This window comes from Erinaceus europaeus, chromosome 10 (assembly GCF_950295315.1).
Source record: "Erinaceus europaeus chromosome 10, mEriEur2.1, whole genome shotgun sequence".
Classification (NCBI taxonomy): Eukaryota; Metazoa; Chordata; class Mammalia; order Eulipotyphla; family Erinaceidae; genus Erinaceus; species Erinaceus europaeus.
In genome coordinates, this window is record NC_080171.1 from 16,671,351 (window position 1) to 16,815,529 (window position 144,179).

General features: G+C 43.7%; 1 protein-coding gene and 1 non-coding gene across 10 annotated transcripts; both read left to right on the top strand.

The window, feature by feature from the left end:
* The first annotated feature begins 3,725 nt into the window (after positions 1-3,725).
* Positions 3,726-113,034, top strand: RNF38 (ring finger protein 38). 9 transcript variants are annotated; one of them, XM_060199176.1, is made up of 13 exons: positions 3,730-4,090; positions 50,531-50,601; positions 74,090-74,239; positions 84,299-84,492; positions 88,907-89,120; positions 94,683-94,850; positions 96,457-96,627; positions 99,901-100,062; positions 100,715-100,821; positions 103,168-103,252; positions 104,490-104,611; positions 107,153-107,252; positions 109,662-113,034. In XM_060199176.1, exons 1-13 carry the CDS (start codon positions 3,820-3,822, stop codon positions 109,722-109,724), a joined length of 1,878 nt encoding a protein of 625 aa, XP_060055159.1. In that variant the 5' UTR covers positions 3,730-3,819; the 3' UTR covers positions 109,725-113,034. The 9 variants fall into 9 exon arrangements, with proteins under 9 accessions (XP_060055162.1, XP_060055158.1, XP_060055160.1 ...); XM_060199181.1 differs by lacking the exon at positions 107,153-107,252 and adding an exon at positions 69,945-70,038 and having other exon boundaries at positions 3,960-4,090; positions 74,090-74,152; XM_060199179.1 differs by lacking the exon at positions 74,090-74,239 and having other exon boundaries at positions 3,726-4,090.
* TRNAV-UAC (transfer RNA valine (anticodon UAC)) lies at positions 93,054-93,126 on the top strand. The gene has a single exon. It is a non-coding gene; the product is annotated as a tRNA-Val (tRNA).
* Positions 113,035-144,179: the final 31,145 nt, after the last annotated feature.

A 144,179-nucleotide genomic window follows, 5' to 3' on the forward strand; every position in this document is an offset into this window, starting at 1 on the left:
GCTGGTTATACAATATATGACCAGTCTTTTTGTGGATGAAAAGAGAGAGTTATTGGGAAAGGGAGGCAGCCTCTAATGTCAATTACTATAAAGAAATCATGGGAGCACATGTGCCAGACTGATGTCTAGTTCTTTCTCTCTCCTCCTATCTTTCTCATAAATAAATAAATAAAATCTTTAAAAAGAAAGAAATCATGGAAGAGGAGAAAAGGCCACTGAGTAGCTAGAAAGCTCACCACTGTCCTTCAGGTATTGTGGTCTCAATAGGATGCTGGTGGGATACGGAGAGCTGGTGGCGGGAACTGTGTGGAGTTGTACCCTCTTATCCTATGGTTTTGTCAATGCTTCCCTTTTATAAATAAAAATAAATAAATAAATAAGTTTAAAAAAAAGAATGCTGGAAGCAGAAGGCAAATTAGAAGACTTGTACGGCGAGTGGTGGAAAATAGATACAACACTCTTTCTCTTTCTTTTCTAATGGTTTTAACATCCACTTGACTCTCATTATCTGAATAAATTATCTCATTGGAGATTACAAAATGGTGATTTTTCTCATTCTATTAGTCTTTCTCCACTTCCTAGCTGACACCCTTCTGTAAGGGAGAGTTTCCCCTCATTAATTGGGGATGAACCTAATTTCTTCCAAAATGGCAGGTTAAAGAATGCTCCATTCTTTCGCTTTAATATATATAGTATTTCCTCTGGAGGCTGATGAGTTTTTGTTCTGCTTTCCCTCTGACAGTCATTATGGACTCATTTATCACATTTATTCAATGTATTACAATCAATTACAGACTGAATTAGTCTTTAAGTAAGCAATGACAGCCAGGGCTAAAGATGTGATCATAAAATTCCCAGGAAAATACAGTAATTAAAGAAATATTTCACTCACAGTCTGGGGAGTAGGACATTAGATAATGTGTTGGACTTGCAAACATGAGCTCAATCTCCAGCACTGCAAGTGCCAGAGTGATGCTATGGTTCTCACTCTCCTCTTCCTATAATTAACAAATAAATCTCTCTTCCTCTCTCCCTTTCTTACTCCACATACATATATATCACAGACAAGAATACAAAAAACAGGACCAGGTGGTGGCACACATGGTTAAGCACTCACATAGTGCACGAGGACCCCGGTTCAAGCCCCTGGTCCTCCCTACAGGGGGAAAGCTTCATGAGGGGTGAAGTAGGGCTGCAGGTGTCTCTGTCTCTTTCCCTCTCTGTTTCTCCCTCCCCTCTCCATTTCTGTTTCTATGCAATAATAAGTATTTAAAATAATTTTAAAAAAGAATACAAAAAAACAGACTTTCTCACACATATGAATCTTTATCAGTAATCAAAAAAGATCATGGAAATTAGACTTCTGGTGGTGAATATAATATGTATGTTACATATAATAGTATATATGTATGTCTATGTATAATGCTATATACTTGAAATACATGTTATAATGTAATTTCAATATTTTTATTTTAAAAATATTTATGAGAGACAGAATGAGAGCAAGAGCATATGTGGTGTCAGAGGTGGAACTTGGGAGCTTAGGCATGCAAGTCCTGTGCTCTAGTGCTGAATCATGTCTATACAAGCACCGTGTGTGTGTGTGTGTGTGTGTGTGTGTGTGTATGTGTGTATTTTTTCAGTCAGTGTTTTACACATGGGCAAGTTTACTGTTTCTGGGCTCCTTTTTTATTTTTATATGAAGATATGGAGACAGACACCATAGTACTGGAATTTCCTCTGGTTCAGGAACTCCCATGTGGTATTAGGGCTCAAACACAGCAAAGCATACACCCCACTTGGTAAGCTATTTTTCTAGCCACACAGAATGTCTCTGTTTCCCTCTCTCTCTCCCTCTACACACACACACACACACACACACACACGTAACTAAAATGAGAGCTCTATCAAGCAAACTATCTCCCTCACTCCATATATATATATATATATATATATATATATATAAATTTATTTATCTTCCCCTTTGTTGTCCTTGTTTTTTATTATTGTTGTTGTAGTTATTATTATTGTTGTTATTGATGTTACATATATATTTTTTAATAAAAAATTAAAGCTAGGACAGAAGAGATAGCAAAATGTTTATGCAAATAGGGACAAGAGGACAGGGGCTTGAACCTGTCCATGCTCCTAAGAATACTTCTGCTTTACTGGGCATACCACCACTGGGCTTCTCAAAACCCCTATATCTAACTAAAAGTAAATACAGGTAACCCGTCTCTTCTCGAATCAGAAAACCAAGGGTGGGATTGAGGAAATTTAGGGTCCCCCCCCACACTATCCGGTGAGGAGACTGTAAACTCTTTGAAGACAGGACTACGTGCTTCATCACTGTATTCCAGTGGCTAGAGTTGCTGATGACTGAATGAGAGAGAGGTCACGCACCTCTAGCTGGCAACTGTCGGGGAGGAGACTCGGAGTTCAGCTGCACTTCCAGTAGTCTTGTGGATGTGCGGCTCTCACTTTCTGCTCATCCTCGGTGGCTGCATGTGGGAAGGACTGAGCTTAATGCTTTACTGAAATGATCTAGTCAGCAGTGTAGCTTCACCCTCGCTCACATGGCTGTACTTAGAGGCAAACATAGCACGTGGTTGAGTTTATTTTGCTCTAAGGCTCTGAGGTGAGAGTCAGAGACATGAAAAAGAAATGGTCAACACTGCATGCAAGTAGAGGTGGATGGTGTGTGGGGGATGATGGTGGTGTTACGAATCTGCAGAATCCTTCTCTCATATAGGAAAACTGTTTGCACAGCTCAAAAGTCATTCCTCACCTCGGTCTCCCCCCACACTTTTTTTTTTTTTTTTTTTTTGAGATTAAGCCCTGGAAACTTGGATGGTTTCCTAGAAACCTTTGCAACAAAGACATTTAAAGATAAAGGAAGCAAGTCCAAGAAAGGAACGAGGGAACCCTGCAGGGTTGGGCTTCGGATTCAAACATGGGCCTCCAGACTTAGGAAAGAAGCTCATCTCCCGTCTCTGCTTTTCTGCCTCTGCTATTCCTTCTGGGTCCCGCAGGGGCTGATTTCTCACGGAGACGCTGCCCAGCAAGGGAAGAGAAGAGCTGCTTCGCTAAGTGTCGGAAAAGGGGGAAAACTTTTGAGGAAAACAGCTGAGAGAGGGAAAGGCGACGGCAGCTCTACAGCGTGGGGGATGAGGAGGAGGCAGGGGGCCGCACAAGCCGTGGAGCCGCAGGCCCGCAGCCCCAGCGCGGGCGAGCCCCAAGCCAGGCTCCAAGGCGCAGTCGCCCCGGGCCCCGGCAGCGGCGCAGCGGAGCCCCAGCCCCAGCCCCAGCCCCAGCCCCAGCCCCAGCCCCAGCCCCAGCCCCAGCCCCAGCCCCAGCCCCAGCCCCAGCCCCAGCCCCAGCCCCAGCCCCAGCCCCAGCCCCAGCCCGGCCAGGTCGCTCCAGGCCAGGCCCGGGAGGCCCGCAGCCGCGCCCCGGGGGCGGGGCAGCCCTTGGAGCCGGCTCTCGGGGCGGGCAGGCGGGCGGGAGGCCCACAGCTTCCCCGATGCTCGGCGAGCCGCCCGGGCTGTGGGTGTCCCTCGGCACCGCCCCCCGGGCCCCGGAGCCGCGGCCGAGGAGCCGGCTTCTCATTGGCGGCGGCGGCGACGCGGCGTCCCCGCCCCCTCCGCGTCCCGCCCCCTCCTCGCCGCCGCGGCTTCCCGGCTCCGCCTCCTCCCCCCGCGGGAGCCGCCTCCGCCGCCGCGCCGCCGCCGCTACCGCCGCCGCCGCCGGCCGGGGCCCAGCCAGCGCCCGCCTCGCCGGAGTCGAGTCGCAGCCGGAGCCGCTGCCCGCGGCCCCGCCATGAGCGGAAGCGCCGCCGCCGCGGTCGCCGCCGCCGCCGCCTCAGCAGCCGCGGCCGCCGCGCACTTCCAGCCTCCGTCGTCGTCTCCCAGGCCGGGCCCCGCCGAGCTCGGGCCCCCGCGCCGCCCGCGCCCCCCCCCGCCGCCGCCGCCGCCGCCGCCGCCGCCCCGGCCCGAGCCCGCCGCCGCCGGCCGCCTCAGTCCTCAGGGCCACGGGCCTCTCCGGGCGGGCGCCCAGGGAGGCGGCGCCTGCGGCCGAGCGCCGGGTTCAGGTACGGGGTCCGGGAGCGAGCCCGGCGGGGAGGGGCGTGGGTCGCTCCCGGGCGGGGGTGGAGCGCCGGCGGGGTCAGCTTTGTCCGGCCGGGCGGCTCACAAAGCGTGTCCCCCTTCCACCCCCGGGCCGGGCCGGGCGGGCGGCCCCCTCCTCTCCCCTCCTCTCCCCTCCTCTCCCCGCCCCTCCTACCCTCCCCCCACCCTCCCCTCCCCTGCGCCCCGCCGCGCCTCTGCCGGGCTCGCCGCTCCCCGGAGGAAGCCGAGGCTCGCGGGGGAAATGACTCGCCCAAGGTCACAGAGCCGAGGGAGCGCCGAGTCCCGGCCGGGATCCAGGGCCGCCCTGCGCGCCCCGGAGCACCGAGAGCTGCGGGCGGGCGGAGGGGGCGCTAGGCCCCGGGGCCGGACAGACGGGCACGCCCACCGGTGCGGCGCGCTCCCCGGCGGGCTGGGGCACCCAGGGGAGCGGGCACCCAGGGGTGCTGCGGGCGAGGTGGGGGCAGGGAGGCAGGGCGAAGGCGGGGCTCCGGGGCGCGTGGGGCAGCGCTGCGCAAACTTGTCGCGGGGACCCAGCGGTGTGGGCCAGGCCGCCTTCCCCACCACTGCACGGACTGAGCCAGTTTAGCTGGAACTGATAGGAAGGCGGCCTGCCTGCGTTTGTGGGGCTGCCCTAGGTGGCCTTGCTTCTCTCTCTCTCTTTTTTTTTTTTTTTTAACAAAATAGCCCCCCCTTTTTTTTTCATTGTGTTCCCCCCCTCCCCGCAAGAGATTCTACATGGCTGTAGGAAAGGCATTGCTGTCACGAGAAAGCTGGCTGAGCTTTTTCTAGGTGGTCTAGATCTGATTGATCTAGAAGACTCCCCCTCTCCCCCCCCAAAAAAATTATAATAATAAAGAGGCTATCCCATGAGGGAAGGGGAAAGGGAGGCTTGGGACAAAAATCACCGCCCTGCCTGACATGCAGGGCCGGACTGCATGGGATTGGGGTTTCCGTTTATCTTTGGAGTGGATGGTGGGGAGGTTGGTTGGTTGTTTGTTTTTGGCTGTGGGTGATTTCTGGAAAGGGATGAGGAGAGGGCAAAAGAGTTGTAAACTAGAGAGAAAAAGAGAGCGCAACTGTGTTCCAGGGAAGGAAGAGAGATGGTCTGGTGGAACTGGAAAGCAGAAAGACAGTGGTGGGGAAGGAGAGGCTATTTAGTCATTGTGGGGGAAGGGAGATGAAAGGGTTGCTGAAGGGAGGGGGGCAGCCACTGGGTCTAGACAAAAAAGATTGGGTTATTTTGAAAGAAGCCAGATGGGTTGAGTTTGAGCAGAGCCTGTTAGAGGTGGGTGAAATCTTACAAGGCCAAGGAACCAGGTATTGGTCTGTAGTCGCTTGGTTTTCTTGGAGTAAAGACAGTTGTAGTACTTTTTAAAAAATGATTGTTTTAGCTATTGCATCGCCACCCCTATTCTCTCCTGCCTTGGAGAGGCTGCTGGGGAGGCTTTGGGCTCTCTGTGCCCATAGCATTGTCTTGTAAGTAAGGCTTGACAAAAGCGGGAAGGGAAAGATAATTTGCAAATGCATTAATCAGGGCCCTTTGTCCAAGAGGATTCCTTGTTTAAGGCTGCCGTTTCCTCGCTGCCCTCCTGCACCTCAGCTTTCCAGCTGTGGTGACTGTTGGCTGGGTGCTCTGGGAAGAACTGCCCTGACTCAAGAGAGGATGGGCTCGGTTTTTCTTCTAAAAATGTGAGAAATGCCTATTTGACAGATAAGTATAAAAGCACGGAACATTTACTCGTCAAAGACTTATAATCAGGGAAATGCAAACTGCAAACTGAAACAACACTGGAGGCCATTTCACATCCATAGACTGGCAAAAATTAAGTGCTTTGATAATTTGAGTGCTAGCAAGGTTGTGGGCAAGTCAGTTTTTCTATATTTCTAGCAGGAAGGCTAGTGGGTCCAACCTTCTTGAAGCCTGATTGAAAGAGGGCAGGCAGAGATCTTCGTCTACTCAGAACGTTCATTTCTGTCGACATAACCTAGAAATTCTTGCCTGCTTGCCCAAGAAAAAAAGTACAGAAATGTTTATTGCATCCTAAATAACCACCAACAAAGCAATACGTAAATTATTCTACACAATTGAATATTATAGCACTGTAAAAAGTAAAACCAGGACTACATGCATTAAAATGATTGACTCTTATTTACAGAGTAAAGAGTGGGAGAGGAAACCACAGAAGAATTCTCACAGAGTATTTCCACTTGTATACAATCTAAAAACAAGAAAACAAGACTGCCCTGGTTATGTACTAACCCCTTTATAGAAGAAAAACATACATGGTAACAAGTGACAAAATTCAGAGTAGCGAATTATTCTGGGAAGAGAAGATGAGAGTGGACAGAGATGCACAGATGATTTCAATTATCTGTAATAACTGCATTTCTAAAATCTAAATCAGATCATTACAAATTAAGATTTGCCTCTGTTGGGTGTAGGGTACAGAGGTAGGCATGATACTGCTTTAAATATTTTTCCAGATGTTCTATTTCTCACGTGGAAAGTATTTTTTTGTAGTTTGTTTTCTGTAGTAATGAGACCTTAGCTACAGGCATGCAGGCTGGTAATCCTTCTCTTGCCCTTTCTGACTTGCAAAACATAGCTTGGCACGGATGACTTTGCTCTTGGAACGGGTGGTAGGTGTGGGTCATTTCTCATTCTTTCTAAACTTCCTAGTGTGCCTGGGCTAGCAGTTTGAGCTTTGTGAAAATAAAAATGCACTAGGACAGTCTGACTTAGCAGCTATGGAGCGGGACCTAGAAATCTGATTCTGAAGAAGTCCTGAAGATTCAGATCCCTGTTAAAGTGTCTTTAAACATTTGTTTGTTTGTTTTCAGGGTTATTGCTGGGGATCGTTATTTTATCATTGTAGCTATTATTATTGTTGCTATTCATCAATAGTAGTTATTGTTGGATAGGACAGAGAAATGGAGAGAGGAGGGGAAGACAGGGGAGAGAAAGACACCTGCAGACCTGCTTCACTGCTTGTGAAGTGACCCCTTTGCAGGTGGGGAGCCTGGGGCTCTCTCCAGGGTCCTGATGCTGGTCCTTGCCACCCATGTGCGCTTAACCCACTGCTCTATGGTCCGACCCCGTTTTTTTTTTTTTTTTTAATTATTATTTAACTTTAATGACAGAGAAACTAGAGCACTGCTCAGCTCTAGTTTTTGGTGGTGCAGTGGGGGTTTGAACCGGGGACCTGGGAGACTCGGACATGAAAGTCTTTTGTACAACTACTATGCTCTCTCTTCCTGGCCCCTCCCTGTGTCTTTGGCTCCTTCTGACTCCATCTCAGCTGTGCTCCAGCCCCTGCAGTTTCCAGGCTGCTCTCTATTGTCCCTTCTGTGGGACTAATACTTAGCTCTTTTGATAGGGTGTAAGAGAACGAGAGATGGTCGGCAGTCATTTGTCTGTTAAGCCTGCCTTCCTCCAGCTTATCTGTTATTCTTTCAGTTAGCTAAGGGCTCCACCACCTACCAAGTCTTATGGTCACTGTGTGTGTGTGTGTGTGTGTGTGTGTGTGTGTGTGTGTGTGTGTGTGTGTGTGTTGAAGATTTATCAGTGAGAAAAGGGAGAGAGATCCCGAACATCTCTAGCATATGCCATGTTGGGCATTGAACCTCAAGACTTTATCCACTACCCTTCTTCCCCATGCTACCTGTGGTTTTATAGTTAGGATAAGAGCAAAAAAAGGGTTTAGCAGAGAAGGGAAAAGTAGCAGATTTAGGGAAGGTAAATTTCCAAAGATAAATGTCTGTGGTCTTGCCTTTCACTACAGTGATTGTTGTTTGAAGCTCACTGCATGCATCTGAAGCTGTTGGAAAATGTAGCCAAAGACCAGTGCCGCTAAGAAGCAACTGATTATTAGTCCTCAGGACGAAAGAATTTCTTTTCTCCCAGATTTGTTAGTTTTCCTCTGCTAGAACCTTTTAACTTTAGTCCTAGTATGTTTAAGTATGCATTTTTGCTGCTGTTGTTTTTGGTGCCAGGAATTGAGCTCTGTGCATCAGATACACAAAACATGTTCTTTCACGGGTCCCTGGAGTGAATTGGTATTAGTGGGAGGATTTCTGGTAGGGAAATATCTCTTTGGTAAAGTTCTACTTTTTTTTTCTTTTTCTTTTTCTTTTTTATTTGTGATTTATAGGAGGTCACAAGATTGTAAGATCGCAGCCTGCAGCTCCACACCACACCCATCACCAAAGTTCTAGATCCCCACCCTGCCACTTCCCAAAGAGAACCACCAGAGTTCTCATAAGTGGTCAAGTTCTCCTTTTTAGAAACCAGCATTGGAGGTGCAGTGTTGCTCCAGATAGTTTTCTGTAAGGTTGTGTAGTTTGGCCCCTGCACGGAGGATCTTTTCTAGGATCCTGTGCCGTGCTTATCACGATGATTCCCTCCGGTGGAACTCTGGCCCTTCAGAAGGGACGAGCTTTCCTAATTCTCACAAGGGTGCTGTATGAGCTAGTACCACCTTGCAGCTTTGGAACGGTTGGTCCAGCAGTGACAGGCTGTACCACTCATAGTCATCATGGGCTTTGCGAAAGGACTGGTCAGCGCTGGGGTAAGGGAACCCACCACACCTGGCTTCTCATCATCACCGTCCTCAACTGAACCAAAGAAGTCACTCTGCATTGCATTGTAGAGTTCGTCATGGAGCTGGAGAAATAGCCACAGAACACACGGTCCAGAGTCAGCTCTCATTGCCGAGCAGATAAGATGACAAAGAGTCATTAAAAAGATAAGAAGGTCTTGTGAATGCAGGGCAGGAAAGTAACTGTGTGCTTGTCCCCTTTTGCCTTACACTCACTTTGAGAGGGAGATCAAATGTTGCATTTCTTTTCCAATTTCCCCTATACTAGCCTTCCTGAATTTCTTAGAACCTGAGGCTTTTTAGCCAATTTTGAAAATATTTACCCATTTGTATTTTCCATTAAGTGATTGTTTATGCTTCCTGCTGTTTCATTTTTTTCCTTGGAGGGGAGTACCTAACCGGGACAGGACTGGACTTCCTACTGCTTTGCAGATCACAGCAGTGTGCTTTTCAGAGCAGTTGTCATGGAAGAGGGCTGTTCTGCAGGCTCAAGGGAGAGGTGCATTTGAAGTGGTTTTCGTTGTCGTCTGTTTTATATTATTTTTAAACATGATTGAGGTTGATGGATAGAGGGTTCCATTGTGCTTTTGCTGCTGTCCTAAAGGAATTATTTTGAAGAAAATCTGTAAATAAGACTAAACATCTTTAAAAACAGCAACAACAACAAAATGGGTTTGCCCCCCCCCAAGTAGAATAAACAGTTCTCACCTGTAGACCTGATTCAAAAAACAGTTTCAGCTTTTCTCTCCTTTTTTAAAATATAGTTTTTTAAAAATAATTTATTTATTCATGAGAAAGATAGGAGGAGAGAAAGAACCAGACATCACTCTGGTACGTGTGCTGCTGGGGATCGAACTCAGGACCTCATTCTTGAGAATCCAGTGCTTTATCCACTGCGCCACCTCCCAGACCACCTTTTCTCTCTCTTGTTAAGAGTTATTGTACTTAGTAGTGAAAGAATGAACTCCCAAGAGCATCCCTCTGACTCATACCATGCCTGGGACTGGATTTAGGACCTTATGTTTTTACTTATTTTATTTTATTTATTTTTGTGTGTGCAGGGTTATCACTGGGACTCGATGCCCGCACTATGAATCCACTGCTCCTGTGGCCATTTTTTCCATTTTTTTTGGTTAGGACAGAGAGAAACTGAGAGGGGAGGGGAAGACAGGGAAAGAGATAACTACAGACCTGCTTCACCAATTGTGAAGTGACCCCCTGTGGGGAACTGGGGGCTTGAGCTGGGTTCCTTGAGTGAGTCCTTGTGCTTTGTACTATGTGCACTTAACCCGGTGCACCACCACTCAGCCCTCATGTTTCCATTTATTTATTTTAGATCTGTTTATTTGTGAGAGTGAGTGAGTAAATGCGGGCGAGCATGCTAGAATGTTTCTCTGGCACATTTGATTCTGGAGTTGGGACCTTAGGCCTCATGCTTGAAAAAATTTTTAAAAATTATTTTAATATAATTACTATTTTCTCTTTTGCTGCTCTTGTTTTTATTGTTGTTGTAGTTATTGTTGTTGTTATTGATGCCATTGTTGGATAGGACAGAGAGAAATGGAGAGAGCACAGGAAGACAGAGGGAGAGAAAGACACCTGCAGACCTGCTTCACCGCTTGTGAAGCAACTCCCCTGCAAGTGGGGAGCCGGGGCCTCGAACTGGGATCCTTATGCTGGCTGGCCCTTGTGCCTTGTGCCATGTGTGCTTAACCTGCTGCGCCACTGCTCGACCCCCATGCTTGAAAATTTAACTTGCTTTATCCACTGCATCATGACCCAGGTCATAGATCCTGCATTTTAAGTCCAACACTCTGCCCACTCACCCACCTTCCAGCTTGCTCATCTCCCCCTTATTTGGTCGGTGCTTTTCTCAGGACTGTGCAGGACAGTTAACCAGGGTGCCGCTGGGCATCTGGGTGGAGGAAACTGATGAGTCTCTGCTGCTCTCCCGGGGTCACCATATGGAAAACTGTCACTCCGTGATTTGCTTTTGTGATGAAGTGTGTGCAGAAATCAGAGAGACTGTAAGCTTTGACATCTATAGTCACCATTAGGCTCCTTGGAAAGAGGAAAGGAGTGCTGAGGGAAGAAAAGGAGTTGCATGAGGGGACAGCAGGCAGCTTGTAGAGCAGTCTCGTGGCTGTGCTTGTCGAGCCGTGACCTACCTGTTCGTATCTGCTCTGCGTCAGCACCTTTGACTTGGCTCTACAGATCGCGTCCACTGGGTTTTAGTTGAAGTCTGTTTATTGTCACAGAGCTAGAAAGTGGGCCTTTTTTTTTTTTTTTTTACTTCTTCTCCTTCTCCTCCTCCTCCTCCTCCTCCTCCTCCTCCTTCTTCTCTTTTCAGTACTAGGTTGAAATTGTAGCTAGACTAAAAGTAAGTATTGAAATCACTTATGCAAATAGGAGTTGGTACTCATAACTAGCAAAAAGCATTTTCTTACTCTGTTTTTAGACTCTTACCTTTCAACAGACTTGCCTCGTACAGGTTTCTGTTGATGTCGCAACCCGTATGACGGCATGGACTGGGTGCCAGTCAGTTATGCCTGCGCTAACCACTGACTCATTAGGGTGGGATCCTTCGTCGCCAGAGAACACCTCAGAATCAGACTTTACCTACTGCTTTCCTTTCTTTCATGCTTCCTTCTGCTTCCTGACCTCTGGGCTGGATGGTATCTGCCCATCTGTCAGGAGAGCACCCTCTGTCTGCACCCCACCGAAAGGTGCAGAAGCTTTGCAGGCACCTTGGCTAGGTACAAGTGCAGCGTCTTGAACAATTGTGAGCCACACCCAAGGACCACCTTCGCAGCTCCAGCTCCTCATCCTTCGTTGCTGTCTCTGTTGCCACCACCCACCCTTTGCTGTGGAGCCTAGAAGGCTTCCCCTCCTTACCCCCAGCCATACAAAGAGGCTTTGTGCTCGGAGGATGTTCTAAAGGCAGGATCACTGTAATTATAATTCCCTAAGCACAAGAAAGTAATGGGGGCAGGCGGGGTAAAGATGGTATCCAAGTACTTGTTGGTAGGGAGAAGTCAGGCGGGGATTAAAAATCATCTGGAGACAGTACCAAAATGGGTGATGGAGTGTTGTTGGTAATGCTGACGGGAACATGTAAGTGAATACATTTCAGGGCTTGAAATTCTAATACTTGCAAGATACTCGAAGCTTTAAAAAGAACAAGACAGCCGGGACTCTCCCCCCCTCCCCCAGGTCTAAAATTGTAACTGTAAAGAACTTTAGAAGAAGGTATATAAAAATCTGGGCCTCCTGGCTTTGTTTGTCTTGCCAGAATGATTGATTACCCAAGAAAGCCAAATGTCTAACTTGCTCACTACCCTGTGTCATGATGTGTTTCCCAGCTCTGTTGGCAGTCTTTTAGTGCATGCTTTTCCCTCCTGTGATCAGTATTAATGTATTTCTCTTACTAGTGTCTCAAAGAAATAGAAAACAAGAAAAGAGAGCTTCACCCAACAGTTGTTTTCAAAGGTTGTCTTTAGACAGTCGCTTAGTGAACTCCAGCCATCCTTTGGCTGGGGAGAGAAGGGCCCTGTCTGTTGCACTGGTGGTAAGGGAGGGAGCCCGGCGGATAGTACCTCTCCACAGCGCACATTGTTGAGGTGGTGTGACACCGACAGCTGCGGCGGGATCACCTTTTCTCTCGTTACTTGGTGGAGTTGGGTCCGGAGTTGGACCTTTATATTGGCTTTGTAGTATAATGTTACTTTGTCTGAGGAAATCTCCCTTTTCTTACTTTTTTTTTTTAAATTAATTTTATTTTTGAGAGAGATGAAGAGAGGAGAGAGAGAGAAAACACCAGAGCACTGCTCAGCTCAGGCTTATGGTGGTGCAGGGGATTGAACCTGGGACTTAGGAGCCTCAGGCATGAGAGTCTGTTTGCATAACCATTATGCTGTCTCCCCCACCCCCTTTTTTTTTACTTTTTATAGATAAAAGTGTGTTGTTTTTTTGGTGTTCTGCACCAAAGTAAAGGACTCTGGGGCTGGGGGGAATGTTTGGGTCCTGGAATATGATGGTGGAGGAGGTTCAAGGTGGGGGTTAGAGTGTTATCTGGAAAACTGAGAAATGTTACACATGTACCAGCTACTTTTTTTTTTACTGTTGACTGTAAACCATTAATCCCCCAATAAAGAAAAGAAAAACATGTATATATGTTTGAAGAGTATGATGTGATATTTAGTATGTGACTACATGGTGAAATTATTGCCATACTCAGGGTTACTAGTACACCCATCACCTGACATAATTAATTATGCTTTAGGCCTAATCTCAGCAGATTGCTAATATCTGTATACTGGGAATACAGTATTAGCTAATCACCATGCTGTATACTAGGTCTCTAGAATTTATGCTTTATTTGTTTATTTATAAAAAGGAAACATTGACAGAACCATAGGATAAGATGGGTACAACTCCACACAGTTCCCACCACCAGATCTCTGTATCCCATCCCCTCCCATGATAGCTTTCCTCTGGGAGTATGGACCCAGGGTCATTGTGGGTTGCAGAAGGTGGAAGGTCTGACTTCTATAATTGCTTCCCCACTGAACATGGGTGTTGACTGGTCCATCTATACTCCCAGCCAGCCTCTCTTTCCCTAGTAGGGTGGGGCTCTGGGGAAGCAGAGCTCCAGACACTTTGGTGGGGTTGTCTATCTAGGGAAGTCTGGTTGGTATCATGCTAGCATCTGGAACCTGGTGGCTGAAAAGAGTTAACATACAAGGCCAAACAAATTGTTGAACAATCATGAACCTAAAAGCTGGACTGGTGCAGATGAAGAGTTGGGGGGTCCTCCATTTTGTAGATAGCTAGTAGGCATATTTTAATTATATTCCAAAGGGCCTGTGGCTATACAATTTTTTTTTCCCTGAGCCTGAAATCTGATACGCAGGTGGATCCAAGTTATTGTCTGGGGAGATGATGTCATGCCTGGAAAAGGACCAGAAAGCTGGATCAGGGAAGACAGTATCTCCCTAATATGGGAAAGGGGTATAAATATTGTTGACTGTAAATCCCATTGATTTGATTTGGTCAGGAGCTCATATTCAGCTTAGGATCCTATGTGACCTCTGCATCCCTGTAGATCAGAGCTCACATTCTGTGGTCATGAGTAGGAACATTTTCCAAGCTGCCCCAATATCGATCTGTTTTCCTCAGGTGTAGCCCAGAGTATGTTGTTCAGCCTCCCTTCAGAGGATGGGGCATTCTTTACCGTTGTTGATTCAAGTTGAGGGCAAGGCCCTGTGGGGGCTCACAAAGGGGTCTATTTTGTTGTTCCTGATAGAGATGACCAGTAACAATGGAGAGAGGGATTTATTTGAGGTCTAGGCCCATCAAGTCTGTTTGGGAATCTCAGGATTCCCCGACTAGGGCCCCAGCTGATGGGGTGGCCTGATAGTGACTAACGAGTCATCGTTAAAAGTATGCCAGCCTCTTGCCCTTATTCAGCTTTTGCAGTTCTTGCTTTGCTAAGGTTAGCTTTGGAGTGAGTGAGATAACTGTAATAGGAAGTAGGTGAGGAGGGTATCTTCTTCTTCTTCTTCTTCTTCTTCCTCTTCTTCCTCTTCTTCCTCTTCTTCCTCTTCTTCCTCTTCTTCTTCTTCTTCTTCTTCTTTCTTCTTCTTTCTTCTTCTTCTTCTTCTTCTTCCGTTTGCCCTTCTTCCGTAGCCAGTCAAGAGCGTCAGGTTGCTGCTTGTTGCTGGCTTTGAAAGTGACTGGGATCCATGTCGATTCAGTCGGCTAGGAAGGATCGTCAGTTTCCCCAATGAATGGGTACTCACGGGATGCACCACGGGAAGGTCGATCCAATGCATCCCAGGAGGTATCTAAGATTAATTAGATACTATTTCATTAGGAACTTTATACTGACTCACAGCAGACTATTGTGTACTTTTGCTTTCAGGTATTTATGGATACATGTGAACATATGCTCTATCTCACGGCACCTGGTCTCTATATCTAGGTTTTGGGGCTTTGTTAGGAAATTAACCTCCTGGAATGGAATTAGAGAATACTATGAAAGGAAAGGTCTTATGAGAGTAATGAGGCTGAAGGGTTGACACTCTGTGCCTGTTGTCTCTGGACAACCCGATGTCACCGTGGCACATGTGCTACTGGGAATCAGACTCAGGACCTCAGGCTTGAAAGCCCAGTACTTTACCCACTGCTGACTCTTAATGAGTAGAGACTATCAGAACTGCCTCGACAGTAGTCTAATGTGATGACTTTGTCACTAACATTGTTAAATCTTATTTCTAATCAGATAAAAAAAATTTAAGTGGCTGTCTTTGTAATTATATGTGTGTATATATATATATAATTTTTTTTTTTTTTGGTTTGGCATTCAAGACCAACACAATTGGGCCTTCATTATTTCAACCTCTAGTATTCTTCATGGATATTATTCTCTAGGGGAATTCAATGTGTATTACTCCCCCCCCCCATTTCTTTATTTTAGCTTGGAATAGCTTCCATTTTTTTGAATGCTCTCTCCCCCCCATATATGGATAATAGTCATCACTTACTATGTGCTTATGTACAACACTCAGTTCTAAGTGCTTTTCCTGGAGGTGACAAAGCGTTGGTCTCTCAAGCATGAGTCCCCGAGTTCAATCCCTGGCTTTGCATCTGCCTGAATGATGCTCTGGTTCCCTCTCTATCTCTCTCTCTTTCTCTCTCTCTCTCTCTCTTCTCTCCTAAATAAGTAAATAAATAACTAAATAAATTCGGGCTGGTAGAACACACATTACTGTGACCCAGAGCACAGCTGCTAGCTCCTGGCCCCCATCTGCATGAGGGGAGCTTCATGAGTGGTGGAGCAGTGCTTGCAAGTATCTTTCTCCTTCTCTGTACTTGTCTCTGTCGGGGAAAAGAAAGGGAGCGAGGGAGGGAGAGCCTCAGGGACTGGTGGTGTTATTAGGCACTCACCAAGCACTTGTGGTAACCCTGGTGGCAGTGAATAAAAAAATTAATAAATTGGGAGTCGGGCTGTAGCGCAGCGGGTTAAGCGCAGGTGGCACAAAGCACAAGGACCGGCATAAGGATCCGGGTTCGAACCCCGGCTCCCTACCTGCAGGGGACTCGCTTCACAGGCGGTGAAGCAGGTCTGCAGGTGTCTGTCTTTCTCTCCTCCTCTCTGTCTTCCCCTCCTCTCTCCATTTCTCTCTGTCCTATCCAACAACGACAACAACAATAATAACTACAACAACAAAACAACGGCAACAAAAGGGAATAAATAAAATAAATATTAAAAAAAATTAATACATCTTAGAACATGGTTTTCTTTCAGTCATTTAGTTTTCACTGCAGCCCTTTAAGGTTGAAGCTGTTACTGTCCTTATTGTGCAGTGAGGAAACTGGAACACAGAGATGTTAAATAGCCTGCATGACTCGATGCAGCTGTTAAGTGTGTTATCTAGAATATGGCCCTGAGCCGCCTGGTTCCACAGTCTGTAGTGTCAGCTGTCCTGCTTTACTGCAGCTCACTTTGTATGGTGCCTAAGCTGATTGAGCACTGAGCTTTGGTGACACAGGACTGAAGATAAGCAAAGGTTTTAGTCACTGGAGAGATTTTGCCATTTTTCGTTTTACCTTTACTCCTCCTGAAAAACATACCCTTTTTGTTAAAATTATGAATTGTTGTGTTAGGATTATTTCTTTTTTCAATAACTTACCCCTTTTTCTTTAAGATATGTTTACTCATTTATGAAAGGAGGAAAGAGATCATCAGAGCGTGGCTCTGGCACATGCAATGCCAGGGATCAAGCTTAGAACCAACCTCATGATCGCTTATCCACTGTACAGCTTTCTGGACTGCTCATTACTTTTGCACATTAAGAGCGCTTGCACTAGCATGCATTCACTTTACCCTAGACATATTTAAATTGATTTTTAATAAGCCCAGTTGTGTTTTATGATTTTGAACATGGGGGTCTTTAAAAAAAATGTAAAGGGGCCGGAGGTGGTGCACCTGATTGAGCGCACATGTTACAATGCACAAGGCCCCAGGTTCAAGCTCCTGATCCCCACCTGCAGGGGGAAAGCTTCACAAGTGTTGAAGCAGGACTTCAGGTGTCTGTCTTTCTCCCTCTCTATATCCTCCTTCCTCTCAAATTCTGGCTGTCTCTATCCAATACATAAAGACAATAAAAATATTAAAAGCAAAGCAATTAAAAATAAAATCATGTTTATTTGATAGGACAGAGAGAAATTGAGAGAGGATGGGAAGATGAGAGAGAGAGAGAGAGAGACCTCCAGTGCTGCCGCATTACTCCTGAGGCATATTCCCTGTGGGTAGGGACCAGGGGCTTGAACCTGGATCCTTGCACATGGTAATGCGTGCATTTAACCAAGTGTGTCCTGCCCAGCTTTGTGAACATAATGGTCTTAACCGAGTGCATGTTTGGGCACGTTAGACCATACAAAACCTAAAAACAGAGGATTGAACCTGGGACTTTGAAACCTCAGGCACGAAAGTCTTTTTTTGCATAACCACAGTGCTAGCTCCCTTTCTCCCTTGCCCTTGAAAAAAGAAAAATAAATAAAAAGATTTGACCCTACAAGAGAAACAGCGAAATCTCACCTCATTCTTGTGTGGGTATGGGTGCCCCTCCCAAATCAGCACAAATATGAATGTTAGATTCCTTTTTATTCTTCCTGTAATAAACTGACTAGTCACAAGCTAGAGCACAATGTAACCCTCTACTCAGTAGCATTAAGTATGAACATCTGAGGCCTTGGACAGCCTGGTGTTGTATTGATGCTGTGTGAGGTTTCTCAAGTTAGTGGCTTCCCAGATGAACCACTTCAACACTGGCTGGAGCACTTGTTAAAAATTCTTACTAATGTGGGGCTGGGAGATAATTCACCAGGTAGAGTGCACATTTTCCCATGCGTGAGGCTCCAGGTTTGAGCTCCTGGCCACTGCATGGTGCACCTGCACAAGGAAGCTTCCTGAGGACTGGCGTAGTGCTGTGGAGCCTCCCCTCCTCTTTATGACAGTCTCCCACCTTCTGGGAAAGACAAAAGAGAGTCTGCCTGGAGTAGTGGAATTATGTAGTATGGAGCCCCAGTGACAACCCTGCTGGCAATCAATCAGTCAATCAATCAATCAAACTCCAATAGCCCAAAGTTGAAATGCAAGATTGAGCACTCATAAGCACTTACAGTGCTTCTGTCATTTCATCTGTCTTGTGACTTCGAAAGCTGTGGTGGTGGGCTGTCCGTTTAGACAAAAGTTCGAGGGGAAAGTTCGAAGGTCAAGCCCAAGTACTAAAGTACTTAAAGACTTTTGTGGACGTAGCCTATTTATGCTTTGAACACTGCCAACTCCATCTCTTTTTTCCTTCCTTCCTTCCTCCCTTCCTTCCTTCCTTCCTTCCTTCCTTCCTTCCTTTCTTTCTTTCTTTCTTTCTTTCTTTCTTTCTTTCTTTCTTTCTTTCTTTCTTTCCCTAGAAAGGAAAATGAATCATCTACCTTTCAAATCACTAAACAATGTGGAATAAGAGGAAAACATTCTTTTTATTCAGGCCAAATTAATTAACCCAGGTAACCGAGGAATTTCTACACACTTACCAGTTGAGGCTCTTTAAGAACCGTTGCTTCAGAAAGTACCTGGAGTTAGACTGTGTCTGGGGACTCTGGTGAAGGCATTGCTGACTGTATGAAGGCTATGAGTCATGAACACCTGTAGTCTTATCATTCAAAGTTTTGTTTTTTTAAAAGATTTTATTTATTTATTTATTAATGAGAAACATAGGAGGAGAGAGAAAGATCCAGACATCACTCTGGTACATGTGCTTCCGGGGATTGAACTCAGGACCTCATGTTTGAGAGTCCGATGCTTTATCCACTGCGCCACCTTCAGGCTCACATCATCCGAAGTTTCTATTAAAGCTTAATGTGTTGTTGAAAACGGAAATTGCAACTATCCTATGATACGTTTTTTACTTTTTAATTTTTATTAGTGATTTAATATTGATTTACAAAAGTTTGAGATAACAGGCACAATTCCACACCATTCCCACCACCAGAGTTCTGTATCCCCATTCCTTCCACTGGAGACTACAGTGGTTTTCCCAAGATCACAGATAAGAATTGATTAGAATAACTATCTTATTTTTCTTTCCATTTCTTTCTGTCAATTTTTTCTTCTCTTTTTAAGTCTCACCGACATCTGTTACTGCTTTTGAGCGTCCTTTTTTCCCCTCTTCTTTCTGAGTCCTTATGGAATTAAAGTTCAGAGCCCTCTGGTCCATCTTCCCCTCACATTTCTCCCCTTCTGGGAATATGGACCAAAATTCTTTTTGAGATGCAGAGGGTGGGAGTTCTGGCTTCTTTAATTGCTTCTCTGCTGGACATGGGTGCTGGAGGTTTATCCACACCCCAAGCCTACTTTTATCTTTCCCTAATGGGGTAGGACTCTGGAGAGGTCAAGTCCCAGGGCATATTGGTGAGGTCTTCTGCCCTGGGAATTCAGATGGGATCATAGTAGTACCTGCAACTTGGTGACTGAAAGGTGCTAAGATACAAAGCAGGACAAAATGCTTAATAATTAGGAACCAAAAGGTAGGAATAGAGCAGATGAGAAAAGGGATCGTAGGGTGAATAGAAGCTAGGAAGTCTTTTAAGAGTGTTCCAGGGGCTGGGTGGTGGCGCATTTGGTTGAGCGCACATGTTACAGTGCCCAAGGACCCAGGTCTGAGCCCCCGGTCCCCATTTGCAGGGGGAAAGCTTCATGAGTGGTGAAGCAGGACTGAAGGTGTCTCTCTCTCTCTCTTTCTCCCTCTCCATTTCTGACTATCTCTATCCAATAAATAAGATAATAAAAATTTTTTTTTAAAAAAAGAGTGTTCCTAAGGGCCTTTGACTAGAGATTTTTGCTTGAGCTTGATAGCTAACATGCTGGGGGACTAAACATATTGTCTAAGAAGATGGTGTCAGAGTTGAAAAGAGGACTAGAAAGCTGAGTTAGCGCACAGAGTTGTTACCAAACTCAAAGAAAATACATAAATACAATGAACTGTTTACCCCCTTGATCTGACCCAAGGCCCATATACATATTTAGCACAGGAACCTGTGTAACCTCCCAAGTCCCTGTCAATCTGAGCTCGCAGTTCATGCCTACAGCTGGGAACATTCTAGGCTGCACTCATTTCGGGACCAGTCTTTTCCCTTCAGAAAGTGGGGGAGTCCCTACATCACTGCTCTACAGTGAGGGCAAGGTCCTGTAGAGGCTCACAAGAGGGCTTATGACGATGTTCCTGATGAAAGTGACCAACGATGGTAGAGAGAGGGATCTAACTATCCGAGGTCTAGGCCCATCATATCAATGTGGGAATCCAAGGGTTCCCTGACTAGGGCCTCAGATGATGGGGATTGTCAGTGTCTTGCCCTTATCCGGCTTTTATAGCTCTTTCTTTCTTTTCTTCCTTCCTTCCTTTCTTTTTAATTTCTTTATTGGGGGATTAATGTTTTACATTCAGTAGTAAATACAATAGTTTGTACATGCATAACATGTCTCAGTTTTCCACATTTTAGTTCTTTCTTTATCTGACAAGTTTAGACTTTATCCCAGTTTAAAGTGTTGAGTGTCATTTATTGTCCCTATGATATTTTTGAACTGTAACTTTAAATAAACATCAACAAAGATTTGCCTTTGAAAAGAATGTCATTTGTGGCTATTTGATTTCTATGTTGAGATCAAAATTAAAGTTAGAATTTGAATCTAGAATGTTTAGGTAATACTGTATATATATTTGGAGTTTTGATCCAGCTTAATAGAACACCAACTTGATTAAAAAAAAAACAAACCCTGTTTAAATTGCTATAAGCAATTTTTTCTTTCTTTCTCTCTCTTTTTGTAAGTCCATGGTTCACCTTTCTGTATTCCACATATGAGTGAAATTATCCTGTAACTGTCTTTCACAACCTTACTCCTAAGCATTTATCAAGTTCCATCCATTTTGTCCTGAAGGACATGTCATTTGTTGTTGTTACTATAAGCAATTTTAAGAAAAAGAATTCTGTGTATTGAAAGTAGAAATTAAACTTATTTTACCATACTGAAATCTTTTATAACACATTTGAGATGTAAACATGTTTCCTCCTGAAATTAAAAAAAAAAATGATGTAATGGTTATTTTTCCTGGTGCCATATAATTAAAAAAAAAAGCCCAAGATACAAATTTATTTTAAGGTCTGATTAAAACATTTTTGTTTGTATGGAAGAACAGTTATCAGATTGGAGAGGGATTTAGAAATGTCAAGTCAAAGATTATATTAAGAATAGTCATACTGGGTATGGGCCCCACGGAAATAGCCATGCCATTTCCTGGGTTAGGGAAGCTGAGAGAAGGGAACTAGAAGTGAAACTGGAAGTGCCTTGAGAAAGCAGAGCTTTTATTGGCAGAGTCAGATTGGACTGAGTAGTGAGGCTGAGCGATTCAATCGCAGGCACAAATATGTATGTCGTTTCCTTGACAGGCTTCCTGAGAAAGGTGTGTTGGCAATTGATTCAGTACAGACGCGAGATTCTCTAGAGGAAAATGAGAGAAGCCGAGGGAGGGACATTATGATGCAGGTTTTGTAAGAGTTCTGAGCCTTTCAGGGAGGTAGCAGGTAGTTAAAAGCATAGTTCTGGGAACATTTTCCATCCCTACAAGCGGTGGGTGGAGGCTCCAGTATGCGAGTACCTAGTAGGTTCACTGGTGTTGGCTAGTTAAAGGCATGTCCTTGTTAGAACAGAAATCGGTGTCTTCCTAGTTTTAGAATACTAGTTACCCACTATAACACTAGTGATACAAAGGGTAGCTAGTCTTACGTAATTTTACTAGGCCTGTGGTTAAAATTGAAATTAATTCACTTGAAAAGAAAAACACGGATTTATGGTTTAATATTGGACACCTAAGAGCAGTATATTTCCAGAGTGTTTTAATGGTTAGTTACATGCTGTCAGTCACGCAGAGGAGATGACACTGCTAACATGCTCTGCCTAACTGGGGCATGCAGAGCTGTTGTTTTTCCTGCAGGAATGATAAATTCAAAGAGATTAAAAACCACTGCTCTTTCTGCTGACCTCCCCATTCCTACCCACTCACAGACATTGCGGGCGGGTTGGTGGGTGCGAGAACTGTGGATTGAGGTTAGATTCACTGCTTTGAGGTAGGATATCTTGTCTCACATCCTTCCTTACTTATGCACCACGGGGAGGGGCGTATTCAAATACTTAGTTTTAGCTGGGCACAGGTGGTGGAGTAGATGGGTGATACTTAGAGTGGTTTAAAATTGGCTAAAAAGGCCCTGCCTCCTGAGCTGTTGGTTTACCTCACTGGAGTGGGTGGGGCCTGACAGTTTGCATTCTGAACAAATCCCTAGGTGAGGCTAGGGGAAGAGGGGCCATATTTCTCTGTCTTGGTTTCCTAAGAATTGTTTTCTATCAGACTGAAGATAGTGATAAAGAGTTGGCAGAAAGTTACAGAGTAGTCAGTACTGTTCATGTTAAGTAAATAGCACCTCATAAACCAATTGTATATATATATTTTTACTGTGGGATCTGTCTCTTCCTGTTGAGAAGAAAAGTCAACAACAAACCCCACCAAACTGATGATTACCTCTGGGGAAGTATCCAGGATTATATAAACTGGTGTTTTAGCTTTCCATGTAAAGTTTTAATTTTTAATGAGGAGATTGTACTTCTATTTGTGTAATTAATTTTGTAAAAAGATAAAAGGACTCTGGGCCAGCTATCCTCCATTTACTTTTTCACATCTATCCTACTTTTTTCCACCTGGCTCTCTGCATTAGAAAAAGGTTTTCCAGGTCCTCTGGCTTCTTGTTCGGTTCACTTAAAAAAACATTTAAAAAAATTTTTTTATATTTATTTATTTATTTTTCCTTTTTGTTGCCCTTGTTGTAGTCATTATTGTTGTTGTTGTTACTGGTGTCACCGTTGTTGGATAGGACAGAGAGAAATGGAGAGAAGAGGGGAAGACAGAGGGGGAGAGAAAGACACCTGCAGATCTGCTTCACCGCTTGTGAAGCGACTCCCCTGCAGGTGGGGAGCCGGGGCTCGAACCGGGATCCTTATGCCGGTCCTTGTGCTTCATGCCATGTGCGCTTAACTCACTGCACTACTGCCCAACTCCCCCCAGATTTTTTTTATTATCTTTATTTATTTATTGGATAGAGACAGTCAGAAATTGAGAGGGAAGGGAGAGGTAGAGAGAGTGAGAGACAGAGAGACACCTGCAGCACTGCTTCACCACTTGAGAAGCTTTCCCCCTCCAGGTGGGGACTGGGAGCTTGAACCTGGGTCCTTGTGCATTGTAACATGTGCGCTCAACCAGGTGCACCACTACCCGGCCCCCTGTGTTCAGCTTTTACAAGAGATTAAAAACTGTGAGGAGTAATGAAGCCAACTACTTAGCCCCTCTCCTCCCTTGGTTGTGCACCCTATGTTACCTGGGTATTACTGTTTTGTTTTGGAGTCAGAATAACTTTGTATTTATTAGTTTTACAAATAAACTTTCATCTTATTTTAAACAAATATTTCTTAATTTCTATAACATACAGAGACATCGCTCAGCTCCGGTTTATGAGGACGCTGGGCATTGGCCCTTGGCGCGTCAGGCATGGAAGTCTTTTACCTGATGACTGTGTTGTTTCCCCGCCCTCTTCAGCTTATTCCCGAGTGTGCCCTGACTGATAGACTCATTCTTTTTCCTCGTTACTGTCACCCCAGAGGCGGTAACGCTAGTTAGCACTTGGACCGTGTATTCTTCCAGGCATTACCTAATACATGAAGTGGCTTTCAAAAACTACATCTATATGGAAATAAATATAAATACTAAAATAAACAGCACACCATGTTGTGGACATTTTTCCGTATCAGTATAACCTACCTCATTCTTTGGGAATTTTTTTTTTGGTCTCTATTTATTATTGGATCGAGACAGAAACTGAGAGGAGAGGGTGAGACAAAGTGACATAGAGAGACCTGCAGCCCTGCTTCACCACTCATGAAGCTTCTCCCCAGCAGGTGGGGACCAGGGCCTTGAACCCAAGTCCTTGCGCACTGTAGTGTGTACGCTTAACCAGGTGCGCCACCACCTGACCCCTCTCATTCTTTATTATTTTTCAAAGTAATCTGTAAAAATTACTTCTGAGAGTTAACCGAAAGGTTGGTGGTTCATGCCCACCCAGGAGCACCATGAAACAAAAAATAATTAAAAATTACTTCTGAGAGAGGAGAGGAAGGACGAGAATACTGCTCACCCCTGGCATAAGAGTGGTGGGTGGGGCATTAAACCTGCCCCCAGGCATGCAAGTTGGTGCTCTAGCCAGCTGAGCATTTCCCTTGCCCTGTTCTTTCAGTTTAATTTTAGAAGACATTTCAGGGTGGCAGAGTAGCTCACTTGGGTGGTACACTGCTTTGCCACCTGTGTGACCCGGGTTCGAGCCCAGCCCCTGTGCACTAAAGGCAGCTTTGTGATCTCTCTCTCTCTGTCTTTTCCTTAAAAGATGATTTTTCCTACCTCCTTTCACCCTTGTTCTTTTGTTGCTTTGATAGAGAAGCAGAGGAAAAGTGTGTGCTTGTGTATCACTGGGGCTTCCCCGCTCTGCTCCAGCCTGACTGCTTTTTCCCTTCTCGTTTTCACGTAAGGATTTAGATAGGCACACAAAAAGAAAGACACCACAGCGTGAAAGCTTTCCTTAATAACCAGTCATCTACTAGGAAAGCTGTGTCTTTCCTTTTGACCTATTTATGTGCTCAATAAGCCAGTTTTCAGTATAGGAGTGACTCTGGATTTCAGGACTATCTTAGTACTGAATTTATTTGTTGGTATTTAGGTCTTTGGTACATAGTCATAGGAAAAAAACACCTGGGGGCCAGGTGGTAGCGCAGTGGGTTAAGTGCACATGGCTCGAAGCTCAAGGACCAGTGTAAGGATCCCGGTTCCAGCCCCTGGCTTCCCTTCTTGCAGGGTGGTCGCTTCACAGGTGGTGAAGCAGGTCTGCAGTTGTCTTATCTTTCTCTCTCCCTCTCTGTCTTCCCCTCAGCAATGGCAATAATAATAACAACAAGGGCAACAAAAAGGGGGGGGGGGAAATGGCCTCCAGGAGCAGTGGATTTGTAGTGCAGGCGAGCCCCAGTGATAACCCTGGAGGCAAAAAAATAAAAAAATAAAAAGAGAAAAGACGGGAGTCGGGCTGTAGCGCAGCGGGTTAAGCACAGGTGGCGCAAAGCACAAGGACCGGCATAAGGATCCTGGTTCGAACCCCGGCTCCCCACCTGCAGGGGAGTCGCTTCACAGGCGGTGAAGCAGATCTGCAGGTGTCTATCTTTCTCTCCCCCTCTCTGTCTTCCCCTCCTCTCTCCGTTTCTCTCTGTCCTATCCAACAACGACAACAAAAATAACTACAACAATAAAACAAGGGCAACAAAAGGGAATAAATAAATAAAATAAAATATTTAAAAAAAGAGAGAGAGAAAAGACCTATGGGGTGGTGACCTGCCTGGTAGAGTGCATACATCCCCACGCTCACAAACCTGGGTGCAAGCTGTAGGTGCCTGTCTTCCTCTTTTCCTCTCTATCCTCTTTCTTGCCTCTGATTTCTCTCTGCCAAAAAGAGGGAAAGAAAGAAAGACTTAACCATATAAGTGCCATGCACTAACCGATTGTACCACTTAACCAAAACCAAAAGACTTAACCAAACCAAACTGCTGCCAAGAATGGTGAATTTGTCATATAACCACTGAATCCCAGCCAGAAACCTGGTGGCAATAAAAAAAGACCTAGGGGGAGTCGGGCTGTAGCACAGCGGGTTAAGCGCACGTGGCACAAAGCACAAGGACCAGCATAAGGATCCCGGTTCGAGCCCCGGCTCCCCACCTGCTGGGGAGTCGCCTCACAGGTGGTGAAGCAGGTCTGCAGGTGTCTATCTTTCTCTCCTCCTCTCTGTCTTCCCCTCCTCTCTCCATTTCTCTCTGTCCTATCCAACAATGACAACAACAATAATAACTACAACAATAAAACAAGGGCAACAAAGGGAATAAATAAATAAAATAAATATTAAAAAAAATAAAAATAAAAAACCTAGGAATTTTCTTTTGGGCCCCCCCCCCACTTTTTTTCATCTCTAGGGTTATCGTTGGGATTCAGTACTGCATCATTTCTTTGCTCCAGGCAGACTCTCTCTGCCTTTAGATGGAGGAAGAGAGTTCGAGCGAGACAGCACAGCTCCGAAGCTGCCCTGCTTATAAAGACCCTGTGCCTGACACCCATGAGGTCCGGGGCTTGAACCTGCATCCTCACTCAGTGTCGGTCTAGCTTCGCAAGCGGGAGGCAGACGACCAGGGACGCATGGCTGAGCTGTACGCAGTATCTCTTTATTCATGTGGAACGCAGCACAATCAACCATCCTAAACACAAATCCTGTCCATATATATATACTGGCCAAGTAGGGTGGAAACAGGATGTGACGTAGAGAGGGTGGAGAGAAAAGTGACTGGTGCAAATCAGGGTGACTATGAGAGGGGGCAGAGCAAAAAGACGTCATGAACCAGTGGGGATTAAACCAATGCCCTGCAGGCAGGGCGGTGCTTAGTTAACAGTGGTTATGTAAATAGAATACAGTGTTAAGCAGGGGGCATTAAACCAATGAAACAGAAGGGGTTTTAGAAGCATAATTAGAAGCACACCAACAACTCAGGATAAAGTAGATGCTCTGTCCTGTGAGTTCTCTCTCAACCCTCTTCCCCCCACACCACGTTTAATTTTTTTTGATAGTTTACTCATTTAACATTTTATTAGGGAAAGTGATGTATAAGACAGTTGCTGTCACAGGAGTACAGATTGTTTGACTAATGAGAAAAGGGGAGAAAGAGAACCTGAACCAAAGGGTCGGCATGGCGCCTTTGTTGCTGGGAATTGAACTCACAACTTGACGTTCCTTCTACCATATCACTGAGCTTTGACCTGTGGCTCCTTGTCTTCTGCTGCTCTGAAGTTGAGCCGCTCTGCTGTGACCTCTTAGCCCCGCCACTCTGTCCTTTAGCTCTGTGGTGTCTGTTTGGACATATGTCCCGCTTTGTCCACCCTCCTGAGCTTCACTCCCGTTGCTCATTTCAGTGAAGAAGTGAAAGCTTCCTGGTGTCTGTGAGGGCTGCTCCTAAGCAGGTTTGCAGCGGTTGTCAGGATGATGGCAGCCACAACACCAAGCCCTTTTATAGCCTGTAGTTAGTTGTGTCTGGCTAAAGTGTTAAGTACCGGACTAAGATACCAGGGGGTTGGCACAACCTGGCCACTGCCCCCCCAGGTTGAAGTTCTACCACTTAGAGTTTTCTTATTGTAGATGGTTGTCATATGGTAACCCCATCCCCCTACCCCTTGGGGGAAAATGTCTCTGTCCTCACTGTTAGATGCTGACTTGTCCCTTGTCATAAGAGCTTGCTAGTCTGGTTTACATACCTGGTTTTGAATGGATTTTTCCACGAATTGGGATTTCTTTGTTATTATTGTGGGAGGAGGTCTCGCCTATTCTGACTTCTTGGCTCGGCCCCCTAAATTGTCCTTTAAAGAATATATTCTGGTGACCTGCAGGTGGCTCATCAGTAGTGTTGGGACCTTCATGCCTTAGGCCCCTGGTTCTGTCCCCACACTGCATATGCTGGGGTTGTGCTCTGGCTTGTCTCTTGTGAAACTCATGTCCTCATGTATGTAATGAAATAAACCTCTAGTAAATAAATAAAAGCAAACCATTTACTCTGGGATATATTGTTTCTAAGTTTTTGTATGCTGTTTCAGAAGTTTCTTTATTTTACCCATTTTTACCAGAGCAGTACTCAGCTCTGGCTTCTGCTGGTGTGTGGGATTGAACCTGGGACCTAGGTGTCTGTTTGCACAACCATTATGCTTTCACCCCAGCCCTGTTTTAGAAGTTTCTGTTCTCACATTTACTAAATTCTGTATGTCAGAATTTTATATTACATTATAAAAGTATACATTGTTGATTCGGGTTCAAGCCTCTTAGCTCCTGGAGGGCTACGTATTGCCATGCACAAGGACCTGAGTTCAAGGACCCATCCCCCACCTGCAGGGGGAAGTTTCACAGCAGTGAAGCCGTCTACAGGTCTCTCTCTCTCTCTCTCTCTCTCTCTCTGTGTCTCTCAGTTTCTGTTTTATCAAATGAAATGAAGTTTTAAAAAAATTCAAATAAAGGGACTTTATCTTCTCTGATAAATATTTCTACAACTTTTTTTTAATATATTTTTTTATATTTATTTTTATTTATTTATTCCCTTTTGTTGCCCTTGTTTTATTGTTATAGTTATTATTGTTGTCGTTGTTGGATAGGACAGAGAGAAATGGAGAGGGGAGGGGGAAGACAGAGAGAGGGAGAGAAAGATAGACACCTGCAAGACCTGTTTCACCGCTTGTGAAGCGACTCCCCTGCAGGTGGGGAGCCAGGGCTTGAACCAGGATCCTTATGCGGGTCCTTGTGCTTAGCGCCACCTGCGCTTAACCCGCTGCGCTACAGCCCGACTCCCTATTTCTACAACTTTATATACATATATATGTGTGTGTGTATGTATATATATACATTTATATATATATATATATAATGCTAAGCTAACTTTAAAAAATTTTTTATTTATTTTATTTTTTTATTTTTATTATTTTTTTAATTTTTATTTTATTTATTTATTCCCTTTTGTTGCCCTTGTTGTTTTATTGTTGTTGTCGTTGTTGGATAGGACAGAGAGAAATGGAGAGAGGAGGGGAAGACAGAGAGGAGGAGAGAAAGACAGATACCTGCAGACCTGCTTCACCGCCTGTGAAGCGACTCCCCTGCAGGTGGGGAGTGGGGTTCGAACCGGGATCCTTATGCCGGTCCTTGTGCTTTGCGCCACCTGCGCTTAACCCGCTGCACTACAGCCCGACTCCCTTTTTATTATTTTTTTAATTTTAATTTTTTTTTTAAAGATTTTATTTATTAGAAAGATAGGAGGAGAGAAAAAGAACCAGATATCACTCTGGCACATGTGCTGCCGGGGATCGAACTTGGGACCTCATGCTTCAGAGTGCAAAGCTTAATCACTGCGCCACCTCCCAGACCACCTAAGCTAACTTTTTTTTTCCAGATAGAAAGGCGAGGAAGAGATACCATAGCGTAAGTTTTCCCCACTTTAAATCTTGGATCTCTTCCCTACTCAGTGTTTATAGATCTAGTCATTCTTTCTTAACACCTTTGTTTGACATATTCTATACACATGGAAACAGGTATATGTTTTAAGATAGTTCAGTGAATCATCACAGTGTGAACATACTTGTGCAAGTAACAGTCAGGTCAAGAAATGTACTGGGTTTGGGCAGTAGTGCAGTGGGTTAAGAGCCCATGGCGCGAAGCGCAAGGACCTGCGTAAGGATCCGGGTTCGAGCCCCTGGCTTCCCAACTGCAGGGGGGTCACTTCACAAGTGTTGAAGCAGGTCTACAGGTATCCGTCTTTCTCTCCGCCTCTCTGTCTTCCCCTCCTCTCTTAATTTCTCTCTGTCCTATCCAACAACAGTGACATCAACAACAACAACAATAATAACCACAACAATGATAAAACAACAGGGGCAACAAAAAGGGAAAAAATGGCCTCCAGGAGTAGTGGATTCGTGGTGCAGGCACTGAGCCCCAGTGATAACCCTGGAGACAAAAAAAAAAAAAAAAAAAAAGAAAAAAAAGAAAAAGTAATGTACCTTCCACTGTTGAGACATAACTCAGATACTGCTTATTTCACGCACACCATGCGTACAGTTTAATGATGATTTTGATATATTCATAGTTTGTAACTGTCACCTAATTCCAGAATCTTTCCTTTGCCCTTGAATGAAACCCCTTGAATGAGTGTGACAATCATTCATCCCCTCCCACCCCACCCTGGGAGGCAGCACTCTGCGTTCTGTGCCTATATCTGCCTGTTGTGCCTCTCCCATAGAAGTAGAATCAGAAGTAGTTCCACTTACTTAGCATGATGTCTTTGGACTCATCCATGATGGAATGTATATCAGTACATCATCACTTTTTATGGTCAGTGTTGTCACTTTGTTAATGAGAGAGGAGAACCAGAGCATCTCTCAGGGACATACGATGCCCAGGTCACACTTGGGATCTCAAGCTTGAGAATCCAACACTTCATCCACTGAACCACCTTACATGGCCACAACATTGGGGTTTTTGTGTGTTTTTTTTTAATGACTCTTTTACAGTATTGTATTTATTTTAAAATGTTTAAAAAATATTTGCTTATGTATTATAGAGAGACAGCCCAGGTCTGTGCTCCGGCATACGGCAATATAGGAGGTCAAATCTGGATGGAGCCTTAGGCATGCCAGCCCTGGGCTCTGTCTCTGGACCTCAGCTACTATTTGTTATCTGGAAATACTGAGTTTAACTGAAGTTAATCACCATTTAGTGGGCATTCGAGTTGCACGTGCTTTTGGTCTATTGTGAGTACTGCTGCTTTGGACATGTGTGCACCGAGTTTGGTGTTCACACACGTGCTCTGCTCTTAGATGTGAGCACACACGCAAGCACACACATGCCTTGTACTGGGATTGCTGGGTCAGAGTGTAACTTTTTTTTTTTTTTTTTTTTGAGGAATCGTCAGATTATTTTTTTCCAGAGTGGCCATACTATTGTACATTTACACCAACAGTGTATGAGTGTCCTAAGTAATTTATATCCCACCACTGTCAATACTGTCTTTGATTACGGCATCCCACTGGGGGTTGCCTGCTAGTCGTTCATTGGGGTTTTGATTTGCTTTTCCCTACTGCCTAATGGCATTGAACATTCTTTGAAGTGTTGTTCATGTAGATTTTTTAAGAGTTTTAAAAAACTTTCCATAATTGTCAGACAGAAATAACTAGGTTGTATCTCTTATGCCCGCATGCTCTTTAGACATTTGTTTTCCAGTATTTTTTTTCTTCATAGATGTAATCTGGAATTTTTATGTACTGTTATGCTACATATTTTTTAAAATATTTATTCCCTTTTGTTGTCCTTGTTTTGTTGTTGTAGTTTTATTGTTGTGTTATTGATGTCGTTGTTGTTGGATAGGACAGAGAGAAATGGAGAGAGGAGGGGAAGACAGAGAAAGGAAAGACAGACACCTGCAGACCTGCTACAGCGCCTGTGAAGCGACTCCCCTGCAGGTGGGGAGCTGGGGGCTTGAACTGGGATCCTCAGGCTGGTCCTCACACTTTTCGCCGCCTGCTCTTAACCTGCTGCGCTACCACCCGACTCCATATGCTACGTATTTTTTAAAAATTATTTTTTAAAAACGTTTTGAGCAGTACGTGGTCAGACTCACAGCAGTTACTTGGGCTTATCTGCACTTTGACTTGACTTGCTGTCACCACATTTTAAGCTGTGTAGTAGGTGCAGATCTGTTGGTTGAGTGAGTATCACCGTTTCCAGGACTCATGTTGCCACAGATTCGGTAGAGAATTCTATGGGTACGTTATATATGTGACAGCCTGATTCACACATTTCAGAGGTATGGTTAAGGCTTGCATTCTGTTGACATAATCCGGAGCTTTATTTATGATGATGCTTCTTTTGCTACTTTTATTATTTGTTCATTTATTTATTTATTGCTAGCAGAGGCATCATTGGTGGTGCTTGGTGCCTGCATGACAAATCTACTGGTTCTAGTGGCCATTTCCCTCCCCCCTCCCCTTCCCTTTCTTTTCTTTTTTTTCTTCCCCGTTTTCATAAGAGAGAAATTGATAGTGAAGGGGGAAGATAGGGAGAGAGAGACAGAGAGACACCTGCAGCACGGCTCATGAAGCTTTACCCCTTCCAGGTGAGAATTGGGGGCTTGAACCTGGGTACTTGTGTACTCTACTGGGTACACCACAGCCCAGCCTCCACTGTAATGTTTCTCAGCCAGTTATCTTCCCAGAGAGAACAGCTGGAGGTAGGGAGTTTGCAGAGGCAAATGGTACAGTTTGTCGCTTGGTGATCAGAGAAATGAATAGTGCAGCCAGGTGGGCTGTCTGAAGTGTGTGCATCCATTGTTTAGAAGAATCACCTGACCTGAAGGAATTACATCTGCTTGCTGTTCTTCAAATGCATCCTGTTTACCTCTTCCTTGTGATTTATCAGTACCACTGACCTCTCCTTGACCCCTCTGAATTATTACATATACTTTTTGTCCAAAAAGTAACTCTGAATGGAAATACTTCTTGAGGGAGTTACAGAAGAGATGCCCTACATAATGATACTATTGTCAGTTTTCCGAGGTAGAGGGACTCACATTCAATTTTATGGCCCTAGAAACTAGACGACTTCTGCTTGTTTACAGGTGATCAAACTTGCATTCTAAATACAGAAGGCACTTGTATCCAAACAGAAAATGATCTATTAATTTGATACAGAGGGTCTTCCTTATTTGTTACATGCAACAAACGAATATAAGTGTCTTATGTGCACCAGGCTTACTTAGGTTATGCAGCAGTGAACAAAAACAAGCAGTCACAACGTCTGCTCTTAGGAGACTTACATTCTAGGGATGTGAGACAGACTAAGCAGTTTGTGTTGTAACACAACAGTTGTGTTGTAAGTCTCTCTTGATAGAGTAGGAGAGAAGGTGATTTACCTGCTTCTTGTTGATGACTGGGAAGTCAGAAACAGCATGGCAAAAGGCTATGACAATCTGACGCGCCCCCCCCCCCCCATTTCTGGAGATTGCTTTTGCCAGGACCACCAGTAACCTGAGGTTGATGCTCAGACCAGTGGACACTCGCACCACATCTTCCTGCATCTTCTGCCAGAGTATTCCATAGAATCAACCCTCTTTTGAGTCCTGGGGGTGGCCCAGTGGCTGTGGCGTTGGACTCTCAAGCATGAGAACCTGAGTCAGTCTCCAGCATTGTGTATTTCTTAGTGATACTCTGGTCATTCTCCTCTCCCCCTCTTCCTCCTTTCCCTCCTCCTGTCTTCTTCTCTTCCTTCTCTTTCTTCTCTCTTTCAAATAAATATTAAAAACAATTTACTCTCTTTCTTGAATCCTTCTCTCTTGGTTCCGGTAACCTCACAGTCTTGGCTTTCCTCCTCTTGTGTACACGTTCTGCTCGCTAGCTCGCCCCTTCTCCCCAGTATTACAGATTTGAGAACTTGAAGACTTAGCTCTGTGTCCTTGCCTTTTTTCAGTATTCGTTTTATTTTATTTTATTTTTTTTTAACCACAGTACTACTCAGCTCTGGCTTAGGGTGATAACAGGATTGAACCTGGGACTTTGGAGCTTCAAGCATGAGAGTCTCTTTACATGATTATTATGCAGCCTATCCCCACTCCTGCCCACCTTCTCCCCTCCCCCCATATGGCCAGGGAGCTTTTTAAAGAGTGGGTCACAACGATAATCTAAAGCCGCTTACTGGCGTCTTAGTGCACTTGAATTTGCTAGTGTTATTCTCCTCTCTCAGATGGTTTTCTCTGCATATAATATTCACGCTGCCCTTCAGCTTCTGCTCTTCTGTGAGCTCTCAGCAGTCTTCTGAGACTTCCTTGACTACCCTGTCTAAAGAAGGTTCTGCCTCTCTCTCTGCCTTCTCATTGCATCTTCTACTCAATTTATAATCTGTGTATTTGCATACGTTGCCCAGGGACTAGTCTCTCTGGGTTTGGCAAGACTGATGAAGCTTGTCCTTTAGCAGAAGTATTTGATCTTGATTGTAGATGGTCACAAAGCAACTGACTTCTTCTTCTTCTTCTCCTAGTGTTTGCCCTTCTTCCGTAGCCAGTCAACAGCGTCAGGTTGAAAGCTGTCAGGAGCTGCTTGTTGCTGGCTTTGAAAGTGACTGGGATCCATGTGGATTCAGTCGGCTAGGAAGGATCGTCAGTTTCCCCAATGAGGGGGTACTCACGGGATGCACCATGAGAAGGTCGATCCAATGCATCCCAACTGACTTCTGAAGAGACTGCAAATAATTTTTTTTTCACTGTTCTTGTGTGACTTCTCAGAAACCCATCAACCTTTGATCTTCTGTCCTTTCCTTTATACTTTTCATTTCAGTTCTTCCAAACTTCCGTTTGCCTAAGGCTGGGAGATTTTGGTTAGCTTCCATTTAAGCCTGGGTTAACTTGATCTTGGCTGTATCATATTCTTCAAAACTAGACACCAAGGGCTGGGGAGACAGCTCAGTGTCAGAGCAAAAGCCCTGCTCAGACCTGGGCAGCACTCAAAGCAGTGTGTGTGCCCTACCCTATAGGCTGCTCTCAGGCCAGCAAAGTAGCTTCATGCTCTGTGGTCAGTAGACCAATTGCAGCAGTATGTTAGTTGAAATATATAATGGACTCTTCTGCCAGTTTCGTGACCAGGATTCTGGTCTCTCACTGTTACCACTATACTGAAGTCTGTCTTCCTGAAAGATTGAATGCACTGCTCCTGGAGGCTGTTTTTCCCCTTTTGTTGTCCTTGTTGTTTATCATTGTTGTTATTGTCATTGTTGTTGAATACGACAGAGAGAAATTGAGAAAGGAGGGGAAGACAGAATGGGGAGAGAAAAATAGACAATAGAAAAATAGATCTGCAGCTCTGTTTCATCACCTGTGAAGCAACCCCCTTCCAGGTGGGGAGCTGGGGGCTTGAACCAGGATCCTTATTCCGGTCCTTGAGCTTCGCACGGTGTGCACTTAACCCGCTGCATTACTGCCAGGCCCCCTATTTGAACCTTTTATATACAGTAAAATGGCTTTGCAAGACACTTTTAGCTTATCTTAGCTTTAAATGTTGCTTCCTGTGCATTTAGTGTATCTGTGCTCTGTGATAAAAGCTTAACCCTGCCTTAACGCAAGTTCATCTTAGCAGAAATTGGATCCCACTATGATTATTATAATTTTTTAAAGTTTTTAAAAAACTTGTTTATATATTTATTAATTGTTAGATAGAGACAGATATTGAAAGGGGGAGGGGGAGGTAGAGAGGGAGTCAGAGAGACACCTGCAGTCCTGCTACACCACTCATGAAGCTTTCCTCCTGCAGGTTAGGGGACCAAGGGCTTGAACCTAGGTCCTTGTGCACTTTTAATGTGTGTGCTTGACCAGGTGCACCACCGTCTAGCCCTGGTGACTTTATTACATTTTTTTCCTGATAACTACCAAGCTGCTTCCCTGGCTCAGTCATTCTCTGCGCCTCCGCACACAACCTGGTATTTTGAGACAGGCACAAAGGGACTGTTCCATCATCCTTGGAAGCTCCATCCCTCTCTTCCCTTGTGTTCTCATGTGGTCCCGAGGATCAGGGCTAGGGCCTCACACCTGGAATGCACGCGCTCTGCCTGCAGAGCAACTTCTGGGCAGCTGGAGCAGTTGTTTCCTGAGAAGGATCAGAGCCCATGAGTTTAAAGGATGTGGGTAAGATTCGGCCCATAATGATTTCACTGGCTCTACGATAATTTTATTTTATGATAATCTTGCTTTGATACGAGTATTCTGGTAAGTAGTTCTGACTCTAGTAAGTACCTTTTCTGTTGCTATACAGCCTTGTGAGCTAGTATGGACCACTTACTCTTTCTGGGTACACATCTCTAAAGTAAAGCATGCATACTAATCACTAACTCTCTTTTATCTTAGAATTCCAAAACCCCTCCTTCATCAAATAGGGTGATATAGTGAGTGACCAACACAGTGTCGGCAATCGCTTTCACATCTGGTACAGTGTAATTCAGAACCAAGGAGGGTTTTGTTTTGTTTTTAGCTAGCCAGGAATATAGAAGCAATGGACATGCATTAGAATTAGATTCATTGAGTTCACTACACTTGCGGAGGAAGCCAAGGGAAACTGGTACATCAGAGCCCATGGGAAGATCACACTGGAGAAAAAGTCAGAAGCCTGGCATTCAGGAAAGCAGATGCCTGGTTCTTTCTAGATTTTTACAGCAGCAAACATCAGAGTTGGATAATTGATGTTGATGATGATTATATATCATGGAAATTTTAAAATTACTTTGGATTTAATGATTTACAAAGCAGGAAGAATGCCTACTATATATTTTGGCATAATATTAGTAAAGATGTTTGAGATAAAAATTACTTGCTGGGACATTACCAGAAAAAAATTCATTCAGGTAGGATTTCTACTCCTTTTGGGTACTAGGGGAAAAATGTTACTGGGTCACTTTTTTTTTTTGTGATCTGATTAATGGTAATTTATGAAGGAAAACAAGAAAGTAAGCATACTTGGAAAAAAAATGTTTACATCTTATAGGGAGAGAGAAAGGTAAGAGACGGAGGACCAGAGTATCACTCTGGCATATGTGATGCCAGGAATGGGACCTCACGCATGCAAATCGGGTTCAAGTGCCATGCTAGCTCCCTAGTTGCAAAAAGCATTTGTTTGTTTGCTTGTTTTGTCTTATCTTGTCATTGCCAGGGCTTCACTACTCCAGTTGACTTTGGCAGATAGATAGAACGTGCATAATAGAGGGAAAAACAACTTAGCACCCAAGCTTTCCCCCCGTGCGGTGGGGGCCATGCTTGAGTCTGCCCCTCAGTGTTGTGCACATGAAGACAGCAGGTGCTGTCTCACTGGCCGGACCGCAGGCGCACACTTTCAAATTGATGGAATAGTTGTCTCATAGCCTCCTTTTACTGGAGACAGTTGTGAGTTGATTCCTTTATATGATTGTGCTTAGTGCTACAGAAATAAAAGCTTTTCAATTTTGATAAAGTGGAGAATTTCATTTGCATTTTTCTGAATTTATTTCTGCATACATACGGAAATTGACTCCTGATAGATTCGGTTTTTCACATTTGTAGCTAATGAGGTTTTTGTTGGACACAACATAAAATTTTAGAAGCTGCGTGAATATGCAATCTTGAAAATCTGCCATCTATAGGATTTAAAACTTACGTATATTGATACTTTTATTAGGTAGTTTCAGGGTTTAATAAAAGCCCGAATATATATATATATATAACACTTGTGCAATATTGATGCATGATAATGCTTAACAGGAATGATGCTGGGGCCGGCTGGTGGCGCACCCAGTTGAGCGCACATGTTACAATGCTCAAGGACCTGGGTTCAAAACCCCAGTCCCCCAACTGCAGGGGAAAAGCTTTGTGAGTGGTGAAGCAGGGCTGTAGGTGTCTCTCTGTCTCCCTCTCTGCCACCCCTTCCTCTCAATTTCTGGCTGTCCCCAATAAATAAAGATAATAAACAAAAATTTAAAAACAGACATGATGCTTTGTTTTCTAAGGCATAATGTTACAAAAATCTGGATAGTATTTGTGAGACTTGTAGTCACACTTAATATTTGTTACGTTAAAACTTCAAGTTTGTACAGAGGGAGGAAGGCTAGTGTAATGAATCCTCGTGTACCTGTCACCTGAGATCAGTTATCTCCTGCCCTGACAGATTGCTCTAACCTGTACTTTCACTTCACACTTCCCTCATCCTCATTCTGGCCTTGGGTTATTTTGAAACAATTCCGATTGTGGGAAGCCATGATACATTCTTGCCACCTGGTGGCAGCCTACCATAGTTTGAAAATTAAGTCTTTTGAGAATATAATTATTAAAATTAAGGGACGGGGAATAAGTTATTGCTTCATGGTTTAGAGCCTCTGGGACAACAAAATGTTTTGGAAATAAGTAACAGTGATGGTTGCACAGCATTTTGTCTAGACCTAGTGCCACTGAAATTTATTTATTTTTATCAGTGCTCTCCTCAGCTTTGGCTTATAGGTAGTGCTGGGATTGAACCTGGGACCTTTGCTGCCTCAGGCCTGAAAGGCTTATTGCATAACCATTATGCTGTCACCCCAGCCCCCAAAATAAACTCTTAAAATGATTAAAATGATAGATTTGTTGTATATATCTTACCACAGTAAAAAATGCAACAATCAGGACAGAACAGTACACTCAGGGACAAGGGAGAAGGACTTCAAGAACTGTGATAAACAGGAAGTTCAAGCAGAAACCAAGATTGAAATGTATTCAAGTGAAGGGGATTCATTAGAAATTCATCGATGGAATAAAGGCCTAGAGGAGACAGAAGTAAAATACTTCAGGAAATTACCGGCTTTTGAGAAGTCAAGGAATGTAGAGTTCGGGAACCCTTACTAAACTGAAAACAGCTATGCATAATTAAAATAGGCAGAGAGGATGGGGGTGATAGCTCACCAGGTAGGGCGGGTGCTGTGCACAGGGCCCAGGTTTGGGCCTCAGTACCACATAGGAAGGAAGTGACGTGCCAGTGGCAGAAGCTCTGATGCTTCGGCCTCTCTCACCTCTCCCTCCTCTCTTCTTTCTATCAGGATAAAAAAGCTGCTCAGAGTAGTGATTTTGCACAAGAGCAAGTCTGCAGGCACCAATAAATAAGTCAGTCAGTTCGTTTGTCTGTCTCTCTGTCTGTCTGTCTGTCCCTGATTTCATGTCTCAAGTTAGCAAAGGCAGACTGGCAGTCTGTCAAATCTAGCTTGCCGCCATCTTTTATTTGGCCTTCTAAGTGTCCTTGAAAATGTTTATAGTACTTGTCAGTAATAAAAATATTTATAGGGGTTGGGAAGATAGCATTACTAGTTATGCAAAAGCCTCATTCCTGAGGTTCTGAGGTCTCAGGGTTCATTGTCTCCCCCCCTCCCTCCAGTAAAGATAAATAAAATATATAAAAACATTGACACTTTCTATTATGAATTTTTTTGTGGGAGAATATCCATTGGGGGGCTGGGGGGGCGTTAGTTGACTTGCCACCCAGAACACGTCACTCATTTGTTAATCATCTAGTTTCCCTAAGTTTGAGTTTATAACCTGTTTCCTGTTATATTCACCAGATTCTTATCTGGCATCCTTTCTTTTCTCTCCCTGAATACTCCTGGGCCCTGTCTGTCTCACAAGCCAGATGGATGAGGCTGTTTGCCATTTTAAATATAGGTTTGTTGTTTTTCCAGTTCAGTAGTTACACCTGCCCTCTAATGTTTGCTTTCATTTCTCCTTTGCATTTTAATCACATTTTTTTTGTTTGTTACTTTCTGGTATATGTGATTTGATAGCTTAAAATAATTTTCCAGTGATGTATGTTCATCAAAACTTTAAAAACCTACCGGTGGTGGCGCACTTGATTGAGCACGTTACAATGTACAGGGGCCCAGGTTCAAGCCCCCAGCCCCCACCTGCAGGGGGAAAGCTTCACAAGTGGCGAAGCAGTGCTGCAGGTGTCTCTCTCTCTCTCTCTCCTCTATCTCTCCCATCTCAATTTCTGGCTATCCAGTAAATAAAGATAATAAAAAATTACATTAAAAAAAGACTTTAAAAACCTACTTGTAGTGATTCATAATTGTTATTTGAATTTTCTGTGTCCCAACAGTGAGTGGTGGCACTGTGTGTGTGTGTGTGTATGTGACTGTGTGTGTGGTGTGTGTGTGTGTGTGTGTGTGTGCGACTGTGTGTGTGTGGGTGGTTGTGTGTGCGTGTGTGGGGGTGGGGGTGTGGGTGTGTTTGTGGGGGTGGGGGGAGATAGAGATCAAGATCTAATTGCTGTGTTTTAACTTTTCATTGGGGGTATATAAGAGCATTGACTTTTTTTCTAAGTCTCAACACTTTTGTATTATTTTAACATCTCAGTGTAAAACCTTATCTTTAAAGAAGTTTTTAAAATATTTATTCCTTTTTTTGCCCTTGTTTATATGTTGTTGTTATTGACGTTGGATAGGACAGAGAGAAATGGAGAGAGGAGGGGAAGACAGGGAGAGAAAGAGACACCTGCAGACCTGTTTCACTGCCTGTGAAGAGACTCCCCTGCAGGTGGGGAGCAGGGGCCTCGAGCTGGGATCCTTACGCCGGTCCTTGCACTTTGAGCCACCTGTGCTTAACCCGCTTTGGTACCGCCCGACTCCCTTTAAAGAAGTTTCTATCCCACTACCCCTCACCCCTCTTTGTAGCAGTTGTCTACTAAAACCCCTGGCAGTAGGAAGGAACTGAGTTGAGTTGATGCTTCAGTAGTGTATGATGCATTAAGCATTTCTCTTTAGCGTCTGAGAATAGGCTCACACACAATGGTCACAGCTAAGAAAACTGCAAGTAATCTTCACTGTAAATCAGTTTGGAAGTACAAATTATTTAATTCACTAGGAAGTAGTCTGTCTTTTGTAGGTAGTTGTGATTTTGAACAGAAGGTCATTTTCCAAGTGAATTTAAATGGACTTGAAATAATCCTTCCTTGGACACTGAATCAACTTCCCAAAGCAAGTCTTTTTGAAGGAGGTGTGCGGTTTTATTTGTATTGAGTGGCTTTATGTGATATGCATTATACCTTTTCTCGTATCTGGTAAAATAAAATGAGAAAGTTTTGGAATCCCTCCCAGGTGATGTAATACAATATGAAAAAAGACTTGGCAGAGTACTTTAGTAACCCTGAACAGGTACAAATAATGCAAACGAAATTACATGTGTTTGGCGGCCTGGGAGGTGCCACAGTGGATTAAAAGTTGGATCTTCAAGCATGAGGGTCCTGAGTTTGATCCCTAACATCGCATATGCTAGAATGCTGGTCAGGTCCCTGCCCCCTGAACCTACGTTTATGAAAGGAGTTGGCTATAGTGTATTGATGTAACTGGGGTGACAACAGGTGCCTAGCTGAGTGGGCAAAGATAATTTTCTAACCTCAGCCAGTATAGCATTGCTGAGTTCTTTTTTTTTTTTTCCCTTGAGCTTTTTCTTATCATTTATTCTACCATGCTTACTCTTCTCACAGGAGTAACCCACTCTCTCCAGCCCCTGTTGTGACTAAAGGAGCCTTTGTCTTAGCCACCTTACACTGGCTGGCAGATGGCACCCAAAATAAGACTGCTTATGGGTTTTTTTTTTTTTTTAAGACTGTCCGACCATGAGCTAATTCAGAAAGACACGTGATTTGAACTGTATGGTTAAATTGATATCTGAGTTTATGTATTGATAAGCGCTTCCTACAAATGATTTCCTTTTAGTGCAAGTTTCTTTTATCTTTAGTTTTTTTTTTTTTTAATTTTTTTTTTTAATTTTATTTATTCCCTTTTGTTGCCCTTGTTGTTTTATTGTTGTAGTTATTATTATTGTTGTTGTCGTCGTTGTTGGATAGGACAGAGAGAAATGGAGAGAGGAGGGGAAGACAGAGAGGAGGAGAGAAATACAGACACCTGCAGACCTGCTTCACCGCCTGTGAAGTGACTCCCCTGCAAGGTGGGGAGCCGGGGCTCGAACCGGGATCCTTATGCCGGTCCTTGTGCTTTGCGCCACCTGCGCTTAACCCGCTGCGCTACAGCCCGACTCCCTTATCTTTAGTTTTTAATTATATAAGTAATGCTTATAGATGTATAAGATGGCAAACCATGCAGAATTACAAAGCGTATAAATATGCTCCAGTCTCATCCTTCTAAGGACAGTTACTGCTAGCAGTTTCTGTGTATTTCCAGTCTCTTTGTTAAGATACGTTACCTTTTGTCTTCTCTCTCTCAGCACTGCTCAGCTCTAGCTTATGGTGGTGCTTGGATTGAACTTGAGACTTTGGAGCCTGGATTAAAAGGTGTTTTTGGTTGTTTTTTTTTTTTTTTTTTACATAACCATTGTGCTATCTTTTCATTTCATTTGTATTTCACTTTTGTTTTTTCTTTTGCAGATTAAATGTTTCTTTCTTTCTTTTTCTTCACTTTAAAATTTTTTTCTTTTAAATTATCTTTATCTACTTATTAGAGACCGCGAGAAATCAAGAGGGAAGAGGGAGATAGACACCTGCAATATTGCTTCACCACTTACGAAGCTTTCTTTCCCCTGCAGGTGGGGACTGGGGGCTCGAGCCCAGGTCTTTGCACACTGTAACATGTGTACCACCACCTGGCCCCCTTTTCCCTTCACTTTACACTGTATTATCTTGGTGGCCTTTCCATGTAAGAACTTGCAGGAGGGGTAATCTGGGTGGTGGCACAGTGGATAAAGCATTGGATTCTCTACCATGAGGTCTTGAGTTCGATGCCAGCCAGCATATGCACCAGAGTGATGTCTGGTTCTTTCCTCCTATCTTTCTCATGAATGAATAAATAAATACATTCTTGAAAAAAAAAAAAAGGAGAACTTGCAAGAGGACTGTGTAATAGGGAGGCCACTGGAAGGAAGAGCGGTGTTCATGGAACTAATTTTCTGTTGACAGTTAATCTATCTTATCAGTAAGGTTTTTCCAGCTACAGGCTATGCTAAGCACTTTGTGGAGTTAGACCGGAACTGTTGACTTTGGTCTATCAATACAGATAAATGCTAATCATTTTTGTACCAGACACAATGCTAAACTTTGCAGTGCTTGTGCCATAGCTTTAAATTCCTTTCCAGGTGAGAAAAAAGAAATTGAGACTTGCTTGTCCATAATCTCACATAATCTCTTGTCCATAATCTCTTGAACGGGAATAAGGCTCAAGTAGCATCCAGGCTTGCCTCATCACCAAAATAGGCATTTTTTTCCTCTGCTCATTTCTAGGACTACAGGTAATATTTCCCTGCTAGTGAATATGTTAGAGTTAGCACAAAAACAATATTTTATTTTATTTTTAATTTTTAAACATTTTATTCATTTAATTATTTATTTTCCCTCTTGTTGTCCTTGTTGTTTAACATTGTTGTGGTTATTGATGTCATTGTTGGATAGGACAGAGAGAAATGGAGAGAGGAAGGGAAAACAGAGGGGGAGAGAAAGACAGACACCTGCAGACCTGCTTCACCGCCTGTGAAGCGACTCCCCTGAAGGTGGAGAGCTGGGGGCTCGAACCGGGATCCTTAAGACAGTCCTTGCGCTTTGTGCCACGTGTGCTTAACCTGCTGTGCCACTGCCCGACTCCCTTTATGTCCTATTTTGAAATGATCTCCAGGTGGTGGTAGATAGCATAATGGTTATGCAAAGAGACTCATTTCTGAGGTTCCAGAGTCCCAGGTTCAATCCCCCACACAACCATAAGCCACAGCTGAGCAGTGTACTGGTAAAAAACAAACAAAAACTCCTTGTTGAATTGTTTCTCTACTTTTCCCTGTTACTTTTCATGCACAGATCTATTCTGCATAGATTTAAAATAACATAATATTAAGTGGCCCTGGTTACTGGTTACTTATTCACCTCTTATTCTAGTTTGTGGGGTAGAGAGTATTTGATGTGTATGTCTATAATGGTATTCAAAGCTGCGAGAACTCTCTAAGATGCTTCTTAAGAAAAGATTTCACAGGAGTTGGCGGTAGCGCAGTGGGTTAAGCGCAGGTGGCTTAAGGATCCCATTCGAGCCCCTGGCTCCCCACCTGCAGGGAAGTCACTTCATAGGTGGTGAAGCAGGTCTGCAGGTGTCTGTCTCTCCCCGTCTGTCTTCCCCTCCGTTCTCCATTTTTCTCTGTCCTATCCAACAACGACGGCATTAATAACAACAATAATAACTACAACAATAAATCAAAGGCAATAAAAGGGAATAAATAAATAATAATAATAAAAGAAAAGATCTCACCTTATGTACTGCCTTGTCCTTCCCAAGCCAGTATCACTGTCAGATTCTAAGGGCAGGAAAGAGGGCATCTCTACCCAAGCAAGGTGAGATGCTGTGTCTCTTTCCTAGACAGCGGGGTGAGAGACCTCTTTTTTTTCTAGTTGTGAGCTTCATTTCTATTTACCCCAGTGTTTGTGGTGTGTGTGTGTGTGTGTGTGTGTGTGTGTGTGTGTGTGTGTGTGTAAGATTTTATTTATTAATGAGAAAGGAGAGAGAAAAAACCAGATATCACTCTGATACATGTGCTTCCGGGGATTGAACCTCATGCTTGAGAGTCCAAGGCTTTATCCACTGATCCACTGTGCCATCTCCCAGCCCATAAAACATCTTTATAGATGTAAAGATTTCCTGATGAGTAGGTTCTCTCCTACTTCTAGGCCTCTTACTCACCCCAGCGACAGCTCACTTGTGACTCTAAACTTTTGCTTCTGTGTGTTGGGTTGAGGTACAGAGGGATCTTGAACACTTTGGTTTTTAAAGTATTAAATCTCAGCTTTTGGTTTGAGGATCTATTAAAAAAACACTGTGAAGGGAGTCGGGTGGAAGTGCAGCGGGGTAAGCACACGTGGCACCAAGCACAAGGACAGGTGTAAGGATCCCGGTTCAAGCCCCCGGCTCCCCACCTGCAGGGGAGTTGCTTCACATGTCTCCCTCTCTGTCTTCCCCATCTCTCTTCATTTCTCTGTCCTAACAACGACGACATCAATAACAGCAACAATAATAACCACAACGGTAAAAAACAACAAGCGCAACAAAAGGGAAAATAAGTAAATAAATAAAATATGAAAAAAAAACACTGATGTGGTCTGGGAGGTGGTGCAATGGATAAAGCACTGGACTCTCAAGCATGAGGTCTCGGAGTTCAGTCCCCGGCAGCACTAGTGTGATCTGGTTCTTTCTCTGTCTTCTCTTATCTTTCTCATTAATAAATAAAATCTTTAAAAAAATTTTTAAATAGAAAATTTTATAAAAAGATTTTTTTAAAAAAGCACTAACTTGCTTAGCTCATATAGTCTGAAGTAACTATGTTGGCAAGTTATTTTAGGGTTGTTCTCTGGTATTTGGGCTCTGTGCCTCTTCCTAGACTGAAAACGACCTGAGGTGCTTTTCCTTTCTCCCACTTTTGTTCTCCTAGCACTTAGCTCATCCTCTCAGTAGCACTGATTGACTTATTACTTGTTGATGTGAAGTGAGCACTTAAAACTTTCAATGAAAAGTATCAGTTTCCCAGATGGAGGGTCACTTTTTTCTTTCTTTTAAAAAAAATTATTTTCCCTTTTGTTGTCCTTGTTTTTCATTGTTGTAGTTATTATTATTATTATTATTGATGTTGTCATTGTTGGATAGGACAGAGAGAAGTGGAGAGGGGAGGGGAAGACAGAGGGGAAGGAGGAGAGAAAGATAGACACCTGCAGACCTGCTTCACTGCCTGTGAAGCGACTCCCCTGCAGGTGGGGAGCCGGGGGCTTGAACCGGGATCCTTATGCTGGTCCTTGCACTTTGCGCCACGTGCACTTAACCCTCTGCGCTACAACCCAACTCCCCGGGTCACTGTTTTTACAGCTAATATTGAATAATTTTGGGTTAATGACGCAACAGAAATTGACCAAGTTTAGACAGATTTTCCCAAGATGACGATACCAGCTGGTGACTTGGGTTCAGTAGCATCACTGTAGATAACCAAGAGTTGATATAAAAAGACACTGTCATTGTATTGTTGAGGAAAAGTTCTTGTATAGGGATGACTCATCTGATGTGGAGTGAAGAACAGCATCTTTAGTAAAATTGACACATGCATTTTCTCACTGTTCCTGTCCTGCTCAGCTGAGTGTCAGGAGAGGGAGGGGAGTGCTGGCTTCCCCCCACCGCAGCCTATTTGCGCAGTATTTGCTTCCTCAAATGTTTACCTGTGAAGAGGTAGCAAAGTGGGACAAGGAAGGAACCTACCATTTATTTTTCTGATGGTAGGATAGTGCTTTCTCTTAGAAACAGCCAGCCAGGGGGGTTGGGTGGAGGCACACTGGGTTAAGCGCACACAGTACAAAGCTCAAGGACCTGCGTATGGATCCCGGTTCGAGCCTCCAGCTCCCTACCTGCGGTGGTGGTGGGGTTGTTGATTCACAAGCGGTGAAGCAGGTCTGCACGTGTCTTTTTTTCTCATTCTCTATCTTTCCCTTCCTTCTCAATTTCTCTCTGACCTATCCAAAAAATGGGAAAAAATGGCCACAGGAGCAGTGGATTTATAGTGCAGGCCCAATAACCCAGCAGTAACCCTGGAGACAAAGTAAATAGGAAGCTTTTTTTTTTTACCTATTTATTCTCTTTTGTTGCCCTTGTTTTATTGTTGTTGTTATTGATGTCGTCGTCGTCGTTGGATAGGACAGAGAGAAATGGAGAGAGATGGGGAAGACAGAGAGAAAGGATAGACAGACATCTGCAGACCTGCCTGTGAAGCGACTCCCCTGTAGGTGGGGAGCCAGGGGCTCAAACCAGGATCCTTACACCTGTCCTTGTGTTTGGCGCCACATGCGCTTAACCAGCTGTGCTACCACCCAACTCCCAGGAAACATTTTTTTAAAGGTTGTTGCCCCAGGCTACCATGGCAATATTAAAAGATAAGTCATTATGCATATTACTTAATGTTTCCATTCTTTAGAATTAATCTTTTTCATGGTATAACTGACATGTGACACTACAGTAGTTTCAGGTGTGCCACATGGCATGACCTGACAGTTGTATCTATTCCAAAATTGTGACCAGTGGTTCTGATTAGGAATTGAGATGGTTTTTCTTTTGTATTATGTCAGCTTTCTCACTGAGACTGTTTGGCCGCTGTAGATACTTTGTGATGTGTCTTTTTAATATCTTTCTATCCACTCTTAACATTTTGACACCTCCTTCCATTCAGCAGTGATAAAAGGCACTTTCAGTGAAGACTCGCCTTCAACTTTATCACATGACGAAGGGCATATATTTAAAGACTGTGCTTAACAGTGGAAGTTGACGGTGATGTATATGAAGCAACATTTAAATGAATTATTTTGAAATCAACATCTTTTTAAATAAGTATTTTTAAGTCTTGATAGATAAGGAAAAAAAAACCAAATCAAACCAACTAAACAAAAAATGATGGTTGTATTCACCATCAAGAACAGTAAAGCCAAGGCACAATAGCTGGTGAGAACCAGGATTTCCTATTTGTTTCCTGATCCGGTTTCTCCCTCGTAATGATGCCTGTTGTCAAAGCTGTGGTAGCTCCATAAGCTTTACAGTTACTATAAATCATCAGACTAATTTCATTCCACCTATTTTTCTTTGGTTACACAAGGCAAATCATTTTTAGGTACAAGTTGCATCTCATTTAAAAGTTATGACTAGGGAGTCGGGCTGTAGCGCAGCGGGTTAAGCGCAGGTGGCGCAAAGCACAAGGACCGGCATAAGGATCCCGGTTCGAACCCCGGCTCCTCACCTGCAGGGGAGTCGCTTCACAGGCAGTGAAGCAGGTCTGCAGGTGTCTATCTTTCTCTCCTCCTCTCTGTCTTCCCCTCCTCTCTCCATTTCTCTCTGTCCTATCCAACAACAACGACATCAACAACAATAATAACTGCAACAATAAAACAAGGGCAACAAAAGGGAATAAATAAATAAAATAAATAAAAAAAGAACAAGAGCAACAAAAAGGAATAAATAAATATATATTTTTTAAAGTTATGACTAGTGTTTGCCTCAAATTGTTAAATTTAATAATCTTGACCCAGGCGCAAGCCCAGTCTCCCCACTGCATTGAAGGAAGCTTCTAGTGCAGTGACATCTCTCTCTCTCTCTCTCTCTCTCTCTCTTTCTCTCTCTGCCTCTGTCCTCACTGTCTCCATCTAAAACAAAAACGGGAAAAAAAAATCAGGGACAGCCAGGTGATTTTAGATGCTATATATCAAAACAAAATTGTAGGGACATGGGCTTTTATTTTTGAGTGGGAGAAGGAATCCAGGTTTTCAGATGAGGAAAACAGATCTGAATCTTTAAAAGGGTTGTTTACGCTGCTGTATGGAGAACAGAATGGGAAGCGGGTAGGACAAGTTCATGGGGAAAGCGGAAAACCAAAGATGCCAGTTAGGAAGAATGATTGCATTTTCTCAGGCTTTGACTTTGGTGGTAACAACAGAGATGATGGGAAATAGTTAATTTCAGGCAATTTTTTTTTCCCAAGTGCAACCAGCTGAAGTTGCTAGCTGATCAAATACAAGATGTGAGCGAGAGACTTGAAGAAGATGCCAGGAACTTTGGCCAGAGAAGCTGGTAAATAGTTCTGCCACTTACTGAAACCGGAGGAGGAAGGGGAGCGTCATAAAGCTGAATTTTGGTTACGTCGTGTCTTAGCTATCTAAGTGATACTGAGTAGGTTGTGGGTGGTGGAGTCAAGGATTGGACATGTGAATCTTGGAGTGATGAAGAAATCATGGTCGTGTGAGTTTCAGCTTTTCCTAGTTGACCAGGGAGAGCAAGAATGAGTCTGCTGACACCTCTGGAAGTCCCCCCTCATTTTTAAATTGGGTTTAATAACTTTAGAATATAGTTAATTTTAGGAAAAGTGGAAGTTTAGTTGGCAGCATTCGTTCTCAGTGTAAAGTACAGTAACTGAAGGCATTGTACATTTCACTGAGTATGTTGCTGGAAGGTGACACTGAGAGTCCTCTTCGGTTCAGCTAAAGGCTGCTGCCTTTAGTGAAACTACAGGTCTCACTCAGCACCACCGTATCCAGAAAGATCGAAGACAGAGATTATAACTGGCTAGGAAGAGGGTGAAAGTCTTTAGAGCAACCCATTTATACTTCCTCCGGCACCCCTCTGACAGATCAGGTTCAAAGAGGGGCCATTCAAGAGAGAGGTACAGAGGACTCCACCAGCGCAGCTTTCGGGATCTAATTCAAGGAGATGTTTGGGTTCCTTCACTACACTCAGAGAGGCTCAAAAACATGGCTTTGGGTGGGGGTGACAGCATAATGGTTATGCAAACAGACTTTCATGCCTGAGGCTCCTAAATCCCAGGTTCAATCCCCTGCACCACCATAAGCCAAAGCTGAGCAGTGCTCTGGTGTTTCTCTGTGTGTCTCTCTGCATCTCTCTCAAAAATAAAATTAATAATAAAAAAATTTTTTAAAAACAACAACAGCAACAAAAAAACAACATGGCTTTCTCCAGAGTGGTTACTGTATTTCCAGTCCACTTAGAATTTATCAGCTTGGTCATTTGCATCGTAAGCAGTGTTGCCCAGTAAGATAGATCGTATACTATCTCAGGCGGGTTAACAGAAACCAATCCAAAGTTAGTTTCTCATATGTGAGGAGAGAGAACTTTGTTCATTTGTACATGTGAGATAGAGAGGGGCCAGACTGCCCCTCTGTACATGTGGCCGGTGGGAAGCAGAGGGGCAGCCGCCAGCTCACCTTAGAGCCATATACACACTACTTTGCATTTTCGGCATCTTCTTTCAGAAAGTGTCTCTTACTCTAATATTATTAAAAAGCTTACATTAGGAAAAAAGGCTTTCACTTCTTACACTTATACATTGATCTTTATCATTTTTGTGGGGAGAGGGGATTGGTGTGAAGAAGGAACTGCCACTGTTTTCAGAAAACTACACAGTCCTCCAATCACTAACCATGCTTAGAAGTGTCAGTATTGTCATCGGGCAGTTAGCACATGTTGGTTCAGATTTAAAAAATAATAATGGGACTTATTAAAAATTTGTATCTTTAAAATTTGAATCAGACATGCAACCCGGGAAGTGGCAGAGTGAATGGAGTGTTAGACTCCCGTTTGAAGTCTAGAGTTCCTTGGTATCGCGTGTTCCAGAGTGATGATCTGTTTTTTTCTCATTAAAAAACAATTTTTAAAAAATTGCCAATTGGGGCTGGGAGGTGGCACACCCGGTTAAGTGCACACATCACCATGTGGAAGGTCCTGGGCCCACTGCTCCCTACCTGCAGGGAGGATGCTGCTCGGTGGTAAAGCTGTAAAGATAGATCTTTCTCTCTCTCTCTCTCTCTCTCTGTCTATCTCCCTTCCCTTCTCAGTTTCTTTCTGTCCTGTCAAATATAATAGGGAAAAAAAAGTAACAGTGGAAAGAATGGCCGCCGTTGCAGTTGGGTGTAGGGCTTGCACAGTATGTAGATGTTGGGTTGTGTGCAAGAGGTCCCTGGCATTACACATCCAAGTGAAACTCTGTGTTTTTTCTCTCTCTCTCTCTGTCTTTTTCATTATTAAATAAATAAGTAATTTAAAAGATAACGAGAGAGTCGGACAGTGGTGCAGTGGGTTAAAGCACACGTGGCGCAAAGCGCACGGACCAGTATCAGGATCCCAGTTTGAGCTCCCGCCTCCCCACCTGCAAGGGGAGTCACTTCACAAGCAGTGAAGCAGGTGTCTATCTTTATTTCCCCCTCTCTGTCTTCCCCTCCTCTTCCTCTCTCCATTTCTTTCTGTCCTATCCAACAACAACGACAGCAGTAACAACAACAATGATAACAACAAGAGCAACAAAGGGGAAAAAAAAAAGGTAACGATCAGGGTTGGTGGTGCACACCTGGTTGAGCGCACATGTTATGGTACACAAGGACCCAAGTTCAAGCCCCCGGTCCCCACCTGCAGAGGAACAGTTTTGTGAGTGATAAAGCAGCATTGTAGGTGTCTGTCTGTCTCTCTCCCTCCCTATCTCCCCCTTCCCTCTCGATTTCTGGCTGTCTCTATCCAATAAATAAAGATTAAAAAAATAACAATCAGATGTAAATGTTGAATAATGAAAATATATTTCTAGTCTTGTTATCACCTGTTTTATATAATCAGAATTTCTGGTCACTTTTTCTCAGACTAGGCATAGTCTGAAAAGCAACATTTTCTCTTTCTAAATAGAATTTGCTTTCTTGAAAGCTGTTGTGCTTATTTTAGGTGAACTTGTGGCCTTACTTTGAAAGCTTGCCTCTCAATATAGTGGAAGGTGGTGAATTAAGGGGTTTAATAGTGGGGTTCTAGTTTTAGACCTGCTACTTCACTGTGTGCTACTCTGTGCAAGTGATCCTCCCTGTGTGTTGTTTTACTCAAACGGCATGAATAATAATCTATCCTGCTTGCTTCAGATATTGGAGGGGACTCTCCAATGGGTATAAACTCACTGTTGGTTGGTAGAATAGCTTAAAGGTACAGAATTACCGCTTCTTAATTCTTCCTTCCTTTCTCTTGTAGGTAGTGTTGGTGCTTCTTTCCAGTGCCAGTCTATCCATCACGACCATATCTGTCATGATGACAGTGACAAGGTGAGGCCCATGTTGACGTCCACCATGGTGAAAGTACATGTCGCCCTTGCATTGGTAGAATCACTTGTGTAACTTGGGGTGTAGGACAGCAGAGTGTGACTTGGGGGAGACAATGTTGAGATGCAGAAGGCTTGGCTGGTTTGTGGGTCAGGTTGTTAGATTGCTCCAGAAAAGTTGAGGATGATTCCTAGAAGGGGGACTTCAGTCTTGATGACTCCATCCCTGTTCCTATCACCATTCTTACTCTTTTCCTGAACAGTGTAGGTGTTTGATCTCAGTATATGATCCAGTATAGCTGGTAACTTATCTTTATGGTTTGTGTCTAATTCCTGTTTAAAATGTCTTAGACATTCTACTTTGTTTTCCTTTTTTCTTTGTTTTTTTTTGTAGTTGATTTTAGCATTTTCTTCATACTTAAAGGAAAACAGTTTCTAAAGCTCAGTTTAAAATATTGAGGATCCAAAGTGGAGTTTTTCTGATCCATGCAATAAAAAAAGAGAAACCTGTTTTGTGCCTAAGTTTTTAAAATTAGGACCAAAAATTTTGGTCCTAATTTTAAAATTTTGTTTGATTGTGTTTTGCTTCTGTCTTCATATCTATCTATCTATCTATCTATCTATCTATATTTTTTCCCTTTTCTTGCCCTTGTTTTTTTATTGTTGTTGTTATTGATGTTTTTGTTGGATAAGACAGAGAGAAATAGAGAGAGGAGGGGAAGACAGAGAAGGGGAGAGAAAGATAGACACCTGCAGACCTGCTTCACTGCCTGTGAAGAGACTCCCCTGCAGGTGGGGAGCCGGGGGCTCAAACCAGGATTCTTACGCCGGTCCTCGTGCTTTGTGCCACGTGCATAGTGCCCAACTCCCCTTGCTTCTTTCTGTCTCTTAAAAAGTTGGTCTTTTGGGGGCTTTCCAGTGCTCATCAGCATTCTTTGTAGCCCAGCCTTGTATTGGACTTGGTGTTTAAAAATCCAGCTAGTGATACGGAAAGACTTTACGTTAGCTTTCTCACTGTCTGTTGTCCGTAGTCCCCCTCCCATTTCCTGTGTCTTTTAAGCAGGAATGTACCACTCCCTTGGTAATTTCCCAAGGCCAGTCCATGTCATCTCTTTCTCTATTTCAGTCTAGATTTTTTTTTTTCCTCTCATCCTGTTGGATCTAGATCAAGATGTTAGTTGATCATTGTGATTTTTCAAATGACTTTCTTTGTCCTATATGTTGGTCTGTCTTTATGAGCTTGGTTCAGGCAGATTTTAGTCTGTTAATGAGAGTGGTATGCTTTTAACATTCCTAAGTCAAGTCCCTTTTTTATTATTGCAAGAATCTAGAGACATGGGTTTAACTTTTAATGTCTTTTTTCTTTTAGAAGTAGGTCCAGGAGCAGACTACTAGACTATGCAGTTAGCGTTGTAGAATACATATCACAGATTCACAAGCATTTGAATATAAGTGATGATAGAAGAAAAAGGCAACCTCATTATAGGTGACTAGTATCACAGGCCATTGTGTTTTGTAATTGTAAAACTGTTTTGAGACTGATTTCTTGCCCCTAAGATATGGTACTTCCCATACACTAGTGCGCTCCTATATACCTCTTTGTTTATAGTGAAGTTGAATTGTGTTCTTTAATTTCTGAATCATTGTATGACATATTTTGCTCTTTTGTGAAATGAGTCATGTATGTCCATGTCCTGTCCCGTCCTGCCCCCCCCCGAAAAAGTATAGAGCAAAATAAGTGGGATGAAGACCACCAACAGTTGAATGTACGTACTCATGTATTGGAAGAATTAATATTGTTAAATGACTATCCCATCCAAAATAACATATAGCTTTAATGCACACCCCCCACCCATCAAGTTTCAGTGCTGGTTTTTGGAGCCAGAAAATACCCCAGTTGCCAGAGCAGTCCTCAGTTGGGGGGTTGGCGGGCAAGAATAGCAGTTGAGTGCACATGTTAGCATGTGTAAGTACCCAGGTTCAAGCCCCTGGTTCTCACTTGTAGGGGAATAGCTTCATAAGTAGTGAAGCAGTGCTATGGGTGTCTTTCTATCTCTCTCTTCCTCTCTGTCCCCCTTCTCTTCTCGATTTATCTCTGTTCAAATACTTGAATGCCAGACCCACAACCATAAAATACACAAAAGAGGATGTGGGCGCTACACTCCATGAGCTTGGCTCCAGAGATATCTTTAGTGACTTGTTCTAACGGCCAGGGGAACAAAGGTAAAGAGTAAAATTCCATCTAACTAAAAAGCTTTCTGTACACGGAAGGAAACTCAGTAAAACTGAAGGAGCTCTTACTGAGTGAAAATGTTCACGGAACATAACACCTGGCAGGAGGGGCTGTCGGGGTCACCGAAGAGGGGGAGGGTTTACAGGTGGGGTAGAGGAGGTCCAGTAGACTTTGAGGGAGGGTTATTGGTATTGTGGTGGTAGGCACAGTGCCATACCTGCATTGAAGATGTGAAATCGAATTCACGAAACCGGCGGCCTTGTACGAGAAGAGGAGGGGCTGGCCAGAGGAGCACCAGGCTAAACCCACATAGTAGGAAGTGCAAGGACCAGGGTTTGAGCCCCTGCTTCCCACCTGCAGGGAGGATGCTTCATGAGTGGTGAAGCAGGTCTGCAGGTGTTTTTCTCTCCCTCTCCTGTCAATTGTTCTCTGTCCTGTCAAAAGTAGGGGGGAAAAAAGGCTGCTAGGAGCACTGGATTTATAGTGCCAGCACCGAGCCTCAGTGATAACCCTGGTGGGGGGGTGGATTGCAAATAGCCTATGATTTCTTTCTGTAGTAAATGGCTATTGGTTTGTAAAAACAAAAATGAAAAATGGGGAGTCGGGCGGTAGCTCAGCAGGTTAAGCACAGGTGGCCCAAAGCGCAAGGATTGGCTTAAGGATCCCGGTTCGAGCCCTCAGCTCCCCACCTGCAGGGGAGTCGCTTCACAAACAGTGAAGCAGGTCTGCAGGTGTCTGTCTTTCTCTCCCCCTCTCTGTCTTCCCCTCCTCTCTTCATTTCTCTCTGTCCTATTCAACAACAATGACATCAGTAACAACAATAACTACAACAATAAAACAAGGGCAACAAAAAGGAATTAAAAAATAAATATTAAAAAATAAAAGAAAGAACAATGAACCTGCCAGGGCCCAGCGGTGCCGCACCTGGTTAAGCATACATAGTCTGAAGCGCGAGGACCCTGGCAGGCATCTGGGCTCGAGCACTGCAGCTCCTCCCAGTGCGGTGGGCGCTTGGCTTGAACCTGGATCCTGCCCTTCACAAAGCAGATGTGTTAACCAGGTGATTGATATATAAATATATATGATTCAGAGGCTGGAGTTAGTTCAAAGTACTCACCTGTGTGGTAGAGCTGATGCTGATTACCCACTAGGTCCTTTCTCTGTGCCCTTAGCAGTAACTTGGGCTTCTTCATAACATAGTAGCCTAGTTCCAAGACTTCATGTCCCAAAAAGGACCTTTTCTGACCTGGCTTCAAAAGCTGTAAAACATCACTCCCAGCAGTTGAAGGCCTGTCTAAAGTAAGGGAGATATCAATCCCGCACTAGGAAAGAATATCAGTATAATGTTGGTTTTTTTTAATGATTAATTTATTAATGTCATCTGGGGAAATACAGACTGCTTACTAAATATTCCTGAAACTTCAGTTAAGATGGCTGTGTAATGTTCGTCAGAAAGATACATTATGATTTATTTAATCAATTTTTCATTCTGAATTTTTAGGTTACTAAAGGACTAGTATATATTTATTCATCCAGAAAACAGTTATTAAATGTCTTCCATGTGTCAAATGTGAAGCCATCAGAATAGGGTGGTGAAAAGATGAGTGGACTAGGAAGATAGCATTATGGTTATATAACAAGTCTTTCATGCCTGAGGCTCCAGGGTCCCAGGTTCAATCCCCAGCACCACCATAAACCAGAGCTAAGTAGTGTTCTGGTCTCGGTCTCTCTCTGTCTCTCTCTCTCTCTCTCTGTCTTCCCCCCCCCCCATTTCATTAAAATAAACAATAAAGAAAAGACTGGGAAGTTAGTATAATGGTGGTAGTGGTGGTGGTGGGTATGTGTGTATGTTTTTTGCTTCAACCTGTATACCATATAAGAATACTTGTCTCACTTTTCACATCACTCACTTTGTGAATGATTGACAAGAAGTATTATCTAATTGCTTTAATGAGTATTTGATTTCTACTGGGATTATATACCTTTTGTATGTTCATTTATTCATTTGCATCACTTTGTAAAAAGTCATCTTTTGCATGTGTTCCCCCTCCCTTTGTGGTATTTCTATTTTCTTGTTTGTATAATTTGTATCATATACTTGCAGAAAGAATTCCAACTTTTCATTTCTGGTGATTTTTTTTTCCTCCTACATAGTGCTTCATGACTATTTTGGGGAGCAAATCTACTGGAATAGTCTTTTGAAATGTACTTCAGTGCTTTGTGCTGTTCTACTTTTCTTTAAATATTTACCTACATTGTTTTAAAGTCTTGTGAATTTTTTGGAAAGATCTGTTTATTTATTTACGAGACAGTGAGAGAGAAATGGAGGCAGAGAGAACAAGAGCACCAGGCGGCACACGCAGGAGCAGGAGATCAAACTCTTGGCCTTATGCTCGAGAGTCCAGTGCTTTATCCACTGCACTACCTTCCGGCCCACAGTTTTGTTAATTTGATGTTCTACTCTCAAGCTATATGATATTACATCCATGTACTGTGCATTATATCTGTGCTGTTTCCCCAGCTTTATGCTATTGTGACTTCAAAAGTTTTAAAGTAGATTTTCTCTTTGCTTATAAAATATTTGTAAATATCATGCATGATAGGGTATATTGAGATCAGTGTTATTTGGCATTCCTTTGGCATTTGAAATATTGACTGGAAAGTTTGTTTTCATTAAGACACTGTGGGTGAGGGAGGGGTAGCATAATGGTTATGCAAAGAGACTCTCATGCCTGAGACTCCAGGTTCAGTCCCTACCACACGTCACCCCCGGAGCTGAGCAGTGATCTGGCTTAAAAAAATAAGACACTGTTGTGGAAGGAATAAGCATGCAAGCAGAAGGGGCTATGGATAAACGTCCTATGGAAGAGTGAATTTTCAGTTTTGAATAAAGAGTTGTCTTGCTTTAAGGTAGAGGGGTGTGTGTGTGTGTATGTGTGTGTGTGTGTGTGTGTGTGTGTAGGTTATTTGTTTTGTGATGTGATGTGAACATTTGTCTGTTTCTTACATCTTATTCTTAGTCTCACTCTTTTTTTTTTCCCTCAACATAGGATTTTTTTTTTTAAATAATTTATTTCTTTATTGGGGAATTAATGCTTTACATTCAACAGTAAATACAATAGTTTGTACATGCATAACATTCCCCAGATTCCCATTTAACAATACAACCCCCACTATGTCATTCATCATCTTTCATGGACCTGTATTCTCCCCACCCACCCACCCACCCCAGAGTCTTTTACTTTGGTGTAATACTCCAATTCCATTTCAGGTTCGACTTGTGTTTTCTTTTCTAATCTTGTTTTTCAACTTCGGCCTGAGAGTGAGATCATCCCATATTCATCCTTCTGTTTCTGACTTATTTCACTCAACATGATTTTTTCAAAGTCCATCCAAGATCGGCTGAAAATGGTGAAGTCACCATTTTTTACAGCTGAATCTCACTCTTTCTTTATCCCCTTTGCAACAACCACTTTTTTTTTTTACCAGAGCACTGCTCAACTCTGGTTTATGGTGGTGCAGGGGATGGAACCTGGGACTCTGGTGGCTCAGGCACGAGAGTCTCTTTGTATCTCCCCTGCCTCAGCAACCACTTCTTCATTGTCCTTTCCACTATAGCTCCTGGAGGCTATTTTTCTCCTTTTGTTGCTATTTTTTGTATCATTGTTGTTGGATAGGACAGAGAGAAATGCAGAGGAAAGGAAGACAGAGGGGGCAGAGAAAGATAGACACCTGCAGACCTGCTTCACCACTTGTGAAGCAGCTCCCCTGCAGGTGGGGAGCTGAGGGCCTGAGCTGGGATCCTTATGCTGGTCCTTGCACCTCGTCGTGCCATGTGCGCTTAACCTGCTGTGCTACCACCCAGCCCCAGTTCCTCTTATCTTTTTAGACCAGTTTTAGCTGGCTTTCCTCCTCAGCTATTTCTGGGACTTTATGGGTATCTCTTGGCCTGGTAGGTCTTTCCTTCCTTCCTTCCTATCTTCCTTCCTTCCTTATTTTTATGGCAGAGCTAGGGATTGAACTTCGGACCTCATGCTTTAGAATCCGATGCCTTATCTACTGTGCCACCTCCCCTACCATGTCCAGGATCTCTTTGTTACCAGCTTTCCTAATTGTTGCTGCTGTCAGTGGTTCCAGTTTGAACCCATTTCCTATGCTACTGCATTTAATAAGACCCAGCTCCTTAATAGAAGGAAATGATATCCAAGAGCTTTTAAAACTGAATATGAAATGTGACTTCTCTCTAGGGCGTCCCCCCCCTCTCTCCCCCCCCCCATTTCTGCCCACTTCAGTGAGGTCAGCCCATTTTAGCAGGGAATTCTTTAAACAGGCGGGTCTTCCTAGAGACCATTCCTAGCTACTTTTATTTGCTGTTGGAGGAAAATTTAGCACAGTGTTTTAGGAGGCAGTTTAGCAACATTCTCAAAATTAAGGAAAGAAGTATAAACCCTTTGAACTAGCAATACCACTGTTGAAAATTAATCTTTATGAGTCTCTCTGCTCTTATCTCCCCTCCCCTCTCAATTTCTGCCTGTCCTGTCAAAAGGAAGAAAAAAAAAAAAAACTTCAGGGGGCTGGGTAGATAGCATAATGATTCTATAAGACTTCTATGCCCACGGTTCCAGGTTCAATCCCCAGCACCACCATAACTGAGCAGTTCTGAAAAACAAATGAAACACAAACAAAAAACCTTTTATGTGGCCTGAGAGGTGACACATTGGAATAAGTAGTTGTACTGTCAAGCACGAGGTCCTAAGTTTGATCCCTATCATCACATGTGGCAGAATGGTGCTCTTGTTCTCTCACATAAATAGATATATCTTTGAAAATTTTTGCACAGCTGGAGAGATAGTACAATACTTACACATAAAGCGTTAACGCCTGAGGCTCCAAGGTCCCAGGTTCAATCCCCCACACCACCATAAGTCAGGGCTGAGCTCCAGTAAGTAAACATAAACAGTGTACCTTTTATGAATGTATAAAGTGCCAGCCAAGCTTACATGTATGTTCAAGAATGTTAAATAATCACTTACAGTATAAAAAAATCAAAAACAATCTAGATGTAATACATAATCTCAAAAATAAGAGATGATTCATTCCTAGCAATGAAATGACAGGCTTTGTTGGAAAAGAGTAACCTAAATCTGCATTTATTTAACTCTTTTCTTGGCTGTGGCTGGCTAGTGGATTTGGTTCAGCCATAGCATTAGACTTAATTAATTTGCCCTGAGATTACACTGCTGGAGCAGTTCAGAATGCAGATCATTGCAACTAGAAACCTCGTGAGCATCTGTTGTTACCAGAGCAGAGTGACCACAGTGCTAGTGAGACTCTGCTCCAGGACCGGGGAAAGAAACCACTGGGTGGGGCACCGGCCTCACTGGGCGCTGCCCAGATTGGAGCCTTGGCACCACATGGGGAGCTATAGGAGTACTGGAGGAAGGTGTTTTTTCCTTTTTTCCTTTTTCTTTTTATCTTTTTATTTGTCACCAGAACACAGCTCAGCTCTGACTGATGGCGGTGTGCTGGATTGAACCTGGGACTTTGAAGCCTCAAGCCTGGGAGTCTCTTTGCATTGCATAGCCATTACACCATCTACTTTTTCCTTCTCTGTCACTGTACCTGATTGAAAACTCAGTCTTGAGCAGTGAAATCAATACACACACAGTGTGGGGGAGAAGAAAGAGCAAAACTTTGGAATTATCACAGCAGTCAGATGTTTACAAATTGTTACATGAACTATATTTTGATCACTTACCAGATGCTGTCCTCCTTGTCAGAATCAGTGAGGCTTAATCTTTTTTTTTATTTTTTTATTTTATTTTGGATATAGAGAGAGAAATTGAGGGAGTGAAGAAAGACCGACACTTGGCAGCAATACTTCTCTGCTCCAGACACTTCTCCCCTGAAGGTGGAGACCAGGTTCTTACTCATTGTAACTTGTGTACTCTGCCAGATGTCCCACCACCCAGCCCCTTAAGTCTTTCTTTGGCTTTGAGTTTACCATCAAAAAGGCGAAAGAGTCAAGTGAGTCCATATTTTAAGACAGAATGATTGTCACGTGGGAGTACAGAATCGGGGCCACGTTAGCCGAACTGGTAAGGGCTGAGCCTAGGTTAGAGTCAGGAGACCTGGCGACGAATGTGATGCAGCAGAGCCGTCCCTGACTGGATGAAAACAATGGTGCCGACTGCCTCCTCCCTCACTGTAAAGGCTGTGGGCTTCCAAAGAGAAAGGCCATTCTCTACTGAAACCCTTTGGCAAGACCACTGTGCAGTACCCCCCTTCCGGCATTTTCCCTCCACTGCATGTTTGTTTTGCATGTGACCAAGTGACTCCATAACTGCAGCTCTTCAAACATACCTCCTTCCCCCTTCCTTCCTTTTTTTGTGCATTTCTGTACCAGCCAACCCAGCCAACCTTATGAATGTCAGTGAATATAGGTAGAAACAAAGGTCAAATGGAAGCTGCCCTCAAGGAATATATGGGCTATGGGGGGGGGGCATTAAATAAATACTGTAAGGTATATAATAAAAGTGTTTAGAGGGACAAGAATGCCTGTAACCTTACACTCACCTTTATTGTTTTTGTTTTTGTATAATGGCCCTTCAGTCAACCATTGTTTATATATTTTTTGATGTCTAGAAATACCAAATTGAACAAAAACCCACGTAGTATGAAGTTACTGTTTAACAGACTATTAAATATCACTTGTATTTTATGTATATGTGTTTCTATTGTAATTGGATAGAGATAGAAATTGAGAGTGAAGGGGAATATGGGGGGGAGAGACGGGGGGGGGGAGAGAAGGACCTGCAACACAGCTTCACTGCTTTGAAGCTTCCCCTCTGCAGGTGGGAACTGGGGGCTCAAACCTGAGTCCTTGTGCATTAGTAATGTGCTTAACCAAGTTGCGCCACCACAAAGCCCGTTATATTATTGTTTTTACAGTATGCTTGAAAATGTATTTCTAAAAAGAAAAAGAAAGTAGTTCTAGAAATTAACACTAGAAGATACGTACTAGATTGCCACACATATTCTAAAAGCATTACTGTTTCTTTATTAGAAATAAAGAAAAGATAAAAACATATCTAAAAAAAAGAAAGAAAAGAGGAAATCTGATAAGAAATCCATAAGCACTAAAGAAATTTAATTTTAGTTGGCTAACCAGAAAATCATACCAAACATTTGAAGAAGACATAGGATCTTTTTGACAGAAATGTTTTTAGAGCATAGAAAAGGAGGGGCCCGGCGGTGGCACACCTGATGGCGCGCGCATGTCACAGCGCACAAGGACCTAGATTTCAGCCCCTGTCTCCACCTGCCGAGCTTTATGGAAAGCTTTATGGGTGGTGAGGCAGGGCTGCAGATGTCTGTCTCCCTCTTCCCTCTCGATTTCTGGCACTCTCTCTTTTTTAATCTTCTATTTATTATTAGATAGAGACAGAGAAATTGAGGGAGTAGGGGGAGAGGACCAGGGGCTTGAACCTGGCTCCTTGTGCACTGTAATGTGAGCATTTAATTGGTTGCGCCACCATCTGTTCCCAGTTTCTGGCTGTCTCTATCCAATAAATGAATAAAGATAGATAGATAGATAGGTAGATGGAGAATAGAAAAGAAGTGGTCCAGGAGGTGGCACAGTGGCTAAAACACTGGATTCTCTCTCTTTTTTTAAAATTTTATTTATTTTCCCTTTTGTTGCCCTTGTTTTTATTGTTGTTATAGTTATTATTGTTGTCGTCGTTGTTGGGTAGGACAGAGAGAAATGGAGAGAGGAGAGGGAGACAGAGAGGGGGAGAGAAAGATAGACACCTGCAGACCTGCTTCACCGCCTGTGAAGCGACTCCCGTGCAGGTGGGGAGGCGGGGGCTCTAACCGGGATCCTTACTCTGGTTCTTGGGCTTTGTGCCACGTGCGTTTAACTCACTGTGCTACTGCCCGACTCCCCTTTTTTTTAAAAAAATTTATTATCTTTATTTTTATTTACTGGATAGAGACAGTGAGAAATTGAGAGGGAAGGGGGTGATAGAGAAGGAGAGAGAGAGAGAGACACCTGCAGCATTGCTTCACCACTTGCAAAGCATTCCCCCTGCAGGTGGGGACTGGGGCTTGAACCTGGGTTCTTGTGCACTGTACCATGTGCGCTCAACCAGGTGCGCCACCACCCGGCCCCAAGCACTGGATTCTTAAGCATGAGGCCCTGATTTCAGTCCTTGGCAGCACATATAAAATCTTTAAAATAGAGCAAGAAAGAGAGAGAATAGGATAGACAAGGAGAACAGTACCTGCTCCAGTTCCTGAGGGCAGCATCCTGACTTTGTAACAGAAATCGACAAGGAGCTACAGCTAATCCAACTTAGAAACAGCCCACCCACTTAGTAACAGATAGAAAAATTTTGCACAAAACATTAGCAATCCAAAGCCAACAGCACAAAAAAGAGACAGAGTACAGACAGTTTTATTAGAGATGTAATCTTGGTTTTAACATCCTCAAACTAGCCAATGGAATTCATACACTAACAAAAAAGAAAAAAGAAAGAAATCACATGACTGTATCACAGATGCAGAAAATTTTGATAGTATTATAACACCCACATGGTAAACTTGTAACAATTTGGAAATGGAACTCTCTTAATTGTTAGGTCATCTACAAAAACAGATCCCTGCAAACATGATATTTGGTGGTGAAATGTTGAAGATCTTCCAGTGGAAATTTGGAATAAAACAAAAATGCCTGTCCTGATGACAGTATCTGTAATACTCAACATACTAGAGGTCCTAGCCAATGCACTAAGAGAAGACAAAGAAACTTAGGGACAGGCCGTGATACAGTTAGTTAAGCGCACACATAACATACACAAGCACCTGCAGGGGGAGACCTTCACCAGTGGTGAGGCAGGGCCACAGGTGTCTGTCTCTTTCCCTGTCTCCTCCTACTCTCAATTTTTTCTGTCTGCCTCCCCCACCCCCATATATTAATTTTCTACTGGAGGTAGCAGAGGCTCAACATAGCAAGGGCAGCAATTTAAGTAATGCCAAATGAACCAAAGCTTGCTCTTTATGTTTGCCTTTAGCAAAAGCTTTACTTATGAGAGGAGAGCCAGAGCAGCATCACATGTGATGCCTAGAACCAGACTCAGGAATTCATAATTATCCTGACCCTCCTGAGCCGCTGTGATTTATTTTCCCTAATTGACCCGTAGTAATTTTGCTCCACCACCCTAAATTAGCAGTGTTCTTGTAGGCATCGCCTAATTTCTTTTTTTATTATTATTGAGAATTTTTTGTGTTTATTTATTTTTCCCTTTTGTTGCCCTTGTTTACTGTTGTTGTAGTTATTGTTGTTGTTATTGATGTCGTCATTGTTAGATAGGACAGAGAAATGTAGAGAGGAGGGGAAGACGGGGAGAGAAAGACACCTGCAGACCTGCTTCACCACCTGTGAAGCGACTCTCCTGCAGGTAGGGAGCCAGGGGCTCTAATGGGATCCCTAAGCCACCTGCGCTTTAACCCACTGCACTACCGCCAACTCCCGTGAGATCTTTTTTTAAGAAGCATCTTAGAGAGTTTTCCCAGCCTTGAATACCATTACAGACATACACATCAAATACTCTCTACCCCACAAACTAGAATAAGAGGTGAATAAATAACTAGGGCCACTTGATATTACGGTATTTCAAATCTATGCAGAATAGATCTGTGCATGAAAAGTAGCAAGGAAAAAGTACAGGAACAATTCAACAAGGAGATTTTGTTTGTTTGTTTTTTACCAGAGCACTGCTCAGCTGTGGCTTATGGTGGTGTGGGGGATTGAACCTGGGACTCTGGGACCTCAGAAATGAGAGTCTCTTTGCATAACCATTATGCTATCTACCCCCACCGGGAGATAACCATTCAGGTGGGGAGCAGGGAGCTCGAACCGGGATCCTTATGCAGGTCCTTGCACTCGCACCACGTGGCGCTTAACCCTCTGCGCTACCGCCCGACTGACTCCCTGGCATCGCCTAATTTCTATCTGCTTTAAAACAGACCTATTCTTTCCCGTGTCACTTATTTGCTAACCAGGTTTTCCTGGCATTTATTGTGTTTTTATAGTTTTATTTTACCTCTTGAAATCTTGAACGTGATCAGACTGGTACGAACCAAGACTACTCTGGTTTCATGTTCCACCTTCGCAGTTTACCTTTTTAAATATATATTTGTATGAGCGAGACCAGAGCACTGCTCAGCTGTGGCTTATGATTGTGTGTCAGTGAGGGACTGAGACCCCAGAGCCACTGACATGAAAGTCTTGCATACACATTACACTATATTCCCAGCCCAGGTTGGCCAGTTTTCTTTTTCTTTTTTTAAGATTTTTTTTTATTTAAGAGAAAGACAGGAGAGAGAAAGAACCAGACATCACTCTGGCACATGTGCTGCCGGGGATCGAACTCATGCTTGAGAGTCCAAAGCTTTATCACTGTGCCACCTCCCAGACCACAAGTCAGTTTTCATTCTTAAGAGGAGGTTGGGTTCGAACCTTTACTTGCTCCATTGTGAGACCCCGAATTATTTGCTTCTCTTAAGAAAACAAAAAAAACCTGCCTCTCCCGGGCCACACAGGTTCCATCCACTTTATAGGGTTAGTGGAGTGCGAGCAGTTACTGTGTGCCCCGCTTGCTGGATTCGGGAGGTGGGGAGGTGGGACGCACGGACAGCTGCGCGAGGGGGCGGGGCCCGAGGGGCGGGGCTGCGCGGGGCCGCTGCGCGTCGCGCTCTGTTGCCGGAACTAGTCTGAGTCGCGCGGCGGGACGCGCGCAGCCCCGCCCCGACCCCTCCCTCGCGGGATGGAAACAAAGGGGGCCCGGCGCGCGGAGCCGAGGGGGCCGGAGGCGCAGCGTTTGGCGGTCTCGCTGGCCGGGCTGGGCTAGGTTTGTCCGGGCTAGGGGGGCGGGGCGGAGGTCGACCCTGAACCCCGGAGTGGGAGGGCCGCGCACCCCGCGGCCTAGCGGCGGGGGGCGTCGCCTGCGTGCGCAGCGGCGGGAAGTGCGCCGGCGCGCGGCGAGTCGGTCCGCGAGCCCCGGGCGGGGCCCCCCTCGTGCGGCGCTGCGGGGCGGTGCGGGGCGGTGCGGGGCGGAGGCCCGGGCGGTTGGGGCGCGGGGGCGGAGAGGATGGGGCCTCCCAGGCGTTAGCCGGCTGTCGGCTCTGTGCGTGCGGCGGACGTTTCTCGGCGCGGCCCGGGTGATGGTGCCGGGAGGAAGGAAGCGCCGTGACAGCCCCTCAGTCAGAGCCTGGGTTCCGCGGGTGAGGAGGCCCGGGGACGGCGGAGCCGGCGAGCTGGCTGCCGGCGGGGCGGCCGGTCACAATAGGAGGCAGCAGACCCGCCGGGCGGAGCCTCCGCTCGCAGGTACCGGCCGTTGGTTCCCGCGCGAGGGCGGGCCAGGGCGGCCGCAGACCGCGGGGCCGTGCGGGGCGGGGGTGTGGCGGCGGGGCCGGCGGGCCGCGGCCCGGAGCTCGGCGCCCTTTGTTCGCGGCGCGGCGGCCAGGTGGCCCGGCCTCTCGCTTCCCTCGGGCTTCGCCGAGGCGCAGGTGACATGATGTCACCCGGAAGACGCGGAGCCCGGCTGGGAGGGATCGCTGCCTCTGCTCCTGCCCCTGCCCCCTGCCCCCTCCCCCCTGCCCCCTGCCCCCTCTCTCGCGTCCCGGCGCCGCGCGGCTCTGGACACGGCTGCGTTTTGTTCCCAGGGAGTGGAAGTTGTTCTTGGGGATGAAGAATGAGAGGTTGGTTTGGAACTGAGCCTCCCGGTCCGCTCCCCCTCCCCCCAAGTTATTGAGGGACAAAGAGAAACTGTTTTCGTTTCCGTGTGTACGTATATGACTTACTGAAAGACCTCGCTTTTCTTTGTGCTGCAAAAAAAAATGTGTATTAGTAAAAGTTAGGTGTGCTGTTTTTTTCTCTCATCTTAAATAGGAACAGTTACTTTTGCCTGCATCATATGCATTGTTTTTTCCTTAGTGGCGCACAGAACATACAAATATTAAAGTGTTGCAATTGTCACAGTCATTTGTTACCTCGGACTTGCAAGCTTCTTTGGGTCCTGCTTGGACTTGATTACAGGTGCTGTTGTTAACACAGTTGATACGCAGTTGATACAAGAATATTCTATTATTAAATAGTGAGCCCTGGTAGCTAGGCTTTTAAATTTTTTTTCTTTTAAAAATATTTTTTTTTTAATTTTTTATTTAAGAAAGGATTAGTGAACAAAAGCATAAGGTAGGAGGGGTACAACTCCACACAATTCCCAACACCCAATCCCCATAACCCACCCCCTCCCTTAAAAATATTTTTATTGTCTTTATTCATTGGATAGAGACAACCAGAAATCGAGAGGAGAGGGAGAGATATTGAAGGAGAGAGACACCTGCAGCTCTGCTTCACCGCTTGTGAAACTTTCCCCCTGCAGGTGGGGGCCGGGAGCTTGAACCTGAGCCCTTGTGCACTGTAATGTGTGCCCTTAACCAGGTGCGCCCCCCCCCCCCCGGTTTTGTTTGTTTGTTTGTTTGTTTTGTTTTTTTAATTAACAGGCTGGGGAGATAGCGCACTGGTTATGGGGAGGGGGGAAGGAAAAAAAAAAGTTCTATGCCAGAAGCATCAGAAGTTCCAGGTTCACTGCTCAGTACTACCACAAGCCAGAGTTAATCACTGCTTTGGTAGAATAATAAAAACAAAAAAATAGTCTTTAAGCCAAGACGTCATAAAGATCTATCTAGAAACATGTGGAATCAGTCTATTTATTTACTGCTCCAGGGTTATTGCTGGGGCTCCATCGAATCCACTGCTCCTGGAGGCTATTTCCCCCCCTTTTGTTGCCCTTGTTGTTTATCATGGTGGTGGTTGGATAGGACAGAGAAATTGAGGGTGAAAGACACCTGCAGACCTGCTTCACCGCTTGTGAAACGACCCCCCCCCCCCCCCCCCCCGCAGGTGTGGTGCCAGGGACTTGAACCCGGATCCTTGCCCTGGTGTTTGCGCTTCGGGCCATATGCACTTAACTCGGTCCTCTACCGCCTGACCACACCGTGAAATCGGTCTTTTCAGAGGACACAGTCTGTAGGAATAGCATGACCTGTGCAGCAGTAACGGTACAGACCAAGTACGTGTCTAATCAGTTGCAGTGAAGTTGGGAATTTCTTGTGACTCAAGACATGACATTACTAACTGGATTTTAAGCGAGAATCTATCCGTTTAGATACTGCTTCAGATCTGACTGGCTTAAAGAAAGCAAATGATTGGTCTAGAACCCGTTATCTGTCTTAAAAGAAATAATTGTAACATATCTCACCTTTTGAGAACCTGTTAACCTTAAGTGAGTTCTATTTAGGGATTCACACTTGAGATTCAGTTGAGTTATATAATTTTCTGTAAAACTTCTAGGAGAAAAGGGCAGCTTTTGGAGGATATAATGCAATTTCACCACGGACTGGCCATGTGGACCTTAGGCTATCAGCTGCAAATTATAAGGGCTGGTATGTTCCAGTGGTCATTTCTGATTCTACAAGAGATAGTTTGTGGTTTTGTACTTGCTGAGGTTTATATATGCACATTCTGCTTATATATCTAAACTAAGTTAACAGATACTGGTCTTAGTAGTTAAGTTTTTTTTTCTTACTAGAGCAGTTTGACTTTTGATGAAGGAGGGAATGGGGGTTGTGTAGTTAGACATAAATGAATCTGTTAGCATCATAATGTAGACTGTAAATCTATTGTCTTTCTGCCTGTAGCTTTGTAGAGACATAATCACCAAACAGTTTTTATTTATCCTCATTTTAAACTTTTTTTCCCCTGAGGTTGTGGATGAGAAATCTGTAGATAAAAAACAACCCAGAAATGACTAGTCAGTATCAGAGAGAATTGATCAAAATTGTTTGTCTATTTCCCATCTACTTCCTTTTGGTTCCATTTGTTTTGCTGCAACTTAGTTTGGACTGCCACTGTTACGTATATCATTTTGCTGGATTTCAGTCTGTGATTATTTAGTGTCTGTGTCTATGTACTAGTTTACTGTTTGTTTTCTGATTAAACTGTTACAGTAGGCACTAGTATTCACTTCCGTTCTACTTGGGTTAACCCACAATTTCATTTTTCTCTAGAGAGAGTGTACAGACAGCAGACACATACTTGGATCCTATAGTTCTAGTCTAGTTAATTAGTCTGGAAATGTTAAACTGCTAATGTGACTGATTACCTGGAGCTCAAGCAATGCTTTCACTTGCTATAATGAACTGATAGCAAGAAAAGAGAGCAAGCATGAAGAAGAGTGGCCATGTGCACAGTCTCGTTTTCCTTCAACTCCTGTTAAGGTCTTTTAAGGATCTAGACACCTCACCTCTTTCTAGATGTCCTCATTTAGTGCCTTTGGAATGTCCCTCACTCAACAGCTTATTTGATGGAATGGACTGCTATTCTCCCCTCCCCAATTGTACAGCATTAGTACTTGGTAGAAATGCAGTACACATTTGAGTCATAATTTTAACACAGTAAGAACTCTAAGATATTCAGCACTTCATGCTTGAGAGGCCAACACTTTATCCACTGTGCCACCAACGACGTTGCTAGATAGGAATTTTGAAGCATCTTTTAGAGCAATCTTTTAAGAGGCTACTAGCTTACGTACTATATTTTTAGGCAGACTTCCCTAAGGGGAGAATAATCTTACAGACAAATTTAGATTATGGAAGGGAAAGAAAAAAAAGTCTTTCAAATGGCATTTAACTCTTTTGAAAAATAGATTTAATTTTTTTATTATCTTCATTTATTTATTGGATTGAGACCCCAGAAATCGAGAGGAAAGGGGGAGAGTGATAGAGAGATACCTGCAAGACTGCTTCACCACTCGCAAAGCTTTCCCCCTGCAGGTGGGGACTGGGGGCTTGAACCCGGGTCCTTGTAGAAAATAACATGTGTGCTCCACCAGGTGCGCCACCTCCCTGCCCCGATATTAACTCTTAAGTTGTAATTTTTATGTCTATGTTGATTTAAAAAAAAAAAAGTTTGTTGCCAGTGAGAAAGAGAACACCAAAATATCACTCTGGCATATGCAGTACTGGGGATCAAATTTGGGACCTCAGGGGCTGGGTGGTGGTGCACCTGGTTGAGCGCACATGTTACAAAGTGCAAGGACCAGGGTTCAAGCCCCCAGTCTCCACCTGTAGGGGGAAAGCTTCGCAAGTGGTGAAGCGGGGCTGCAGGTCTCTCCCTTTCTATCTCCCCCTTCTCGAATTCTGGCTGTCTCTATTCAGTAAATAAAGATAATTTAAAAAATTGTAAAAAAGCTTAAGACCTCAGGTTTGAGAGACCGACATTAGCCACTGTGGCATATCCCCGGCTGCGTGTCCTTTATTCTTGGTGCATGTGCTGGTAAGAGGCTTTCATAGCGGCATGCCCCTTAATTCTCCCCATGAGTCTGTTGGCCTGTGGGGTAGAGTGAGGAGGGCGGCCTCTGTACTATTCTGCTCTGCTTCCAGAATGATGGGCCCAATTCACTGTTGCTTCAGCTCAGGACTGGGAGTAGAAAATTCTTGTCCCAGGACTGAACAGTTATGTCCTTGCTGACTCTAACTCCCAGTTATCGTTCACTGGTTTAATTACTTCATTAAAGTTCACTAAGCACTTTTACCATAATTTTTACTTTGCAAACACTCGTTTGTTAAATATTTAGATTACGGGGGGGGGGGGTAGCACAGCGGGTTAAGCGCAAGTGGTGCAAAGCACAAGGACCTATGTAAGGATCTCAGATCTCAGTTCGAGCCCCCAGCTCCCCACCTGCAGGGGGGTTGTTTCACAAGTGGTGAAGCAGGACTGCTGGTGTCTGTCCTTCTCTCCCCCTCTGTCTCCCCTCCTCTCCATTTCTCTGTCTTATTCAACAACAACGACATCAGTAACCACAACAACGATCAAACAAGGGCAACAGAAGGGAAAAAAAAGTCTTCCTGATTACTTTCCAGTAGATTAGTGGTTGCTGTTTTGGAAGCAGTGAGAATATTGGAGCTTTTAGATCATTTGACCTAGTCAAACTTAGAAGACTAAAAGACTTGTAGCCAACACCTGGCTGTCTTTTATTCCCCCCCACCCCCAAACAGCTGTTCCTTGAGTGCCTTTGACCAGCTGCTATGCTACTAGTGAGGGAACAATAGCACTGCCTCTGTGTGACCATTGTGGAGAAATGTCTGTATGGACCTTGGAAAATACACCACTTAGTGCCGACCTGAAGACTATACATCTGACTGTACTTTTCAAAGGGAAAAATGAAAGTGAATGAAGAAAATACTGTTCAGAATCAGATCTGTAAGCAGGTTCTAGGACTATAGCCAGACCTACATTCTAGGTGGTGATGGTTGTTAGCAGAATAATTGATTTTGTTGCGTTCTGCAAGACAAAGGTTAAGTTGCTGATCATACAGAAGTAGTTACCAAGAGTTAGCACAAGTTGCCCCATGATCGGAGCCAGAAGACAGTTGACTGGCATAGGATGCAGTCTGGCCATACGTGAGGTCGTGTTCACTTCACACATCACATAGGAGAGCCACAACACTGGGGGAAGCTCAGGCACTGTGGTGTGTCTCCCTCTGTCTCTGAAACTTAAAGTGTAAAGAAGTGGGCCTGGGACTAGTAGTCACAAGTGTGTGAAGCCCAGGTTCTGCAAAGGAAAGGTGCTACAATGCTGCTGTGTCTCAGAGATTGCACTGTTTCCTATGACTGCGCTTTTGTGAAGAAACGGTGCTTTCCTCACCCATGTGAGATGGATATATGGTTATGTATAAGTAACCGTTAAGAATGAGAAGTGTGGAGAGTTACTGATTGAATTCTACCTCGGGCATTTTTTTCTTGGCAACATTTCTTAAATGTATGTTTTATCTTGAGACAAGGCTGAATCTGTAGTGGTCAGCAGTTGCCAGGTACTCAGCCAGGTGTGCTACCACCTGGACTTATGGTGAGATAAACCTGATTTGAAGTTATGGTTCTGGTGTTTAAGAGATGTGTGACTTGGCCTTTTTTTTTTTTCTTTATTTCCTTTTGTTGCCCTTGTGGTTTTATTTTATTATTGATGTTGTTTTTGTTGTTGGATAGGACAGAGAGAAATGGAGAGAGGAAGGGAAGACAAGAGGGGGAGAGAAAGATAAACACCTGCAGACCTGCTTCACTGACTGTGAAGTGACTCCCCTGCAGGTGAGGAGCCGGGGGCTTGAACTGGGATCCTTAAGCCAGTCCTTGTGCTTAGCGCCACCTGCGCTTAACCTGCTGCGCTACTACTCGACTCCCTGTGACTTGGTCTTTTAACTCAACTTGCTTTGAGTTTTTGGCACAAGGCTAGGTAGGTTCAGACAGTGGCCATACTATTTAGGACAGAAAAGTCTTAATCTGTGTTTTATGTAATCAACATCTACAGCTGAAAATCTGGGAGAAGCAACTTCTCTTGAATTACCCATACATTGTATTTTTAAAAAAAGATTTTATTTTGGTCACTTATTTGAGGAGGGATAGACCAAAGCATCATTCTGACCTGTGGAAATCAAGCTTTGAATTTGAGACTTGGTGTCCAATACTTAATCACTTCACCACCTCTGGGGCTGCACATTGTATTGGCTTGGGGGGGGGCAAAAGATGACAAATTTTGTAACTTAAGCACAAAGCTATTCTCAGTTTCCATGGCTCAGGACTCTAAGCATCAGTCAGTGATGCCAGAATCAAACTCATGCTTCAGGCTACAACACTCCACCTCTCTCCCTCCAAGAATAAGAGAAACACAGCCACTTACATATTTATGTTCATTTTTGTGCGCAGTGTTGTTTGATGAGCCCAGGAGTAGTATTGTATGGCCCTTGGGAGGAGCTACTTCCATCTTATATGGGGACTGGAGGCTGCAGTCTGCATTGCTCAGCTATCTGGTACTGTCCACGGGGCTTCTGTTTGTTGCTGGGGATGAGCCTGTACTTTGTGCAGGGTGGGTGACGCATGAGTCATCTCCAGGTGAGAGAGATATACACACACACACACACACACACACACACACACACACACACACACACACACACACACACACACACACACCCACCCAGTTAGGAGAGTAAGAGACCAATAGACTGCGTAGGTGGTAACAAGAAATATACTTGGGGCTTCTGCGGTGCAGATCTTAGGTTCTGCCACTGAGCAACCTTCCTGACCACCTGCTGGACTTTGATTTCTTTAAAAACTTGATGTGGTCTTAAGTTCACTGGTTGTTGGTAGAATATGGTCGTGATTCCAGGGCTGACGCTCCTGGTGCTCTTCCTGTTAGCTGGTGGCAATTGTCAGCTCTTAGAGGTGCCCTGAGGTCTGCCTGCCCAGCTACCTCACCGATTGGCAGCTTTGCCATATTGTTGACAGGGGAATCTCTTCCGTAAGGGCTCAGTTCTTGTAACTTCTTCTCATTAAATTGAGCCTAGGATAATCTTCTCTTTGATTGGCTTAAAATCAGCTGACTTGGACCTCTGTTAATTACATCTGAAAATCATTTACTTTGCATAATTACGGGATTGGTAACATTCAGGTCATAAAGTGTAATGTCATCATGGGAATGAAATTCACCCTATTGACAGTACTACCCACAGACTGGGAAGGAATGGATTATGCAAGAGATGTATGAACTTAGGAGGCCGTCTCAGTCAGGGGGCCAGCACGGCAAATAAAGCATTGGGCCCTCAGTGAGGTCCTGAGTTGCACATGCCGGAGTAGTGCTCTTCTCTCCTCTTCCCCCTCGCCTCCTCCCCTCTTTGTCCTCCTTCACAAATAGATAATTCTTTAAAAATTGGAGGTCATCTTTGGGGAACCACTGCAGTTTCCATGGAGGGTATAGGGACACAGAACTCTAGTGGTGGGAAAAGTGTGGAATTAATTGTTCCTGTTGTCTTGTAATTTTGTAAACCAAGATTAAATCACTAATAAAAAAAAAAAGGAGGCCATCTTCAACTTCTGCCTCACACATGAAAGATGATTGATTATACATGATTTGACGTAGGTAGGAGGCACCTAATATCAAACATGTCTGTCATTTTGTGCCAGATCTCATATTAACTACAGGATTTGAATATACTTTTTCTCCATTGTATTATTTATTTTCCTTTTTATAGACAAATGGCCAAAGGAAATTGTGGGTGAGAGAGGAATATGCTTGGAAATTATTTACTTGTGGCCATAGGGACTGTGGTTTACCAGACTTTTTGTTTTTTAACTTACACATGAGTTTTTTGTTTTTCAAAAAACAAAAAACAGAACAACAAAACTGAGAGGAAAAACAAAACTGAGAGGAAAAACAAAACTGAGAAGAAGCCTGACCCTTGAGTTTTTGTTTTCTTAGATTGCTTTAGTTACAGTAGTTGAAGACAGGTGGTGTTAGCAGTCTTCAAAGGTACTTCCTGTGCAAATTATAAACATAGCTTATTAAAATGAAAAAATGAAAGTGGTGTAAAGGGGGATAGGGCATTTTTGAGAGAAAGCACATACACTGCTTTCTATGAAATTGTCTTGTTCTTAACTCATACAAACCCAGGGCTTCTGTCTTGTAATTTCTGCATATAGTATTGTGGCATTCAACTCGTCTTGTAGCTGGCTACTTGTATCTGTTTTATCAGAATGAGCTCTTTGATGGTAGACTCTGCATTTTTATCTTTTTCCTGGCATGACTGTGTAGGAGACAGTCAGTAAATTTATTCCTTGATCTAGTGGTTCATACTTGGTTACAGTGACAAAGGATATTATCACATTCATGTTTATAGTACCAAGATAAGCCTCTTAGTTTATATCCAGAATATTCTATGTAGCAATACTAATGAATTACAAAGTTAATGCCAACAAATGTTTTTGTTTTACTCCTAGGATGGTCTTTGAAAACAATTGACTCTGGTCGGGTGGTGGTGCACCTGGTTGAGTGCATGTATTGCAATGTGCAAGGACCCGGGTTCGAGCCCCCAGTCCCCACCTGCAGGGGGAAAGCTTTACAAGTGGTGAAGCAGGGCTGCAGGTGTCTCTCTGTCTCTGTCCCTCTTTATCACCCCTCTCCCTCTTGATTTCTGGCTGTCTCTATCCAATAAATAAAGATAATTTAAAAATTAAAAAAGGAAGAAAATAATTGACTCCCACCAGCAGGCATAGTTATCTGCATAGTTATCTGCTTATAGACTCATAAAAAGTTATGCAGGAGCTAAGGAAGGTTATTATAGCTGGATTATTAATATAACTAGCGTGTCACTTGGTGATGTTTCTGTCTTCCTCTCTGGCTACTTCTTTACATACTAGACATTTTGCACATTCCTTGTTATCAATTGCCAGTCTAGTGCCTACTGTTACCATAGAAAGTTGATACTCTTTATACTAAAAGGTGATTTGATTCTGTTTCTTTATAGCATGTACTTCCTGAAGGCAGAGAATCGCATCTTTGTCACTTAGTATCTGTCACAGATTATACATTTATTTATGTAAGGGCGGTGAAATGAACAGGGCGGTGAAACTAAAAACAAGAAAGCTTGGGAGCATATAGTTGAGCATAGGGACAAGGAGGTTGTAACCCCCCAGTGCACAGATTACCCAGTACAGTGGGGAAGGAGATGCTCATGATATCCACAATTTAAAAAGTCAGATTACATTTACATAACGAGTATAAGAGGATTGATCCAAGTGTTCAAGTCTTTTGCTTTGGGGCTTATGGTCTTGTTCTTTATTCCATAAGAAAATCACTAAGCCTTTTGATGAGTAGAACTAAGATCTCCATAGTCAAATTCTTTAATTTTGTATACTTCTGATCACTGTTGGAAGTCTTGTCAGAAATGTTCTAAAATCTCTCATCTTCATTTTTGAATGATATGGAAATTTGACTTGAAAGTGGAATAAAAAATGTCCACTAGGACAGTAATCTTTCTGTACTTAAGATCTGTGGTTATTATCTCAAGTTTTCTTTGCAAGAAGACTTATCCTTTAGGATTTCAGGATTAATAGAAGTAGCAAAAAGTAAAGTCTTACATGGGAAACAGAAAGGACTTTGCTAAATGTTTTGTAAGTACGGTCTGTAGACAGAAGCATCTTGTCCTCACATTTGGTTTGCTGTTTAAGAGTAATTTTTATTTTCTTGGCAATCTCTGCTAACAAGATCATCAGATGCTTAGAAAATCTGAACTGTCCTTCATAGACATGACTTCACGTTCGTGCAGCTAGCCATGAACTATCCTTTTCTTCCTCTTTTTCCCAGATATCTCCTGAGGCCAATTCTGCACTTCTACCTGGCCATGCTAACAAGGGGATTTGTGAAAGGGTGAGACTTCAGAGCCTGTTCCCTCTCCTCCCATGTGATCAGAACACTACCGTTCAAGAGGATGCCCACTTCAAAGCTTTCTTCCAGGTTCTTATATATTTACCCTTTGCCTACTCAGGGCTGAAAGCTGCAGGTACATTTTAGGTTGTTTTTAGGAAGGTTTGAAACAATTCTTAGTATCTTCTTAATTCTTGTTTTATATGTGGGAGTAAGCATTCTCCATAGGGACTTCTGTATTGTGGTTTTAGCTAGCTTCTCAGGAGTGTTTTATCTTTTTGCTTGGGCTGCTGTTTATTTTACTCTTAGTCATTTGTCTTAATAATTCAGGCTCTGTGTGTAGGAGCATAGAAGATTTTGCAGGGTATGCTGCAATTTTGTATGAAAGATGGAAGCATGTAAGTTATCATTTAGTCTTCAAGGCTGTTTGTTCAGTGCCTAGAGTTTCATAGTAATTCATTTTTCAGAGAGAAAATGTGGCTATTTGTATTCTGTAACTTTTGATACCTTTAGCTAAATGATGTAAAATTTGCTACATATAAAGAAAGATTGAATTGTAATGGTCATAAGGCCATTAACAAGACTAAGATGTAATTTTAGGGACTAGGTAGTGACATAAATGATGGGCTGCTGAACTTTGATCCCTTCCTCTTAGAGAAGCAGACTCTCTAGTAGAGGAAGCCAGTACTACTATTACCGTAGAGGAAATGGCTCTGGATATTAGGGTTATGGTTCAAGGCGGGTTACCTTTACGTGTGTATAACCCGAGGTTGTACATGTTTCTAGTCAGGGCTAGGATGTTTGGGTAGAGCGCTTATTGTCCATTTGTGGATGATCTAAAAAGCTGTTTAATCTTAATGAGAGAGACAGACAGACAGACAGACAAATAGACAGAAAGGCCAGAGCACCGCTTAGTTCTGGCTTCTAGTGGGGCTGGGGATTGAACCTGGAATCTCAGAGATTTGTCTCAGGCCTGAAAGTCTTTTGCATAACCATTATGCTGTCTCCCCAGTCCCAGGAAAAACAGTTTATAAAGGAGCTAAAGAAAATTGTTATAGCAGGATTATTTGGGTTTAGAGACAGTTCTGAAAGAAATGCAGGGCTCTATTCCTTTTTGGCTTTCTATGTGCAGTCTCTAATTTTATTTATTTATTTATTCCCTTTTGTTGCCTTTGTTGTTTTATTGTTGTAGTTATTGTTGTTATTGATGTCGTTGTTGTTGGATAGGACAGAGAGAAATGGAGAGAGGAAAGGAAGACGGGGAGAGAAAGACACTGCTTGTGAAGCGACTCCCCTGCGGTGGGGAGCCGGGGGGCTTGAACCAGGATCCTTATGCTGGTCTTTGTGCTTTGCACCAGGTGCACTTAACCCACTGCGCTACTGCCTGACTCTTAATTTTTTAAACCTCATAATAAACTAGTTGCTGATGGTTTTCTTGATGTGAGAAGAGGTTAAAGAAAGTTCTCAGAAATGCCCAGTTACATATCTAGCTAGTGGCAAAGCAGTGACTCGTGCAGGTTTTTTTTTTTTTTTGGGGGGGGGGGTTCTAATATGCCATACTACCTTTAGATAGCAACCTGTATTTTTGTAAACAAAGTACAGTGTGCTGACACATCTTTTTTTGTATTGAATCGAATGGCATATTGCCATCTTAGTCGTGGCATAGATCTGTCTGATAGCATGGTGTTTAGTATTAGCTAAATACAGCAAAGAAACAAATTGTTTAGTACCTTCACTACTGCATCAAATAGTTAATTGACTTTTTAAAAATGAAAACACCTTCTTATTTTATTTATTTATTTATCTCCTGGCTAGAGACAGAAATTGAGAGGGAGAAAGAGATACCTACAGCCCTGCTTCACCACTCCTGAAGCTTTCCCCCTGCAGGCGGGGGCCAGGGACTTGCGCCTGGGTCCTTGCACATTGTGATGTGTGTGCTTAACCAGGTGCGCCACTGCCTGGCTCCTTTAATTGACTCTTTTATGTGTTTACTGTACTTCCTTCAGGCGTTAACTTCGAAGTCAGGGTAGCTGCTAATTGCTAAATGCACTAGCAAAAGGATTAGTGCCAGTTTTGTTTGATATTGTAGAAAGACTTATGGTATTTTTTTTCTATAGTTCTAATTAAACTTGAATCTTATGTATTCTAACTTTGGAACAAGACTGCTAGTATGCTTTGCTCCCAAGGGGGACGGGAGACTTTTTTCTTTTTACTATATTATAGCTGTTTTATTGTTAATACTGTGTTACAAGATGATAAGATTACAGTGTATAGTTCCACACCGCACACACCACCAGAGTTCTGTGTCCCCAGGCTCTCACCTCCCAAAGAGAATCACCATAGTTTTCACAAATCTTACAGTTGGCTTGCTTCTCTTTTGTTTGAATTGTTTTTTGTTTTTGGCAAGTTCATATAAGTCAGATCTCTAGATCCCACATGAGTGAAGCCATCTGGTAGTTGTCTTTCATCTCTCTGCTTATTTCAGCAAGCATTATCTCTTCAGTTCCATCCATTTTGTCCAAGTACACAGTACCATCTTTTTGATCATAGAGTAATATCCCATGGGATATACATCCCATAACTTTTTTAGACGGGAGACTTTTCTTTATGCCTATTGTCCTACCACTGTTGCATGAAGCAAGTGAAGCCTTTCTCAAATCGCTGTTTGAGATGCAGTCAGATCAATCAATCCTTCTAGTAATCTAATACCAGGAGTAGGTGTGAGGCCTTAGTTCCCAGCGTGCTGCTGCTTCGCCCTGTCTGCCACATGGGGAGAGTACCCACTCAAGGCTTGGCCTAAGTTAGTTCAGGTGTGTCTGAATTTTATTTTTAATTTTCGTTTGGTTCATTTCTTTCCAATTCCTTTCTTCTTCCTTTTGGAAAACTCCTTTTAAACACCTCCTTTGTGGTCCAGGAGGTGTTGCAGTGGATAAACACCCACCTCCTTTTCTCCCTCCCTCAGTGCTTCCATCCCACCTTCTCGAACCCTTTGTCCTTAGCTGGAACTAGTCACTTTTCTGAGGACCTTTACCCTGTAGCATTCTTAAGAGGTAAAGAAAATTATTTTGGGGGGCTGTGTGGTGGCCCACCCAGCTAAGCACAAATGTTACCAAGTTTGAAGCCACTGGCTCCCCCACCTGCTGGGAGTCTGCTTCATGGCTAACGAAGCAGGTCTGCGTGTATCTCTTTCTCTGTGTCCTTCTCACTCCCTGTCTCTCTTAATTTCTCTCTGTCTTAATAAAAATTAGAAAGAAAAAGAAAGGGGAGCGTGGGGGCTGGCCACCAGGAGCAGTGGATTCATAATGCTGGCATCAATCCCCAGAGATGACACTGGTGGTAATTAAAGGAGGGAAAATAAAAAAAGATTTTTACTTCCCTATAGGATTGGGTGTGTGGCTAGTTAGCAGACAGATAGGGAGGAAGAGGACGATGCTGTTCCCTTGGTTCCTCATGAATTCTTGTTTATAGCCCTTTTGTACTTTGCTCTTTTTTTTTACTTGTACATTGAATTACTCTTAATCTTTCAATTTTTTGTATGCAGTGTTTAATGAGGTTCTAAAAAATAATGAGATGCTTCATATATGTGCAAATTAAAAATATAAAGCAGGCACTTAATTTGAAGAAACACTACCCACTTTTAAAGAAGTCAATTTTCATTACTCTCAGTCACCACGTGACCTGTGCTCTACCTGCTATCCCATAAACCTTGTCTCGATTTTGTGTCTGCTTCTCTCTGTAGTTTTACTACATAAAATGTCCCTCAGCATTAAACTGTCTGATAGATATTATACTTTGTGCACTTTTTCGGGTTTGTTTTGAGATTAATTCATATTAACAGTGGATGCGAGTGTGCAGTTGGTTCATTTTCCTGCCTAGAGTATTTCGTGCATGTCATTAATCCTGTGTCCCTCTAGTTTTCATGGACATTTGGGTAGTTTCCAGAGTTTTGCTGTTACTGAGAACGGTGCTGCCATGAATATTCTTATCTTGTTTTCTGCTGTGCATTTAGTTGGCATTTTAGTGTTTCTGTAAAAGTATAGCTTTGTGTATATACTGCTCGGCATTTTCTTTTTTTTAAAAAAAATTATTTATTCCCTTTCATTGCCCTTATTGTTTTATTGTTGTAGTTATTATTGTTGTTATTGATGTCGTCGTTGTTAGGACAGAGAGAAATGGAGAGAGGAGGGGAAGACAGATAGGGGGACAGAAAGATAGACACCTGCTGACCTGCTTCACTGCTTGTGAAGCAACCCCCCCCCCCCCCCCCCGCAGGTGGGGAGCCCCGGGGGCTTGAACCGGGATCCTTAGGCTGGTCCTTGTGCTTTGCACCACATGCACTTAACCCGCTGTGCTATCGCCCGACTCCCAGTATTTTCTTAAAGAAGAAATAATAGGTGTGTGTGTCCATATGCATCTATGTGAAAACAAGCCTATATTTTCAGTTGGATTCACACTACCTTATGACTGAAATCATAAGTCATAACTGACAGACAGTAAAATTCATCCTTTTAATGTACAGGTCTGTATGTTTCGGCAAATGCATACAGGCATGTAGCCACCACTACATTCAAGATACAAAGACATTTCATTGCCCCCCTCCAATACTCATATTTCTCTTTGCTTGTTTTTGAAATGAACAGATTCTGTACATTCAGTAATTGAAGATAGTATGCTTTAATGCCATAATCAAATATTCATTATGTTATATTTTACTTATGTATAATATACACAATACTTTTATATACAGCACATTTACATGCATACAGTTCTCTTGTCTTAATATTTTACTGACTTGATTTAAAGAGTGAAACAGACACCCCAGAGAACTGCTTAGTGCTGGTATTTGTTGGTGCTGGGGATTGAACCTGGGACCTCAGAGTCCCGGCTATGAAAATCTTACATAGCCATTATGCTGTCTCCCTAGTCCTCTATGGCTTCTTAAATATTGTTTTCTCTGCTACTTTTTCATCTTTCCTACATTTCTTCTCTCTGTTTTTCTTATCCTTCTTATATGTAATACTTTGAGTTTCTTTAATTTGGTGTTTATTTCAGAAATTACTCTGTCCTCAAGAAGGGCAACAAAAGGGGATAAATTAAAAAAAAATTCTTTTTTTTTTAAAAAAAGAAATAACTCTGTCCTTTTTTTGTATTCATTTACTGAGTTCTGCCAGTGCTGCTACTCAGCCATCCCTTTGCCTGCCTTTCCTTCAGCATGCAGACTTTTACCTATCATGTTTCCTGTGTGAGTTAACGTTCATTTTCCAATATCGTGCATCATATTTCATCCACTTTGCATTCTCTTTTTTCTAGCTTGTTTTCTTCACATAGTGGAAATGGTTGCCGTTTTCCTTATAATATTTTACATGAACGTTATATATTCAACTTTTGTATTATATACATGTATAGACAATGATTTTTCTAGAGCAAACTATTTTATAAGAATGGGGTAGGGGTCAGGCAGCAGCGCAGCAGCTTAAGTGCAGGTGGCACAAAGTGCAAGGATCCTGGTTCCAGCCCCTGGCTCCCTACCTGCAGGGGAGTCGCTTTACAAGTGGTGAAGCAGGTCTGCAGGTGTCTTTCTTTCCCCCTTTCTGTCTTCTCATCCTCTCTTGATTTCTCTCTGTCTTATTCAACAACAATGACATCAAGAACAACAACAGTAATAACTACAACAATAAAACAAGGGCAGCAAAAAGGGAATAAATAAATAAATAAACATTTTAAAAATAAATTTTTAAAAAAAGGAATTGGGGGACAGGTGCAGTTCACCCAGCAGAACATTTGCTTTGCTGCCATGTGTGAAGACCTGGGTTTGAGCCCTGCGCTACAGGGGCCACCAGGGAAGGCACGGGGGGGGGGGGGGGGGGCAGTAGTGCTGTGGTAGCTCTAGTCTCCCCTCTCATTCCCCCACTCTTAATAAAAAAAGAAAGTTGGAGTCACCCTGTATGGAAGAGATGTTGAGTTTATCCCAGCTGTCTCATCTTCTTTCTCTCTCTTCCCTCATATCTATCCATCCCTCCCCCTCCCCCTGCTCCTCTCCCCCTCTCTCCTCTTGTTACAGAGCATTTTTCATGCTGGGAATAAATCTGAAACATTGGAGTCTTGGAAACAAAATAATGATGGTGCCACCTCCCACCTGACTCTGCCTTTAAAAACTGTGGGGGAGAAGAGGAAAGGAAGTTTTCTTCTGCCCCCCAACATCCCCCCCCCACTCTTAATTGCCACAGTTGATATCTGTTACCAAATGACCTGTGTTTCTTTGAAAAGCAGCACCCATTTTTCCGAAAGATTCTATGAGAAGCAGCTCAGAATCCTTAGATGGCAAGGCCTTTGATTTTTGCCATCAGACTAGAGTAATAGTTTGGTTGGTGCATTAAATTCTAGGGTTAATGTGGTTTCCCGCAATCAATTTTAGCGTCTTTTAAAAAAGATTTATTTAGGGGCCAGGCAGTGGCGTACCTGGTTGAGCACACATTCCAGTGCGCAAGGACCCAGATTTGAGCCCCTGGTCTCGAACTACAGGGTGACGCTTCACAAGCAGTGAAGCAGGGCTGCAGATAGATAGATATCTCTCTTCATATGTTTCTTTCTGTCTCTCCCTTCCATCTTGATTTCTCTCTGTCTGTTTTCAAAATAAAGAAAAACACAAATTAGTAAGTGCAAATTTAAAAATCATTTACACGTTGAGAGTGACAGAGTGCCACTTTGGCCTGCTGTGTGGTGGGTCTCACACGGGGCCTGAGACTTGGCACACCCTGCGTACTTGACTGCCGGACTAGCTCCCTGGCCGCAGCTCTCGTTTCTATGGGCGTCTGGTGTTAATCAGATTCTTGTTTCTCTGCACATTACTTCGTTTCCTTTTTCTGAAAAATGTTTTTTTCCTCTCTAGAGCACTAAAGATGGTGGGGAAGTTTGACACTAAGACTGCGGTAGTTCTACTCAGTGACTCATCTTCCTTCATTTCCTCTTTTTTGTTTGTTTCTTTTGTTGTGTTACAGCCTCTGGTTCACTAATAGGAGCCGTATCACAAAAAGAAAAGGGGGGGAACTTTGGAAGTCACCTTTCCCTATTTTCTTTTTCTTTTTTTACCAGTTGTCTGTCTGATGCACATAATACTTCTTTGTGTATGAAGCTGGGGCTTCACATAAGATGCAGTTTCACCACTCCAAGATTCGCTTTTTCATTCAGTTGTACGGGGCGGGGCGGGGCGGGGCGGGGCGGGGCGGGGCTGGGAGTGGGGGTGCAGGACACAGCGCAGGAGCTTCTGGTACAGTGTGACTGACCCCCGTGCGGTGCTGGGACTCAAAGACTCCAAGGCATGAGTCTCCCACTGGAGAGCAGTCGCTAGCCCACCTTACCATTACTCTCGAAAGAAATGGCTTTGTTTTAAAATGAAAGCTTCATGACAAGTGTTTTTTTCAGGTCATTTTCTGGATCAGCTTCATTCTCCATTTTGGACAAAGTTGTGGTTTGGTTTTGTTTATCTTAGCCTCCATCAAGCTGTACAGTGTACATCTATTTGAAAAGTAATGCCCATGATTCATTATTAACATTTAATATTTTAAGACAAAGCGGTGTGTGGTCTGTTTTTACCACCAATAGGACTTTCTTTTTTTTGTCTGTTTCCTTCCTAGAGCACTGCTCAGCTCTGGCTTGTGGTGGTACAGGGGACTGAATTTGGGCTTGGGACTGTGGAGCCTCAGAATGAGTCTCTTGGTGTAACTATTATGCTGTCTCCCCCATGACTTTGTTTACCTTTAGTACTTATGTGTAATTTGTGTATCAGCTCATCAGGTGCTTGTCATTTTTATCTTTTTGTCATTTTGTTTAATTAATATTTCTATATTCCATTGGCTACTTTTTAAAGCCCTGTAGTATGTAGTCAAGTATATTATTCTTTTTCTCTTCTCTTTTTTTAAAATTATTTTTACTTATTTATTTAATGGATAGAGAAATTGAGAGAAAGGGGGAGATAGGGAGTCAGAGAGACATCTGTAGCCCTGTTTCAACACTCACAATCCTTCCCCAGAACCTGCAGGTGAGGACCAGGGGCTTGAACCTGGGTCCTTGTGCATTATATAACATGTGCACTCAACCAGCTAGGCCACCACCCAGCCCCTCTTTTTTTTATATTTTATTTTTGGTGGATGGAGACAAGTTGAATGGGAAGTGGTAGATAGAAGTGGAGAGATGGGAGTTAAGCGCAGGTGGTGCAAAGCGCAAGGACCCGAGTAAGGATCCTGGTTTGAGTCCCCGGCTCCCCACCTGCAGGGGAGTCGCTTCACAAATGGTGAAGCAGGTCTGCAGGTGTCTATCTCTTCTCCTCTCTGTCTTCCCCTTCTCTCTCCATTTCTCTCTGTCCTGTCCAACAGCGACGACAGCAATAACTACAACAATAAAACAACAAGAGCAACAAAATGGAATAAATATTTAAAAAAATATAAATAAATAAATTTTTTAAAAGGGGGGAGAGTTACCTGCAGTACTGCCCCAACATTTGTGAATCTTTTTCCTGAAGGGAGGGTACCTGGGACTGGAACCTGGGTCCATGCACATGATATCATATCTGCTCTGCCAAGCGCACCACCACTCCCTTCCGGTCCAGTATAGTCTTTGCCAGCATGCTGTTAGGGCTAGCAGTAGATGCCGCGCCCGAGTTCAGTCCCCCGCACCACCACAGGCCAGAGCTGATATTAAAAACTGTCTAATGGGAGTTGGGCGGTAGTGCAGCGGGTTAAGCACAGGTGGAACAAAGTGCAAGGACCGGTGTAAGGATCCCAGTTCCAGCCCCTGGCTCCCCACCTGCAGGGGGGTCACTTCACAGGCGGTGAAGCAGGTCTGCAGGTGTCTATCTTTCTCTCCCCCTCTCTGTCTCCCCTCCTCTCTCCGTTTCTCTCTGTCCTATCCAACAACGATATCAATAACAATAGTAATGACTACAATAATAAAACAAGGGCGACAAAAGGAAATAAATATTTAAAAATATTTTTTTTAAAAAAGCTATCTAATACCCAAATATCTAAAACTTCCAGAAGTAGATTAGAGAATGGAGAGTTTCTCTTAGAAAAACTATAGTCCTCATCTTTCTATTACATTGTGATTTCACCAGTTGCTGAGACTCAGTAGGGGAATTAATTTATACAGGGAATCTGCCCTGGAGAATTAATAATTCACTTAAATGATCCATACCAATTCTGTGGCATGGTTAATTTAAAGTCTATATTACTTATATTACTATAAGCTACCTGAAGCTCTGTTTCTTTCCTAAGATGTCACATTTTTGCTAAGAATTGAATCATTTTGATCAGTTAACTATCAGATATGTCATTTTATCCTTGTTAACTTTAAGAAAATTAATGTGGGGCCCAGGAAGTGGCCCTCCTGGTTCAAGCACACATGTCCAGTGCTCAGGAACCCGGCTTCAAGGCCCCAGTTCCCACCTGCAGAGGACATCTTGATGAGCCGTGAGCAGTGCCGCAGTTGTGAGTCTCTTTTCTGCTCCTCTCGCAATTTCTGTCTCTGTCCAAATAAATGATTTTTTTTTTTAGAGAAAGGAAACTAATTTATTGGCCTTAAGAATAAAGAGGCAGAAAACTGTTTAAGAATCATATCAAGGTTACCTTGGGAGGTGGTGCCGTGGAGAAAGCCTTGGCCTATGAAGCATGAGATGTCCCAGGTTTGATCCCTCATTGTCTGTGCCAGAGTGACACTCTGATTATTCTCTTTCCTACCCTCATTGAGTAATCAAATTAAAAATAGAATCTTGTCAAGGGTTTGTTAAATTATTGTCACTCCTAAATTGATTTTAGCTTAGAATTGATGCCTAAAGAGTAACTGACAGTTACTGAGCATAGTGGGATTTCTCTGTGGACTGGAGTTTCAAAAATTGTATGTTGTCCTGTGGGTTCCTTGTGTGTCATTACCTGATAAGTTCTGTGATGATTTTTAGAAATAGAATTCACTTTTTATTTAATATCATTTACTGTGTGTCTCCTTTCTCACATAACTTTCTCCTTGTATTAATGTCTCTTGGTAGCCTCCCCCCCCCCCCCCCACTTTAGGGTAAAGGAGTAAAAGCACTTGTGCGTTCACAGGAATGGAAAATCCTTAAGAAGCTGTATTCAGTTACTGATTTTGTTGCATTGGCAGAGTGAAGATAGTCCAAGTCCCAAGAGACAGCGCCTCTCTCATTCAGTCTTTGACTATACATCAGCATCACCAGCTCCCTCACCACCAATGCGACCATGGGAGATGACATCTAATAGGCAGCCCCCTTCCGTTCGACCAAGCCAACATCACTTCTCAGGGGAACGATGCAACACACCTGCACGCAACAGAAGAAGGTCAGTTTATTACAAGTGGCTGTACTTCAGTTTTCTTCCATTCATAGATTTGTGAGTTTTTGCTTTTTCACATCAGAAATGATTTTTTTTTCTGTAGGCATTTTATAAGCACATCAATACATATGCATAGACGCTCATAGAAAAAAATCATTTAGCTTCTCACACTAAATCATGCAAATTTATTTAGCGTGTAATTGAGGAGAAATTGAAAAAGACTTAAATGACCTAACATCAGTCCATGGTATTATCTGCATTCAACTGCCTTGTGCTATAAGACTTCGGTGGGCTAGCCTGCAGTCCTGATTATGGGAGAAAAGGAAATAATAGCTCAAGCACAAGCTCCCTCTTTTCTACTCCATTTCTGTACCTTCTACATAGTCTAGCAATCTGGAAAATGACCACATTTCTTACAAACTGTAAAGCCTGTAGTGTGAAAGAGTGACAACTCTCAGTTGTCTCTTCAGTGAACTTGACCCTAGCCTCCCTCCCCAGAGGCATACACTCCCCCTTCAGAACAGTCACACACCCCGGAGCTAAGACAGTCACTGTAAGATGCTGATACTTAGGAATTCAGATGGTGCTGTGAACTGTCTTAAAATTCATACATTGTGCCCCTAATTCTATCTGGTTTTGTTTGGAAATGGGTCTTATAATGGAGTCTTTAAGAATGAGACTCTGATTTGATGGGTGCTTTTTTTTTTTTTTTTTTTTTTTTTAATAAAGTCAGAAATTGAGAGGGTTGGGGAAAGAGAGAGAGAGACTTGAAGCACTGCTTCAACACCCCCCCCCCAACACACATGTGGGTACCAGGGGCTTGAACCTTCCTTGAGCATAGTAATGTGTGCACTCCACAGGTTGGAAACCTCTGGGCCCCAACAATCAGTGCCCTTTTAAGAGACAACAGCAGCCTGTAATGCGAGGTACCAGAGAATTTGTTCACTCTGGCATGTTGGGGGATGCTGACTCTCCCTTTGCTTGGAAGGGTGTCAGCAGCCTAAGCTTAAGCTTCCTAATAAAGGCTATTGCTATTGCATGTGATTCTGGTCTTCTTTGCGTGAGATCGGTACTCGAACTTCTGGGCATAACATATGTGGCCTCTTCCGGGATCCCCATCTCACTAAAAGAACACCAGTCTCACTGAGCCTTCAGGTCAGGTATCAGTAGCGAGAGACCCTTGGAGTCAAAGGCGGACATGCTGGACGGCTCCGGGTCCAGGGTCCTGGGAGACGTCCCAGATCCTGCAGTAGGGGATTGGATCCCCCTTGCAAATTTGGAAGGGGAGAGTGGGTTGCGCCCACAAAGCAGCGAAAGGCTGTTCTCCCATTTGTAGGGAAGCAGCGGCGAGAGGCTGTCCTCCCATCTGTAGGGAAGCAGCAAGAGGCTGTCCTCCCATCTGTTGGTTTAAAAATCTTTTAAAAAAAAAAACACCATTATAATACAATAATGTGGTTGCTGGAGAACCACCCATGCTGAAATTATTGACAAAACTTTCAGCAGAAGTATTAATATTTGCATGGTCTCAAAATTTCTTCCCTAAATATTTGTAATTGTTAACTACAGTGGAAAGAATGGTGGTTTTATAGTGAATGTCTTTACAAATACCAGTTTGACTAAGTGGTCCGTGAATAAGCGCTTATATATATGTACCAATGATAGCTATTCATGTCATGTGCCCTTTAATATGGTGCATTGAATATGGCAAATTACCTCTGAGGCTGTCTTCCCCAGTAATAGACCAGTCAGACACAAGACGAATTCAGATTGAGGGACATATCACAGATTATGTGTTCATGTCTTCAGAACTACCCTAGGTGGTAAGAAATAGCTCACAGATCAGAGAATATTAAACAGAATGACAACCCAGTGTGTATAATGTGGGACCTGCACTGGGTTCTGAGCCAGAGAGGACATATTGGTGGGGAGACTGGTTAAATCTGAATATATTTGATTGTTTATTTAGTAATGAGACATCAAGGCTTACTTCTTACTTTTACTACTGAGTACATTATGAAGCATTAGCTTAAAGGAAAAGTGAGGGGTGTGCACACACGCAATATAATATGTAGATTTTTGAAGCAAAAAGAGGCATAAAATGTTAGAGGAGGGAATTAGTTAACCAGGTAAGAACCTGATATCGGGTGTTGTTTTATTTATTTATTAATTATTTATTTTTTAATCTTTATTTGTTGTATAGAGACAGTCAAATTGAGAGGGAAGGGGGTGATAGAGAGGGAGAGAGACAGAGAGACACCTGCTGTACTGCTTCACCACTTGTGAAGCTTTCCGCCTGTAGGTGGGGACCAGGGGCTCGAACCTGGGTCCTTGCATACTAACATGTGTGACTCATCTCTGGTTATGGTAGTGCTGAGGATTGAACCTGATCTAATTACATTGGTGCTAAACTATCATGGAAAGTAATAATAATAAAACCATGGAGAGAAAAAAAACAAGAATTTACTCTAACAACTTGCTAAGATTTGTGTAAAGTTACATAAGACAGAGAGCAGCACAGCAGTGGAGTACAGGACTTGCAGGCATGAGAGCCTGAAGCCCACCTCCAAAGTCACTCAGATCACAGCAGTGCTCTGGCTTCTGTATGCCTGCTCTCACTTCTTCTTCTAGCGTTTGCCCTTCTTCCGCAGCCAGTCAACAGCATCAGGTTGAGCCTGATGTCTGCTTGTTGCTGGCTTTGAAAGTGACTGGGATCCATGTGGATTCAGTCGGCTAGGAAGGATCGTCAGTTTCCCCAATGAATGGGTACCCACGGGATGCACCACGAGAAGGTCGATCCAATGCATCCCTGCTCTCACTAATAAAACAAATAGAACTCGATTTTTTTTTTTACTATGTTATATGACTGGTGCATAGGGATTAGTGGTTGTTCCTTCCATAACCAGATGCCATGTGTCGCTGGAATATTTACGCTGACACTACAGATGTTTTCATCTGCATCATTGGTTGTTGTTTGCAATCGTCATAAAATAAATGTTGTGTAACTTCCTGCTTTCTTTGTAAAAGTGTTATTTGGCTCATCTAGGAAGTTTAGGAGATCATTCACTGACTGGGGAGTGCCTTGGCCATGCACAGAGCCCAGGCTTGAGCCCCCAGCCACACATGGCAATGCCACAGCACCAGGGAAGGCTCCTGTGTTGTCTTACCTTGTCTTCCTTTATCTGAATGAAAAGCATGGCATACGATTGGTGAAATCCAGTATATTGGATGTGCATATATATATATATATATATATATATATATATATATTAGAGAGAGAGAGAGTTAAAAAAAAAGAGAAAGACTTGAAGTTGCTAGCATTTGACTTTTTGCTTATAAAAAGGCAGTGTCATACAGTTCAACCAAGATAATCCCTGGCAGTTGATTACTCTTTCTACTCTTCCCCCTCTTACTACCCCCCCCCCCCCCATTGGTGCTTCAGTAGTCCAAACTGACTTTCAGACAGAGAAAGGGAAAGCTACCGTAGCACTCAAGTTTCCTCCAGTGTGATGCGGAGCTGGGGAGACTGACTTGGGTCAGGTCCATGGCAAAACAGGCATCCTACCCAAAGGAGCTGTTTTGCCAATGTGGTGGTTGACTTTTTAATTTTTTAATTTTTTTTCCTCCAGGGTTATCACTGGGGCTCAGTACCTGCACCATGAATCCACTACTCCTGGAGGCCCCCCCCTTTTGTTGCCCTTGTTGTTCATTGTTGTTGTTGTTATTGCTGTCGTTATTGGATAGGACAGAGAAATCGAGAGAGATGGAGAACATGGGGAGAGAAAGATAGACACCCGCAGACCTGCTTCACTGCAGATGAAGCAACTCCCCTGAGGGTGGGGAGCTGGGAGCTCAAACCGGGATCCTTGAGCAGGTCCTTGAGATGTGAGCCATGTGCGCTTAACCCAGCCCCGGCAATTGATTTTTCAATAACTCTGAAAACGGGTGTGTGTGTGTGTGTGTGTGTAGTTACAATATGCATGTTTTTGTTTTGCCACCACGCTTATCTCTGGGAGCTGATGCCTGCACCACAACTCCATTGCTCCCAGCAGTTTTGCTTCTCCCCCTTCCATTTTTGTTTTGATAGATGTGAGAGAAACAGACACCTGTATCACAGCTTCACCACTTGTGAGGCTTCTCCTCTTGCAGGTGGAGATCAGAGGCTTGAACACATGGTAATGTGGGTACTTTACAAAGTGCACCACCCAGCCCCAAATCTGTATGTTTATTTTTTTTAGTGAGTTACAAGATTATAAGCTATAGTCCTACCTTGTTCCCACTATCAAAGTTTTGTGCCAAACTATTATTTTACACTTGAGATTACTGTAACATTCATAGCTGCTATATTGTAAAGACAACAGAGAATGAGTGGTTTCCAACATTGCGTTTTATAATGACCTTTCTGACATTTGCTATGTTTCAGTCCTCCTGTCAGGCGCCAGAGAGGAAGAAGGGATCGTCTGTCTCGACATAATTCCATTAGTCAAGATGAAAACTATCACCATCTCCCTTTCGCACAGCAGCAAGCAATAGAGGAACCTCGAGCCTTCCACCCTCCGAATGTATCACCCCGTCTGTTACACCCTGCGGCTCATCCACCCCAGCAGAATGCAGTCATGGTTGACATACATGACCAGGTACAGTGACACGTTGTGTGGGAAATACCTGCTAAACGTTTCTGCGCAGTTCTTCATAAGGATTAAAATTAAATTCTATATAACTTCTTTTTAACAAGTTCAACTTTCAGAAGTTAGCATCAAGGCATGAAAGCTGAGAATGAGCTTTGTAAATTGTTGGTTTGGGGTGACTGATAGCAAGTTAATAGAAAGTAACAGGTTAACTGGTGATTTGAACACATATCCCTACTTTCCTCGCCCTTTCAGTTTCTTCTAGAATAATTCAGCGGGCAAGTCAGGTGGGTGCATCTTTGCTTACTGATTTCCATATGGTTCAATTCCCTTTTTCTGGTCAGAACCCAAGCCTACTGTCTTTATAGAGCCTGAAGGTGAAAAACAAAACCTCCATGATTTTTCTGAGGTAAAAAAATAAAAGACCGTATGCCAGACATAGTCTTAGAAAGTTGTGGGATTTCAGAGATAATCATATAAATATATAGGCTGGAGAAATTCCCAAAAAATTAAAAGAAGGGGTGGGGGTAGGTAGCATAATGGTTATACAAATAGACTTTCCTGCCTGAGGCTCCAAAGTCCCAGGTTCAATCCCCTACACTACCATAAGCGAGAGCTCATGATTTCTGGTTAATAAATAAATAAGTAAATAAGAGACAGACACTCAGCTTGGCATCCAGATTGTCACCTACAACACTGTATGATAAACAGAAAGATTTCCGGATCAAACTACTTATCATGATAATCTGCTCAAAATATAATCAGAAGTTAAAAGTCTGTTTACTAGATAATGACACTGAAGTATTTGAGACAGACTGAAATGAAAAAGAATTTTTCTAAACAGATGCAGTAGGAGACACCTGGAGCTACTCTTAGAGCATTTTTTAAAACCTTCATTATTTATTTTAAAAACTGAGAGTAAGTTCATTATTGCTTGAGTAATGGGGGGGGGGGGGGATGCCAGAGTAGACCAAAAGGAGAATTAAAAGAGTGAATTGTGAAGAAAGAATATAAAAATTGATTTTTTTGTAAAAGAAAATCTAGTTCGTCATAAATTAAGAATGGCACAGCTTTTGTGGCCTTGGTTAAGGATTTGACAAGAGCAAATGGATATAACATCTTAACATGGATAAAAAGACATATATGCATGCACACACACACATCTGTATATACTTGCTTATATAGAAGCTCAGAAATTCAGGTGTGAAACAAGGCTAAAGTAGTATGCTTCATGAGGGATGCTGAGAAAACCAGTAAACTACCCATTTTGAGCACTTGAGCTAGTACAGCACCAAAGCTCCTTCATTGCGGGTACTGGTTTGGGTACATGGCAAAGCAGCACACTAGCCAGGGGAGCTGTTTTGGCAGCCTCATCACTATTAGAATGATACTCTTTAACTTTGGAGGGACAAGATGTAGGAGACCAAACTTAGGGCCTTACATGTGCAAAGAATATTTTCTGCCTACTGACCCATCTCTCAGATTCTGATGCAGTGTTATAAATAATAGGGCATAAACTAGTGATTTAGTAAAAGAATGATTACTAGAGTTTGTTCTAGTTCCAGACAGTTTCAGCATCAAGAAATCTTTCAGAGTAATTGATTTAATCAACATTATAAATGAGACAAAACTAAAATGATAGCCAACACTTCTAATAAAAGATCTTAAAGGGATATTTGTTTTCCTTTTTTTACATTTTTTTAATTATCTTTATTTATTGGATAGAGACAGCCAGAAACAGAGAGAGAAGGGGGTGATAGAGAGGGAGAGAGACAGAGAGACACCTGCAGCACTGCTTCACCACTTCGCAGAACTTTCCCCCTGCAGGTGGGGACTGGGGGCTTGAACCCGGGTCCTTATGCATTGTAACGTGTGTGTTCAACCAGGTGCACCACCACCCAGCCCCGGCATATTTGTTTTCTAAAACTGATGGGCAAGGTAATTCCTTTTGCTTGAGGACAACTGAATAAGCTAAGTAATTGCAACAGTATTTTAAAGGCACCAAAAGATCTCTAAAATCAGAAGAAATCGCAGGACTAAGAGGTGGCATACCCGGTTGAATGCACAAATTAAATGAGCTCGGACCCAAGTTGAAGCTCCCAGTCCCCACCTGCAAGGGAATGCTACGTGAGCGGTGAAGCAGTGCTGCTGGTGTCTCTTTCTCTCCCTCTCTTCCCCTTCCCTCTCTGTTTTTGCTTTCTTTTTCTCTTTCTATCGCTATTCAAAATAAATAAATAATTTTAAAAATTGAGAAGGAATTGCCAGGCTAAAATCTAAGGAAGAGTAAAGATGCTGTCTCTCTCTTGGTAGCATTTGTTCATTGTGCAGACTTGAACTTCAGTAATTTGGTCTATCAAATCAAAGAGAAAAGAAATCAGAGGTCACTTAATTTTAATCCCCATCCCATATAAAAGATTCTTTGTGGGAGTTGGGCGGTAGCACAGCAGGTTAAGCGCACATGGCACAAAGTGCAAGGACCGGTGTAAGAATCCTGGTTCGAGCCCCCGGCTCCCCACCTGCAGGGGAGTCGCTTCACAGACGGTGAAGCAGGTCTGCAGGTGTCTGTCTTTCTCTCCCCCTCTCTGTCTTCCCCTCCTCTCTCCATTTCTCTCTGTCCTGTCTAACAGTGACGACATCAATAACAACAGCAATAATAACTACAACAACAATGAAAAACAACAAGGGCAACAAAAGGGAAAATAAATATTTTTTTAAAAAGATTCTTTGTACATAAAGCAGACACACTTATAGATTCTGTATCCTCAACAAAAGAGTGACCTGAAGTGGTTCAAGAGCTAACTTGCCTGTTAGAACATGTGCCTGGCTGTGCTTAACGCCCTGGGTTCAAGCTCCTACACCACAGCTCCTTGTGGGTAGCACCAAGTGAGCTCCATGGATGGTGGAACCCGGTATGTCTTCTGTCTTGTGTGTCTTGTCTGCTGTTCTCTCCCTTGCCACCTCCCTCTCTCCCTCCTACCCCCCAAAAAATTGAACAGAAAACTGGTCTTAGGCGACGCCATTTGTTTAGTAGTATCTCATGAGGAAGGCCCTGGATTTACTCTCCACCACCACCTAAAACCGGTGGTGTTTGCAGCCCCGGGTCACACCTGTGTCAAGTCTATAAACAGTAGAATTGGGACTTGACAGATTTACAAGATTTGCATTACCTCTTTTTGGTGGAAGGCATCTTTCTAATTTTCAAGAAGTCCCTCAAATAACTTCTTTCTTTTTTTCAAATCAAAACTCATTTGTTTTATTTTACTAGTGACTTAATACTGATTTACAAAATTCGAAGCTAACAGGGGTGTAGTTCTAAACCATTCCCACCACCAGAGTTCTGCATCCCCATTCCCTCCTGGAAGTTACAGGAGTTCTCCAGATAAAATAATTTCTCAACAGTAAACTAAGTTAATTGGGTACAGGAGGAAAGATTATAAATATAAACATATATACATATATATGTGTGTGTGTGTGTGTGTGTAGTTTGGATAACAGATTTCAAACAGTATGTTTAACGATGAATATTAAAGATTGTTTTGAAGTGTTATTTTATGGAAGAGAAAGACCAAAGCACTGCTCTGGCGCAGAGTGCCAGGGATCAGACCCAGGGTCTGTGCTTATCCTGAACCACATCTCACGCTGCAAAGATTGATTTGTTTGTCAGAGGGAGAATCCAGAATATTTCTCTGTGCCAGCATAGTGGTACTGGGAAGCAAACTCAAAAAAATCTTAGGCTAGACAGCTAAGCTTTTTTTCACTCATATAAAGAGGGAGACACCATAGCACTGAAACTTTCTTTGTTGCTGTTAACATCTCCCATTTGCTCAGCCCAGTACGCAGGTGCCCTACCTAGTGAGCTTTCTTTCTAGCCCCTGCAGCCACTATTTGATAATTGTGTTTACCTGTTGGCAGATGTGAAAACAACCTAAATGTTCCAGGAATGGTTCCGTAGTGTAGTGGTTATCACGTCTGCTTTACACGCAAAAGGTCCTGGGTTTGAGCCCCAGTGGAACCAGAACTAGGTGGAGCTTTTTCCTGGTCAGGGAACCAAAGTTCCCGGTCAGAGAACCAAAGTGTGGCCCAGAGCAAAATGTTCCAGAGACAGAGAAACTGTCTCATGACGAAAGAGTAGAGGCTTTGGGAAACCTCTTCATAAGTAGAAAGGCAGCCCATAGTGGATAGGTAGCCAAGTTTACTTATCTGGGGGATGGGCAGGTTAGGCCCCACCCACACTGGGCGCCATATGCCAGTCCCTGTTCAGGGCACCATTTGCCAGGCTGGGCTACCTTCATGGGCAGTAGAGAGGCAACCAGGGACTCATGGCTGAGCTGGGAAGCAGTATCTCGTTTATTAATCAGATACATCACCTTTTATGCATCTCTTCACTGGAAGTGGCAAGCCAAAGGAAAATGACTAGGAGAGGGGGCGGAGCAAAAAAAAAAAAAAGAGTGCAAACAGAACATAGAAAGCTTCCATCTAACCAGTGGGGATTAAACCAATACCCTGCAGGCAGGGCGGGACCAAGGTAAAACTGATTATGTAAATAGACCACATTGTAAGTAATACAAGCGAACCTAATGTGATGATCAAAACAGAAGGTTTTTTTTTTTATTATTCCCTTTTGTTGCCCTTGTTGTTTTATTGTTGTAGTTATTATTGTTGTTGTCATCGTTGTTGGATAGGACAGAGAGAAATGGAGAGAGGAGGGGAAGACAGAGAGGAGAGAAAGACAGACACCTGCAGACCTGCTTCACCACCTGTGAAGCGACTCCCCTGCAGGTGGGGCAGAAGGTTTTATAAGCAGAATTTAGAAGCATACCAACACCTTAGTGTAAGAATGATGTGTCTGTGATAAGCAAGTATACTGCTAGTATCAAAAAGAATGAATTTCTTCAAAGTCTTGAGACAGGGACAAAATAAATGAAGAAAAGTTGCAGGGTAATATTTTATTTTAGTTAGCAGGCATGACACAGTTTGTGGGTAACCATGTTTGTAAGTTTGTAAGACAGGCTGAACAGTAAATATTGCACAGTTAATATTGCCGTTTGCTTTTTAAAAAATATTTATTCCCTTTTGTTGCCCTTGTTTTATTGTTGACTTGTTGTTGTTATTGATGTCGTCATTGTTGGATAGGACAGAGAGAAATGGAGAGAGGAGGGGAAGACGGGGAGGGGGAGAGAAAGATAGACACCTGCAGACCTGCTTCACCGCTTGTGAAGCGACTCCCCTGCAGGGGAGCAGCCCGGGGCTTGAACTGTGATCCTTACACTGGTCCTTGTGCTTTGCGCCACTTGTGCTTAACCCACTACGCTACCGCCCGACTCCCGCAATTTTCTTTTAATCTGAATTTTTCAAGTCTTTTTGAGGGGCGAGTTTAGCCCATTTTGTGCCATCACTTATTACACATGAAACATTGCAATGTTGAAGAATACTCTGGTTGAAATGATCGGAGAATTGCATTGTGAGAGCGTAGACAACTGAAAAGGAAATCAATAAGAAGTTTAACTTTTATTAATTTTCATATTTAAAGTTTATCCAAACAACTAATGTTCTATTTTCCTTTCTCAACAGCTCCACCAGGGTGCTGTGCCTGTTTCTTACACAGTGACAACAGTGGCGCCACATGGGATCCCGCTCTGCACAGGCCAGCACATCCCTGCGTGCAGTGCACAGCAGGTCCCAGGGTGCTCTGTGGTTTTCAGTGGGCAGCACCTCCCCGTCTGCAGTGTGCCTCCTCCAGTAAGTATGTGCAGGATGTCTGGAGAGGGCTTACGTGCATTGTAGAAGTTAACATGCTTTTTGAAACTGCCTTTTGTAGCTTTTCACTTCCAGGTAAAACAGGCATAATGTTATGCAAAGAGAGACTCATATCTAGCTCCAAAGTTCTAGGTTCAATACCCCACACCATCTCAAGCCAGAGCTGAGTAGTGCTTTGATTTACAAAAATCAAACAAACAAGAAGTAATATTATTGCAATGAAATCTTTAATAAATGTATCATTGTTATATTTATTTGTCCTGAAAAGTCTGTGTATTTCCACATATGTCAGTACTGTTTATACTTAAAACTTCATAAAGATTGGACCTAGGAGAGTGGAAGAGATAGCATAATGGTTATGCAAACAGACTCATGCCTGAGACTCCAAGGTCCTAGGTTCAGTCTCCTGCACCACCAAAAGCCAGAGGTGAGAAGTGCTCTGGTACCAAAAAAAAAAAAAAAAAACTGCCCCTGTGGGCTATTAACAGGACACAGGACCAGTTACTAATAAATTCTCAGACTTTGGTGTCTTAGTACTTACTGGGTTTTAATGAGTTCTTGCTCTGTTTACTTCATCTTCAATAGGAAACTTGGGATGAAGAGAGGTCTCCACTTTCCGATGATGAAACAGAACATGATTTCTTAATGTTAGCATACCATTAGTATGAGAACAGGGATTCACCCACTTCCTTTCTTTTCTTCTGTTTTATTTGCTAGGACAGAGAGGACTTGAGAGGGGAGGGAAGATAGAGATGAGAAAAAGACACCTGCAGACCTGTTTTACTACTTGTGAAGCGGCTATCCCCTGCCAGTGGGGAACAAGGGCTAAAACTCAGGTCCTTGCTCTTGGTAACATGCACTCTATTGGGTGCACTCCCCTCCCCCACTTCTTTCTTACTCTTAAGTTTATATTTTGTCCTTTAATCTGTCAACCCCCAATTTCACCTCATTTCACAAATAAGGTTTCTGAAATCCAGAGGATCTAAATGACTTGTCTGAGGCCAGTAATGTCTTCTAAGTAAAGCACTTTTCCTGATCTAAATCTAATAGCCATGTCTGGGAAATTAGAATGAATACACACATGCCAACAAGCAGTTTAACAGATTAACACGGCTTGGTTTCTTAGTGATAGAGAATACCAGTGCGCTTAAATTGGCAAATTTGAAATATGAGACGGTCATGCAGCTCGTGATTTGGATTCTTACAAATACAAAAATCCTAGAAATAATAAAAAGATAAGTCTTTGTTTGTTTGTTTTTACAGCAGTGAGAGAGAACATTTCGGACCAAAGTCTGAGAGTGCTTCTTCTGTGTAGCAGTTTACTCCCGATTCATAAGTGTTCAAAATGGGTAAAGGAGAAGTTAGGTGTTGTGACTGCTTTGTAAGAACTATATAAAACATAGCATTAACATGTATAGTTACTATAGAAGTATTGGTTGCTAGTATTCTACAGTGGGTGCAGAAATATTAAACAGTACTCGTATTTCATTGTTATAGATTATATAAAACATTTTGGTGTCAGTGGGGTATAACAGCTTTATCGTTTATAAAATAATTGTCTATTTAACAAAAACCATTTCTCTTACAGATGCTTCAAGCATGTTCAGTTCAGCACTTGCCAGTCCCATATGCTGCATTTCCACCCCTTATTTCTAGTGACCCGTTTCTTTTACATCCTCCTCACCTTTCCCCACATCATCCTCCTCATTTGCCTCCACCAGGCCAGTTTGTTCCTTTCCAAACACAGCAATCACGATCGGTAGGTATCTACTGTTATGTTCTTAATTGTCATTGGCTATTTAAACCAAATGCACATAGCTTAGTGGATGTAAGCATCCTGGTCCTTTAAAAGAATTAAGATGGGGCTAGGTGGTGGTGCCCCGATAGAGCGAACATGTGACAGTGCACAGGCCCTGGGTTCAACGCACTGATCCCCACCTACAAGGGGAAAGCTCCACAAAACAAAAGCTAAAGTAGTGCTGCAGATGTCTTTCTCCTCTCTCTCTCTCTCCCTCTCTCCCCCCCTCACTTCCCCCCTTTCCCTCTTGATTTCTTTGTTTTTATCCAATAGATAAATTATTTTAAAAAAAAAGAATTAAGGTATTCACCCAGACTATTCTGCTTTCTTAATTTTTTCTAATAATTTTATGCCACGTGTCTAGTAGAAGTTTAGTATTTCCTATCTGCAATCCTTCAGGAAATAAATCTGAAGAATCAGTTTTGCTGATTTTATTAAACTAGTATTTGTATTCTTTTTAAGTAAATACGGTAATAGCCCTTAGAGCCTCCGTTGTTTTTCTGAAGGCCTGTTTCTCTGCTCTGTGCTAAAGAAAAGTAAATGAGATCATAGTTAACCCTGCCCTAGAACTCAGACATACCTGAGAGGTATATTAGCTAGGAGGGGACAGGGCTGGAGGAGGTGGTGCTGTTCAAGTGAGAGGTAAAAACCTGGGGGTTTTGTCAGTGATTTTTTTTATTTTTTTTTTATTTTTTACAAGTTTCTTCTGGGTTTTATCTTGTGGAACTTAGTAGTTTAGACAGGTCAAGTTGGACGTGTGACCCGTTAGATATTAAGAGAGAGAGCAGTGGTAGAAATGGCTAGAATGGAATTTTTCAGCCATGTGAAAGCACCCAGCCAGTCCATTCTGGAGGAGTTTAGCCATTGTTTGCTAAGGATGTAGGCACCACTGCTGGGTCTCGGAGAGAAGAGGTTTAGCTGGCTGTTTTCCAGTTAAGATAGAAATTTGCTAAAAAGTACTACAAAAAAAACCTTTTGCTGGAGTCAAGACCAGACTCATGCCAAGACTTTCCTAAGTTCTAGTATCTGGAAATCTAAAGATCATACCTGAATGTGACGGAACGAACACACAAACACGATCATACCTGAATGTGACGGAAGGAACACACACACACGATCATACCTGAATGTGACGGAAGGAACGCACACACACAATCATACCTGAATGTGACGGAAGGAACGCACACACACACGATCATACCTGAATGTGACGGAAGGAACGCACACACACACGATCATACCTGAATGTGGATGGAACGAACACACGAACACGATCATACCTGAATGTGACGGAACGAACACACACGATCATACATGAATGTGACGGACCGAACACACAAACACGATCATACCTGAATGTGACGGAACGAACACACATGATCATACGTGAATGTGACGGACCGAACACACAAACACGATCATACCTGAATGTGGACGGAATGAACACACACACACACACACACACCCCTACCCCTTTTCACTGGGGGATTAATGCTCTAGGCCAGCTTTGTCAGAGGGGGCTAGGCGGCGAGACGGAGAAAGGAAGACTAGCAGTGAAGCTTCCCCCAGTGTGACGGGAACTGGTACTCAAACCTGGTTGGCACACATGGCAGATCAGCATTTTTGCAGGTGAGCTATCTTGCTGACCCCTGATGTGACATTCTTTAAAACTAAAGTCAGATTTAACCACATAGGTAAATCAGAATTTAGGATTTTTTCTTTTATTTTTTAAAATTAACTATTTATTTATTGGATAGAGACAACCAGAAATTGAGAGGAGGGGGGAAATAGAGGGACACCTGCAGCCCTGCTTCACCACTTGTGAAGCTTTTCCCCTGCAGGTGAGGATTGGGGGCTTGAACAGGATCCTTGCACATTGTAACACGTGTGTGCAACCAGGTGCGCTACCACTCAGCCCCAGAATTTTTTTTTCTCTTAGTATCAGCAGTTTCGACTTCTTTTGAGTACATAAGCTTCCAAAGTCAAGTGTTAATAATTGTGTATACTTTGATTAATGTGTGGGTTGTTATCTAACTGTAGGGGAAAATCAGACTGACACTTAGGAGAGTCCATGTATTTAAGAGAGTAGAAAAAGTGTTGGTACCAGTGCACACAGCAGCACTAATGTCCATCACCTGTGAGTGGATGAGCAAAGTGTAATGTCACTCAACAGTGAATTGCTGTTCAACCATAAAAAAGAAGTCTGATTTGCCAACTGCATGGTTGATAAACCTTAAAAACATCCTGCTAAGTGAAAGGAGTCAGACTCAAAGAGCCCCGGCTGTAATAATTTTACGGATAGGAAGTATCCAGAATATACAAATTCATGGAAAGCAAGAAGTCTCTGTGAAAAGCCTGGATTTGAACTGGGGGAAATAGGTGGTGGCTGCTAGTAGGCGTCATGCCCACTGGACAAGGGTGGCGACATTTGTGTTGAGCTGTACTTTTTAATACAGTGCGCTGCATTGAATGTGACATAGCTTGAAGCTATCTTCAAAAACTTATGTGCTTTGCATATCACTGTATACTTTTTGTACACTGTCTCGGTGTTCATAACACACTTTGGAACTCTACATAGCTTTTTTTTTTTTTACTGGAGTGCCACTCATTTCTGGCTGTTGGTAGTGCTGGATGTGGTAATTGGTATCTATCACTGAGTTATTTCCTGGCTTCTAAAGTAGACTTGTGGACATGTCGGTTCTGTAGATGCCTGTAAAAACTTTAAGTAATTTAGGTAACAGTCACATGACTGTTAACAGTACCTGCAGTCTGATATCGAGGCCTATCAGCTGCTTTTACGGCACATACTCCCTTATGTAGCTCACTCTACTGATAGCCTGGCTCTGACTTAAAAATACATATGCCTTATTCAGCTCTGTTACAGGTTTAAGCATCTGAAAGCTTGTATCAGTGTGCCGTCACCAAAAAGCTATATGACTTTTTCTTCCCCCTCTCATCTTAAGAGAAAGTTCAGAGTAAAAGAAATGTTGTACTTTAGTATTTGGTCAAAATGTTGACTAACATGTTCTGAAGGTGTTTTTACTAAAATGCAGTTAGAGGCAGGAAGACTGTAATATGATCTGTGTTTTCCATATGTTTGAGTTTAGGTTGAGAGGAATACCAAGAGAAGCCTTAAAAGACATTGTGGGGAAGGAGGGGTGTTGATCATTAAGAAGTGCAGTATATGTACTTAGTGTTGCAAGTGCATTACTGTACTGTGTTCTCCCTTCTCAGCCACTGCAGAGGATAGAAAATGAAGTGGAACTCTTAGGAGAACATCTTCCAGTGGGAGGTTTTACTTACCCTCCATCAGCTCACCCCACAACATTACCTCCATCCGCGCCTCTGCAGTTCCTAACACATGACCCTCTGCACCAGGAGGTGTCCTTTGGAGTAGTAAGTTTCCATTCGTTGCTTTTAAGTGGTGGTTCATTGCTGTAGCTTCACCTCTCTGACAGTTTTCATATAGACAGACATCCAGGGAGAACAACAACACAGTGCTGAAGCTTTTACCTTCAGTGCAGTGGCTGTCAGGCTTAAACCCAAGTCAGGCACCAGACAAAGCAGGCTGGCTACCAAGTTGAGCTAGCATGTCAGCCCTCTACGTTAGAATTTTAAATGTGTTCTTTTTGTTTTTAAGAGCTACTGATGAGAAAGAGAATGATTAATATTCCGACATTACACATGGAAGTCCTCTGCTTTATCACTGAGCTTCCTCCCTAGCCACTAAATAGAGACAAATATGCCTTCCACTGAGGAAAAAGGATTTGCATGTGTTTGGCCCCAGGCTTGAACCCCAGCAGTACATGTGCTAGAACTGTGCCCTGAACTCTAAATTAAAAAGGGAAGAAGAGAAATAAACCCAAGTTTATGTTTTAGATTATTTTTTACATCTATGTTGACATTAAAGAAATATTAAGTAGCTAGGTTAAAAAAATAATAGCACTTGACAGGAACTTTTCTAGATCTTTAGAAGAGAATTTTTGATAGATTATGTAGCTGTGAAGTAGCAATTAATAAACTTTTCTCATCATTTTCCCCCATACAGCCTTATCCTCCATTTATGCCTCGGAGACTAACGGGACGTAGTAGATACCGATCCCAGCAGCCAGTACCACCTCCCCCTTATCATCCCAGCTTACTACCATATGTATTGTGAGTTTTGTCTTCCTTATATTAAAGAATACTAAATGTTTACACCCTTGTGATTTTTATCTTCTTATATAATGTAATTTAGTAAGTGCCACGTTCGCATACTTAATGTAAAAGATTGCAGTAACAGGCTATTTAGGAATGACAGAAGGAATAAGGACAATGGGAGATGTGAGGAGAAGAAATTTATAAGTCACAATTGAGGGGGGCTGGGCAGTAGCCATTGGGTTAAGTGCACATGGTGTGAAGCGCAAAGACCTGCATAAGGATCCTGGTTTGAGCCCCCCACTCCCCACCGTCGGGGGTCGCTTCACAAGCGGCGAAGCAGGTCTGTGGGTGTCTTTCTCTTCCCCGTCTCCCCTCTTCTGTTTCTCTCTGCCTGTCCAAAAACAGCAATAACAAGGCAGCAAAATGGGAAAAATGGCCACCAGGAGCAGTGGGTTCACGGTGCAGTCACTGAGCTCCAGTGATAACCCTGATGGCAAAAAAAAAAAAAAAAAAAAAAATTAAGTTTAGCAAATCAAAAAGTGGCAGAGTTAAAATTGTTGGCTCTTTTGTAGTAAATATGTCTTGCCACCTTTGATTATCTGGGTTTTAATCATACTGCCTCCTTCAGTGGAAGAGAATTTATTTCTGTGCCTTAGAAGGGGATGTATTGTTATGGGAATGTTATGCATGTACAGACTATTGTACTTACTGTTGAATGTAAAACATTAATTCCCCCCCCAAAAAAAAAAAAAGAAACTACTCAGTTGGCAACAACGAGATACCACTTCACTCCTGTGAGAATGTCACACATCAAAAAAGGCAGCAGCAACACATGCTGGAGAGGGTGTGGGGACAGAGGAACCCTCCTGCACTGCTGGTGGGGATGTCAATTGGTCCAGCCCCTTTGGAGAGCAGTCTAGAGAACTCTCAGGTTAGAAGGTTAGAAGCCTAAGGAACCAAAAATACCCATTGAAGAAGATTTTGTATATACCTATGTTCATAGCAGCACAATATTTGATAGCCAAAACCTGGAAGCAACCCAGGTGTCTAACAATAGATGAGTGAGTGACTGAGTAAGTTATGGGATGGATGGATATATATAATGTAAAATACTACTCAGCTATTTTAAAAAAATAGTCATTTCACCTTCACCCCATCTTGGATGGAGCTTGAAGGAATCATGTTAAGTGAGATAAGTCAGAAACAGAAGGAAGAATATGGGATGATCTCACTCATTGAAGTTGCAAAACAAGGTCAGAAGGGAAAACCTCAGCAGAACTGGGTTGGTGTATTGCACCGAATAAAGGACTCTGGAGTGGGGGAGGGTGCAGGTCCTGGAACATGACGGCAGAGGAGGAGGACCTAGTGGGGATTGAATTGTTATGCGGGGAAACTGGGAAATGTTATTTATGTACAGACTACTGTATTTCACTGTCAACTGTAAACCACTGTAATCTCCCAATAAAGAAATTAAGCACAAAAAAAAAAAAAAGAAAGAAAAGAAACTACTCAGGTAAGATAACATTTGTAGCTGAAAAACCCATTTAGAAATAAACCTGAGAGTTCTTTATTTTAGTTTCACATAATAAAGTATACAAGTAGTCAATTTAAGGATAGTTTGTTAGCTCCATAACTGGGGAATAGTTATACCATGCTCAAAATTTCGACTTCCTCTACATAGGATGACTTCTCAGACTCTAGCCATCAAATCCACATTCTAGCTAGCAACAATGAAAGTGGATTTCTGCCTGTCTTCGGTTGTGCACTTTTTTTTTTTTTTTTTGGTCAGCTTGGGCGTCAGGTCTGCCTAAGTCTCCCTGAGCCAAGAATAAAGTGTTGGTAGGGTTGCATTCCCTTCTGCATTCTCCAGGGGGTGGTGGTCTTCTTTGCATATTATTGGTCTTTTTTTTTTAATTTTTGTTTAATAGTTACTTTCCCTTTTGTTGCCCTTGTTTTTTATTGTTGTAGTAGTTATTGTTATTGATGTCGTCATTGCTAGATAGGACAGAAAGAAATGGAGAGAGGAGGGGAAGACAGACGGGGAGAGAAAGACAGACACCTGCAGACCTGCTTCACTGCCTATGAAGCGACTCCCCTGCAGGTGGGAAGCCAGGCTCTTGAACTGGGATCCTTAAGCTGGACCTTGCGCTTCGCGCCATGTGTGCTTAACCCTCTGTGCAGACTGCTTTTGTTGTGTCTCACTGGTCAGAATTTCCTCACTTGTCTGTAGAATTTGCATGAAATCTCTACATACCATTTTTAGAAGAGATCTTTAAAGAGTTGACACCGATTAAAGCAGTTACCACTGCTATTTGTTCAACACTAACATACCGGTGATGGTGGTGTTTTTCTCAACCATAGATCCATGCTTCCAGTGCCACCTGCAGTAGGCCCAACTTTCAGCTTTGAATTGGATGTAGAAGATGGAGAAGTAGAGAATTACGAGGTTAGTAGCTAAACTGAGTTAAGTTTAGCGTGTGGTATATTGCACCAAAGAAAAGGGAGGGGGTGGGTGGGTTTTCAGGTGTATGATGGTGAAGGAGGATCTTGGCTAGGGGTGAGAGAGCTTGCCTTGCAGAAAATTGAGAAGTTTTATACATTTATTTATTTATTTTAAACATTTTTATTTTTTAATGAGAAAAATAGAGAACCAGACATCACTCTGGTACATGTGCTGCCAGGGATTGAACTTGAGACCTCATGCTTGAGGGTCCAATGCTAAATTTATCCACTGTGCCACCTCCTGGACCACAAATTGAAGAATTTTACACATACACCTACAACTGTATTTATTACAAACCACTAGTCCCTCTAATTAAAAAAAAAAAAAAAAAGCAGGTAAAAAGATATTTTAACATGTACCACGTAGCTGTGACAATATAGACTTGGTGATTTCTTAAAATTACAAAGAATTCTTATAAGGGCCTGTAAATGAGAAAATGAATTATTCCAAAGATGTTGTAGAAGAAAAAAAAAAATGCCTGAGCCTGTTACGGAAGACTGGGAAAGCTTTTTAGGCTTGGTAAGAAGGGAGGGAATGTTCTCAGGGTCTGCTTGAAGGGACAGTAAAGTACACACACGGCTTGGGGCTGGGCAGTGGTGCCCTTTACAGTGCTCACGTGGTTCAGGGCCCTGCTTCCCGCTGCAGGGTGGAAGAGTCACGAGCAGTGAAGCAGTGCTGCAAGTGTTACTCTCTGTCCTCTATTTCCTCCCTCCCTCAGTTTTTGTTCGTCTCTGTCTAAAATAATAAAAATATTTAAGTCTTAAATATATGATGAAAATGAGGGTTAGTTTTTGTTTGTTTGTTTTATTTTGTTTTTACTGAAAACCTCAACTGGTTGTTCTGAAATTGCCTAATTCTCAGTAAGGAAGCTTAAAGGTTAAGGGCCCAGGCGGGGGTGCATGTGGTTGAGCACACACATTACAGTGCACAAAGACCTGGGTTCAAGCCCTTGGTCCCCACCAGCAAGGGGTTATTTTCATGAGTGGTCCAACAGTGGTGCAGTTCAATATCTTGATCTCTCCCTCTTTCTCCCTCACTCCCCCTCTCCCTCCCTGCCAACTCCCCCCTCAACTACCTTTCCTCTCTTAATTTCTGTCTCCAAAATAAGTAAAAATGTAAAAAAAAAATAATAGAAAAAATTTTAAAGTAGGTTAAAATAAGTCTCCTGCTTTCTCTATAGGCTCTGTTAAACCTGGCCGAGCGACTGGGAGAGGCCAAGCCTCGAGGACTGACTAAAGCAGACATTGAACAGCTTCCTTCTTACCGGTTCAATCCTAACAACCACCAGTCAGAACAGACTTTGTAAGTACATGTCTCTAGCATCACTGTATGAAGTGTTGTTTCTGCCTTTATAAAGTAAAATTTAAAATTCTTAGTTGCATTACTTGTATGAAAAGATAAATGTAGACGATTTCTATCCCCTCAGAAAACTCATACTGACCTGTGCGTTTCTGGATTTTCAGTTGGTCTACAAGCTTCGTGGTTTCTAATTCCAACTCTTAGAATGTTTTACATACAAACATGGAAAGTTTTAGGCTTTTACCTAAACTTACTATACTGTCTTTAAAACAATTTTACTGTTATAATTTACATTTGAAGTGTGTAGCTTAGTGGCTTTATTATATTCATAGAATTGTGCAGTCAGCACATGAAATGGTGTTTCTCACCCCAAAGAGAAGTCCTGTGCCCACTCAAAATCTCTCTTCTCTTCCTCTACTCTGGACATTTGACAGAAATGGCATGGAGCATATCTTTTGTTACTGGCGGCTTTGACTTACTATTTTCCAGGCCCACTGTTTTGTGGCTTTAAAAAAAACCTTACCCATCTTGTGATCAAATAGTTTCCCACTGTGTGGATATACCAACTACTGCTTTATTTTTCACCTGTGATGGTTTATTTAGCGTACTTTTGCTTTTTTGCTAGTATTCACTGAATTATTTGTGCTGTTTTCTGTAGACCTAGGAGTTTGGGGTCATATGATAACTTTTCTTTTTTTTTTGGAGAACTAGTTTCTACCAGGTGACAATGACTTTTTACCCCCCTCCCCCAGCAGTGTACACATTTTCTATCCTCTCGTGATTATTATTGTCTCTTGATTCCAGTCCCTCTGGTGAGAATAAAGTAAAATTTCGTTGAAGTGTTGATTCTATTTCCCTAGCATCTAGTAGTGGTAATGTTGGATCCTTTTAATGTAATTGGAGAGATGTCTTTTCAGATTTTTAATCCATTTTTACAGATTGACTTGTTTATCTTACTTTTGAGAGAGAGCAAGAGAGCTCAGAGCTCCGCGCTGCTCTGGCACATGGCGGTGCTGGGGATTGAGTCTAGGGCCAAGTGTTTTACAAAATAAAGTATTTCCCAAGAATATCTCTCCTCTTGGAAGTTTTCTTTATAGCTCCTTCCTTCCTTCCTTCCTTCCTTCCTTCCTTCCTTCCTTCCTTCTTTTTTTTTTTTTTTCTTTTTCTTCTTCTGAGCCAGGCCTTGCCCCTGTGTGCTTTCTCCACATTGGGCTGCTTTTTCATTCAGATAGAAATAGAGAAAACAGGGAGTCGGGCTGTAGCGCAGCGGGTTAAGCGCATGTGGCGCTAAGCACAAGGGACCCGCATAAGGATCCTGGTTCAAGCCCTGGCTCCCCACCTGCAGGGGTGTCGCTTCACAAGCGGTGAAACAGGTCTGCAGGTGTCTATCTTTCTCTCCCTCTCTCTGTCTTCCCCCTCCCCTCTCCATTTCTCTCTGTCCTATCCAACAACAATGACAACAATAATAACTACAACAATAAAACAACAAGGGCAACAAAAGGGAATAAATAAATAAAAATAAATATTAAAAAAAAAAGAAATAGAGAAAACATACCGCCTTTTCTGTGGAGCTGAGGCTTAGGCCACGTACGTACATGGCAGTGCCTGTGTTCCCTCTGATGGGTTCTCCCCAGCGCTCTTTACCTTAGTGATGACAATCTGCTGAAGCACACAAAAATTTATTTTTGGTCAAAGTTCAATTTACCTGCCTGTTGGTCTGCTTCTAAGACCCCTTCTGTTTCATTGGTTTAATGCCCCCTGCTTAACACTGTATTCTGTTTACATAACCACTGTTAACTAAGCACCACCCTGCCTGCAGGGCATTGGCTTAATCCCCACTGGTTCATGATGTCTTTTTGCTCCGCCCCCTCTCCTAGTACATCCTGATTTCCACTAGTCTTTTTTCGCTCCACCCTCTCTACGTCACATCCTGTTTCCACCCTACTTGGCGAGTATATATAAGGACAGGATTGTGATTAGAGATAGCTTGGCTTAGATTGCGCTATGTTCCACATGAATAAAGAGATACTGCATACAGCTCAGCCATGAGCCTCTGGTCGTCTGTCTCCCGCCCGCGAAGCTAGTCTGGCATAATGGCACCCTGAACAGGGACTGGCACCTGCCTTTTTGTAGCTGGTCCTGTTCTCTGGCAGTGTAATCTCTATAGGCTATAGAGATTTCTCTTGAGACTTTTGACCATTTTTTAAAGTTGATTTTGGGGTATGCTTTAGATAGTGGCCTGTTTCCACTATTTAAAATGTGGATATCCAGCTATTCCAGCAATGACTATATACAGTCTTTAAGACTGGTGTAGATAATAGACCACAAATTTTCATACAGGAAAGAAAGACATTTTCTTGATTTGTTGGTGAAATAGCACTCTTTCCAGCTGTAACATCATGTTTTGTTTTTTCCCCCAGAGTATTGATTGTTTTGTTTTGGTAACATTTTGAGAAGTGAGGTGTGGTACATGATTTTGATTATCTTAACAAAATAGAAAAACACTCAGTTTTGTGGCTAAAATTATTTTCTGCTCTCTTTTAGGTGTGTAGTATGCATGTGTGATTTTGAGTCAAGGCAGCTACTTAGAGTTTTACCATGTAACCATGAGTTCCATGCCAAGTGTGTTGACAAATGGCTTAAGGTAAAGTGATGGCATTTGTGAAGAGAATAACATTACATTTTCTTTTTGATTGGCTGTATAACATGTAAACTAAGCCCGTGTTTTGGTGGGGGAGAGTTTATAAGACTAAATTGAGATCTGACTTGTTAAGTATGGTTCTGTAAATGAAAAAAGCTAACGTTTTAACTGTGATCATCGGTGTAGCAACAGTAGTACAAAGCCTGAAATTGTTTATTTGTCCTAACTTTCTCATAGTAGGTGGGTTCTGACCTTGTTTGCCTTAGAAGCAGGGCTGGGGAGACAACAGAATGTTATTTAAATAACTTTCAATCCTGAGGCTTTAAACACCCAGGGTCAGTCCCCAGCACCACTTTATCTCAGAGCTAGGTAGTGGCCAAGCCAGTACATGTTACAGTGCACAGGGACTAGGTTTCAAACTCCCTGGCCCCACCTGCTGGGTGGGAAACTGCTGGGTGGTAAGGTAGTGCTGCAGGTGTATCTTCCTCTAATTCTCTGTGCTCTCAGTATTTCTGTCTCTACCCAAAAGGAAATGAATTTTTTTTTTTATTGATGTCGTCATTGTTGGATAGGACAGAGAGAAATGGAGAGATAGACACCTGCAGGCCTGCTTCACCGCCTGTGAAGAGACTCCCCTGCAGGTGGGAAGCCAGGATCTTGAACTGAGATCCTTACTCAGGTCCTTGAACTTTGAGCACTGCCCGACTCCCAGTAAATGAATTTTTTTTTTCAAGTTCATAAGCAGGCTTCACTCACTGGAAGTTGTTTCTGAGAGATTCACAAAAGGGAATAAGCAAAATTATTTCAGAAACTTCTTCTTTTGTTTTGTATGTTTTTATTTATACCATTCTTACTTTTTGTTTATTTGATAGAGACAGCCAGAAATCAAGACAGAAGGGGGTGATAGAATGGAAGCCCACTTTCGCAGTCTCAGAATAGTAGAATCGAAATATGATGCAATTTGTAATTTTACTAATAATTTATAAAACTATAAAATATTAGGGGTATAATTCCACACCATTCCCACCACCAGAGTTCTGTGTCTCCACCTCCTCCCAGTGATAACTGTGCCATAGTTCTCCCAAGGTCATACATATGGGTTGACTGATATATACCCCCATTTTTATTTATTTTGATTAGCAGATGGTGTTAGTGTATTTAGATAGTTTCAGTGTGGTGAGAAAGACAGATGTGTTAAAATAGAATCAGTCTTCTGTGTGGACACAGATTAAGGGTACCCAGTTTAGCCTAAATTGAATCCAGAAAGTGAAGAATAGTACATCTTTATTTATTTATTTATTTATTTATTTATTTATTTATTTATTTTTATAAAAAGGACACATTGACAAAACCATTGGATAAGAGGGGTACAACTCCACACAATTACCACCAAGAATATTACATCTTAAGAAAAAGAAAGCAGGGAAGGGAGGGTAGATAGCGTAATGGTTATGCAGAGACTCTCATGCCTGAAGCTCCATGCTCCCAGGTTCAGTCCCCACACCACCATAAAACCAGAGCTGAACAGTGCTCTGGTTTAATAACCACCACCAAAAACACTCACACGTTCTATAGACAAAGCCATGATCCGTGGTGACAGGAAATGATGAGACGACCATAGGTTGCAGGTGGCTGGTATCTAGAGTGAAGTAGTGGCAAGAGGCATTCAGAGATAGTTTGAAGGGATCGTCCTGGCTTACTCCTGAAAGCATCGGGAAAGCATGTGGCTGTTGTTGTGTTCAGAATGACAGTTGGTCCGTTTGGGGAATGGAAAGGAATATTCTGACAGGGAGGTAGAGTAAGAATGGCCTTGTGGAGAGCAGATAGTGGCAAGCAGATGAAAAGAAGACCACATACTGGGGAGCTCCTGTAGTGGAGCAAATGACAGGACTTGGTAAAGAACGGGCTTTGCAGGGTGAGAGATCAGTAGATGCTTCGTTTGGTGCTAGCAGCTCAGCAGATGGTAGTGATATGATTGCTGTGGGTGTTTTTCCTTAGCATTTTATTTCCTTAGTATTTATTAATTGGGGACTAGTGGTGGGGAGAGCCAAGGTGTTTCTCTGGCAGATGCACTGCCCAGGATCAAGCTCTGCTGTGTCCTCCCTGGCCACAGTCTCATTTACTCTCATGAGAGTCAGCACTGCTTAGTTGTGGCATGTGGCGGTCCTAGGGACTGGACTGAGGGTTTATGGGGCTGCAGGCATCAAGTCATGCTCGGCCACTGAAATATATATATATATATATATATCTCCAGCCCAAGGCATAGTTTTAAGCCGAGTATTAAATGTACAGGTATTGGACGGGTATTTTTTTAGAGCAAGATTATGAGTAATAAAACAAGTCTGTTGCTTTTAATACTTTATTATTTAAGTTACAATTCAGACAAATTTTCTTTCTTTCTTTGTTTTTTAGGCAAATCGTACTTGCCCAATTTGCCGAGCTGATGCTTCAGAAGTACATCGGGATTCAGAATGAGCAACCTAAGAGCACAAATTTAGTTTGGGTGTTCCTCATCACATGTATATACGGACTATCCATTGAACTGAATCTGTGGCTTCCAGCCCTCCCCTTACCAAAAGGGTCAATGGACCTTTCTTTGCACTGTGTGACTTAATCAACTATAAAAGCTTACAATTAGTCTTCACAATTATGGGATTGTTATACTAACCGTGTGATTGGAACTCCAAAGACTTTTCTTTAGCTTAATTTTGTGTGTGCACTAACATTCCCTGGTTTTTGTGTGATCATTCCGAGTATTGCTGCAAGATTACAGTGGACGTGATCTTTTAGCATGTGCTTTTATAAAAAGTGGTAGCTCCAGATGATATAGCAATCTACCTTATATAGAGCCTTCAGAAACTGTGAGTGGAGATGAATGCAGTGTGTGACTGGTGGTGATAAATGTATCTTTGTGTGTGAGTGTGCACAATTACTTGTGTGAGGGCATGGTAGCTAACGTGTGTTTGAGATCCTATATACCAGCATGTACCAGGAATGTGTGTGTAGTTTTAATTATGCTGCAATGTATACTCTGGTGTGTTATTTAAACAGCACTAGTACTGTACACTGGTTTCCCCCCTTGTGTTTGCTGTTGCACACTGATTGCTAGGGTGCATCAATTATAAGCATCGAATACCCCATACTTTTCCCCCCTGTGAATGGAATGAGAAAAGCCTTCTTCCTTTGCTTTGGGCAGCTGTCACCTCTTCGTGGTGATCCCATCTGGGTCACCTTCAGAAAAAAAAGTGTAACAGATTTCTCACTCCATGAACCTGTTTTTTGTGTTTTGTTTTTTTCTTTTTGTTGTTGTTCAGTTGTGAAAAAGAAAAATTTAAATCTCCAACATGCTGTTTCCAAAAAGAAGGTGCAATATCATACATCATCAGTCAGCAATATTAGCATTTCAGGCAGTGGTTTGAATGTTGGGACTTTTTTCCCTTTACATTTCCAGTAAGCTTCTTACAGGAAGTACTTGTGATTTTTTTTTTTTTAAATGTTTAGATTTGTAGTCTATTCTGAAGATACTGAGTAATATATTTCTAAGATTACCACTGGTCCCTGATGTCTCACCTCTTAGACTTCAGCAGAATGAAGTCTGGTCATTAAGTTGGCTTGACTGTAATATGTGTTCTTCAGGCTCCCATAAACTAAATTGTTTTAAGAAAACTTCTTGTTCAGGATAGTTGACCTCCCAAACTGCAGCTCTGGAAGTTGTCTAGTTCTTCCCTCAGTCAATGTGCTTCTCATCAGACTTGTTTCCAGGATGGGTCAAACGCTGTGACAGCTGAGTTCCTTAGACCTGATGTGCTTTGATAGTTCATTGCTTTTCAGTTTTGTTTGAATGAGAAGATTTTAACAGGCATCCAGAAATACTTGCAGTATAAATGAAGATTTGATTTTTGTATGAAAAAAATAATGCTGTAAAACAGGACTTAACCTTCATTTAGTTATCTGAGATAATACATTGTGTGGGTTTTTTAAATAAGTTTATTGAGCATATTTCAGATTGTTGAAAGTCATTTTCCCAGCAGTGTTTAGATTGCTTCTTTCATTCTTGTGGTGTATTCAACGTCGTCTGCCTCTTCCTGCAGTTGATGTCATTGCTTCATTTGCAGTACGCAAGCTGCATAAACCCAGTTAGGACTGTGATGACTTGCTGCCAGCCTCACTTAACTTTCAGTTGGCTCTGTGTCCGTTTTCGACTCAGACGGTGTTAACTACTTGTTACTGCCATGCTGCTGGCCTTCCCCTGAAGTCTGTAAGCGCAGTAAGAGTTCAGTAAAGTCAGTTCACACAAAAGCACAATTTTGCCCTTTTCCAAACACTGTTGCCTCTAACTAGTCATACAAATAGGATTTTGGCATCCTTTCTGTTTGCCCATATATTTGTTGGTGTTTCAGAAACCCATCAGAACAAGTGGCAAAGTGCATGTTACTTTCTTAAGCTCATTAAAATGACAATCCCCCACCTGCTCCTGAAAAAGTGTGATAAAGACCAAAATTATTGGCATAATAATCAGTACATTACAAATCACGTTTGAGCTTTTATTTTTTTAATTAAAGAATCATGTTTAAAGTGGAAAACCCCATCTTCTACATAGACTTTTGTATAGCTGCAGAGGATTTATATCTGTACAGATCTAACATAACACTACTACACTCAGTATTCCGCTTATTGAAGCGTGCAAGTGAAGCACTTTTTCTAATTTGTACAGATAGCTAGTTAACAAGGCACATTTACTAATGACTAAGAAAATAGCTTTCTTCTTTTCTTCCCTCTGACGATGAATTTCTGTCATATCCCTTTTTCCAGTTTTGTTTTGTTTCTGAGAGGCAGTTGGCAATTGAGGAGGCAGCAAAGTCTTTTGATAAAATCCTGAATTGTCGGCACTCTTGTGACTGATCTCTCTCCGGGAATGTCTGTTTCTTTGTGTGAGGCTCTTAGAGATGTGTGCAGACTTGCTTATAAGTGACTAGTTAGGAGTGTACATGTCATCTGAACTCTCTCATATTAGCCATGGTTGAGCAACTTTGTGGCTAGCAGAAAAAAAGGAAAAAACAGTTGTTTGATGCTGACTGTTGCTACCTTGGATGATACAGCAGATAGCAGGCAGGTGTGGGTTTGTTGCCTTCTTCTCCCCTCCTACAACAGTGACTTTACCATCTTAACTCTGGGCTTTGCTTTGGGGAGGCCCTTAGCTTCCCCCATCCCCAACCCCCTACATTTCCCCCCAAAAAAAACTCAAGGCCTCCAGGTATAAAGATCTCATTAGGGTTTTCTGTCCTGATTTTTTTTTTTTTAACAAAATCTGGAAAATGTGAATGCATATTTAGATTTTATATACTTTCTGAAAGATTATTAAATTGGGGCCTCATAATATTTTGAATGAGATCTTCCAACTCACATGTGAATATTTTTCACAGATATTAGGCCTTCATTAAGAGAACTGTTTCCCCCTGTTGGTACATTTGGTTACCTCATTTTGCTGTTTGTTTCAGATTATGAAAGCTTACAGGGGTGTCTCTTTGGAATCATTTGCTGAGTCATTTCCTCAAGTCATATTCCATTGTGTCAGTTAACATATAGTTTTAAATGTACGTATTATAAATATCTGTAACCAAATCATTTGAAGGCTTGATAAATTTTTAACAAAGTTTGTACATTTTTTATGAAAGTTACTAGTAATGCTTTACTAAGTAGTGCAATGAATTTTTATTTTTAATCCCTGTGCCCAATTTTGGAGTTGAGAGGGTTGTTGGTAATAAATGTATGATGTACACTTAAAGCGTTTGTTTCATGTTCCTGTGTTCGGGGCGGGTAGGCCTTGTATGTAGCTGGAGGGAACAGGGGCCAGGGGCGGGGCAAAGAGGCACCGTCACCACTAAGAGGAGACTCAGCAGATTGCTTGTGAGTGATCGATCCTTAAGATGTGAACTGTGTCAGGACCATCTTTGCTAGTCTATTCCCCCCTTTACAAATTTTAATCTTATATTCTAACAATACTTGGGTATTGCTGTTTCTCAAGTGTGCCAAATGTGCCGGTGAAACGTTGACTACAGTTTTTAATCTCATAAGTCTTAATCTGTTCCATGGGATAATATTCTCTCTTTTTTTTTTTTTTTCCCTCTAGGGTTATTGCTGGGCTCGGTGCCTGCACCATGAATCCACCGCTCCTGGAGGCCATTTTTCCCCCTTTTTGTTGCCCTAGTTGTTGCAGCCTCATTGCGGTTATTATTGCCATTGTTGACGTTGTTTTGTTGTTGGATAGGGCAGAGAGAAATGGAGAGAGGAGGGGAAGACAGAGAGAGGGGGAAAGAAAGAGACACCTGCAGACCTGCTTCACCGCCCGTGAAGCGACCTGGGGCTCGGGGATCCTTATGCCGGTCCCTGCACTTTGCGCCACGTGTGCTTAACCCACTGCACCACCGCCCGACCCCTGGGATAATATTCTTGTGTTTGAGGTCAAATCCAAGTGCTTTGTATCTTTTAGGTACTTCAGACTAATGAGCTGTAGACATGCTAATAGGCATGTAGTTATGCTAAAGGTATAACTTTTTAATTAGCATGTTAAATAGTGGTGTTATCCTCAAATATAGACAGCCAGGGCCAGATGATGGCACACTTGGTTGAGAACATGTTACAATGCACAAGGACCCAGGTTCCAGCCTCTGGTCTCCACCTGCAGGGGGGAAAGCTTTGCGAATGGTAAAGCAGTGCTGCAGGTATCTCTCTCACTCTTTTTATCTTCCCCTTCCCTCTTGATTTCTGTCGATTAATAAAGATAAAAAAATTTCAAATACACAGTCAACCTAGCATAACCAATGTATTTCAATTTATGGTCAGTTTCATATTGAGATAATTGTATTTTCTCAAACCAAGTCTTTGTATTCTGTTTACAACACAGCTTGGTTCAGTCAAGCCACATTTTCAGATGTATAAGTAGCTGCTATTTGAGACTGGACTGTCTAGGTTGAGAGTATGCAGGTTAATTTCCATTTCCCAGAAAGTAAGAGATCTATTTTTTTAATTCCTAATTTTTTAAATTTATTTAAAAAATGGAAATATTGACAAGACCATAAAATAAGAGGGGTACAATTCTAAAAATTCTTTATGGGGTGCAGAAGGTGGGAGTTCTGGCTTCTGTAATTGCTTCTCCATTGGACATGGGTGTTGGCAGGTGGATCCACACCCCCAGCCTGTTTCTGTATTTCCCTAATGGGGGCAGGGCTCTGGAGGGGTGGTTCCAGGAGACATTGGTGAGTTTGAGGTCGTCTGTCCAGAGATGTTAGGGTGGCATCACGGTAGCATCTGGAACCTGATGGCTGCAGCGGAGTCACTTCACAGGTGGTGAAGCAGGTCTGCAGGTATCTATCTTTCCCTCCCCCTCTCCGATCTGAGTATTTTCTAAGGTGTTAATAACCACAGATAAGAGTTTATTTTGTTTGGGTGGGGAAGATAGCATAATGGTTACGCAAAAAGACTCTCATGCCTGAAGCTACAAGTTCCCAGGTTCAGTCCCCCACACCACCATAAAGCAGAGCTCTGGTGGGGGGGAATTAACATTATTTATTTTTTGCTACCATGGTCATTGCTGGGGGTGGTGGCTGTGCAACTTGACTGCTCCTGGTGACCTGTTTCTCTTTAAAGAGTGACAGTGCCAGGCAGTGGCACACCTATTACCAGGTGCTGCAAAGGACCCGGGTACAAGCCCCTGTTTCCCCCTCCCCTCTCAAACAAAAAATAGAAAATTAAAAATGGCCACCAGGAGCAGTGGATTCATAGTGCCCAGCACTGAGCCCCAGTGGTAACCTTGTTGGCAAAAAAAAGAGGCAAGTACACAACAGAGCTACACACACACACACACACACACACACACACACACACACACACACACACACACACACACACACACACACACGAGACAAGCTCTTCATTGAGCGCCAGCTTGTGCTAGGCAGCTTTAGAGTTGGGAGTGCAGGTGGTCAGTGTATTTGTTTCCCAGGGTGACCATAACGAATGACCGCAAAATTAGAAGCTCGGAACTAACCTCTTCATTGCTTTGAAGATGAGAAGTTCAAAATCATGCTTGAGAGTCCAAAGCTTTTATCACTGCACCACCTCCCGGACCATGACCCAAAGACCACTTTGTGATTTTTATCTGTGTGAAATATCAAGACAAATCTATAGAGAGGAAAGGCTTAGTGTGCTGGCTGGTGTGGATGGGGTAGTGAGCTTAGGGGATGCAACTGTTGATTTGCTCCGGAAGTTCTAAGTGTGGCAGCAACAAGAACTAGGATTGTTTACATGCCGGTGAGTATGCGCGACCTCCACACCAGGGGGCACTACTGTACAAAGCTAAAGAAGCCTTTTGATGTTCAGGACTGTGATTGTGAATGTCTAAAACTGCTTTAGGTATACAAAGCATACTAAGAAATCTCAACCATATATAATAATACCAAATCACAGCAATTCCTATTTAATCCTTCCCAAATGTGCTGTTAATTGTAAATAAGACTTAAAAGTATAAGTGGAGGGAGTCAGGCTGTAGCGCAGGTGGTGCAAAGTACAAGGAACGGAGTAAGGATCCCGGTTCAAGCCCCGGCTCCCCACCTGCAGGGGAGTCGCTTCACAGGCGGTGAAGCAGGTCTGCAGGTGTCTATCTTTCACTCCCCTTCTCTGTCTTCCCCTCTCCATTTCTCTCTGTCCTATCCAACAATGATGACAACAATAATAATAACCACAACAAGGGCAACAAAAGGAAATAAATATTTTTTAAAAAAAGTATAAGTGGAGGGAAGTTGGGTGGTAGCGCAGCAGGTGCAAAGCGCAAGGACCGGCATAAGGATCCCGGTTCAAGCCCCAGCTCCCCACCTCCAGGAAAGTTGCTTCACAAGCAGTGAAGCAGGTCTGCCGGTATCTTATCTTTCTCTCCCCCCGTCTTCCTTTCCTCTCTCCATTTCTCTCTTTCCTATCCAACAATGATGCCATCAATAACAACTACAATAATAACTACAACAATAAAACAAGGGCAACAAAACGGAATAAATAAATATTTTTTAAAGTATAAGTGGTATCTGAATATTTCATTTACAACTTAACCTTTTTAGCTGTACTATAAAGTGCAACTTTGTCTAGCTTTAAAATTACACTTTCTCTGAAGTACCAAGTTCAACCCCTAGCTCCACCACCATAAACAAGCTGAGCACTGCTCTGGTAGGAAGATATACAAATACTGTTTGCAGACAAGGAGACATAATGCTTATGCAAGATTTTTATCCGTGAGGCTCTTTGATCCCAGGTTCAATTCCCTGCACTACCATAAGCCAAAGCCGAGCAGTGCACATGTGTATATATTTAAATATCACTCAGTATTCATTAAGACTGACTTCTATATATGAACAACTTTTTCCTGTGCACGTAAGTATGGTGAGATGGGAGCTGTTTTATCTGCCAAGACCTCCTGCCAACCAATCGCTTGTCTCCTTGTGGCTTTGAAACACCAAGTCAGACGCACTCTCCCCAGTCTTGGTCTTACTGGACTTCTCCGCGTCCCGTGACACTGTTCATGTCTTAGTCCATTTGGTTTTGATGTCCTGCTTTTCATTCTAACTTCTGGGAAGTTTCTTCTCTGTTCTTCTCAGATTCTTCAGCTCACCACTTCAAGAGCAGATCTAGGATGTGCTTCTCCTAGTTTTCCTCTCAATGTCTCTCTCTCCCAATAAGCAAGTAAGTAAGATTTAAAAAACATTTAAAAAATACGGGAGGAGAAACTGATTTAGGAGATATGTGATGAATTCATATTTAAATACGTGTCTTTGAGAGTGCAGTTCAGGTATGGAGAACACAGGGGCTGTTCATCAGGACACTAGAAACCAGCAGCAGCTCTGGGAGAGAAATGGGACTGTACGTAAAACCTGAGTCATGGAAAGAGCAGTCAAACCAGGAGCCTGCAGAGCAATGGGAAGACAAGTGAGAAGCACAGCTGACAGACCTGCTTTTAAAGTGGTCGGCTCATTAATGGGCAAATGCATAGATAACTAGAGACGGGGAAATAAATAATAGTCAACCCATCTCTGATCTTGGGAGGATCGCTGCAGTTTCCTGTGGAGGGAATGGTGTGGAATTATACCCCCAGGTGGTGGTGCACCCAATTAAGCACGCAGTACTAAGGGCAAGGATCCGGGTTCAAGCCCCCCGGCTCCCCACCTGCAGGGGCAACGCTTCACAGGTGTAGAAGGAGGTCTGCAGGTGTCTGTCTCCTCTTTCAATTTCTGACCCTTTCCAATAAAATAGGGAAAATGGCCCATAGTACAGTCACCGAGTCCCAGTGGTAACCCTGGAGGCAAAAGAATCTTAAACTTTTCTGATAGAAGCAGAGGGAAGTGTGTGGGGGGGGGGTGCGGGGCAGAGGAGATCCACAGAGGTTTTATTAGAGAAATAGGGGGTGGGGAGGGGAGGGAGAGAGACGCCTGCAGGTGGGGACCAGGGCCTTGAACCCAGGTCCTTGTGCACTGTCATGTGTGCACTTCACCAGGTGTGCTGCCACCTGGTCCCACAGCTCCCCAAATCTGCTTCTCATTCTAACCTTGCTTCTCTCTGGCTTCCTTCATTGGCAAAAAACTTGGGAGTCCCAACCAGCTGGTAATTTACTCCACTTTGTGGATTTCACACAAAACACTTGTAGGTGCTGCCTGAACCAGGTGCCCACGGGAAGAGGCATGTTCCTGTCACAACAAACAAGCTACCTGCTGAAAGGCCCTTGCTGGGCACACAGGTGTTTGCTCCTCTGGCTCATCCTAACCGTGACCTGACTTAGCTGATGCTTGGAGGGGACCAGGGCACTGTACCAAGGAGCAAGCTAAAGGAAATAGAGAACCACGGTCGTTTTTGCAGTCACTCTCTGGTACTTGACCAACCCATGCTTTACATGTGTATCTTCCTATGTTTATTTTTATTCTGAGAGGACAGAGGGGAGTAGAGAGAGACCTGTAATACTGCTCCACTGCTTGTCAAGCTTCCCCTCTGCAGGTGAGAAGTAGGAACTTGAGCTCCGTGCACAGGCGCACAGTGTGTGCTCCACTGGCCACAACACCAGCCAGCTCCTCTCCTAGCGTTTGCCCTTCTTCCGCAGCCAGTCAACAGCGTCAGCTTGAAAGCTGTCAGGAGCTGCTTGTTGCTAGCTTTGAAAGTGACTGGGATCCATGTGGATTCAGTCGGCTAGGAAGGATCGTCAGTTTCCCCAATGAATGGGTACTCACGGGATGCACCACGGGAAGGTCGATCCAATGCATCCCCCTCTATTATTGTTTTAGCAGAGCTCTGCCCAGTTCTCTCTCACGGTGGGCCTGGAACCATGGAGCCTTAGCCATTAAAGTCTTCTGCTGTGAGGAGACAAAGTGGATAAAGATTTGTCCTGAGTCTGACCCCTGGTATCATAGATGCCAAAATGATGCCCCAGTTCTAGTTCTTTCCCTCTTTCCCCATGTATATGGTATTCTGTACAGCCATTATGCTGTCTTCCCACCCTAAGCTTTGTTCTTAAACATTTTTTTCTCTTCCCTCCTCCTCCTTCACTCCCCCTTTACCCCCCCCCATACTGCTCAGTTCTTGCTTACAGTGGGTCTAAACATGAAAATGTAGGCATGAAAGTCTTTTTGCATAACCCTTGTGCTACCTCCTGAACTTCCCACTCCCCTGTGTTTTGCTGTTGTAGTTGAGAGGAAAAGACACTAGAGCCCCACTCGCCTCAGTTCTGGCATCTGCAACACCAGGGAACCAAACTGGGACCTCGTGCAGGCAGGTCCTGTCTCTGCCACTGAACCCCGAGAATCCTTTGAAATATTTATATTTTGTTGAGTTCACCGTTTGACATGAGGAAGAGAAACTAGAGCGCACTCTAGCACATGCCTCAAACTGGAAGCCGCAGGTGCAAGCCTCACTCCACCAGGTGAGCTAGCTACCCGGCTGTGGGAAACAATGTTGTTCTCGCTCCACCTGCCCGGCAACTCTCAGGCTCCGTGAGACACCCTGCGACTTTTTTTTTCTTTATCCCCAGGATTATCTCCGGGGCTGGGTGCCGGCACTATGACTGCAGTGCTCCTGACAGCCATTTTATTCATTTTATTGGATAAGACAGAAATTGAGAGGGGAGAGGAAGATAGAGGGGGGAGAGAAAGACACCTGCAGACCTGCTTCACTGCTTGTGAGGTGACACCCCCCACCCCCCAGGCGAGGTGGGGAGCGGGAGCTCGAACCAGGATCCTTGCGCTTCACAGCATGTGCACTTAACATGGTCAGCCACCCCCCAGCCGCCCACCCTGGGCAAATTGACAAATATGACAAATTTCCCAATACATTGAGCCTCCTAATACCGAGAATATCACTAATTAGCTCTGCTTCCTGACTTTGGACATCACATCTTCATATGTCATAAAGGATAATAAGAATCTTCACAGGATCAAAGAAAATAACTAATTTAGTGAACACAAGTGCTAATGATGATGATAGCACCTACTGGGCAGGCTCAGCCAAAGGCTTTCCCTTGTACTCCTTCCCTAAAGGGCTAGTGGTGCCCCCTACAGGTCTGGAGAGAATTTTTTTTTAAATCATTCACATATTGATGGATGACTGAAATCCAGAACTGAATTAAAAATTGATCCCGGAGCTGGGTGGTGGCGCACCTGGTTGAGTGCATATGTTACAGTGCGAAAGGACCCAGGTTCAACCCCTTGGGCCCCATCTGCAGGGGGAAGCGTCACAAGTGGTGAAGCAGAGCTGCACTTGTCTCTCTCCTGCTCCATTTCCCACTTCCTCTCAATTTCTGGCTGTCTCTATCCAATAAGTTAAAAATAATTTTAAAAATTTAAAACTTAGTTAAGCGCACATGGCGCGAAGCACAAGGACCGGCGTAAGGATCCCGGTTCAATCCCATGGTGGTGCTGGGGATTGAACCTGGGACCTCGGAGCCTCAGACGTGAAAGTCTTATAATTGTCTCCCTAGCCCACAGTGACTTGTTTCAAGACTGATTTTACTTATTTCATGGACGACAGTGAGGGCGGGAGAGAGAATGCAGAGCTGCTCCCCGGTATAATTGGCGACTGCTGTCAAACTCAGGCCCTCAGGCTTACCCGCCCACTCCCACTTTGCCAGGCCTAATTGTCTTCTAATGGGAAGATGTGGCATCTTCATCTGGACTCAGTTCTTGCCAGCCTAGAGATTCTCCTTGATAAGCAGTTTTGACTACCGACTGGATATGCAGTGCTGCATTCTCCAAGCCTCTAAGCCCTCCCTCCCCATCACCAAGGAGATAAAGGAGCCCAGTCCATCCCCCAACCCGCACCCCCCATAGGCTCTGAGTGGGTAAAGCCATGAACATGCTCTCTTTTCTACAGAGACAAGGTCTCACAGGTATATAATTCCACTTCTTCTTGGCTGGCTTTTCCAGAGAGAGCTACACAGTCTGAGAGCACTAGATCCCCCCCCCCCCGTGCCGTGGTAACAATGCTACTGTCTCTGATTATAGAGCTCTCTACCACTGACTTCAACTTGAGTCCTTAAAGTCAACAATGATATCTGTGACTTTCAGTACCTAGTGTATAGTATTACATTATTATTATTATTATTTATTTTTTTACTGCCACCAAGGTTATCACTAAGGTTTGATATCTGGATAATGAATCCACTGCTCTTGGTAGTAACTTTTTCCTTTCTCTCTCTCTCTCTCTCTGTCCCCCTTCCACCCTCCTTCCTTCCCTTTCTTCTTTTTGGATAAGACAGAGAGAAATTGAGAGGGTGAAGAGAGATAGGAAGAAAGACAGAGAGACACCTGCAGCACTGCTCCATCACTTGTGAAGCTTTCCCCCTGCAGGTGGAGACTGGGGCTTGAACCTGGGTCCTTGTGCAGGGTAATGTGTGTGTTCTCCTGGCTGCACCACCACCTGGTCCCATATAGTATGGACTTTAAAAGTTGGTGTTTTTTTTTTTTTTATCAAAGTGCATTTAGCAGGTTAAAATAATTAACATTTGTTCTAGCTGGCAGCTTGTGAGGGTCAGGAATCCAGGGGTGAGTAGGCTGCATAGCTCTGATTTTAGGTCTCTTATGAGGTTATAACCAAGCTGTTAATGAGGGTGAAGTCCCCCACCACCTCCAGACACTGGGGCTCAATGTCAGAACTATGATTCCTGGCCACATGTTAGGTCCTGGAGGGCTTTTATGCTTCCTTTTCCATTTTATTGGATAGGGCAGAGAGAAATTGAGAGGGGAAGGGAAGATTCAGGGGAAAAGGAGAAGATAGACCCCTGCAGACTTGTTTCACTGCTCATGAAGCATCCCTGTTGCAGGTGGGGAGCAGAGCCTCGAACCCAGGTTCTTGTGCTTAGTACTATGTGTGCTTAACTGGGTACAACCACCACCCAGACTCCTGCAGTATTTCTCTAAGCTTATTCCCAAGGTTGTTGGAAACTGGCAACTCTCTACCATTGCTTCCTCCACAGAAATACCAGCTCAGTTTACATCAGCCCAAATCTGCAAACAATGCAAATATCCAACAAGGGGGTAGGCTAAGAAAGTTGTGGTCTGTGCATCAGGTGGAATGCTATTCAGCTGTAAGAAACCATGAACTCCTCTCTTACTGCACCATGGATTCAACTGGAGAGGATCATGAAAGGTGAAACAAGCTAGAGGCGGTGGGTAAATAGCAGATGCCTTCCCTCCTCAGTGGGGTCTATGAAGCCAAGCAAGGGAAGGTGCAGGGCAAAGCCTCCATGAAGTGCTCGCTGACACTGGGCCAGAGCTCAGAGGGGGAGAGGCAGAAGGGAGCTAGCTGGCAGGGACATGGGGATCCTGTGTCCTTCAGTGGAGGATGACCATCTGGTAGAGGGTGAGGTGTGCTGACACCTGTCTTGGGAAAATGTGAAGCTGTGCCTGCTGGGGCTCACACGGGGTGACTCTCAGCCAGGAAGGTAAGCTTACCAGTTCCCCCTCGCTACCTCAAGGGCTCAGCAATATAGACAAGAGACACCGGGGAGGATTCTGGTACGAACACTCTCATTTATTTGGGGGTGGGCTTGGGTTTATATAGAGATTTAAACAAAGAACGTTTTTCAAATATGTCAGAAATTACAGGTTTCTTAAAGGTCAGCTTGCCCCTATGGTAGGGGGCTGGTATGACAAGAATTAATGCAGATACATAAAGGTCAAGACAATTATTCTCCATGAAGCAAACAGGTTAATTATCTAAAGGCATTTGAGAGAAGCATAGGGGGTTAAACCAGTAAGGTGAAATAGAAGATAAACAAGGCTTGATGTAAATCATAGATATCAAAAACCATAAGGAAATAGTGTTTTGGGGCTTCACTGTCTGGTGTCGAGGAGGTGTTTGATGGAGTATGTGATAAGGTGTGTTCTCCTGTGTGATCAGAAGGTGAGGTGAACTTTGAGTAAATGAACTTTAAAGCAGACAGCCATTAGGCCTGCTGCTAGCAGGGGAATAAACATCTAGCTCATTAGGAAGTAGCAATAAGCATCACAGTCTTGTGGCTTTGGCAGGCTACATGTTACTCCCCTCTTTTACTGTAAAGAATGGTACAATACTTAGTATCGCCCTGTTCTCAGGGGAGGTCATACCCAGAATTGTTTCTGACTTTTGCTGAGGGCTCTTTCTATCATTAATCTTCTACGGGGGGTCTGTCTACGGATCTTTGCCTAGTTGTGGACCACTGCTCATCTAGATCGGGTAAAGTTTAACTATTAATCTTTCTTTGTTTCGATACGTCAACTTGTACCTGGGAGGCCTCAATCTCTGCATTCTTTCTTTGAGGGGCAGGTCATAACATGACTTCTTTTGTCCGTCTATGCTGACCCACCTTCCCCACTTTCATAATGTAACTTTCAAATATGCCCCTGTGTAAGGGAGAGGGGGTGCTTATGACTCTCCATTCCCACCAGGCACTGCCAAAGCGCTATTAATTAATTGTGAAAGTATAATTATTTGTAGCAATAACGGGGGGAGAATGCGTCGACCCATTCTCATCCTCCTGCCCAGCTTCCTTGAAGTCTGAATGCAGGTCCAGAGGAGGGGACGCTGTCAGGCTCCCTGGTGTTCTTGATGGTGTGCTGCATCTCTTCTTTTCTTTCTCTCTCTCATTTTAAAGATGTATTTATTTATTTATTTATTTATGAGAAAGAAGGGGGGGCAGGGGCCAGGTGGTGGAACACCCAGTTGAGTGCATGTGTTACAATGTGGGGGAAGCTTTGCAAGTGTGAAGCAGTGCTGCAGGTGTCTCTGTCTTTCTTCCTTTTTTTTTTTTTTTTTTGCTGTCAGAGTTATCATAGGAGCTGGGTGCCTGCACTATGAATCCACTGCTCCTGGTGGCCTTTTTTTCTTCCTTCCTTCCTTTCTTTCTTTCTTTCTTTCTATTTATTTGACAGGACAGAAATTGAGAGGGGAGGGGAAGATAGGGAGAAAAGATAGACATCTGCAGAACTGCTTCATCACTCAAAGCGTTCCCTCTGCAGGTGGGGATGGGGGCTTGAACCTGGACCCTTGTGCATGATGATATATGTGCTTAACTGGTCCCCTCTTTCTCTTTCTTTTTTTTTTTTTTTTTTTTTTTTGCCTCCAGAGTTATTGCTGGGACTTGGTGCCTGCACTTTGAATCCACTGCTCCTGGAGGCTATTTTTCCCCTTTTGTTGCCCTTGCTGTTTATTGTTGTTGTTATTATTGTTGTTGATGTTGAGTAGGACAGAGAGAAATCAAGAGAGGAGGGGAAGACAGAGAGGGGGAGGGAAAGATAGACACCTGCAGACCAGCTTCACTACCTGTGAAGCGACTCCATGTCCATGGCCTGTTCGATAGCGATTGAGGAGGGCCCGATCATAACGTGCTAGGTCAAAGCCGGGTTGACGCTTGCAGGGGTCTGTGATGAGCCATGTGCACTTAACCCACTGTGCTACCACCTGGCTTCCTCTCTCTCTCTCTATCTCCCCCTTCCCTCTACATTTCTTTCTGGCTCGTCCTGTCCAATAAATAAATAAATAAATAAATATTTAACTCTATAAAAAAAGAAAGAGGGACAAGGAACCAGCATCATTCTGGCATATGCAACACCGGCATGGAACTCAGGACCTCGTGCTTGAGAGACCATAAAGAAGCCATTGCTTTATCCACTGTGCCACGCCCCTTGGCTTCCAGAACCCCTTTTCCTTGACTCCCACACTCCTGAGGGAACCCGCAGCCAGAATCGTGAACAGGTCTGTGTACAGGACTGCAGGTCAGCGACAGCAGCCCCGGGAGCATCCTGTGTGGCCCCGTCTCAGTCCCCACCACCTGCTCACGCCTCACTGCTCACTTCTTTGTCTGAGTCTGGATTCCAGAGCCCACCCTCCGCCCTGCCTCACTCTCTCAGCCAGGTTGCCCTTCCCTTCCTTGCCGCCCGCCTTTGCCTGAGATCACTGGTATTCAGTAGGTGGGGAGACAAGCTCACGGACAGGGAACTGAACAAGGCCACGCAGGGCCGTGGAGGCTGGCTGGGCAGGGCTGGGACTCAGCTATCGCGGTAGCTACTTTCTTGTACCTTCTTTTTCTTCCTTTTCAATATTTTCTTTTAATTTTTTTATTATTTATTTTCCCTTTTGTTGCCCTTTTTTATTTTTTATTGTTGTTGTAGTTGTTGTTGATGATGTCGTTGTTGGATAGGACAGAGAGAAATGGAGAGAGGAGGGGAAGACAGAGAGGGGGAGAGAAAGACAGACACCTGCAGACCTGCTTCACTGCCTGTGAAGTGACTCCCCTGCAGGTGGGGAGCCGGGATTTGAACTGGGATCCTTGCCGGTCCTTGCACTTCACAGCACGTGCACTTAACCTGCTGTGCTATAGCCCAACCTACTTCAATATTTTTTTATGTATTGGACAGAGACAGAGAGAAATTGCGGGGACAATAGAGAGGGAGAGAGACAGAGAGATGCCTGCAGCACTGATTCACCACTCGTGAAGCTTCCCCTTTTTTAGGTGGGGACCAGGAGCTTGAACCTGCGTCCTTGCACACGGTGATATGTGCCTGCTCTAGTGGGTGCCCACTCTTCAGCCCCCATACTCTAGATAGATAGACATCATTTTAATGAAATAGATACAGAGAGACCAGAGAGCACTGCTCAGCTCTGGCTTATGGTGGTGTGGGACTGAACTTGGGACATGAGTCTTTTTGCATAATCATTATGCTATCTCCTCCTCCACTCTACCCCCTTTTTTGTAATGAACCAGACAACACTCTGGTACATGTGCTGGCCAGGATTGAACTTGGGACTTCATGCTTGAGAGTCTAGTGCTTTATCCACTGTGCCACCTCCTGGACCACGTCAGTTCTGATTTATGGTGATACTGAGGGTTGAACTGAGAACTTCAGTGTCAGACAGGAAGATCATTTGCATAACCATTATTCTGTCTTCCAAGCCCTGCTACTTTCCTGCATTCTAGTGTGTATGTTGGGGGTGGCTGGGTCTGCACCCTCCTGCAGTCAGTAACACATCCATTTGCTTTTCAGCAATAAATATGGGATAGGCTGGCGTTTCACTTTCCTGGATTCCTAAGAAAAGTCAGCCCTTCCTTTGCCCCTGTGTCAACCTCAGCTCTCCAGACTAGGACCTCAGACTCTGGGGGGGGGGGGGGGGGCAATAAGGAAGTGAATCGGGAACAGCAAACCACCACCCAGCTCCACAGCTCCCACGGTGTTACGCCCCAGAGCTGGGGCTGCGAGCTTCCAGCCTGTTTCCCAGCAGCCTCTGCCCTCCAAGCCCCTTCCTGGGGGTCCACACCCACACCCCTTCCTGTTGGCTCCTGGCCACACTCTCCCAAGATCAATATGGAAGAATGGGCTGGCCCCCAAATCAACAGTATCTCTGACATGTGGTCAGACTCCACAATAGCCTTCTTGAGGAAACTGGGAAACGGCAAAGTTCAAGCCAGGATTTAGTACTGAGTGTTGGCTCTCACATTCAGGGATCAAATAGCAAGAGCCATCAAACAAAGTTCATACAAGCTCCCCTCCAGCTTCTGGAGGAAATGTTGGAGTGTTTTTCACAGGGCAGGGCGGCTCACATGCAAGGGTTGGGAGGGGCTGGGGTTTTTGAACACACAGCTCTAGGGAGCTGAGTGAGTCCCCACAAGGCCTGGGGGCTTCAGAGCTTCTGCTGGTTCCACCCTGACTCATGTGCTCAGATTCCTTTGTGGGGCGTCTGAGCGAGTGCCAGTCATGCATGGCCTTCCTGCTCCTTAAGTCTCCATGGACCTCCACCCCTTCTGTTCCCACAGCACCATCCTGCTCGGCTTGGCCCTGGACCAAGCTTAGAGGGCAGTGGGCCAGAGGAGCAAAGGGCTTTGTGTCCTCTGAAAAGGATGTTAAAGCGGAACTCAGCAAAGCCTGTGTTTTTGGGACCTCCCCTTGCTGACGGCTTCTCTCCCATCTTACCCTTATCCTGTCCCATGAACTCCCTCCCTCCTTTGGCAGGAGCCAGTGCCCACAGGCCACTTCCCAGAATGCTCTTTCTGAAGCACCACATAAACTGCAGAGGTCACTGCTTTCACAGAAGTGTCTCTACAAATATAAAGTAATTAGTGAGGCACAAAATAAACGCCACTCGACTAATGCAGCAAATGTTCAGATCTAGTTGTAGGCCCAATAGGGACTGAGATTTTGAAGAAGTGACCAATGTACCAATGTAAGGGATATATATATATATTGTCTCCAGGGTTATTGCTGGGGCTCGGTGCCTGCACTACGAATCCACTGCTCCTGGGGGTCATTTGTTCCCCTTTTGTTGCCCTTGTTTATCGTTGTTGTTGTTATTGTTATTGCTGTCATTGTTGTTGGATAGGACAGAGAGAAATGGAGAGAGGAGGGGAAGACAGAGGGGGGAGAGAAAGACACCTGCAGACCTGCTTCACCGCCTGTGAAGTGACCCCCCTCTACAGGTGGGGAGCCGGGGGCTTGAACCAGGATCCTTATTCCGGTCCTTACACTTTGTGCCATGTGAGCTTAACCTGCTGGGCTATCGCCTAGCCCCCATAAATGATATTTTAAGGTCTCCAGGGGGCCTGGTGGTGGCAAACCCGGCTAATACATGGTACTACACTCAAGGACATATGCAAGGATCTGGGTTCGAGCCCCCAGCTTTCTACCTACAGGGCATGACGCCTCACAAGCAGCAAAGCAGGTCTGAAGGTGTCTGTCTTTCTCTCCCTATCTCCTCCTCCTCCTCCTTGGTTTCTCTCTGTCCTGTTGGATGAAAAGAAAAAAGGGGGAAAAAAAGGCTGCCACATGCAGTGGACTTGTAGTGCTGGCACTGAGCCCCTGTGACTGGAGGGGAAAAAGAGAAAGGAAAGAAGAAATAAAGAGAGAAAGAAAGGAAGGGAGGGAGGGAGGGAGGAAGGAAAGAAGAAAGGAGGGAAGGAAAAGAAATATCTCCATCATAGTCGAAGTGTGTCTATGAAAGCATCTCTGGCTCTCATTGTGAGGGAGTAGCAGGGGGCCTGGGTGGTGGCAGCACATTACATTGTTCAAGGAGCCGGGTTCAAACCCCCGTCTCTACCTGCAGGGGGGAAGCTTCACAAGTGGTAAAGCAGGTCTGCAGGTCTCTCTCTCCCCTTCCTCTCAACTTCTGTCTATATTCAAAATAAATAAATTTTAAAAAGGAAGTGGCAGGCTCCTCTAACACACTGTAGTTTGTTGCCTGCACGCATCCTCTCCATTTACGATGAATCAGTAAAAATGGTTTCTCTATTTGCTCTAGTCCTTTCACTAGGAAAAAATTAACTCTACGTGTGATTTTAGAAGAGAAGATAATTGGCTATCAAGATATGACTCCGACTTACGCCTAGAAAACAAACACACACACACACACACACAAAGACACACACAGACACACACACAATGGTTTCTGTAAGAAAAATCCTGGTGTTGTCAGGGTTACCCAAATATTACACTTAATCAAACAGATGCCTGAAATTGCAATGTAGGCATTCAAAGGGTTTGGTCATTAGAAAAGTCCCATCCCAAGTACAAATGTGCAGGTGGAGACCGGGGACTTGAACCTGGATCTTTGCACACTGTAATGTGAGTGCATAACCAGGTGCACAATCACATGGCCCCCTCAGGCACAGAATATTTAAAAATACATTTTATTTATTTTGTTAACTGATAGAAACAGAGAGAAATGGAGAGGAGGCCCCTGGAGGAGGAGAACTTCATGAGTAGTAAAGCAGTACTGTGGGTGTCTCTCTGTCTCTTTCCGTCTCTATATCCCCCCTTCCTCTCAATTTCTGGCTGTCTCTATCAAATAAAGATAATTAAAAATTCATATAAAAAAGAAAGAAAGAAAGAAAATGTTTTGAACAGAGAAGGACTCTGTTCTAACACCATCCTAACCCTTCAATTCATATTTACTCAATGTGGTCCAGGAGGTGGCACAGTGGATAAAGCACTAGACTCTCAAGCATGAGGCCCCGTGTTCAATCCCTGGTAGCACATGTACCAGAGTGATGTAATGTCTGGTTTCCTCTCCCCCTATCCCTCTCATTGATAAATGAATTTTTTTTAATTACTCAATATCTTTTTTTTAATATTTATTTTATTTATTTATTCCCTTTTGTTGCCCTCGTTGTTTTATTGTTGTAGTTATTATTGCTGTTGTCGTTGTTGGATAGGAGAGAGAGAAACGGAGAGAGGAGGGGAAGACAGAGAGGGGGAGAGAAAGATAGACACCTGCAGACCTGCTTCACCGCCTGTGAAGCGACTCCCCTGCAGGTGGGGAGCCGGGGTTCGAACCAGGATCCTTATGCCGGTCCTTGTGCTTTGCGCCACCTGCGCTTAACCCGCTGTGCTACAGCCCAACTCCCAAATTACTCAATATCTACTTAAGCATCCATTAAATAACCACAATGTTGCGGGGCAGTCAAGGTTAAGAAGTACAACTTACTTGAAAGAGTAAGAAACTTTTTTTTTTTTTTGCCTCCATGGTTATTGCTGGTGCTCGGTGCTGGCACTATGAATCCACTGCTCCTGGTGGCCATTTTCCATTTTTATTGGATAAGACAGAGAGAAATGGAGAGAGGAGGGGAAGACAGAGAGGGGGAAGAGAAAGACAGACACCTGCAGACCTGTTTCACTGCTTGTGAAGGAACCCCACTGAGGTGGGGAGCCGGGGGCTCGAACCAGGATCCTTGTGCCAATCCCTGTGCTTTGCACTATGTGCGTTTAACCCAGTGCGTCACCACCCGGCTGCCAAAAGAAAACCTTCAGATAAGTGAATAGGACGTAAGAGATGTCCCACTGTAGCACCTGCTTAACAAACCAGGTGGCGTTTGCAAATTTAAGGGTCTATGCATTTTCTTTTTGGCTTGGGCTGAGGGTTTGCCAGGGAAAAGTAGGGGAGTAGCCAGGAACCTGTGGTGGCAGGTTGTGGAGGGAGGCCTTAAACTAAGGAAGGGGCAGCATCTGCAGCTCATCCTCGGGCTAGGAGCCAAAATGCTCAGTGGGGCCCACTCTTCTGGGCGCGGGCTTGCTGTGCTATAAGTGCCACCCTCGTTTGAACCTGACCCCACTGCACTTAGAGAAGTAATGGTGGTGGTGGTCCGGGAGGAGGCACAGTACATAACGTGTGGGTCTCTTAAGCATGAGGCCCTGAGTTCAATCCCCAGCAGCACATATACCAGAGTGATGTCTGTCTCTTTCTCTCTCTCTTCCTTCCCCTCTCATCAATAAATAAATAAAATATATTTTTTTTAAAAAAGAGAGACGTTATGGTGGTATGGTGTCTTCCCCTCGATAACTGTTTCTCTCTTTTCTTTTCTGTTCTTTTCTTTTATTTTTTTAATTTTTTTATTTTGCCTCCAGGGTTATCACTGGGGCTCAGTGCCAGCAGTATGAATCCACTGCTCCTGGCTGACATTTTTTCCATTTTATTGGATAGAGTCAGAGAGAAATTGAGAGGGCACAAGAAGAAAGATAGACACCTGCAGACCTGCTTCACCACTTGTGAAGCTTTCCCCATAGATGGGGAGCCGGGGACTCGAGCCTAGATCCTTGTCCTTAGTGCTTAACTGAGTGCACCACCACCCGGCCCCCCATTTCTTTCTCTTTAAAGTTTTTTTTTAAAAAAAACTATTTATTGGATAGAAACAGAAAAATTAAGAGGTGAGTGGGAGATATAGAGGGAGAGAGGGAGAGAGAGAGACACCTGCAGACCTGCTTCACCACTTCTCCTCTGCAGGTGGAGACCAGTGAGTCTGAACGCAAGTTCTTGCGCATGGTGACACGCGAGTCCTTGCACATCAACCAGGTGCACTACCGCTCACCCTTCTCTTTCTCCTTTTTAAAATTACCACTAGGAATGATCACTGTGGCTTGGTGCCTGCACGACAAATTCATCACCACTCTGGGAGGCCATGTTTCCTACCCTTCCTTCCTTCCTTCCTTCCTTCCTTCCTTCCTTCCTTCCTTCCTTCCTTCCTTTCTTCTTTCCTTCCTTCCTTCCTCCCTTCTTTCCTTCCTTCCTCCCTTCTTTCCTTCCTTCCTCCCTCCCTCCCCTCTTCCTTCCTCCCTTCCTTACCTAGGACAGATAGAAATTGAGAGGGGAGGGGAGGGACAGATAGAGAAGGAGAGAGAGACATCTGCACTACTGCTTCACTGCTCATGAAGCATCGCCCCTTACAGGTGGGGAACAGGAGTGTGCGTCCCAGTCCGCATGCATGGTAATGGGTGTGCCTCTGCCCAGCCCTGTCTCTCTCTTTCTATCTGAAAAAAAAAAGTGAAGCCCCATGATGTCTGAAATAACAATGATTAAAAAATAAAAAGAAAGGGAGTCGGGCAGTAGCGCAGGGGTTAAGCGCAGGTGGTACAGATGGCGCAAAGCGCAAGGACCGGCATAAGGATCCCAGTTCAAGCCCCTGGCTCCCCACCTGCAGGGGAGTCACTTCACAGGCAGTGAAGCAGGTCTGCAGGTGTCTCTCTTTTTCTCCCCCTCTGTCTTCCCCTCCTCTCTCCATTTCTTTCTGTCCAACAATGATGACATCAATAACAACAATAATAACTACAACAATGAAACATCAAGGGCAACAAAAGGGAATAAATAAATAAATATTTTTTTAAAATAATAAGAAAAAAAGGGTTAATGCTTGAACTGACTGCCTAAGCACCAACTCCCAAATTTACCTCATGCCTTAGAAAGCTTTGCAGAATGAGATCAAGAATGTGAAGTTAGCCATGAGAGGGGTCTGAGGGTCTGAGGGGTCTTGGCTGTCCTGGACTGACTCTGTGGCCCTACAAATTGGTGTGTGAAAATGGCAGGCTCTCCCCACTAGGCCACAGCCTAAAGATGTAGGTGTCTCTCTCTGGGAAACATCATCCAAGATATGGAAATAGAAAAGAGAGATGACCAGGTTTCCCCTCCATGGGGTGCTTGTCATTGACTTCTGGGATCCCGGTGGCTTTCTTACTACACAGGGGAGTAAAATATGACTTGTTTCTTAAGACTTAGACTCTTTTCCCATCTTTTTCCCCCCTCCCATTTTATTGGCTAGGACCAAGAAACGTTGAGAGAGGAGGGGGAGATAGACCGGCATAGGGATCCCGCCCGGTTCGAACCCTGGGCTCCCCACCTGCAGGGGAGTCTCTTCACAGGAGGTGAAGCAGGTCTGCAGGTGTCTGTCTTTCTCTCCCCTTCTCTGTCTTCCCCTCCTCTCTCCATTTCTCTCTGTCCTACCTAACGATGACGACATCAATAACAACAATAATAACAACAACAACAACAATAAGAAAAAACAAGGGCATATACAAAAGGTACAAGATTTAATCTTTGCTGTTATTTACTTTTAAATATATTCTTTCAGTTATTCCCTAAGGAACAAAAGGGCAAATAAATATAAAAAAAAAAAGAAAAGAAAAAGAAAAAGAGAGAAAGACACCTGCAGACCTGCTTCACCACTTGTGAAGTGACTTCCCCGCTGGTGGGGACTGGGGAGCTCTTTTCTCATCTCTGTAGGAATTGAGATAAATGTGTGGGACAAATAAACAGCCAAACAACAAAGACAGCTGTGTAAATGGTTCTTGTCCATAGTAATGCAAATGGATTTTGTCTGGTAAAGATGTATTGGAGGAGGCTCTGAAGTGGTAACTTTTTTCCCTGTCACTGCTCCCCCCCCCATTACTGTCTCTGTTTATCTGAAAAAGAGATAGGAGTGGTGAAACTCCAGAGATGAAAACAAACACCAAAAAAGAAAACAAAAAAATTGATAACATTTTTTCCTTTATTTTAATGGCTTACAGTGGACAGTAAATACATGTACATGTGTAACATTTGTACATGTGTAACATTTCCACATAACAACACAACCCCCAGTAGGTCCTCCTCTGCCATCATGTTCCAGGACCTGAACCCCCCCTGCACCCCAGAGTCTTTTACTTTGGTGCAATACGCCAACTGATTACACTTCTATAGAGAAAATGGCCTGTGGTCTGGGAGGTGGCACAGTGGATAAAGCATTGGACTCTCAAGCATGAGGTTCTGTGTTCAATCCCCAGCAACACCTGTATCAGAGTGATGTATGGTTCTTTGTCTTTCTCCTCCTATCTTTCTTAGTAATAAAATCATTGAGGGAGAGAGAAAGCCTTAAATGTTGCATTTTTATTGCACTATAGCATAAGCCAGTTTTGCATTTATCAGCCAAATTATTTAATCTCCTATTCCATCTCTCTCAGCCAGGTGAACTGTCACACAGCCTTCTACTATGTTTTGTTTTGCTTTGCTTTTTTCCTTTTTTTTTTTTTCTTTATCCCTTCCTTTCTTTTGTTTCTTTCTTTTTAAGTGGTGCCAGGGATTGAATTAGGACCTCATATGTGCAAAGCAAACGCTAGACTTCTGAGACACCTCCCCAGCTCTTGAGAATCCTGAGTTTTAAACAAATGCCTCGTCAGATATTAGAAACAAAGGGGGAAAGGCTAGGTGATTTACACATAGGATCTACTTAATCCCCTGAAAATCTCTGAAATCACTATTACTGTCCTGATTTTTGAGTAAAATAAGCTGGAGATATTTGAGTAAGTGAGGTAACACCCACTAGCTGATCAAGTTATTTAAGTGGAAAATTGCAGTAATGGCTTCTGAACCCCAGTAGCTGAAGGGCACACCATTACTAAGGGTGTGAAATTCAGTGGAGACATGAGCAAAAGGACAAGCTGCAGGAGTTCGGTTGTAAACAAGAGAAACTGGTGCCAATCGCTTGGTTGGCTTGAAAGTTTCTTCAGAGATCCTGTTTCCTGAGGTCTCAATGAACAGACCTGCCCACACAGCCACCCCCGACTGCCAGAGGCCTCCTTCCTGAGCAGAAGGCAGAGAATGCAGGGTCCATTCACTGCCTGAGCCCACATCAAAGGCTAAGGAAAGCCATTTGAACTCTACAGATGGAAGTCAGCCCACTGGCAGAAGTTGCTCAAAGTGAAGTGACTAAGAGAAACCAAGATAAGGAGAGAGAATCCTTCAGCATCTCTGTGATGTCTGCTCGCTCAGTGACGAGGTCTGACACAAAATGGCATAATGTTTTTTGTTTGTTTTCTTTTTATTTATTCATTTATTTATTTTCCCTTTTGTTGCCCTTGTTTTTGTTTTGTTTTTTTTTTAATCGTTGTTGTAGTTATCATTATCGTTGTTGTTATTGATGTCATCGTTGGGTTCAGGTCCTGGAACAGGATGGCAGAGGACCTAGTGGAGGTTGTATTGTTATATGGAAAACTGGGAAATACTATGCATGTACAAACTATTGTATTTACTGTCGACTATAAAACATTAATCCCCCAATAAGGAAATAAATAAATTAAATTAAAAAAAACCCCTTGTCTCCATGCACAAGATAATACAGGAAGAAAGCTTTCTAGAGCAATCGCAAAAGACTGTCATCCCAAGATTTACAGGCATAAATGCAGGGCTTCCGAGCACCCAGCTAGCGGTTGGTGTCTCCCCCATTGGCATGTCCACTCCACTTCACTGCCCAGCTCTAAGAAGTTTTCATCTTCTCTGTCACTTTATCTGTGGTCTGTGAGCTCACTCTCCGGGGTCCCTCTGTGGGATTGACCACCACTGCCAGCCACAACCCAACAACATCAGGCAACATGCAATTTGAAGAGATATGAAATTGTACCCTTAAGCTGTACATTATCTGCTAAACCAACAGTATCTCTCAATTAAAAAAAAAAAAACAACAGGCCAGCTGGTGGTGCACCCGGTTAAATGCACATTCGTACGAAGTGCAAGAACTTACACAAGAACCCAAGTTCAAGCCCCCGGCTCCCCACCTGCACTGGGGACGCTTCACAGGCAGTGAAGCAGGTCTGCAGGTGTCTGTCTCCCTCTCTATCTCCCTTCCTCTCTTAATTTCTCTCTGTCCTATCCAATAAAATGGGGAAAAAATGGCCAACAGGAGTGGATTCTTAGGGTCAGTTCCAAGCCCCATCAAGAAGAAAAAAACAAAAACTTAAACCATTTGTACCCCTCTTACTTGGTGACATGGTCATTCTGAGACTTTCATGTGGACATATATTAGGGTTGAAGCAAATGGGCATTGGTGTGTGGGGAAGATGGAATATTTGCTTAAATTTTTTAATTTATTTTTTATATTTACTTATTTTCCCTTTTGTTGCCCTTGTTTTTAAAAAATATTTATTTTATTTATTCCCTTTTGTTGCCCTTGTTTTATTGTTGTAGTTATTATTGTTGTTGTTATTGTTGGATAGGACAGAGAGAAATGGAGAGAGGAGGGGAAGACAGAGAGGAGGAGAGAAAGACAGACACCTGCAGACCTGCTTCACCGCCTGTGTAGCGAGTCCCCTGCAGGTGGGGAGCCGGGGTTCAAACCGGGATCCTTATGCCGGTCCTTGTGCTTTGCGCCACCTGCACTTAGCCCGCTGTACTATAGCCCGACTCCCTGCCCTTGTTTTTTAAAAATATTTATTTTATTTATTTATTCCCTTTTGTTGCCCTTGTTGTTTTATTGTTGTAGTTATTATTGTTGTCATCGTTGTTGGATAGGACAGAGAGAAATGGAGAGAGGAAGACAGAGAGGGGGAGAGAAAGACACCTGCAGACCTGCTTCACTGCCTGTGAAGCGACTCCCCTGCAGGTGGGGAGCCGGGGTTCGAACCGGGATGCTTATGCCGGTCCTGATGTTTTTCGCCACCTGCGCTTAACCCGCTGTGCTACAGCCCGACTCTCGCCCTTGTATTTTATTGTTGTAGTTTTTGTTGTTGTTATTGATGTCATCATTGTTAGGACAGAGAGAAATGGAGAGAGGAGGGGAAGACAGAGAGGGGGAGAGAAAGACAGACACCTGCAGACCTGCTTCACCGCCTGTGAAGCGACACCCCTGCAGGTGGGGAGCGGGGGCTTGAACCGAAATCCTTACACTGGTCCTTGCGCTTTGTGCCACGTGCGCTTAACCCGCTGCGCTACCACCTGACTCCCTGCTTGAATTCTAAAACTAGGTTGTCGGGCTAGCAAGACAGCTCACCTGGGTAGTGCAGTGGTTTGCCACGTGCAACAACACAGGTTAAAGCCTGGGCCCCGTTTTGCTGAGAGGCGGTTTGGTGCTATTCTCTCTCTCTCTCTCTCATTCTATTCTCTCTGTCTCTCTCTCAAAAGGTTGATCAGGAGCAGTGAAGAGCCAGGGATGACAGAGTGTTGGGAACCAGGCAGTAATGTACAGCAGGTTAAGCACACATGGCGTGAAGCACAAGGACCAGCACAAGGATTCCAGTCCGAGCCCCCAGATCCCTACCTGCAAAGGGGTCACTTCACAAGCAGTGAAGCCGGTGTGCAGGTGTCTATCTTCCTCTCTCACTCTCTGTCTTCCCCTCCTCTCTCCATTTCTCTCTAACTTAACCACCACCACCACCAACAATAACAGTAACAACAATAAGAACAACAAAAATGGGAGAAAATTGTCTCCAGGAGCAGTGAGTTCATAGTGCAGGCACTGAGTCTCAGCGATAACCCTGGAGGCAAAAAAAAAAAAAATTGAGTTTTACAGTATTTACAGTATTCTCTTTCTTCTTGTCTCTGTAGTTAATTTAAAATAAGCTGACTATTCAAATAAAGCCTCTCTGTGCTGAGAGAGGCTGAGCAAAAGGAAGCTAGGGATGGCACCAGGTGTTCTGCTATTTCTCCTTTTCTCTAGCGCTTAATTGAGGAAATGACGGTTCATAGGCTCTTGTCTCCGAGGTGCGCTTTCACATCTTCCCGTGATATGTGTCAGCACACCACACCCTCCAGCTAATTGCCATCTCCCTCCATCACAGGACACTGCGTTTCCCACACCACCCCAGCCTCCACTCCCACTCCCACCTCCCTCCAGACCAGATCATGGCTCTTCCTGTCAACAGTCCTTTCTGCTAATTGACAGACACCACCTTCTCTTGGATACCGCCTTACAGAATGCTGGGGAGGGAGTCAGGTGGTAGCACAGCGGGTTAAGTGCAGATGGTGCAAAGTGCAAGGACTGGTAAAAGGATCTGGGTTCGAGCCCCTGGCTCCCCACCTGCAGGGGAGTCGCTTCACAGGCGGTGGGTGAAGCAGGTCTGCAGGTGTCTATCTTTCTCGCCCCCTCTCTTTCTCCCCCTCCTCTCTCCATTTTTCTTTGTCCTATTTAACAATGATGACATCAACAACAACAACAACAATAATAACTACAACAACAATAAAAAACAAGGGCAACAAAAGGGAAAATAAATAAATATTTTTAAAAGTTTTTTTAAAAAAAAGCCAGAAACCACTCATGTTCAGAACTGAAGTGGCTGCTGTCTAGTGAACAGGAGCCTCTGGCTAGCAGCCTCTGGCTAGAGCCAGGAGCCTCTGTGCTAGCAGCCAGTGTGGGTGTGCTGAGCCAGCCTGGAATAGAAGCAGGGCTGGGCCTGCCTTCTCGGTCCCTGGAGTGCTTCCTTTCCTCTCCACCTGACCTGAGGTGCCTCGAGAGCTCCTCCTTATCTTTAACATCCAGCCTTGAGTCTGTAAGTCAAATGGTGCCACTTTGGCTCACCCAGCGCCCCAGACTTCCCTCTCATCTAGAATCTATTTGACAATTTTGATTGACAGCTCTGTGAAACGAGGTGCCACGTCTGCACATTGCCACCTCCTCCCCGCAGCTAATGAGCTCGCTTCCTCTCTGCAAAGCAGCTGGCTGGTATGTCTCATTCTGGACGAAAATCTCCCGGTTCATCTGAACCCCACTGACTTCTGGGGACCATGCTTCCCTTATGAAATCTTGAGTTGTTCCCACTGACCTTCCCAGAGACCTTGTCATAAGACTTTTGACATTTTTACTTTTAGTTCTGGACACCAAGGGTGAAAGAGAACGGAGCCTCATGTCACAGTCTTTCTTACAAAGGCTGAAGAGCCTTTGCTTTGAGTGAGGAGGAACTTTGAAGGGGGAGAGGGCAAGAGGCCAGAGAGCACAGCCCTCCTGGGGGCAGGAGGACAGGAGTCCGTCCACTCCAGACCTAAGTGGGAGCTGAACTAAGCCATCTGGTCTGGACCCAGAGCTGCAGAGGTGGGCAAAGGTCACGAGAAGGTCACTGCAGGCTTTTAGGCTGGCAGCATGGGGAAGTTGGGGCCTGAAGACAGACGGGAGCCAAGGAGGCACTGGGAGTGTGTGTGGCTACATGAAGCCTCATGAAAGGAAGGGAAGAGATGGTGCTTCCTGCAGCAAGAGTTTAGCAGAGAGAACTGGAGGGCTGAAGAGGCAACCTAAAGGTTCTGCAAAAGACTCTCATGCCTGAGGCTCCAAGGTCCCAGGTTCAATCCCCAGCACTACTATAAGCCAGAGCTGAACAGTGCTCTGGTCTTTCTGTATCTCTTTCTTTCTAAAGTAAAATAAATATTTAAAAAACATAGACCTGGCTTTGATTATTTAAAATTTTACCTTTTTTTAAATCACTTCATTGGCATGTAGATTTATAGAACTGTTGCTACTGGGGTACAGTTCCACATCTCCCCAGGAGAGCTGTCAGTACCCTCTACAAAACCATCATCCTGGGAGTCGGGCGGTAGCGCAGCGGGTTAAGCGCAGGTGGCGCAAAGCACAAGGACCGGCATAAGGATCCCGGTTCAAACCCCGGCTCCCCACCTGCAGGGGAGTCGCTTCACAGGCGGTGAAGCAGGTCTGCAGGTGTCTATCTTTCTCTCCTCCTCTCTGTCTTCCCCTCCTCTCTCCATTTCTCTCTGTCCTATCCAACAACGACGGCAACAATAATAACTACAACAATAAAACAACAAGGGCAACAAAAGGGAATAAATAAATAAAATAAAATATTTTTAAAAAATTAAAAAAAAACAACCATTATCCTCTCCCACCACTGGGCACTGGACTCTCAAGCCCCTCTCTGAATGTCCCCCTCTCCCCCAGTTGGTGTATCTGCTGTGACAGACCACAGTCCACTGAGGTTTCACCCTGTATTATCCCTGGTCTTGTTTCTCAGGTCCCGCGTATGAGTGACATCTTCCAGTATTCGTCCTTCTTTTCTGGGGTTATTCCACTTCACGCGTTTTCGGTTTCACCTAGTTCCGTCATCCCTGTCGCAGCAAAAGAGGAGAGTTCCTGTGTCTTACAGCTGAGTGGTATTCCGCTGTGTAGATCCGCTACAACCTCAGCACACATCTGTCGTTGCACATTTAGGTTGTTTCTAAGATTTGGCTATTACAAATAGTGCTGCCACGAACAAAGATTTGCATGGGTCTTTTCAGATAAGTGTTTCTGTGTTCTTTGGAACACAAAAGAAGTGGAATTTCTGGAACTTCTGCTAGGTCCATTTTATTTATTTATTTATTTTGTATTTTTTTTTCCTCCAGGGTTATTGCTGGGCTCAGTGCCTGCACCATGAATCCACCATTCCTGGAGGCCATTTTTCCCCCTTTTGTTGTCCTTGTTGTTGTAGCCTCGTTGTAGTTATTATTATTGCCATTGTTGATGTTGTTCGTTGTTGGATAGGACAGAGAGAAATGGAGAGAGGAGGGGAAGACAGAGAGGGGGAGAGAAAGACAGACACCTGCAGACGTGCTTTACAGCCTGTGAAGCGACTCCCCTGCAGGTGGGGAGCCGGGGGCTCGAACCGGGATCCTTACGCCGGTCCTTGCGCTTTGCGCCACATGCACTTAACCCACTGCGCCACCGCCCAACCCCCGCTAGGTCCATTTTTAATGTTTTGGGGAACCTCAGTTTTGATTGGTTGGCCTTGTTTTTGCCATGGAGGAGGCTATTGATATACAGAGAGGGAGACTTTTAGAAAGAAAGCCTTGAGGGGGTGGAGGTGGGTGGGTGGAGGATGAAAGAAATTATTGACAAAGTCAAGTCTTGGAGAGGGAAGAACCTTGGCAAATATGGCAATAAAGCCATTTCTCTGGTTGGAACGACATGTGAACCTCACAGGGCAAAGTCTGGGGGGGCGGGGTAAACTAGGTAAACTAGGCTGGGGCTCTTTACTTAGCCCACAGGTGGCATCTCCTAAACTATCGCCACATATGAAACTTGGCACTTTCTTAGTTTATTGATCTTAAGTCCAAATGATTGCTGTTAAGAAGGATATAGACCCCAAAGAAGAGAACGGGAATGTGTGTTAGTGGCTTGCCTAGTTGCTATAGACAATTTACCCACTCAGCAACCTGGAAAGAGGAAGTGAAGGGAGAGAGGGAAAACATACATGCAAACCCCTACCAGCACCACCAAGCCTCAGAGCAAGCATGTCAACCTGTCTTTCAGTTGAATGTAAGAATAGCATGAGAGTGGCAGGGGACATATCCTAATGGTTATGCAAAGACTGTCGTACCTGAGGATCTGAGGTCTCAGGTTCAATCCCCAGCCCCACCCTAAACCAGAGCTCCCTGAAATCATACTGGTTGCATTACTTAGGTTGGGATAGTCCTTAACTTTTTTTTTTTTTAGATTTTTTTTTTAATTTGCCTCCAGGGTTATCGCTGGGACTCCGTGCCAGCACTATGAATCCACTGCTCCTGGTGGTCATTTTTTCCCCTTTTGTTGCTTTTGTTGTTTACCATTGTTGTTGTTGTTATTGCTGTCATTGTTGTTGGATAGGACAGAGAGAAATTGAGAGAGGAGGGGAAGACGGGGGGGGGAAGACACCTGCAGACCTGCTTCACTACCTGTGAAACAACCTCAAACCGGGATCCTTACTCTGATTCTTGTGCCAGCCAGACTTCCCTGAGTAGACGACCCTACCAGTGTGTCCTGGAGCCCCACCTCCCCATATCCCTGCTCCACTAGGGAAATAGAGAGACAGGCTGGGAGTATGGACTGACCTGCTAACGCCCATGTTCACCAGGGAAGCAATTACAGTAGCCAGACCTTCCACCTTTTGCACCCCATAGTGATCCTGGGTCCCTACTCCCAGAGGGATAAAGAATAGGAAAGCTATCAGGGTAGGGAATTGGATACGGAGTTCTGGTAGTGGGAATTGTGTGGAAATGTGCCCCTTTTATCCTATAGTCTTGCCAATAATTCCATTGTATAGATAAAAAAATTTTTAAAGTTAAGAAAAGATGAAAAGGTACAGTAAGCAAACAAAAAAGAAAAAAGCCAACTAAAAGGTTTATAACTAACCAGTTAATCCTATAGTATACATGAAAAGTCACTCTAAGTATCTCTTAAATGAGTGACTAAATGTATTTGTTCTGCATTGGAAAACTATATAACTAGCAAGTTGAATGCATGATGTAACAAATTGGTTAGAATTTTAAAAAAACAGGTGATGGACTGAGAGACACCATAACAATTATGCACAAAATTTTCATACCTGAGGCCTGGAGGTTCCCAGGTTCAATCCCAGCCCCCCCCCCATCTCTGTATTTCTCATTAAAATAAAATATTTATAAAAGCAGGTTAAGTTTGCTAAAAGTAAAACAAACAATCAGACATCTATTTAAAGTTGATATCAGGAGAAACATAAGTAAAATGATGTCACCAGCAGAGAGGGCAGAGATGGGAATACGCTACACCAACTCCTCCCACATCTGCGCCATCCATGGGTCTTCAGGGGAGAAGACAGGAGGGGGCGCCTTGAGTGCTGAGCATTGGCTGTTTATTTTGGCTAAGTGTCTCCTTCGGCTTGGTAATATCTCTTCAAAAATATTATCAGTCTTAGAGAAATTAAGTAATGTCTTCAAGATCAACCCATTGCAAGTGGTGGGAACAGCATTCAAACACAGCTTTGACCAACTCCCAAGACTTTGTGGTCCTTTCATTACCTGCCAGACTCTCCTCACAGGGGAGGGAACATGAGGGATCATCCCCAGAAGGGTCTCTGTCTCCCTGAAGCTGGTGGCTTGTCCACTTGCTGATCACTGTGGGGGAGGGGAGTGGCAAGAAATCACTCTGACTAAAGCTTTCATCCTGGTCCAGAAGAAATTGGGCTGGGAAACAACATAGTGGTTATGCAAAAGACCTAAGGCACCGAAAGTCCCAGGTTCAATCCCCAGCACCACCATAAGCCAGACCTGAGGAGTGTTCTGGTCTCTCTCTCTGATTAAAATAAATGAATAAAACATATTTTAAAAGGAAACTGCAGGGACACAGATTCAAGTCCCCAGTCACACCTGCAGGCGGGGGGGGGGGGAATGGTTTGCAAGTGGTGCCACAGGTGTCTGTCTGTCTGTCTGTCTCTTTCTCTCCTTTTTCCTCTTGATTGCTGGTGGTCTCTAGCCAATAAATAAATGAAGATAATTTAAAAATCAATAAGAAAAGAAAACTGAAATGCAAGCACTGGAGGGGCTGGGAGCTAACTCAGATGGTAGAGTGCAAGCCTTACACAGGCCTCCAGGTCCAAGTCTGGTGCTACATGGGGCACCATGGATGGTGGAGCTGTGGTGTCTCCTCTTCCTCCTCCTCCTCCTCCTCCTCCTCCTCCTCCTCCTCCTCCTCCTCCTCCTCCTCCACCTCCTCTTCTTCTATCTCTGACACTAAAAGGATAAAAAAGTCAGCCTGGGAGCAGTGGAATTATGTAAAGGAGAAAAAGAAGGGAGGAAGGAAAGAAGGAAGAAATGGAGAGAGAAAGAAAGGAAGGAAGGAAGGAAGGAAGGAAAGAAGAAAGAAAGAAAGAAAGAAAGAAAGAAAGAAAGAAAGAAAGAAAGAAAGAAAGAGAAAGAAAGAGAGGAAGGAAGGAAGGGAAGAAGGAAGGAAGAAGGCAAAGCAGAGTATTGGAAAGGGAAGACTTTGGGACACTAGGTATGTATCTGTTTGGCACTTCATGTTAGGGGGAAAAACTCATGGGCTTATCCACAGCAAGATACTTTTACCCGTATCCTCAGCTTTGAATAAGGTCTGGGATGTTCACAATCCCCCACAGGGATCTGTAGCCCTATGCTTCTCAAAGTGTGGTTCATACCCTCCTGCACTGCTGGTCCTGTGTCCTGTTTCTCCTAGGCTGTGGGGACAAAGGAGCCCTCCTGCACTGCTGGTTGGAATGGCAATTCGTCCAACCCCTGTGGAGAGCAGCCTGTAGAACTCTCAGAAGGTTAGAAGGTTAGAGGTTAGAAGTGGACCTACCCTATGGCCCTGTAATTCCTGTAATTTCTCTCCTGGGGATAGGAACCAAATATACCCATCCAAAAAGATCTCACTGCTTGTGAAGCATCCCCACAGCAGGTGGGGACCCAGGGCTTGAACCTGGATCCTTGCACAGATCCTTGAGCTTAGTACTATGTGTACTTAACTGGGTGTGCCACTGCCCAGCCCCGCCTCTTTCCCTATTTCCCCCTCCCCTCCCCTCTCTAGTTCTCTTTGACTCTACCAAATAAATATATCCCTAATCAAAAAAGAAAGAAACTCGGGCCATATCCCAGACCTATTGTACCAAAATATGCACTTGAATAAGATGGTGCATACATTTAAGTCTAAGAAGCAGCGCTGTTGATGAGATAATGGAGCACTTGAATAAGATGGTGCATACATTTAAGTCTAAGAAGCAGCGCTGTTGATGAGATAATTGAGCAATAGTTGTTGTTGGGTTGTTTGTTTGTTGATATATATACCAGTGTTATTGCTGGGGCTTGGTGTCAACACTATGAATCCACTGCTCCTGAAGGCTATTTTTTCCCTTTTGTTGACCTTGTTTATCGTTGTTCTTCTTCTTATTGTTGTTACTACTGTCGTTGTTGTTGGATAGGGCAGAGAAATGGAGAGAGGAAGGGAAGACAGAGGGGGAGAGAAAGATAGACACCTGCAGACCCGCTTCACTGCTGCCGGCGACGGGGAGCTGGGGGTTCGAACTGGGATCCTTATTCCAGTCCTTGAGCTTTGCGCATGTATGCTTAACCTGCTGCACTACCACCCACCCACCTCCAGCAGCCATTTCCTCCCCTCCCCTTCCCCTTCCCCTTCCCCTTCCCCTTCCCCTTCCCCTTCCCCTTCCCCTTCCCCTTCCCCTTCCCTTCCCTTCCCTTCCCTACCCTTCCCTTCCCTTCTCTCTCTTAGTCTCTTCCTCTCTTTTTGCTAGATAGGACAGAGAGAAAGTGACAGCGGAAGAGGAGGTAGAGATGGAGAGAGAAAAAGAAACACCAGTAGACCTGCTTCGCAGCTCTTGAAGCTTCCTCCCCTACAGGTAGGGACTTGGAGCTCTAACACGGGTCCTTGCACATAGTCAAGTGTGCTCTCAGTTGGCTGTGCCCCTGCCTGGCCTCCTCGTGTAGTAGCTTGAATGGCTTCCCCTATTTAGTCAGGGATCTCCAGGGAAATGGAGCCAATCAAATGTCTATGTTTATATACAGAGATACCTATTTTATTTTTTATTTATTTCTCTCTCTTTGCCTTTTTAGTTATTTTTTCTTCATCAGAGAGCTAATGGATTATGGGATAGTTGTTAACACATGGTGTAATGTCTCACCTCC

Bases quoted from the DNA above. Each gene is read 5' to 3' on its own strand.
- RNF38 (XM_060199175.1), top strand. From the start codon at position 3,820: ATGAGCGGAAGCGCCGCCGCCGCGGTCGCCGCCGCCGCCGCCTCAGCA. The intron at 100,822-103,167 runs GTGAGTTTTGTC...TCTCAACCATAG, and splicing joins AGCTTACTACCATATGTATT to ATCCATGCTTCCAGTGCCAC. The intron at 104,612-109,661 runs GTAAGTACATGT...TTTGTTTTTTAG, and splicing joins CACCAGTCAGAACAGACTTT to GCAAATCGTACTTGCCCAAT.